The 137230-nt window shown below is 45.4% G+C and overlaps 2 protein-coding genes across 4 annotated transcripts; one reads left to right on the forward strand and one right to left on the reverse strand.

Moving 5' to 3' along the window:
• Positions 1–57066: 57066 nt before the first annotated feature.
• On the reverse strand, positions 57067–121641 carry kcna4 (potassium voltage-gated channel, shaker-related subfamily, member 4). 3 transcript variants are annotated; one of them, XM_069181449.1, is made up of 3 exons: positions 120507–121641; positions 115387–120136; positions 57067–57426 (listed from the first exon to the last, which is right to left on the reverse strand). In XM_069181449.1, exon 2 carries the CDS (start codon positions 119250–119252, stop codon positions 117129–117131), a length of 2124 nt encoding a protein of 707 aa, XP_069037550.1. In that variant the 5' UTR covers positions 119253–120136; positions 120507–121641; the 3' UTR covers positions 57067–57426; positions 115387–117128. The 3 variants fall into 3 exon arrangements, with proteins under 3 accessions (XP_069037550.1, XP_069037547.1, XP_069037549.1); XM_069181446.1 differs by lacking the exon at positions 57067–57426 and adding an exon at positions 79111–83439; XM_069181448.1 differs by lacking the exons at positions 57067–57426; positions 120507–121641 and adding an exon at positions 79111–83439 and having other exon boundaries at positions 115387–120484.
• A 4903-nt stretch (positions 121642–126544) lies between these two features.
• fshb (follicle stimulating hormone subunit beta) lies at positions 126545–128627 on the forward strand. Its single transcript, XM_069181587.1, has 2 exons — positions 126545–126779; positions 128315–128627. The coding sequence occupies exons 1-2, from the start codon at positions 126618–126620 to the stop codon at positions 128531–128533; spliced, it is 381 nt and encodes a 126-aa protein (XP_069037688.1). The 5' UTR covers positions 126545–126617; the 3' UTR covers positions 128534–128627.
• The last annotated feature ends 8603 nt before the right edge of the window (positions 128628–137230 follow it).

The following is a 137230-nucleotide window of genomic DNA, read 5'->3' on the forward strand; positions in this document are numbered from 1 at the left end:
GCAAAATGTACAAGACTGTGATTAGACCTGTACTACTATATGGAGCTGAGTGCTTGGCAGTTGGAAAGAGGGAAGAAAACTTGATGAGAAGAACTGAAATGAGGATGTTGAGATGGATTCTGCAGATTTCAATGAAGGATAAGATCAGAAATGAAGAAATCCGTAGACGATGTAGGGTGGTGGATGTGGTTGAGAAGATGCGAGAGGCGAGGTTACGGTGGTATGGACATATCATGAGGAGGGACGTTGAGGAAGTAACAAAGAGGGTAATGGAATTTGAGGTGGAAGGTAACAGAGGAAGAGGCAGGCCTAGAAAGAGATGGATAGATTGTGTGAGAAAAGATATGGAGGTGTGTGAAGTGAGTGAGGCAGATGTGCTCGACAGAGACAAGTGGAGAAGAGCAACCAAAGCAGCTGACCCCAGGACAGTCTGGGACTAAGGCTGTGGAAAAGAAGAAGAAGTTCATTAGATCATGCAGACAGCAATAAGAGTGAGGTCAAAGCCATGGCAGAGGGGGGTGTTGAGGGGGAACAGCAGGGGGCTGTCTCGTTCTGTTTTCTGAAAGAACATAGACACTGGCACCTCCGTGGCAGAACGATCTTACAGTGTGATGTCACTCAGGCCAGACAGGGTCAACCAAGTCCATGGGGAAACACAGCTTGATCGCTCTGACGGGTGGGGGTGAGAAGAAGGAAGAAGTTCACGCATCGAACCCCTTTCTAAACAAGAACACGTTTGTTTCGTGCAAGATCTTGACTGTGTGTTGACTTCAATTCTACAAGGATGGTGGTCAGCGCAACATTTACTCGGGATGATTCATTCAATAAACACGGTATTACAAAGTGAACGGTGTCTAAAGAAACATTGGGACCCGAAATATATTAGGCCAGAGAAGGATATTCCCAACTTACTTAATAAATATCACGGACATAATCATATATTAGCAATTGCCAAATCACAATACTTGGGCTATTGAATCACCATTTGACATCTAATTCCACACTATGCACTTAGCAGAGTTAGCCAGCAGAGACGACTAACTGCTGTAGAGACTACGGGAATGTTCCTTGCAAAGTAATTAATTTGGCTGACACATTAATTCTAAGCAACTTAAGTTTGTACTTGTTTATACAGATGGGTATTTACTGAAACGATTTGGGTGAAGTATGTTCCTCAACAGGAAAACAGCCCTGCCAAACCTGGGATTTGGACCTACAACCTTTCAATTGCAAGTCCGGAACCCTGACCACCATGCAACACTGCTGCCCTTATAAAACACAAGCATGAATTCACTGGTCAAAGTCAGCTATGTCATGCTGTTGAGTCCTAATAAGATAAACCAGGCAGGGAGGCCCTTGCAGAAGATCAGAAAACAAAAAGGAGAAGGTTGCAGGAACGGAAGGGATGAAAAAAGCTGAGGATAAAGATGAAGGGACCCTGGGAAGGCCTTCCTTCAGTGTTGGACTGCAAAAGGCTGCTGCATTTGAAAATGAAAGACAGCTTTGCTATAAACATGCAACCTCACAAGCATTTTTTCTCTTTATTTGTATCCCGATGCATCTGCACAGCTCCCACTCTCATCAGGAGGCGTTTCTGCTTCAGCGCCACTTGCAGTTTTGCTTGAGTGCGGCACAACAGAATGGAGAGATCACATCTGACAAGGATCCGCACAGCGAGTGCCCCGGGTGGTTGCAAATTTAAGCAGGTGAAATAAATGACCAGTGGAGCCCTGGTCACCTCTCCGCTGGGTAGGTGAAAGATAGCGGCTCGAGAACAAAGAGGCCCGGAAACAAATCGAGTGAAATGAACCAGCCTGCTCAGCCCGTTACCATGAATGCAAACTTTGTTTTTATTCGGAACAACACACAGTAACAGTAGCTCTGCAGCCTCACAGCACAAGAACAGGGGGGCTCAATCCCAGCCTTGTAAAGCCCATGCCGATCTTCCTGCTCCTGCAGTGATTCAGTCCTAGATGCTGACAGGATCTGTGCACGCACAGCACCACACCCTACACAGCAGGTGACTCTTCCTATGTTCAGGTGGGGAGCTGCGTCAGCATGCGTAGGCTGCAAAGGAACAAGTAATAGGTTTATTCCCTGCTGAAAAAAAGAAGAAAGAGAACACAACGTTTCAACCGTGGAGCCTTCTTCAGGTGACTTGAACACACCTGAAGAAGGCTCCACGGCCGAAACGTTGTGTTCTCTTCCTATGTTCTTCTGCCCAGTTTTCTGCTGTGATAAAAGTTTCATGTTGTTCACCTTTCAGAGAGGATGACATCACTTCTGTAACTTGCTCAGCGCACTGAGCCCTGTCGGACTCGGGCATTTGTCTGTGTGGAGTTTGCATGTTTTCAAGCCCTTGCAGGGTGTGCCTGTTGACACTATACTGTAAAAAGGATGTTGTCCTTTGGGCGAGACGTAAAACCGAGGTCCTGACTCTCTGTGGACATTAAAAATCCCAGGGCGTTTATTGAAAAGAGTAGGGGTGTAACCCTGGCGTCCTGGCCAAATTTCTCTTTGGTCCTTATCAATCATGGCCTCCTAATAATCCCCATCTCTGAACTGGCTTAATCAATCTGTTCTCCTCCCCACTGAGAGCTGGTGTGTGGGGAGCAGACTGGTGCACTATGGCTGCCATCGCCTCATCTGGGTTGGGCTGCACATTGATGGTGGTGGTAGGTGGGATTCCCCATTACCTAAAAAGCACTGAAAGTGGAGTGTCTAGAAAAGTGCTGTATAAGTTTAAGTTTAGTAAGTTTAGTACAAGTGTGTAAGTCATTTTGTTGGTTAACTTGCTAGTTCCTCTCTCCAACTAACCTGGCACTCGGATTTTCCCAACCATGTGACTACAAGCAGTCTTTTCTCCAAGACACCAGGTTGAGTGAAACGGTAAAGAAAATTAGATACTCCTTCTGTGACAGAAGAAGCCTTGTGCTTCGCGAACCAGTTGTGATTTTTGCCTGATCAAGGAAACTATGACAGCGGGGCTCTTTTCGTCGACATTCTGAATATTTGAACATATTCAGCAAAAAAACAGCAGCTGGGATGAACCAAGTTCCTCCTCTCTGTCTTGCTAGTGGCAGGACTGCACAGACTGACTTAAAGACCAAAGATCAGAGCAACGCTAACTAACTAACTAACCTTAGCTGAGCATAAAACCTATTTACTCACATAATAATTCTTTAGAGTTTAATTTTTATTCCAAACACATTTGATAGTTTAGTTGATGAAATTAAATGCATATTTCCAGTATGCAGTATGATGTACTGTAACTATTAGCTTGATATCACCTACAAGGAAGACCATGACATGTTGTTGTCAGTTACAATTATTTTAACTCCAATGTCATTGTATTCCTGAATGAACGACCAATTACTTTTTTGGGGTTTGTTATGGTGTTCTATCAATAAATTGTTTGTTTGAACAACTTTTGCATACATCTGTGTGTGAAATTGTAAACTATTCTGTTTGGTTCTTAACAGCTGTCAGTGCTCACACAATTTGCTGGTCCAGTTTCTAATTGTTACAGTAAATTTTAAACCATCACATTACTGCAGTATACAGCTCAGCAGCTGAATAATTGACTTTGCTCCATACACACAGACAATGTCCTGCCTACAACACCTACTGTCCTACCAATGAAGTCGAGCTTCTTAGATAAACACAATAGACATAAAACATGCCATCTGCCAGGAAGACATGAATTAAAATGGCAAGGCCTTGGCTTGAGAGGTTATCTGTACTTTTCTCCTTCTGACGAGCACAGATGTATAGTACGAGGAGCTGAACCTTAGAGAAAAGCATGAAAAAGCCTTTAGGTTAACGAATGTTCTAGAATATTTTATAACAAGCAGAAATCCCAACGGAATGCAGATAAATAAAATGTTTTTACCTGCTCTCTTATCCTAGTTCATAAATCTGGAGGAGTCCATCACATTACACCCGTGATAATCTGGCATTAAACTGCATTTCACCCCGGTGAAATATCCTATCTGACCTACTGTCACAGCAAACAGTGCAGTCCATAAGCATAACCACAGATTTTCCAAGCAAATCTAAAAAAATTCCTTGGTGCTCTTTACATGTGGAAAACATCCACGGGTGCTTCACGCAATCTATAAATTCTATAAATTAAAAAAAAAATGTAGGGCACAACATTACTCAGCTCGATTGAAGAAAACTGTTAATTATGTATAATTATGTAGGGTGATATACAGTAACTGCTGGGGGCGGAGAGGTGGCTCTGTGGCTCAGGATCTGCGCCTGTGGCTGGAAGGATGCCAGTTCAAATCCCACGGCCAGCAGAGGAATCCTACTCCATTGGGCCCCTGAGCAAGGTCCTTAACCCCAGCTGCTCCAGGGGCGCCATATAAATGGCTAACCCTGTGCTCTGACCCCAAGCTTCTCTCCCTGTCTGTGTGGGTATGTGAAAAGACAAATTCCTAATACAAGAAATTGTAAATGGCCAATAAAGCAATCTTATCTTATCTCTGATGTCTCTGGAAGAAGAGTTCCAGACAGGTCAGTAAGCATCAACAGACCACACTGGCTTTGGGGCTCAGTGTCCAGACAGTTACAGGGGTATCCTAACCCACACAATGGTCGGAAATTAAGCCGACAGATTTCATACTCTAGATTAATATTGAAGGATTTTGTACTTTCATTGAGAGGAGTGTAAAAATATAATCTGAAGTGGAGAAGGATTTCATACTCTTCAGACTCCAGTTTGAAGTACTTTGTCTATTTAAAAAGAGTCAACAAAGACCCTACAAATGTTGATTCACTTGTTTAAACAACAATATATATATATCAAATTGAAGCTAAAATCATTATTACTGTTTCCGAGCTGTATTCTATTACAAGCGCCCCCGTATGCATAATGGACTAGTGTGCGCAGGAGGGCTAAAAATTAGGTTTCTGTGCTCTGCCGGCATAGCCTGGGAGAGTAATTCATCATGTCAGCTGAGTGGGAGCAGAGAGTGATTGACCAACATAATCTGCCGTCTTGGAGCTGGACGAACATCTCTAGAGACTGTCAGTTTTAGGACTTCCCTCAGCTTGGAATTTTACCAAGCATTGCATATTGAAGTGCTGTCTATGAATGCTGTATTTATTTAATATATATTTAATAGATGCAGAAGCCTTTTACCCAAAACAAAAAAATAATAATTTTGCTTTTAATTACTAAATGTCAGTGAAATCTCACTGTGATTTCCTTGTGTGGTATCTTCATTTGTAACACTGGGCTGTTATTGGTAAGACAGAGGGTGGGTTTCATAAACTCTGCATAAGTTATTGCAAAGTCCAGTTCTTGATCAACTGTTTGAATCTTGGGGTGAAATGAGGTTTCTTTGATGGTGAATTTCAAGAAAGGGAAATGGAAGACTAAGGCAGCATACATTTAGGGAGAATTTTTAGTTTAGTTTTAGAGAAGAACTGTAAATGTAAAGTGGTAACTCTTGAATAGTTCTCAGCCCAAACACTGTGAACCAATGAGTCACAGCCAGGAGCTTGGGGCCCCTGGGAAATCTTCTGGAGGTCCCCAAAGTTGAAGGGTAAATATTTATAAATATTTCAGTGCTAAGACAATTTCTTCACCTACCAGTGATCTAACCCCAGTAAACAGGTTTTTAGTGTCTCAAAAGTATTTGAATATTTCAAGTTTATTTTTTTCCCCTAAAATAGTTATATCATCTCTATCTGCTTTTAGAGGTTTTTGGAACTGACTGCATACAGAGCTCCCCTCCCCACCAAGAAAAATAACCCTCTGGACTGAGATTTTCAGATGGTGTAATCTGTAGCAACTGGAATCGATAACCACGATTTATACACCAGTTCTCAAGGACTTAAAAAAGCCCAGTTTCTGGCACACTGAAGACACCTTTTTCCCAGAATAGATACTTTAAAAAAAAGAAAGCAACATGATCAATTGCATTTGTGGTGTTACCTGCGTGACAAATGCACATGTACAGCAGGAAAACTGAAGGATGAGGAAAGCTGTACCCCCTGAAAAAAAAATTGAGGACTCGATAAATCTAATCCCTATCCTGAAATAGAGTCTATATTTCCCTTGGAGACAGACCAGACTAAAAATAAAAACCAGACCAACTTCTGAAAAAAAAAACTTGTCAGTTGCACAATCAAAAGTCCTTTGTCATCACATTGTCTACACACAATCACCCACTATACCCAATCAGGCTGGGAATGAACTACTGGTGATTGTCACAGCACTCACTCAAAAGTAGCAGAGATAAGTACCTCGGGTTTGCTAGAAACTCGCTTTTTTTGAAAGCTCTGTCTTTTCTTGCCCAGGCTTTGGGCATTTCAGAGAGTGAATGTGCCAGCCTGAAAGGACCCAGCACAGCTTTAAATTGGGCAGCATGGAGGAGTCATAATTTCCTAATCTTAATTACTCTGTGCTGATTAGAGTTCTGCTAAATTTCCCTGTTTTGCTTTCAGTCAGGTCAGTTCCGTCCTATAAAAAAAAGCTTCCTTCTGACAGTAGAGGAAATGCCAAATGAACGTGGTGAATTGTTTGCATAACAATTCCATTTATAGTATTTAGAGGCAATTGCCTGCATCCATGCGACACGGTTAAGCAATGGCTCTGGTTGTGTGGAAGTGAATCACAGAGCTGAGTGCCCTCTGCATTGATTTTTGCAAGAGTTAAATAGATCATTGTCTTCTAGCTGCTGGTTTTTCATACCTAGAAAGGTTTCAGATGAGCATTCGGGAATGGAAATAAGACAGTAAATTGTAGCACAAAAGTATCTTTCCCTCTGTGTGTTTGCATTCCAGGTTTTTCAGACTGTACTTGCCTTTAACCACCCCATTATCAGCCCCGACGTGTGCAAAACGGGGTTGAAAAAAGTCGTGGGATGTGAGCAACTCATATCGCTCATTAAAGTGGGCCAGAAAGCCATCTGAGACAGTAAGGAAAGCCAGTGTGGTAACTACTACAGCACACAGGAGCAGTATTTGAATATACTAACAGATTCTAAATGCATCTGTGCGTACGTTAATAACCTGTGATAAGGCAACATTGGGGCGCTCCTTAATATAAAGAAGAACCCTTTTAAACTATACATGTACAGTTGTTCATTTTTCTAAACATTTCAACAGCCGAGGTTTCTCTAAGCCTGATGTATATTAGATTCTCTACACATAAGCCCTCTCTACTTTTCATGTCTTTAAAAAGAGGGATATTCTCTTTGCATTAAGCCGTGGGGGAGGTTTCTTGACTTGGATTCCAGCTCCAAAAGCAATTTTGTACAATCTGGTCGGAAGAGCTGCACTACAGTATTAAAATATAAGGCACTTTTCAATTCCGCAGAGCATCCAGCATTTTCCATAACAGATGCACAGCTCTAAACTGGACGGTGACCACATTACAAATATGGGTGGGAGGGAATTGCTCGTCTTCTCCACATCATTGGGAATTCAAAGCAAGCTTTTCTGTCTTCTTTAAAATACATAATGTCGCACGTGTGTTGCATTAATTCCTGTTATACAAGACAGTCATGTCCCGCAGAAGTGCAAAAGGAGGGTGTGTGTGACAGGAACCCAGAATATTGGATGTGAATCTATCACTTTCCACTGTAGTGTCCATTGTTACGAAATTTAAGCTTAGTGGTATAGTTGTCATTCTTCCGTGAAGAGGTGAGAAGTGTATCTCACTGCCACAGGCTGTGAAACTAGTGATTTGGGAGGCAAATGGACAGGTAAGTCCAAAGGCAACCCCATGAAACCCCAAAAATACAAATTTCTCATTTGCCCCTGCCTGCATGGACTTGGCACTCATGGCTAGACTGAAAGAAAGACTGAGACTGAACCATGACAGCAGGTGGCTGAAAGCTGCCAAACGACATCTGAATGAGTTGTGGGACCTTGTCTTCTGCTCAGATAAAACCAGAACTGACAGACAGGAAGAAGGCTCAACCGCCGAAATGTCGTGTTCCCTTTCTTTACCTTTCAGCAGGGGAGTGACCTTGACCTGTTTCTTTGCAGAGTTGATGTGTTCGTCAGCATTATGTTTGATACACAAAAAAGTTAAACTACTACTGATAATAATCCCTTATATTTATATAGCGCTTTTCTGGACCCTCCACTCAAAGCGCTTTACAGGTCATGGGGATCCCCTCCACCCCCACCAGTGTGCAGCCCCACCTGGATGATGCTCCAGTCCTCTCACACACACCAGCTCTCAGTGGGGAGGAGAGCAGAGTGATGAAGCCAGTTCAGAGATGGGGGTTATTAGGAGGCCATGATTGGTAAAGGCCAGGGGGGAAATTTGACCAGGACACTGGGGTTACACCCCTTCTCTTGTCGAGAAACACCCTGGGATTTTTCATGACCACAGAGAGTCGGGACCTCGGTTTTACGTCTCATCTGAAGGACGGCTCCTGTTTACAGTATAGTGTCCTCGTCACTATACTGGGGCATTAGGACCCACACGGACTGCAGGGTGAGCGCCCCCTACTGGCCCCACTAACACCTCTTCCAGGTGCTGATGGTGAAGAAGAGGTTCATGCCTGCTGTGAGATACCGTGGGCGGTCTGTTCAGTTATGGGCTTGTTTTGGGATTACCTGTCACACAGAACTTGCAGGGGAAACATGAAGGTAACAGGACATTTTGCACAAACACCTGGATCCCTCTGCTACAAAGCTCACACTTAGCTGCAAAATGGGCATTCTAGCATGGTAATTATCTAAAACACAGATCCAAACTGACAAAGAAGTGGTCAACTGCTCACCAGATAAATTTTCTCTACTGTCTCTCTGTCCAGTCAAACATTTGTGCTTTGCAGTCAAGAAAGCTCTTCACACAAATGGAACCTAAACGGGTTTGAAGCACCATGAGAAATTCATCCTGGAGGAGTGGTCCACAAACTCCCTCTTCAGGAGAACCAGCTACTACAGGGGTGTGAATAAATGTAACTCGTTTGCATTTTCTTTACTCCAATTAATTGTTTTTTGCAAGGTAATAATTAATTTAGTTCAGTTCAACGCTGTTGTTACAGATACCAATTTCATTTTTTTATTTTGAAGGAAGACACATTACCCAGGAAGTAAATCTTTCTTTAATATAATGTGTTTTGTTCTTATTTCATCAGTGGGATGAATAAATGTGGAGGGCACTGTGATAAGTATAAGTATCCATAACATTATCAGGATACTTATACTGTAACAGTAACAGTATACTAGATATACTGTAAAAACAGGTGGGGCTGCACACTGGTGGGGGTGGAGGGGATCCCCATTACCTGTAAAGCTCTTTGAGTGGAGTGTCCAGAAAAGCGCTATATAAGTGCAAGCAATTATTATTATTATTATTATTATTATTATTATTATTATTATTATTATTATTATCAGAGCAAATTCAAAGTATGGAAAATATCAAGTCTCTAAACCTGTATGGCTTGTATGTACCAGCAGAGGGCGTAATATGCAAACTTTTCTCTGTCGTCATTTGACTTTAAAGCAACTGGGAAGGACAAACCATTTTTCATTATCTGCCAATAGATTTCATTACATTGAGCAAATTAGTGCTGCACGATTTAATTCGTTTTTTACCAAAAACATCTCATGATGGGAGTTCTCGTCGCAACATGATATATAGAATGTTGTACTGAAGCAACAGAGCGATTTCATATCTATAAAAGGGGATTAAAAAGGAACGCATATACAGCATACAGTATTCGAAAAGCAAAATCCAGTCTTGGAAGAAGTCGCTCCTGTTTGAAACCTGTTTGAAAGCAAACCTGCCACACACATTTAGTTTACCTGTTGTGTTAGGTCTATCCAACCACTAATTAGTGATTCATTGACAGGGCGGTAAAATGCTAATTTTCTCATATCTTCATCACTCTTGACTGAGGGACAGTGTTATTAAGAACAGATGACTTCCCCCTCTCGTTTCAGTATAAGGGCAAAGACTTGTGAAGCTTTGGGCTTCGTTTGACTGAAAAGCCCCTGAACTGGGGGCTCGCTCGCGGATTGTGATGTCAGAGGCTCACGCTGGCTTTTCATGAGCCTCTCCACGTGCCGCGAGCCTTGTTATTACCGCGCGCATCGTGCACAATTACAAAACGGCCAGCCTCCCCAGCGGAATTGATGACCTTTTCATCTGCGCTATTATCCAGTAAACCAAACCTTTAAGGCCACACTTGGGGTTCTCACAGTTCACAATCCTGATTTAACAAGTTCCAGCTTGAAACAGAGGGAAATTGATCATCATACTGTGTATATATGAGATTCACAATCCCTAACTAGAGGTAGTGATGTGCATTATGATGGGTGGCTCCCTGGCTTTCTAGGTTTACATTTGCTGTCTTTCAGCACTGGAGCCCTGGGTTCAATTCTGGGCCTGGGGAGCTATCTGAGTGGAGTTTGTATGTTCTCCCAGTGTTTGTGAGGGTTTCCCTTTCACAGTCCGAAGACTTACCTACCAGCATATTGGCTTCTGGGAAAACTGGCCCTGGTGTGAACGTGTGTGTCTCTGTTGTCCGTCTGCCCTGTGGTGGACTGGCGTCCTGTCCAGACTGTACCCTGCCTTGCACCCGGTGCTTGCTGGGATAGGCTCTGGCTTCCCAGAGATCCTGAGCTGGAAGAAGCTGTTAAAAAAAAACAGTGGATGGGTATGCGCTATGTTTCTCTTCCAAGAGCACGGTGGTTGTGCACCAGCGGCATGCAGGACATGTCACAATTACTGCATCCTTCGTCCTGGTTCCACAACCTATTCCAGTCGACCTCTCGCATTTCCTTACAGTACTTTATTCATGAAACACCAGCAATATGTATTCTGTAATAAATTACCTACAACAGCAGTGTCATACACTACCCTGCTGTGCTCTGGTGTGCTATACTCTCCAGCCATGTGCTTCATTTCTGTCCCCCTTGGCCTGTACTCTTCCATGAACTGCTGTTCCCTGCTGCAGTAGCTCACACTGACCTGTCTGATTCTGTGTAGATTGCTCTTCCTCTGTGATATGCTGATGGTCCTGTCCACTCTCACAGTCCAACCAAGCCACATCACCCCAGTCCCTTACAAGCCTATCCACCACGGCTGGAGACCCACATTGGACTGGACAGGTCTCTGCCTGTCCTTTCCACCACTGAGGGCCCTCAGGGCGAAGACATGAGCCGCGTATGCAATGAGGCAGTTCTCTGTTCTCCCGAGCAGAGCGAGTCGGGGCAGGTTCTTTTGTCTCTACAGGGATGGGGAAAAAACGGTGAAATGTGTTAGTGGGGATAAGCCATTTTCAGCCATCAGCAAAGAACAATCTCAAGGATAATGGAGGAGCTGCAGACTTAGCTTGGACCATCTGCCTTCCTTAAGAGGATCACTTCAGCCACAGGGAAGCGCTGGGAAAGTGCCTCATGGTAGTGTTTCACTGTTAGTGTATTACAGGCTTTGTGGAATCTGAAGTACTGGAGTATGCTACAGTGTGTGGTTTGTTTAATCAAAAGCACCCCCGTCTTATAAACCAGAAGGAAACTGTGTAGAATTTCAGTTAGCTCAATAACTTGAATTTCCTTAACTCTCTTCAGGCAGAATGGACTGATGCCCCAAATAAACTGCGTGTTTTTTCAACCCCCTCACCGTCACCGAGAACTTCGAAATGTAGTCCATTTGGATCTGACTTCTTTTGCAGGGCTCTTCAATCGCCGTTGCGTAAGGGCCGTTATAAGAGCAGCACTGCGGTTCTGTGCTCCCAGACCTCCCTTCTCTGATCCTTGTTTACATAAATGTTCTCACGCCTACAGGGTCTCTTCTGTGCCACAATAAAAACACTCACGAGCCAGAGCTGTGCCTTTTGAAACACTACATCAAGCAAGCGTGAATGGGAACACGGGCTGTCTAACTGTGATTCACGGCCTTACTCATGCAAGTGATCTCCAGTTCTTGAGGTCCTTCTACAGAAAGAAACTGCATGGTATTTAGAATGTGGACCAGGGGTCTCTGACCCTGCTGGAGAGCCCCAGTTCTTATAGGGCACTCTCTGGAAAGATTGGCTGCAGTTGGAACAGCTTATGGATCAAAACAAAAGGAATCTGTTGAATTAACAGGATTCTGGTCTTTGAGGGCTGAAGTGAACTTAGATTTTAGGCCTAAATGATCTCTAAATTTCTCTTGTGTCCTCCCATAGTCCAAAGACATACTTTTAGGTTAATTGGCTTCTGGGAAAATTGGCCCTGGCGTAAGTATGTGCATGTCTGCCCTGCAATGGACTGGTGTCCCACCCAGGGTGTATCCTGCCTTGCAACTGTTGCTTGCCAGGATAGGTTCTAGCTTCCCTATGACCCTGTATTGGATAAAGTGTTTAGAAAATGGGTGTATGGATGAGCTCTTAATTAATTTCACAAATAACACATTTAATTGATCATAATGGAACAGTTCCATATCTTTCGAAATTGGTGATGTGATGATGACCTACTGAACCTGATGAACTGGGGCTCTCAACTTTATTCTGTTTTGTCATGGAAAGGTGTATTTCGAAAGCTCCTCTGTTGTAGTAGAGGTTTTCTCCTTATAGCAATTTGTCCTTTGCCCCCAAAGATCCTGCCTGGTATTCTATGTCCTTTAAAGGTTCATGCTTCTACTCACAAGTGCTTGGAAGATTCCTTCTGTCCACCAGTACCAGCGTTTAACACAAGAGGGCTGTTAAAAATGAAAAGCGTTTTTTTTTGCTCTGCAATTCTCGGATCCTGACGATCTCAAATTCACATTCAGTCTCACCTTCATCTGCATGAAGTTCAAGCATGGCAAAAACTCCTTTTGATTAATGGCGTTGGTTTCAAAACAGGAGACAACCAGACTGAGCCCACGGTAGATCCTGCATCATATGTTTTGTTAACTGTGACTATAGAGCAAAGTAACCTTTTAAAACGTAAAACCTATGATTCCCCCAACTAGAGTTAATTAGAGTTAAAGGTTGGCTGTTTAAAATAGGGTATACAGAGGACACACAGAAGTGGGATAGAATTGCACAGAACAATTCAATACTTTGAACTGTGATGCATGTATGTTTTTAATGACGCATGTATAAATACTTCAACATGCTGCTGAGTCAGTGACCATCCTCTGGCATTTTAATAATTTGCCACTGGGCTCCTGACTCCAGACCACAGTGAGAGATCAGATAGCTTTCAAATCACAATGTGAATCACTAAATTGAAAAGTCATCTGCAAGTGGAGGAGTGCTGTGTCTCTCTGTGTCCAGAAAGAGCCCTCCTGTAGATTTTTGTGTACGTGGGCTTACTGCAGAATATTACATACATTTTTAATGCTTCCCCTTGCTCCAGAAAGGAAATAAAAAGGCATAGGAAAGGTATTGCTGGCTCCATGATATCTCAGTTTCTGACTGTGCACTACATTTTCATTTTGCAATCTATCAGGCTCAGTGGACTGCATACCCAGAGTCAGGCTCTCTCTCTCTCCCACTTTAAAAAATAACGACAAATATATTATACAAGACACAAAGCAGTAACATGTAAAATTGTCCTAGAAAATGGAAAAAAGTAGGCCTGCTCAAACAAGTGGGGAAAAAATCTGAATAAATGGTTTATGTTGAAAAGCAGAGGATTGCACAAATAGAAAGTTTATTGCATTTCAGTGCTTTTGCAAAGAGGAATGCATCTTTTCAGAGCCGGTGTTTTCCACCTTTCACATTCTGAGTTTTGTTACCACTAAGTTTGATTCATTATTAACATTTAGAAGGTCTTTGTGATGAAAAACAGAAGGCAAAATCTAAATTTTAGCTTCGGAGTTGCATTAAAAGGCTTTGATATATGGCAGACCACTTTAATTGGAACTGGGTAATGTGCTGTCAGGCAGCAATATAATGTTTTCGCACATTGCAATAGACATTTCACTGCATCAGGAAACATGGACTTCATCTACGAAGTTTAAAGATTTCAAACTCATTAGCCTCTGCAGAGAGCAACAAGAAGCCTGGCTTGCATACCGATGTGATGGTTTTATTTGGCGAGCTGTTTGCAAAAAGTATGAAGGAGGCTTAAAAGCTATTATGAGGCACAGAGCTGCTCTTGATGAACAGAATATTTTGCCTGTGATATAACAATCAGTAGACCACAGTTACAGTAGATGAGATGTCACTGTTTGCTGCATATGCATGACACAAACTTTATTAATATCCTCAACACAGCAGACCACAGCCATTAGCCTGTGAAATCCATAACTTTAACACCACAGCTATGATTTTAATACACTTATAAAATGGAGGGGAAACTTATAACTGTATTATAACACAGAGTACATGGGATATTTTCAGACGGATACCATTCTGGTCATGTCAACAAACCCAAAACATGTGCAGCACCTACATGAATAATTCAAGACTGAATGACAATCCATATTCAACAAAGCACTGAATATCTATAGAGTGTGGATAAACGAAAAGCAACTCATGCAGTGGAGACACTTATCCTTCTTCAGCTCTTCTTCTAGGTATAATTTCTTATGCGGTTAATCATGCTCACGAGGTTAGTTTTCCCCAACGCCTTCCACCACAGGCTAGTTCGACGCTTGCTACAGAAGGTCTGCCAAGGCCACATGTTCCAGAACAAGGAGGATTTCAGGCCACCTCCAAGTCCGCTGGCTGGGCTCCTTCAAGAACAATATGGAAATCTAGGCTTGGAGGAGCAACAAAGAAAGACTTGCGCTGCAATATATGCGGCTAACATGGACCTATCATGTCATTGTTACAGAGTGATGCTTTTTCCTAGTGATCCATGGGATGGCTATAATTAACTGTCACCCAGGGCCTAAAAAAAATGAATCTGTACCCATCAATGGTGAGAAATAATTGTAACGTCATGCGTGCAGGAATACAGTATCTGCAATATGTTTTATCACCCTTTGCAGTCCACTGTAGACCCGCAGGGGGAGCTGGTGACTGAACGCACCAATCTCAAGGCCCATTCTGTGATGCTGTGCAAAAACATCGGGCTGGACCCTTTCAGGATCGCTAGAACCGTCTTCATTAACAGCACACGGGTGGAGGAGAATCCCCAAGACGCCCAAGGCATTTGGAGAGGGAGAGGTTAGATTGTCTGTACGAAAGACATAATGGAGTCTGCATACACTGAGCCTCCTTCCCCCCCGACAACCTCACACACAGAAAAAAGGAGACAGTGCCACGCTGGGCACCCAGAGGGTTAATAAAACAAGAGCCCTCGGCACTCCTTGGCATTCAGGGGAATGATCAGGACTGCACCCTTGACAGCCCCCCAAGGGGAGGGGCACGTCATGGAGACCCAAGCAGATGCGATCTTCCACCCGCTGCGTCAGAGCGCGGGAACGCGGGCCTCCGTGTTCACGAATAGATAATAATAATAATAATAATAATAATAATTGCTTACACTTATATAGCGCTTTTCTGGACACTCCACTCAAAGCGCTTTACAGGTAATGGGGATCCCCTCCACCCCCACCAATGTGCAGCCCCACCTGGATGATGCGACAGCAGCCATAGTGCGCCAGAATGCTCCCCACACACCAGCTCTCAGTGGGGAGGAGAGCAGAGTAATGAAGCCAATTCACAGAGGGGGATTGTTAGGAGGCCATGATTGATAAAGGCTGATGGGAAATTTGGCCAGGACGCAGGGGTTACACCCCTACTCTTTTCGAGAAACACCCTGGGATTTTTAATGACCACAGAGAGTCAGGACCTCGGTTTTACGTCTCATCCGAAGGACGGCGCCTGTTTACAGTATAGTGTCCCCGTCACTATACTGGGGCATTAGGACCCACATGAGCCGCAGGGTGAGCGCCCCCTGCTGGCCCCACTAACACCTCTTCCAGCAGCAGCCTTAGTTTTTCCCAGGAGGTCTCCCATCCAGGTACTGACCAGGCTCACACCTGCTGAGCTTCAGTGGGGCTGCCAGTTGTGAGTTGCAGGGTGATATGGCTGTTGGCACGATGGCGGTGCAGACCTGCCTCAGCCCATTTCGGCTACTGCCAGACCTTGCCGTTTCTCAATCATTATGGGCACGCTCCCAGCTTCTCTTTCACTTCTTCAAAAACACAGTGTCCACATCTTTTTCTTAACCGCAAAGTGAAAACAGGTATCACATATGAAGCTCGAACCGCAAGCTGTTCCCTGCATTCCGGACATCTGTTAGCATCACATGCATTCAGCAACCTTATGAACCTAAAGGGGACACGGGACACGGGACACGGGACACGGGACACGGGACACGGGACACGGGACACGGGACACGGGACACGGGACACGCCTTACTCTATCCCAAATTATCCTTCTCCTGTGTCAGGACAGCATGCCGCCTTGCTTTGTACCCTTCTAACAACCCCAAGCCAGGTGTGGCTAATGAAATTAATTATAGGTGTGCTCATCAATGCAGCATGGAAGATTAGCTCATTATCCACACCTGGCATGGGACCACAAGAACAGCACTGAGCAGAGCCATGTGCTCTCCTGTCAGGGATACTGGGGACTGCAGCAGAGGAAATTATGTTTCGTAACAAAAATTGTGCCCCAGCTTTTGCAGATCAATCACCAGTTATGCGAACTCCATGCAACCTGCTGTTACAGCTACACAAATGCACTTTTTTACATACCCATGACATTTACTTATTTTTCATCTGTATTTCACAATTCATGCGAATTGAAGCCGTGCTTTTAATCATGGGGTTTTGCTTGACAAGCCGAAGAAAAACAAATAAAAATGTTAACAAGACGTTTACTCTCAAGACATTCAGTGCTTTTCTTAGGCCAAGATTACATTTGAAAATTTGAGTAGAAGGACAAAATAGATCATGCTCTCTTTTTCTTCAGTTTCCTTGACAAATCAGACATCTCCGTGTATGACATCACAACTGCTGAACTCATTACAATGATTACAATCAAGACCTGTGCATGGATGATATAAACTAAAAACAGCCACTGCCGAGAAATATACAGCTTATTATGAGTCATCAGACTGCAGATTTACACAGTGAAACCACCTCAGTCTGAAGATCCTTGCTTGTTGAGTTTGCCTTCAAATTTGTTTTTCTACTTAGAAGTTATTGCCACGCTTGCACAACCTGGACAGAGGCACACACCGTTTCCCAGGAACTTCCTGTAACCTGCCACATGCATCCTGTGTGTTCCACTGAGTCTTTGCACAACTGCTATGTCCAGATATAGAACCATAAAGGCACATAGGCATTATGATATTAAGTAAAGGTATTAGGTAGAATTTCATTGCAATGTGCAGTATGTCACCTACCAACCATATATTTAGTTGTCCTTGTGAGCTCAGTGCAATGACCTTGCAAAAGCTAGGGTCTCAGCAGATCTCCTCCAAACTATACACCATGACTCGCCAACAGTGCACTTCATCATCTTAATTTACCTCGATCCCCGTCACTTACAGTACAAGGAAAAGAGAGCTCACTCCACCTCCGCAAAAGATGATAAAAGATTGCTGATTGTCCCTGTCAGGAGGATTTTGAAAGGCAAGATGAGGGATTGGGTCTGCCATGAAGCAGCTCTTGGCCCTGTTTTAGATATTAGTTATGAACTTAAGAAAAGTTGCAAACAAGAAGAAGCCATTTGATCAATTCGGCCCATTTGGTAGTCAGTAGCTAATTAACCCCCAAGAATTAAGTGTACCGAAAGGATTCCGGAATGTTTAGTGAAAATGTTGGCTGAACATTTTCACGAAACTGAAAATTTAGTGTGTTGTGGCTGAGGGCTGACCTCCTGACCAGAGGACGAGTGGGTCTGGACCCCCCTGCAGAGTGAGGGGTGACCCAGGGGCAGCTGCAGACGGGGAGATGGGGTAGAGGAGGGAGGCAGAAAGACGTACGTGAGGGAGGAAAGGGGATCACATCCAGTATTTATAGTGTTTAAGGAGAGGAAATGGCAGGAGTGATTGCTCATTACTGACAGCCGAGTCTGATTGATCTCGGTTGCTAACATCCCTCCCGAACTTTCGTTACCAACTCCATTGAATGAAAAGATCACATCCAACTGCTTCTTGAATTAAAGCAGGGTACCAGCTTCAACAACACGACTGGGCAGCTTGTTCCACACTCCCACTGCCCCCTGGGTAAAAAAAGGGTTGATCTTTACCTTCCACCTTGGCAGGGATATTGTGGTTTCTTTTGTACAAAACAGCTACAGTACCTCTGATGGTACTGTGAGGGTTGAGAGGCAGTAATTTTCTCACCTACGTTTGAGGTCACCGACACTGTGCGACACTCAACTGAGCCCAGCTTCTCCCAGCATGCCTCACGCAAAGGGATGGAGATGCTCAAATCTGTGTCAACTGCGTGTTTTCTCCCTCTCCCTGTGGCCAATCTCCTCACATCTTTTAGCTCAGCTTAGGTTTTCCCCTTGACTGTAATACGCTCTTGAAAAAATGTTCAGACAGCGAGGTGTATAAGCACTACATTTCGTCTCCATTGAGATACCTGCATGAATTCACTGGGTAGCGATTTCAAAACGTACATCCTAAAATTTCAAGTGCATCATTTCATTTCAGATCTACATGCCATGTTTGACTCCCACCCAGGAACAGGTTGATCTAAAATAAGCCAGTGATGAGAAATCGGGAGCTCTCCAAGCAGCAAGTACTGTACCTATAAACTGCTTTTTCAAAATATTCGCTCGTCTTCAATCATTCTCCCAGACACAGAAGGCCAAAATGCCAGGTATAAAGATGTGACCTGAATGAAATAGGGTGTAATGTTGAGGATATAATATTTTTTGTTTTCTATGAATTCGCCTCCGGAGCTCAAGGAATTCAAGAAATTGCTTGGAGTCTCTCTGTCAGATCTCTGACGTTTCTGCATTCATTTTCTAACTGCCTCTCCCACTTCAGGGTGGCTGGTGGAGTCTGAGTCTATCCCAGCAAGCCATGGGTGCAATACTGGACACACCCTGGGCGGGACGCCAGTCCATCGCAGAGCAAACACAAACACAGACACTGGCACGCTCACACTAGAGACAATTTTCCCAGGAAACCCAGAGGAAAACCATGTGATCACAGAAAGGAACATGCAAACTCCACACAGATAGCACCCCAGGTTCGGAGCTGAATCCAGGACCCCTGCTCTGTGAGGAAATAACGCTAACCACTGCACCACCCTGCCCACTGCAGCATGATCTCATTTTAGAACAGACATACTTTTTAAAAACAGACATACGTCTTTTTTGAAACTTCAATGCCTTTTTGCACTGCCATTGGAACCTGGCAGCCCACACTTACTGTGGCATGTGACGCTGACCGCAGTTTAAAAATCATCGCAAAGCTCTGTTCTTCATAAATACCACATGCTAGATTGATAGACAAACAGAAACCATATTTTAAATTAGAATAAGCAACAAATGTAAAATAAGTGATGTAATGCAAGTTAAACAAACATGCTAAAAAAAGTATTTCTGTTCCTTTCAGGACAGTAAGCATTTATTATAATCAAGGCTTAGGCTACAAAAGTATTCAAAAATTTCTTAAGCCAGGGATAGCTGAGTCATTTCAATGCCATTTTCAATACTGTGATTGTAAATCACTGTTTTGCTAAAGAGGATAAGTCCAGATAATCTGTTCTCTGGAAAATTCCATCGCCAAAGATCTCTTACAGTTTCTTTTACTATTGTTTCTTGGCATGCTGTGGATTTATCAGTTCTGTTTTTTTTTTTAAGTTCTAATCATCCCTCACCTGTATGGGTGCTGTAATTGTGCTCAGTAGCCAAACTGTAAAGCCATGTGCTGGATATCGTCTGGGAATCACGCGCTAAAACCGAGACACGGATTTGTGCCAAACGAAAGTAAAAAAAAAAAATGATCCCGCAGGTTTAAACAGGGACATGACTTGTGCTGCAAGCTGGTGAAGATGTGAATCTAACCTTGTCAGCGCAGGCACTGAAGAAAATCATGGGTCTGAGTAATGCAGACTGGTAGATCTACTGATACTAATAATACTTCAGAGTTGTGTGAGTTGGTTTTTTTAAAACGGAATACTGTGCTATCTGTTCCAGCAAGAAACTCTGGCTGTGTTTTATATGAATAATGCCCCTAGTACAACACTTGTTATGCACCATTTCAACTGATGCTATCTTTAGGGCTGAAATACAGTGCTACAGTCATAGCACAATCTGATCATTGTGATCAGTGAGGCCTGTGAGGTGATTTGGACTCACTGGTAACTCTGGTCTTCACAGATAATGGACCCTGAACATTTTCCCTTCATAATTATTTGGACAGGGTACTCTTGAGAACTTACTGCCACACTGTTCGGACACTCTAAGGCTTTCCTTATATACCACCAATGGGAAACATTATAATAATAATAACAACAACATCACTTTATTAACCTTTACAATTTCTTGCATTAGGAATTATCTTTTCACATACCCCAGCTTGCTCTCCATGAGACACACAGACAGGGAGAGAAGCTTGGGGTCAGAGCGCAGGGTCAGCCATTGGAGCAGTTGGGGTGAAGGGCCTTGCTCAGGGGCCCAACGGAGTAGGATTTCCCTGCCAGCTGCAGGATTTGAACCAGCAACCTTCCAGCAACAGGCGCAGATCCTGACCCTTAGCCACCTCTCGGTCCATCAATAAAGTTGGAATGTAAGAACGACAGAAAATGAGAGCAGACCATTCAGCCCTTCTGATAGCTAGTAGCTATTGATTCAAGGATCTCACCCAGGTGTTTCGTATAAGAGACCAAGATATCAATTTCAACAACGTGGCCAGAGGAGCTCGTTCCACACTTCCCCAACTCTTTGTGTAAAGCAGTGCCCTGTCGTCTCACTTCTTCTTAGCTTCCCCTTGTGTCCGGTGATTTGTGTTTCCCTCCCCAGAAGCCCATTGATTCCAAAGCTGTCCGCTGGCTTGACTTTGTCAAAGCCCCTGGGGATGATGCATACAGTATTTAATACTCTGACAGTGTACGGAGCAAGACAATCAAGGCACAGTTTCCGCAAGGTCTTTTACAGCAGATAAAAGGCAAGAACAACACAAATGTGTCCAATTTACCACACAGAGGTCTTTGGAGTCCAGGTGAGCCATAAGGTGGAAAAAATAACTACCATATAAATTCAAAGTATTGTAGATCACTCCTCAAAGCTTTGCCAATCCAGTTGCATTAGGTATTTTTTTTAATCTGTGCTCCTTCACCAAATAAATGTCTCTTTACGAGGAGATATTTTCACATTGTACTAGATATAATATAACCTTGTTCTTTGGGATAACAGGCAATTTTATCACTTTTGTTTTACATTTTAAATGCACTTCCAGCATCATTAGTGATCTACAGGGGCCCCGTCTGCCAACACAAGTGGAGAACAATGGTGCAGCACGTAGTATAATCAGGCAGGAAAGCAGGATGCACAGCTACAAAAATACCACTATCCTCTCAGCAGCTGTAAGAGAAATTACAGTACTCCTGTTTTGCAGCATTTCTGATATTCTGACAGCTAACTGAGCGTTTCTCTGGGTGCAGAACTCAGCAGGATTCCGCATGGCTGCTCTAATGTGGCTGTCTGAACTGGCACCCAGGAAACGGAGCTCGATTATATAAGCCGGCAAAAAGTGACAAGTTAGATGTGACCTTGGAGACAGGCAGCAGCTCAACATGCGCAGACCGGGCTGGGAAATGAGCCTCCATTCATGAGGGCTGTCTCTCCAGGCAGAGGTGCTGAATCGACGTCTGTCTGAGACAAAAACCGCACCGAGACACAGCCCACACAGCTGCACGCGGCCCTTTCTTTGAGCTGTTTTTTTATTTGTTGTTTATTGACTTTTTTTGTCACGTTTGAGGTCTAAGGTCCTTTTTTTCCCCTCCGTCGGGAAACAACAGTAACAAAATCAGCACCAGCAGCAGCTCAAAGCCAAGGGATAAACCAAGGCTACAGTTTTTCTTTACGTGTCACTGAGGCAGACTATCGGACCCACTGTAGCGGAAGATGTCGGCTTCCATTTATCACCCAAGGTACACTCCTTCTGCGGGCTGTCACAGTCGTGCCCAGTGCCTGGCTGCCCCAGTGCCCACTGCGCCTAACAAGACAGGCTGCTGGAATTTAAAGCATTGATCAATCTGATCAAGCTTTCCGGGACTGGATACACAGGCTTCTGTCAGGCAGCTCCATTAAATAACTGAACAGTACTTCCTAGCCGGCCCAGTAGAACAACTTGAGTTCAGAGCCCCTCTGTGTTTCTCCTCCAGTGATCGTCAATTCAAGGACAGTGCACGAGGCAGCTGAATTGATTTGAGTCAACACCCTAGTTAAGGGGAAAGAGCCACATTTCACCCTTGCATTATCTAATCCTCAAGGTGTTTTAGTGCAAACAGCCCCAGAGAACTCGAGTGTTTAAATTCCTGTTACCACGTGGAGGAGATGTCGGGCCACTTCTGCATGATTTATGTGTCTGTCTTCCCGACGTTAAAAAAAGGCTGTGCTGCAGCAATGTGAGCAAAAAAGGGCACGGGATCTGTTTTACTCTGTCGCCGAGTTGATATATGCTAGGCGATTAATTGGCAGTAACCTATGCATAGCAAGTCAGCGATAATTGCGATCTGTTAATTATTGCGTGTAATTATGCCATAATACGAAACATCTTCTTGAGTAGGTTCTCAGTATACTTAGAAAAACCCAACACAGCTGTTTGAATGGCAGCTTGGCTGCATCTGGGTGGCGCGCTGATGTATTCCATCTCCTCGCCCAGGAGTCCACCCCCATCCAAAGAGCTGTCCACAGTGCAGCGTTCTTCATTTTGACCAAACGAATCATTCTGGAGATCGCTGGGCCTGACAAGAGCTTTCTGTGTTAGCTACTACTCTCCAGAAAACCATTATATTCTCAATGAGACTCAACACAGGTTTGCACATTTCTACTATCCCTCCTGCCAGTATGGACTGTTGAAGGAAACCAGGGCACCTGGAGGAAACCCAAGTGAACACAGGGAGAACATGCAGACTCCACACACAAGCACCCCAGGTCTGTAATTGAACCCAGGACCCCAGCACTGTGAGGCAGCAATACCAACGACTTCCAGTTCTTCCCACCTGAAGGTTTCAGTTCCCCCAATATTTTGTGCAGCAGAAGATGAGGGAAACAAGCCCAAGGATGGAGGATGAAGACGAGCAATTCTAGGTCTTATCAAACCACCAGCACTTGAAAAGCTGGGAGAAGAAGTTCATTCAATTAAATGAAGCCAATAATGAGCCGATTCGGGTCATTAAGTGTAGAGCTGGAAATGTAACCCTGCAAACCTGCTGACTCTCCAAGATCAAGATTCTACCATCCTTGGTTGAAGTACTTCAGAGTTTGGAGCAATTCTGGGGATTTTAAAACTATATTTGGAAGGTAACCTTTTGAATTCTTCTGTACAGATGGAAGATCATCTGTAGAATTCATACATTCAGTTGCGTCCACAGGTCATTCAAGGCCATCTCTATGAGCCAACCAAACATCAGTTGAGCAACTTGTGGAGCAGAAAGGTTCCTGTCCTTTAAATACAGGGCCATTGCCGATACATTCATCCTCTATTCCTTGCCAGATTTTCACCATTTTCCTGCTCTGTACCTTGATGTTACAGTAAAGGACATCAGTACGCATTTTTCCGTGTTATTTTTAAGTTCGCTAATGTGCCATGCCGTCTTCGTTTTTTAAAATATGAGAAGAGGCTTGCCTATAGCCTGAAGCCAAAATCAGCCTTTCCGCATGAATCACTACACATACAGGTCTTGCACCGAAGATGCAAATGAGTGAATCCAAATGATGCGTAATTACATCATAACCACAAGATCGGACCCTCATGCCTTTTCGAAGCTGTCTGTTGGAATAAAGTTACATAACTGATAAAACCGCTAGTAGGGCGATAGTTGGGAATATGACATGCGGTCTTCGTTTCCACTGCACACTGTACCTACTGATTTGTATTTCCTTGCTTCTTATTGTTGGAGCTTTTGCCTCAGGTCTTGAATCAATTGATTTTATTTTAACCTTCTGGCCCCTAAATTAGAATAATAATGCCTTACACTTATAGAGCTCTTTTCTGGACACTCCACTCAAAGCGCTTTACAGGTAAAGGGGATCCCCTCCACCAACACCAGTGTGCTGCCCCACCTGGATGATGCACCAGTCCTCTCACACACACCAGCTCTCAGTGGGGAGGAGAGCAGAGTTGCTGAGTTGCCGCAGGGTGATATGGCTGCTGGCCAAATTCTGCATGTGCAATTATTATTTGCCTGGACACCCTACTAGCCTTCTTATCTAGTCGTGCCTCACACTGAAGCAATGGGCTTCCTCTTAGTCTTGGCCTCATCAGTCAGAGCCTCCCTCGATTTGAGTCCCACCACTGCTTACAACACAGTTTGCATTAACTGGAGGAGCCGTGCGGCTCGCGATCAATCGACTTATGTCAAGGCGAGCACAGATTAAGCCAGTTGAAGCCCAGGAAACTTGGAAGCGCCCCTTGAGGAATCCTGGGTGTGATGTATGAATTCCACCAGGCCCAAAAGGCCGAGCCTCCTGCTGCTGGAGACATCAGCTCTACCCCAGTGCCCAGGAAGTGATGGCACTCCCTAGAACGGGTCCGGTGCCATTTCTCTAAGGCCCCCCTTCATTTCTCCCGCAAGAGAACACCTTCTTTTGCTGCTCACGCCCTTCTGCGACCGATATGGATCAGCCCCTGCACTCAGCGTCCCTCTGGCAATATGACAAGGACAGCTCAGCTCTGAGGACACCCCTGGCCCCCAGAGCCACATGGTGCCATTTCCCAGACAGCAATGAATTCCAGCAGGTCAAAGGCCTGGCCTCTGACTGTATTGAAATTCAGCGCTATCCAGGTTCCAAGAGGGTGACATCACCTTACGTATCTGGCTCAGAGCCTAATGAGCCCCTTGCTCTGGTGTAATGATCTAATCACGTAGCTCAGACTTGAAATGGCTATTTCAGTACTACAGGGCTGAGTCCACTCTTTAACTGAATTCCTCTTTACTCATGGGGCTACCTGGGAGTCATGTTTTCTTTTCAAATCCTGCGTGAAAATACTAGGGCTTTTACATTTCGGAAGGCCCTTAAAACCGTCTCAGCTTATCGGTGCTTAAACAGATTTTAATAAGAAGGACTAGATATTCAGGTTACAATTTCGCCGTGTGCTTCCATCTTCTCCTTTAAAGTAGTTTTCAAACAGAGATTGTAGAGTTGAAAAGATGTATCAGCTCGTTTAGATTGTCGTCATTCATTAAAGGCCTAAGATGCGAAGGCAAGGTGCTTAACGTTCTAGGATTCAATTGACAAAGCGCGCGCATAATGCTTATGATACGTGATTCAAATCTGGTTAAAGAAATGCTGTGTATCACCAGGACAAGCTGAGTCAAAATAGACAGATGGGTGGAAATATCTGTGCACCCGCCTGGATAATCTAAACTCCCAGCTTCAGTTTCAGTGTGTGTCAATGTATTCATCTGTAATTGGTTGACAAAAACAGGTTATGGAAACCCAACAAAAACTTCAGTAGGGTTAAGCAAGGAAGCAGTTTACAAATTAGCATTTGCAGTATCACCTGTGTCCCATTATTAAGCCACAGTGGGCATTAATTGATGTGTATGCCTACTACTACCAATAATTACCACTGTTCCCCATGTGTGGGAGTAGGCTGTGCATTAGAAAAGTAAAAGGTTAATGCTACCAAAGCAAGTTTTCTTTTAAAACATGCAGCTGAATAGTTAGTAATTGTATTCGACAAAAAAATGAGGTACTAATATTACTATTGACACAACAGCATATGATTAGGAAAGTTGAGATAAATGTGCAGTAGGTATCCTGTGGGATATCGGTTAATTAAACCCACTATTTCCACATAACAGATTGGTTTGTGCCGGAGATGGTCTTGAGCTCTTATTGTATCTGTAGCTCCAGGGTCTACAGCAATGTCAGGAGCTATTTGTTCCATGGGGAGGAAACATTCCATTTCCTCGAGACAAAGCTCTTTATTTCCCTCTCTTACTCTTCACAGAAAAGCCCTCCATAGTAGCTACTGTACGCTGATGTTAATACAATTCTCGTTTTAAACCCCCTGCATTCCTAGATAAGAGTGTCATGCATATTCAATGAACGCACTGATTGGCACACCACTACACAAATCAAAATTCAATAGTTGTGATTTAGCCCTCGGTACATGGATATTACTAGCTAATTGAATCGCAGTCATATCAATCCACCACCTGGCTGGCATTAATTAATTGACAGCACCTTGCCTTTTTTCACACACTGGTGAAAGTCAATTTGCAACATAATATACAGTATGAAGCAGAGCCGGAGCTTGGTGTTCGTAGGCCCTGGGCACTTTCACTCCCAAATGTGCAGAAAGAGGGGGAAACGCCCATTGAATTACGTCTACTGACATTTAAACTATTCTAACGCTAAACCTCGTGATTGATGGAGCGAGTCGAGCAACCATCACTTCAATACTTCTAGTTTCTAGAACAGCCGCTAGATAGCATATAATTATTGATTCGGAGCACCGAGAGTCGATCGCAAGCATGTTGCTTCAGCTCGTTTTTCATCAGTCACTACTGTTTCCCTCCTTCGTAGGCCCTAAACATGCAGTGCCTGCAGTGCCTGATGGGAAATGCGGCACTGACATTAAGTTAATGATGCTTATTAAACTGTGCCGATTGTCAGCCCTTGCCTTTTCCCCCCTCTTCCAGCTGGAGTTTCAGTCCAGCTCTCACCTGTGCTCAGCTCCTTCCTTGGCCAGATTTCTCATGGCCACAGACCACGTCGTGCAAACAGCACCGGACTGGACAACACAGAGGTGGTGTTGAGGGACTGACGTGGCCTGTTTGGGGAGGGTGCACAGGGGACGGGCTGTCGCAGGCAAACCGCCAACACCAGCTGCTCGAAATCAAAACTGGGACAGGCCTGGGGCAGGCCCTGGACAACAGACCAAAGGTTCACGCAGTCCAGCAGCTTTGAATTGAGACCAGAGCACATTGACCTTGGTATGCTTCACTCTTACCTATTTACGGTGTTCTTTGGACCCAACATGTTTTCACTGTGCTTTACTGCGCTGTACCATAGAAATGAGATGAAGGGTGAGAACTGTTTGTCAAGACTGTATTCCCATATAGTTGAAACTATAGTAAAATCACAGTAAAGTCACGGCTAGGCTTCAAAACTACTGTGGCTTTCACCACGGTTATCATTTAGATAGGTATTGCAGTAGCAGGATGGCAGTATTACACCCTCGGACACAGCTTGTCACAAGGGATTGGTACTGATAGCGAAAACATACTAAGTGCCTCCAGCCAGACGTCTCTTGGATTTGTTAAAGAAGTCAGCCTGGACTGGGACATTTTCGGGCAGAGCGAACCCACCTGTCTCTAACTATGAGCTTAGTTAAAAAACAACACTAAGCTGGCGTTTTTAAATGCACGTCGTGCTTGTGTCCTTTCAGCACAGCTCCAGACATCTCTCTCGATGCAAATGTGCATTCTCTCACCCTAGGGACCCGATCCTGTGTCCTCCTATTAGATACCAAAAACAACGCAGTTAGCCGAGCTAACTCAGCTGCTCCCATTGCATTTAGCTCACAATTGCTAAAAATGAAAAAGAGCTGCCTCCTATATGTTTGAATACAACTGCCCACGGTGCTATCCTGAGAGTGCATTGACATACTCTGTATAATAGGCTTTTTCTTCTGGTTTATCTTTGCCTCACTTAGGTCATCCGTGTGGAAATGCACTTCTGTGGCTTGTTAGATGATGGATTCATTGTTTCCCACACTTTCCAGGACAAAAATATAGCAACTAAATCACACACAGACTTCTCCTTCTTTCCGAAATTAAAGTCACAGGGTCCCATCATCCAAAGAAGCTTCCATTCTCACTGCCCTCGTCGTTAGAGAGTGATTTTTCTTCCTCGTGGCCTAATAACTGATGCGGCATAAGTAGTGTTAGTAGTTTTTTTTCTATAACCAGTCTCTTAATCTGGTTCTTTTTTTATGATGTTCCAGTTATGTAGGGTCATCAGAAATATGCAAGAGCGCACATCAAACAGGGTCCAGGGCATTACATCAAAAACGAAAATAGTTTGCCGGTGTCTTTAAGCAGCTAGTTCACACGTTTTGTCAAAGCAGACTGATGAGCAGGCAGAGAGATCGCGGTTTTGTGCCTCTGAAGTGCTACTGCAGAGAGCAAGAGTGTTTTCAAGCCTCTTTGCTAGTTCCCAAGAGGTGAGGAGCGCATGGATTCTGCTTTGCATTGAAATCAGGTACACCACACCACTTAAGTGTTTTAAAAGCCACCAACATAAAAACGCATGACAAAAGGTGTTTGCTTAAAGTACCACTATACATTTGAACACCTACACAACTGCACGGATGTAAGGACTCTTTAACAAATATAAAAAAAAGCCTCGGTTATGTAGCTGGATTTCAAAATGCACGCCTCTCCTCTCTCTTGTTGGGGACTAACCTCTTCGTAGGGTGGCGGTGTGCCCTAAAGGACTCAGCTGCATTGTTAAACCCCGGCTCCCAGCTCCCATGATACCATACCACAAGGATCATCGCCGTTACATCTGTAATCATGCCAGGTTTGAATGTTTGGGCCTCCAGGGCATTTACAGTCAGCCCCTGCCTGTGTTATATGACGGACTGGTTGAGTAAGTCATTTAGCGGTCATACACAACCGAATGGTGATCTTGGTCACTGGCCACGAAGGATGGACTTTTAAAAAAATTCTTTAACACACACTCATTCTTAAACAGAAGGGCAACCTTAACGGCCCATTCAAGTTTAACTTACGGATCAATACATTCCAAAGGCCCGTCATATGATCCACAGAAACCTTCTTTTAAACAATGGTATTCAAGAGACGCGCCTGATGTAAGGAACTACGTGTGTTATTGAGCTTGTTTACTGGTTGCTCCTGGATATGTATGGCAGAGGCATGTGTCAGGAATTCTGGCTCGGCTATCCCCTCTTTAACATCTCTGTTTGGACAGGAGCATATTAACGTGGGGCATTAGCTCTGTCATTAACATCAATAACATTATTAGAACACCGGCTTGCTAAATTACAAGGGCTGAAAGGACAGCTCTCTTTGCAATATCCACAGCCACAGTTTATCACAAAACAGGGCTGTTGTTTGCAGATGATTTTGCAGAAATAAACATAATAAGCAGTCAGCATGTGCAAGCATCACGTTAAAACTTGGACAGCATATGTTTTATATTATAACACGACCATTTTAAATTGTTATTGCTCCAGTTTATTTATTAATTAATAAATAAAGCCCTGGATTTTAAGAAAAGTGAATCTCTAATCTACAAAATATCCATGAATATCTTTAGATGAGAACAGATGCATTAAAGTGGCTGTTTTTAGTTAAGTATTTTAACGTCTACTACAGTATATTATTGTTTTTTCTCTTTCAGTGAACAGAAAGAGCTTTTTCATTACCAGTTTTAATAAGGACAAGACTCTTGTGTTTCGCCTTGCATCCTAAATATACTGTACAACAACAATACAATTATTTTCCTAAATTTAAATGAAAGTAATACTTCAAAGGAAAGAACTTAAGGTTTATTTTTGTGGGCAGCATATACGTCTAGCATATATAGTAGATTTCGAGAAGTGTAGTTTTATAACTGTCTTAAAAGAAGTATTCAACAAATGCGATTTTTGTGTTTCAGTTTAATTTTTTTTTTCAAATACAAAAATCATTAGCTCGCTTGGATTTAAACCCAAAGGTTTATCTTCTGGAGGTAATACATATCAAGAAGACCTCTCTTATTAATTAAAAACATTTCAAAAGTTGGCAAAGAGCAGCAGGCCCTATTTCTGCCCACTGAAAATTTAAATGTGTTCTGCAAACTTGTCACATGTGCTGCACTGTTTTCAAACACAATTCCATATAGGTTCCCCATATAACATTGTGATAAATTGGCATCCTGTTTTTGCCCAGACTGAAACTGCACTTTTCGGGACAATAATAATTAAAACCAGTCGCCCCATAAACACGTACAACTAGAGGGCATGGGAGGAGAGGAGGTAACCGGCTGATTAAAACCTGCTGAATGGTGGGTTTCAAGTAGGAAAGACAGGACAGGGACGCCTAACCAGTGCGTCATCTTTGACAGCCAGCTGTCCCTGCCCTTTCTTCCACAGCCCCTGTGCACTATTAAACCCTGTTACTCGTGGCCCTTCTGAGAATGTAGCGGGCTGTTTCCTAGTATGATGTAAATAGAATTAACTCCCCAAAGCTTCACGAGGTCAGTGAAACTTAACACCACCGCATGGTCCAGTGGCTTAGGGGGCAGGTGGAGCTCTCAGGCTTGACTAAAGACCAGACTGGTGGCTATCGATGGGTTGCATAGTGGAAACTGTGGGGGGCATCTGTAAATTAGGAGCTGGTGTAATTCCCAAACGCTGCGTTTTTATGTCTATAATTTGGGGGCACAAGGGCAAACCAAGATGATAGTGGACATCACAAAAAGATGTTTCGGTTGACCCATTTGTTGCGGCAGGCAGATATGGTGAGCTTGTGGGCTTCAGACCCTAGTCTTTGAAATTCACCTGCACCCAAGCGAAATCCGATCAGCTCTATTTTGGAGACCGAGAGAGCTTGATCAGTCCAAGTTCCTATTTGGAATTTGCCCTACAATGTTAGCCGGCGGTGGCCTGTCCCACAATGTCAGAAAAAAAATGGTATTGTGTTGATTTATGGTGGCCTTTTCTGCCAGTGCATGAAGAACTGGATTCATCTGCACTTGTTATCTCTGTTTCACCAAGCATATGGCCTTTTTGTTAGGAACCATTCCACACAGGACTCAAGATTTAGAAGAAAACTACCTTTACTTTTTATGGATTTACCAACAGCTGCAAAGATTTCATGGAAAAAAATCAATCCTTGTACAGCAGGATCACTGACCTGCTCATGGATGGATTGGGATTCAGCTTTGATCTCCGCAATGAGCAATGATCTCCGCTATTGGAACTAAAGATAAGAGTTTCTTCAATCACATTAGCACAGATAAATACATGAAAGAGGAGATTCGAATCAAGCACAGCTTCTTTGTGCATATTAATCTCACGAGCCCCGCCATGCAGGAGCCTGTTGCGTGACAAGGACGAGGGCGGGCCAGCGTTCGTACTGTGCTCGACTGAACTGCACTGCACTGAAGCCCCAATGGTGATCATACACAGCTGCCCCAGCGCCTTTTTCTGCACAGCCGGAGCCTGTCAGGGATGGCGTTAGGAGCACCTGGCTGGCCCCAATGCGGCGCTCAGACTGGAGGCTGCTGCCAGTGATTGGCGTCCGAAGCCCAGAGGCAGAAGGCAGAAAGTCGTAGCCGAGGTAGAAGAGCCAGGTCAGGTATCCCAAGAGTCAGGTGGAGAGCATCCAAATCCAAAACGAGAGGCCAGGCGGAGTCGAAGCCGGAGGAAAACAAGGGCGGGCGGCTGGAAATCAGGTCGAGAGCAGTTTACGCGCCCAAGAGAAAGCCAAGGGTCATTCTCACTAGTGAGAGGGTGTGAACAGGGAAGAGTGCGAGGGATGACACTTGATTAATTAGTGCGCGGGTGTGGGCGGTGAGAGGCACTCGTGGGAATGCGGTTCGTGACAGAGACACCATGTCGAATGCGTGAGGTCGGACAGCCTGACCCTTATTTTTCCCCAAAGGCAAAACTAAATAGGAGCAGTTTACCACAATGTCTTTAACGGGAGACTTCCTCCCTGCCAGCACTACTGCTGGTGTACTAGCAATTTTTATTTGCTTTACTGTACTTCACGACTGCAGGGCGTTTCTGCAAAGAAAATTTAATTAAAAATACACTTCTTGTAATTAATCCCTTAATTAATTACACTGTATAATATTGTAATTAATCACAAGAAATTAAATTATGTGATAAGAGGCAATAGTTACTTAAATTATACGTATTTTAAAATGAATGTGCGTGCTTTAGTAAATAACTGCTTGTGCATGCCTTTGGAATCCTCCAGCCACAGGAGAAAAGGAAAACTGTGCAGACCATATGGTTCATCTTTAATAAAAACAATATTTTGTTATATAATAGAAACGATTCTTGCACGATTACATCCTACCTCCACTGTATGTCACAGGAATGAAACCATTCCATTCCCATAGGGAATAAGTTCAAATTAAATGACAAGCTCACTTCTTGTACGTGCACAGAACATTCAAGACCATGCCTTTACTGAATGCTGTCTGAAACGTCACCATAGCGTCCCAACTTCTCCCTCTGCAAATTTGTACTCATCAGTTCATTTCGGTTTTAATACCCTGCCGTTTTGGAATTTCCATTTCTTAAATCCACTTAGCTGAACATTACAACCCTGATTATTATTGATTTAATTAACCGATGCTTTTAGCCAAAACATCTTGTATTTGCAGCCATCAATACCCCAGCAGAGAATTTGATTGAGGGAATCTAAGCGGAGGATCATGCTCAGGAGTACAGTGCCCCAGATGGCTTTTGAACCTACGATCATCCAGTTACAGGTCAAGGGTTCAGGCCCTCTGCTGATTATGACCTGTTACACCACCCAGGAGAAGAGCAGTCTGCACACACACACACACACACACACACACACACACACACACACACACACACACACACACACAGAGACATCTGACACTGCAAATGCCACAGGGCTCAGGACCGCAAACACCAACTGGAGCAGAACTACAAGCTCATAAGTGCCTGTTGGATTTCAGGGGTTGCTGTTGTAGTCAAAGGCAAGGAGGCTTGACTGGCTCATGCCCACACCAGTGCTGAAGCAGTGAGGCTATCAGATGAGACCTCTTCAGAATCCAGGCTGTAATCCGGGCTTGAGCTGTGGATAGCTGGGTCCCGGTAACATCACGCATAAGGGAAACGGCAGTAATGCAATAGGGATACATTTTAATTACGCAAATGTCGGCAACCCATAGCCGATTTAACACAAGCGCGTTCGACCACGTTTCTCTTGGCGTATGTAAATCAGCAGGTCTGTCCTCTTTGACGAGCAAACAGAAAGAAGAGGATTTCAGTTCATCTCCAGAGCCACAGCAGTTCAGTAATTGGTTTACCCCAAGGGCAGCAGAGAAAAAGCAAGATAAAGACACTCTGTTAAATGGCATGCGATGGTTTAATGAACATCAAAACCCTGAGCATTATATTTGACTGATGATTCGAAAAAGTGTACGGCGTGCTTCTCTGCAAGATAATTAGAAATCCTCCCCCACAGCATGGGAATGAAGCGATGGGAAAGGTTTGCGGATGAAGTCCCAGGGCTTCGCAGCTCGACGTCCTGTAGAGATGAACAAGATGCCGAACTGCCTTATAGCTCCTGGGTCCCGGGTTCGATTATGGGACTGGAAGCACAGTCTCTGGGGAGTTTGCACGTTCTCCCTGGGTTAACATGAACTTTACTCTGGGTGCTTTTAATTGGCTATTCTGATAATTGGACTCTTTCACCTTGGCCCTCCACCCATGGAAAAGGCTGTCTTGTTCTCTCAGTAACTCTCTGCAACCTAGTGTCTCAGATAAGCAAGCAAGCTTACCTTCATGTTCATTCACTAAGAGTAGTCACGGTATACTATGCAAAGCATTTGCTCATCTAAAACAGATGGTGACAACTTCAGAGTATTCCCCTGGCTCTCTAATAAGTCTTTTATTTGCTATAGCAGTCTTCGCAACAGCTTACCGCAGAGTGACTTCTAAAAGAGGTTACAAACGAGAGGAGGCATCTGTCTCATTTGGAAGTGAATCATTAATTGATGTGAGGATCTCATCCAGGTATTGGCTTCAACGACATGGCACATAGATTGTTCCAGGCTCCCACAACCCTTGGTGTAAAGCAATGCCTTCCGTTCTCGATTTTTTAAAATTCACATTCCACCTGTGCTTCTGGTTCATGTTTCAGTGTACATTATGAACAAGCACAGCATGTGAGGTACTGTAGTTGAAAGCACTGCACAGCAAGTACCTTCAATACTGATGAAACATTTGAGCTAAAATGGACCCAGTGTTTAAATTCAGTATTTCTTGAATTGCTGTTTGCAAGCTCAGCTGCAGAGAAGAGAATAATTATACACTATTCCTGTCCAGATTTCTGGGATCTGCTCAACCTGGCCCCTTTACAAAGCAAGGTCTCAGTTCTCATAGAAGAAGAATGGGCTTGGTTTGTGATAATTAAAAATGACAAGAACAAACCAGAAATGTGGATTCACTGAAACGCACACCAAGTACCAATCATCTCCTACCAGGAGATCCTACAAGACATCCATCAGGAGGCTCTCAGTTGAATCCTGTTCCGCTTGGCTCATGCAAACATATGCACGACGCATGTAATTAATGTGGAGAAAGGAATGGTGCTACAATTTTAGGAATCTGAACTGGTTACAGCCTTCTGGAAAATTGAGGCTGGGGTAAACGCAAGTTACAGCACGAGATAAGGTTTCACTCGGCAAAAAAATTTAATCAGAAACAGGCTGGGATAATCCTATTGCTGCGACTAGGAGCTCTGGGAGGATGTGAGCAGTGTGCATCCCATTTCTGCAGATATGCTTAAATCACACAAGCATTTATTCCGCTGAGGTGCTTACCCAAAGCAACGCGCCTTTGCACCCATTTTTATGCAGCTGGGAATTTACCTGGAGCATGAGTGGGTGAAGTACCTTGCTCAAGAGCAGAATACCAAGGGGCTCATGTGGGTTTTGAAACCACAGCTTTCAAGCTGCGGGTCTGACTCCTGACCACTGCTCCCCAGTGTGGCTCTGCCAAAGCCAAGTCCTTTACATTGAACACAACTGCGCACTGGAAGAAAGTCCTGACAAATGGTCCAAATGAAAAAAAGCTTTTCCTACGAGCTAGACAGAAAAATGCGCTGAGGGAGCAGTTGTACAACTAGGACAGAAATGACCGAGGAAGAGCTTGTGGCAGAGAGAAACAGCAGAAAGTATTAAGGAAAGTATTGAAGCCTCCCTGAATTGAACAGTCAAGAAGACTCAATCAAAGCTTTCCTGCACATTGTTGGGAAGGTGGGGGAAACCAAAGCACATTGTAAAAACCCTTGCAAAATCAGCACCTAGAGATACCTACAGGTCACACACACAGTGGAGAGTCCAATTGAATAGCCAGACAATAGGAGGAACATGCAACTCCACCCAGATGGTGCCCCACTCCTAAATGGAACCCAGGTTACAAGAGCTGTGAGGTAAATCTGTGAGTTCTACATGGAATCTAGCCCAACCACAAAAATCAACAGTAGTTTATTTTTTATACAGACAAAATCCATCTTGACATACCAGCCTGTGAATTCCAAAAATGCTGCCAGTTTCACTGTATAATGTAATGTGCATGCTGAAACACAGGATAAGATCCTGAAGAAGCCTAATTTGCGTAGATGTGAAATAATTTATTTTTGCTTTTATTTATTTATTTTTATTATTTTCCTGCCTGGAGACTACAAAGGCCCGAGGATGAAGCTTTTTCTCCCAGAGACTGATTTTGAAACTTCCTGTATTTCAATGCAATTTGTTGGGCTTGTCAGACGCACTGAAGTGCATGACAGAATAACAATCACAATTTCTCCAGCCATAATTTTATTTACTGCCTCCCTAACCCGTCCCCTTCTCGAGTCTCAGACGCCCTTATTTTGACTAACAGTCCTCCTCGAAACAAATTGAAAATGGAGACATCTCGACAGAAATAATTGACAGATAAAAATGCCCCTTCTGACTACCCAGCAGATGCGGCTTAATTTATTTTTTTGTCATCTGTGTGGGGCTTTCAGAATTAAATGATTGTTACAATTTACATATCTCTGCATTGCCTCCCAGCAAAACATATCCAGTGTAGGCCAGATTTAAACAGCATTTTTCCTCAAAAAAACAGACATGCTAGTTATCGTTAAAAAAACAAACACAGGATGGAAATGTTTACTTGTTCCTACTTTGGTTGTTGGGTCACATTTTACAGCAGAGAGGGTCTCGTTATTGTATAAATACAATAAGGAACCACACACTTTCCATATAGCACTTTCCATGCTATATGGAAAGTGCCTTTCCATTTAGCATGACCTTACAACAGTCTTTGGGGGTTTGGGTTCAGGTTGCACAGTCCCACACAAAAACCCTGCTATCAGACTCTTGAGCATGGTGCAGTATTACATTATTGCCAACCGAAGAAGGCTCCACAGTGTTTCTTTTCTTCTCTTTTCAGCATAGAATAAACCTATTACTTGTTCCTTTGTAGCTTTCTATTGAAATTTGAGTAACAGTAAAATAGCACATTTCAGACAACTGGCACAATTAGCACTGCTTCATTATAGCTAATGAGTCCTGGGCTCGATTTCATCTGATTCTATGGAGTTTGCCTGTTGAGTCCCTGTGTTGACATACAGTAGGATTTCCCTAGGTTATCCAATTTTGTCCCAATTTGGAAGAGGTGTTAGTGGGGCCAGCAGGGGGTGCTCACCCTGTGGTCCACGTGGGTCCTAATGCCCCAGTATAGTGATGGGGACACTATACTGTAAACAGGTGCCGTCCTTCGGATGAGACATAAAACCGAGGTCCTGACTCTCTGTGGTCATTAAAAATCCCAGGGCGTTTCTCGAAAAGAGTAGGGGTGTAACCCCGGCGTCCTGGCCAAATTTCCCATTGGCCCTAACCAATCATGGCCTCAATCCCCATCTATGAATTGGCTTCATTACTCTCTGCTCTCCTCCCCACTGAGAGCTGGTGTGTGGTGAGCGTTCTGGCGCACTATGGCTGCCGTCACATCATCCAGGTGGGGCTGCACATTGGTGGTGGTGGAGGGGAGACCCCATAACCTGTAAAGCGCTTTGAGTGGAGTGTCCAGAAAAGCGCTATATAAGTGTGAGCAATTATTATAATTATTATTATTCATTTCCAAAGACATGCTTCGTTTCAATGTGTGTCTGTAAATTATGTGCACGTGTGTGAATAGTCACTTCAAGGTGTAGGATCAACTTGAGCACTATTGCTTCCAGGCCAGGTAAAGGGCGTCTACATCACCTCCCAGAAATGCTTTCCGAAAATGGGAGGATAGATATATTTCAGGTACAGGGCATGACAAACCCTTGCTCCCCTAAGGAAGGTGCAAACACAAGAAAACAGAACAGAAACAAGTTCTTAAGAACTCTTGTGAAATCACTACCACTATGCGCAAAGAATATTTTTTTTTTACATAACATTTAATATAATATTTTCTTACACTCATATAGCGCTTTTCTGGACACTCCACTCAAAGCACTTTACAGGTAATGGGGATCCCCTCCACCCCCACCAGTGTGCAGCCCCATCTGGATGATGCACCAGTCCTCTCACACACACCAGCTCTCAGAGGGGAGGAGAGCAGAGTGATGAAGCCAGTTCAGAGATGGGGTTATTAGGAGGCCATGAGTGGTAAAAGCCAGGGGGAAATTTGTCAGGTACCTCTACTCTTTTAGAGAACTGCCCTGGGATTTTTAATGACCACAGAGTCAAGACTTCAGTTTTACGTCTCATCCCAAGGAAGGGGCATTAGGACCCACACAGACCGCAGAGTGAGCGCCCCCATACTGGCCCCACTAACACCTCTTCCAGCAGCAACCTTAGCTTTCCCAGCAGGTCTCCCATCCAGGTACTGGCCAGGCTCACACCTGCTGAGCCTCAGTGGGCTGCCAGCTGGGAGCTGCAGGGTGATATGGCTGAAATATCTGCAAAGATATTTCACATCTATTCGGCCAAAGTCAGGTGCACGAGTCTGGATTTGATGTTCCTGAACCAGATCTTCAGCCCTACTGATAGTCCTACAGAAAAAGCAGAGTGTTGCAGAAGCACAGAAACAGGGTCCAGCAGATGGCGCTGTGTGGTTGACATAAGACAGTGTGGCCCTGCCAAGAGAGAGAAGTCATTCAAACTGAAGCACAGCCCAGGTGTGAAGCGAGTGCCAGCAGCACACGTCAGGGCAGCCCGCTCCAGACCTCCACCACCCTTAGCGTAAAACAGTGCCTCCTGTCATCAGTTTGACGTGCCCTTCCACGGGTTTGCACTTGTCGCCTTATCCAACGCGATCACGTAGCTAACCACCCAATGTTTTGAGAAATTCTAAAAACAAATATATTTATATTATACAACATAAATAATAATGGCAAGCAAGGTAGGAGAGGCTGTGTACAGTTCCGTGGACTGAGGCTGTTGGATCTAGCACCCTGGAATGTAGGAAGCAACCGAAGGTACAGTCAAGTCATCAATTAGCACTGGAGATGAAGAGCCCAGCTGGGAATAATGCCAGGATCAGGTCTGGGAGCCACTGTCCTGAACAGAAGAAGCAGAAAAAGATTTTTTAAAGTATTTTAATGGACCGAAATAATGCACCAAGGACAAAGAAAAACACCCTTCCTTGGGCAGGCCAAGACACTAAGGACTCGATTACGCCTGGCTGCCACTAGAGGTCACTGACGAGAGCCTCAGAGACATGTAGTCGGACATGGCTCCTTCATCATGTGGAAGAACAAATGTAAAACTGTGCTCCATGTAGAGGAGGAGACCCTTCTCACTGAAGTGATGATGCATGAGAGCCGTTATGTGCCAACAGCGTTGGTCTACAGCAGATCGGGTGGAAGAGCGAGAAATTACTTCACCCCTTGAATAAAGGGGGGAATTTAAAGCAGGTCACTGTTAAATGTAGCCTTGGCCTGCAGCCATGTCACCCTGCACCTTACAATTGGCAGCCCCACTGAAGCTAAGCGGGTGTGAGCCTGGTCAGTACCTGGATGGGAGACCTCCTGGGAAACACTAAGGCTGCTGCTGGAAGAGGTGTTAGTGAGGCCAGCAGGGGGCGCTCACCCTGCTGTCTGTGTGGGTCCTAATGCCCCAGTACAGTGACGGGGACACTATACTGTAAACAAGCACTGTCTCTCGGATGAGACGTAAAACCGAGGTCCTGACGCTCTGTGGTCATTAAAAATCCCAGGGTGTTTCTGGCCCCCCGGCGTCCTGGCCAAATTTCCCATGCCTCCTAATCTATGAATTGGCCACATTACTTTGTTCTCCTCCCCACCCCCCACCCCCGACGGCAGGCGGAGCGATGCCCCCGTTGGAATATTTCTCGGTCGCATTTAATGGCAACGTCAGCTCAAAGATTTGGTTCAAACCACCAAATAGGGACGACAAGCGGACCCCGCTGATGCAGGATTAACGCTAGGATGAGAGAGACTGTAAAATGAAGCCTTGATCACCGTGGCAGGGTATTCAATGACCGAGTAACTGGGGACCTTGGATTGCGCTTCCTACAGCACAGTCACCATGCTGGGGGCATTGGATGGGAAATTCTGGTCCGGAAGGGAAGGGGCGCCACCTACTGGTCCACCACAAGGAGGCCGGAGTTCCTTAGAGGTCGTTCCACTCCAGTACTGACGAGGTCCAGCACTGCCTCGTTTCTGAGATCTGAGACGCAAGCCTGTTAAATAGTTAAGCAGTGAAAAGTAAGCGTTCAGCAATGATATCTGTTGAAGTATGCAGTTAGGGCATTTGAATGTAGGTCATGCTGATTCATGCACGAGTCATAATTGCAAGGCAAATATCAGGAAACCTTCCTGTTGCAGAGGAGGGAAAAAGGTTTCTTTGTGCATGGCGAGCCACAAGGACAAGAGTACTGACCTGCCAGCTCCTGTTGCACGCCCTGCTTTCACCCTAAGATGGAAAACTAGAGTGCAGCACCCTCCACAGCCAAAAAAAAAACCTTTAAAAAGAGGTTTAGAATTTATGCAGATTCGGATTAGGCGTCAGATATTTTTATAATTAAATCTCAACAGCGCTGATATTCTGAGTGACCTCCTCCGATTTGTAGCCTCGCATACGTTATATAACCAAGTACTACAAATGGGTATTTATACACTTAACGAGGCAGATGAGTGCTTTGTATTATTACCAAAGCTAGGTCTGGCCAATAGAAAAGTGGAGCTTGGAGCGAATTGTCGGAGCCGACGTGTTGAAAATATTTTTTTTAGCCTCCCTGCTTCTCTGGGAGAAAGCTGCATTTCCAGTTCTTAAAAGTACAAGTGAAGTCGATCTGCTAATTATAGTATTGAGAAAAAATCTGCATTGTGTTTTCTTTTTTATCCAGCCTGACATTGTCAGTCCTGTCAGTTGGGCATGTACTGTAGGTTTACCGTAGGTCAGCCAGAGTTGTGTTATTTTGTTATTGTAGCTTATTTTGAACAGACTGTGTTTTACTCTGGGTGCTCTAGAGATAGAGAGGGCCTTCTGCTACCCCTCAAAGCTCTGGCATTCTAGCCCTAAGCAAATCAGAGAGTAACCTACCCTGAGCATGTTCAAATGCCCTTCAGAAGGGCCTGGATTTAGCTGGTTCTGTTGCCTCTTTGCTTTCCAACACCATTCCAGGCCCTTAATGTGATTGTGCAACGCTGCTGTCTCCTCTCATTGTGTTTTTTCCTTACTGTAAAGCTATAGGAGAAACCACCATTAAAGGAGATAGATAAATTATTATTATTATTATTATTATTATTATTATTATTATTATTATTATTATTATGTAGTTCAGGTGGGTAGCTGCGTCAGCATGCGTAGGCTGCAAAGGAACAAGTAATAGGTTTATTCCATGCTGAAAAAAAGAAGAAAGAGAACACAACGTTTCGGCCGTGGAGCCTTCTTCAGGTGTGTGTCTTCACACAGTGAGTGTCTTCACACACCTGAAGAAGGCTCCACAGCCGAAACGTTGTGTTCTCTTTCTTCTTTTTTTCAGCGTGGAATAAACCTATTACTTGTTCCTTATTATTATTATTATTAAGACAGAAAGATTTGCCAGACTGTTCGCTAATGCTAGTCATCCTTTTTAACCCAAAGACACATAAAATTCTCCAAAGTGAGTCCACAAGCCCCATCATCTCTTTCCCAAACATCCATCCTATTTCCTTACTCACACGCTTTCCAGACCTGTTTTGAAGAGAAACAATTAGTCATCCGAATTCCTATTTCTGGCGCCGAACTTGCGGGCGAAGGGAAGAATGGACATATGTGTACTGTATGTCCGCGTTCTCGGACTGACGTGGCTTTCCTCGAGACGCCCCCTGAGGCCCCCGACTTCGGTTTTCTGTCCCAATCAAACAGAATGACTCCAATGACGATCGTTTTCACCTCTCACCGCCCCAAACAGCAGCAGCAGATGTTTCCTCGGGTCCATATACGGGGGGGGGGGGGGTGTGACACATTAAGCTGTTTATTTTGATTTTCGGGTTTGCATGTAGAATCTTGATTTAGGCATGCCGCAATGACAGAACATGGAAAAAAGGTAGCCAGTGCCATAAAAACATGTTTAATTCTGGCCTGGTTTAACCCAGAGACGTGCAGCTCCTCTTTCAGCCCCTTCCAGAATTAGATTAGCACATCCCTGACTCACTCAGCTGTACTAATAACCCAAGGGCTGGGTAACACCCCACGAAAATGAAGGAATTCATTCCATCTCTCAAGCTGTGCTTTTATTTGTAATATGGATATTCTTATTTTAGGAATCTATGTTTCATAGCACCGCCTTTTAAAAGTACTGTTGTGCTCCCATTGCCTTCAACTGAGACCTTGAACTGGAAAAACCAGGTGCTTAGTGCTCTTAGCTCATAGTTAGTAACTTAACATTTACTAATTTTCTATGAGCTACTAACTACCCAACAGGTACAAGGAGTCTCTGCTTGACTGTAACCTCTCTCATGTTCTTAGGGAAGGAGACTTGTGGTTTTAAAAGCCAAAGGCATGTGTGTTTTGAGCATTGTCTATGCCCATCCTCAGCTGAAGAGAACTGGAGCCCCTGAAAACCTCTGACATCTCCTGCTGAAATGGCTTTTCAAACCCTTTGATATTTTTCAACTTCTCATTGACCCACCATCTAGAGTCCCAGTTGAAGCCGTCCCACGGAAGGATGGAATGACAGACAGCAGAGGACGTCAAAACATCCCTCTGGTCATTCCGAAACCAAAACTCCTGCCCTGCAACTAATACATCTCGACCTGCTGACCTCAAGCACGCAAAACCCTCAGGCGTCTGTCACCTCCTTCCCAGCTTTCGCACACACCCTGTCGCTGTCCTCCCAGGCAGAATTCCTTTTGCGACAGTTTCAGAAGCATCGGTGCCTTGCTAGTCTTTTCAGGACGGCGAACTGTTAGGCCCCTGCAACTCAAGTTTCAGTGCAAACAGGTCTGCGTTGGCGCTGAGAAGGGACACCCAGCACTGTGTTTTATTATTCTGAGGCAGCATTAGTAGCTCTCCAGGCGTTCTGTGCCAGAAGTGGTTTCCAATTGGATCTGCAGCCCCTGTGAGGGTGAGAGTCATATGAAAGCCTCAGCAGAATGCCCTTCAGTTCTTGTAAATGCCTGGCCACGTTTCTCCTCTGTGGAAAAAGCACAAGACATCATCTCATTTATCGAACCCCCTACTATAAAAAGTAATTGTACTGACTCCTTGGATTACAAGTACAACTAAAGTCATCCATAAGTTAAAAGGGGATTTTTGTCCCTTTTTACAACACACACTCACCTGTTTTGTATTGGTTTACCTTTTGGTAGTGTGCCACTAGGAAAGCATTACCACTGGTCAGCAATGAGAGAGAGGCGCACTCTTAAGACAAGTCAAAAATACTTAGCTTTCATTGAACCACAGGCTATGATTCCTAAAATTAATTTTACATGTTAATTACCCTTGACTGGTGCACCGATGTTTTGACCAAAGCCAGTCTAAACACTAAAACCAAGAGCTTACTGCCTCTTTTTTTTTCTCATGCAAGGTTTTTATTATGGTCTCCATCTGGGGGGAACAGAAAAAAAAAGATCAGGCACAATCGATTTTTCTCATCTTATGAATTTTAATGCATTCCTACAGCCCAAAGTTATTTTATTTCAAATAATTCTATTTAACGTAATGAGCCCATTCATTTCCTCTGCTTTTCTTCCTCGCCTTTTTTTTTTTTTTGGGCCCCAGCAAATTAATTTAACCGGAGGACCGGCTGACAAAAATGAAATGTCACATGAAGGTTCGGAATCATCTGAGGCTGGAAATCAGGTATAAATCAGATGGAGGCAAAGGACTAACAAACACCTGTTGTTAGGTGATTGATGACTGAAATTACAGAAGTTGAGGCGATTAATAGTTGTGAGCTCTTGTACATATCCCAGACTGGACACCTTTTTCAGAATTTATTCCTGTATCTGCCTGGTTGGACTCTGGATCACTCGTCCCAGTAAGATCAAGGGGTTGGATGAATTAATTAATCTTTTGATGGAATCAAGCATGATGCAGTCCTTCTCTTGGCACATCACTACACTGTCTCCCTGAAGCTGTAAACCGCACCAACACAAAACCTAGACTCATGCAGCTGCTGTCTCTACAAAAGCTGCATGATCGCAGTACTCCATATCCCAATGGATCATTTCAAGCACAGCTCTCAAGATATCCAGGTTTCCTAAGCAAAATCAACCCAGCTGTGCTGTTGATTCCAGCTTGCTGGGACCTTCCAAGGAAAAGCTGGACGAGATCTTTGTATGAAACACTAAATGAGGAAGACAGGGCCAAATGGCATCTTCTTCTTCATTCTGGCTTTTTTAGGTTCTGGGTGATTTATAATGGAAAAACTTGATTAGGTACATTAGAGGGGACAAAAAGCAAGACATGCCAGCTAGAAATAACTGAGAAATTAATAATACAGTGAACTTTTGTTATTCAGGCTAAAGAAACCCTTTCTTTTACTACAGATAAACACAGGTGTTTTCCTTCTTATTTTGGGTTGAACTACAGTAGTCCTTATTTAAGGCTGCACAATAAATGTACCTGGGATTTAGTGGTCCTACTACAGTATATCTATGCAATGTCTTGACCTTATTTTGCCACCTTTTCACTTACAGTAGTTGGTGTCGTGCTTTACTGTTCTCCATGTTTTGCTATGGTTACACCAAGGAAGCTAAGCGAACTCAATACTCAATGCACATTGCAGTCCTAAAACCTATTCGCTCTTCATCTTCATGTCCTGACGTCTTACCAAAGCGCATCTTACATGATGCATCAAAAATGCATCTTAGGGCCCAGATGTTGATGTAGTTGTAATGGCAGAACCTACAGTACGCTGGGAACAGGCTACAGCAAAGTCTCGCCAAAGGAGATAAAAAGACTTAGCAAAAATATTCAGAAAATGAAGCCATCCGATCTAATGGGTTTCAGATGGGCTGAGCAACTTTTATCATGAGGATCCTCAACCCCGCCCCCGAATTTAATAAAAACCACAAAGTCGCTCGACTGTTATAATCTTTTATTTTGAGGCAGAACCAAATCTCAGCTCAAATGCGTGTGATTTAGCACAAGAAGTAATAAGAGTTACACACATGGGAATAGCTATTGCAAGTAACCTTTGGGTCCTGCTGTTGTCTTCTACTTCTGAACATCTCAATGCGAGCGTGCAGGGAGAAACAGACTGGTTCTGTGAGGCCAAAATGAAAAGTGATTCTCCTTCAGCAAGAAAAAGCTTTTAAAATATTTATGTGTCCAAGGGCCTTCTTCAAAAACCCTTTTTATTGGCTTTAGCAAAGAGATAAATAATTCATTGTACAATAATTAAATCTTATATCATTCCAACGATCCTGCTTAAATGTATGTTTTACTCCACACTGCTAATATATCATACAAAAAGTTCTATTACCGAGGTGTCACTTTGTCCAACAGCATTTTTTTTTCCTTATTCCTATTCTTCTTCTCTAATGCTGTAGTAATAATGAAACCATGTGCTCTGGGGTTCAGGCAGCTACACCTCCCCTGTGGAGCTGGAGTTTTGTAGCCCACAAGGTGACAAGTCTTCAAACGCATTTGGCAGAAAAATGTGTTTTTCTTGCGTGCTTGCGTTCTTGAAAAGAGCTTTAAAACATGTGGGGGGAATAAAAAACGTTGTCTTGTTTCATAGTCACGCATTTTACAGATAAAACCTGTTGACGGTGGTAATGGGTTGGTTTTGCTTTAAATGCCCAGTAGTTCAGGATGCATCAATTGCTGTATGGCAAAATGTCCTGATTGCTCAGGACAGGAGTACAAAACGTGACCCGGGAGCTTGTGCATCTAACCCAGGGGTTCCCCACCTTTTTTGTCAGCCGACCCCTTCAACCTAAATTATTTGCCTCAAGTCCCCCCCTCGAGATTTTAACTAAATAAAACTTTTCAATGAATGTAGATAAATGCTACAGCAACCCCCTTAACAAGCTTCTTTTCACTTTGTAAAATACGAATACTACTGTAGTTTTCCTTATTCTTATTTTACATTGTTATTTATTGAAAGGACTATTCAATTTGACATTGACGTTTCCATCACAAGCTCACGAACCGCCGGTTTGGGAACCCCTCCTCTAACCCATCAAAGACAGATGTTTGTATTCACCCTGGCTCTGATTATTTCGAATTTGCTATATACATTTTATACAAGCTTTTCCAGGTTGTATAACTAGGCCTTTTCCAAATCAATAAAAATTTGGAGTTATCTCCAAAAAGAAGGAAATCTCGGGCTCTTTCTTTGGTCATATGTGTGTGTGTGTACACAATATATTTTTAAGAGGATACAGATGCATGAAAAGTGTCTGAGCTGTTATTAGGTTTGAGTAGATGTCTCCACTAGACTTAATTTTAAAGGGATTCTAGCCAGCTGCTGGAAACCTGCCAGGTCATATTCAGAGATGCTTCATTTAACATTTCGAGTCTATCGATCTTTACAAGAATGCCAAACACTGCTTTATAGTGGTTACTTAATGGGCTGGCCATGCAGTTCAGCTATATACTAACAAATCAGGCCACTTCATGTTTCCTGGAGGCACAGCTCGTTAAGAATCTTCCTCACCTCCAAAAGATTCTGCAATTTCAATTATCGGGGCTAAATTCAGACGTGGCTTAAATAGGAGCCTATTTAAGCCATGATTAAATAGGAGCCATGAGTTTCCAGAGAAATGCTGCTGTGCTGAAATCAGGACGGGAGAGAACCAAAATCCAATCTTGTCCGATGAGGAGAAACCCCTGACTGGTTGACTGAATTAGGACCAAGCAGACCGCTCTCAGTAGAAGTGTTAATGGCAAAACGTATCACCTATTTGTTCAGAGTCAAGATCCCCCTATAGACCAATAAAAGGCTAGAAAATACAGTAATAACATTCAAGTAGGGAGCTGCTTCAGCATGTGTAATCTGCAAAGCAACAAGTAAAAGTTTATTCCACGCTGAAAGGTAAAGGAAAGAAGCACGTTTCTTTTTCTTTACCTTTCAGCCTGGAATGAACCCGTTACTAAAAAAATAACAAGTCTACCAATGTCTGAAAATCCCTTTTGGGGATGTTGTTATTCCCATATAAAAATGGACTGGTGATCCCTGACAAAGTGCAGTAGAGCTCAGTGAAGTCAGGATAAAATTAAGAGCAAGCAGGTGTGGGAGAGGATGACAGAGATGGTGAGAGACCACAGTGATCCAAGTGTGAGATGCAGGGGCTGTAATATTATGACCGCACAAAAAACAATTTGGCTGATCACTGACTCGCTTTTGTATGTTACTGGAGCAATCCAAGGGATGTACATTTCTCCATCTCCAGATACCCTATCTGGGATTCAAACCCACACAATTCCAGGTATGAGCCCAGAACCCTGCCCACTCCTCCCTCAGAACAGGATACCACCAACCCACATGGGATCTGAGTCCTCGATTCCTGCACCGCAGGCCCAGTGCCTGTGGGGCTTAATGGATAGAGCTAATACATGTGGCAGGACATTTGGACATTTGGACAGCTACAGCGCGCTTAGATTCCTGAAATACACACCTGCACTCATGTACTGTATAGCAAATAGGTCGTCATACCACACGTTGCAGTCATGCTGCAGGAGAATTATATACCAGCTGGGGTTTCGAAGGATGAGCCAAATAACAGAAGCTTGAATCAGTGAAGCTTTCCTCTCCCTGCACACACTGCATGCCCAAGTTTTTACTCACATGTGGCGAGACCAGACAATCAAGTACTTAACTGCGCCTTTCTTTTTTTAGCAGTCCCAAAACACAGAAAACTTTGCAAGCCAGGCTTCGGCTTTCTTTTTCCCCATTCCGCAGCAGAAAGTTATCTTAATGACCAACAACGGTCTTCTCTCTAAATAATACGTTCTCTAATATCTACTAAAAGTGGGAGACGGACTCGAGCCTCAGAAGAGAATCATTCGTCTTATTAGGAACATGTGCGTTCAAGATGACGAACTGGCTGGTCTGTACTTACGCTGGGCTGGAGGAGAGCCTGCAGCTGAGAAGACAGGACCTCAGTCATATTCTACAGCTGACAGATGACAACTGTCATCAAAGCATTTATATAGTACTGGTCTCGTTCCACTACACACATGCCAGGGAAATTCCATGTACCAATGGATTATACATGTACAAATTAAAACACTGAGTTTCACTCAGTGAATTCACAGAGTTTATTATTGTTGTTGCTGTATCAGTACTGATAACAGCCATATTTTGTCCAAGTTTTTACAGACTTTGGTACATTTAGTACGCAGTCTGCCCGTTTTCTGCTCGTTCCAGTTCCCTGGGTACCAAACATACGTGCTCAGCTCGTGCTGAAGATCCCAGACAAGATGATTAGATTTCTGCAACATTTCAGAACGCACTGAACCAAATATGATTAGACCTGAAATTGTAAAGAAATGGGTTCAGATAAAAGATTTACAATACCTTTGAACTCTATAAGTACTGTTTACGAATATATGTTTTTGGCAGGAGACTTAGACAGCTTTTTCTCTGCCCGTGGCCTAAACAGCTCCAGTATTGAGTACTGAGTCTCTGCTCGAACACACACTTACCCTAAAAGGTGTGTGATAATCATTTCATTCTAATAAGGCACACTTGTATGCTGAAACTTTGCATGTGATCAGATCTGCTGACTGCCATACAAACTGCAGGGGTTTCCATAACCCTGAGAATTGCTAGTAGGAGCTGCGTCTCTCTGAACACCACTGTCACTATGCTAAATAACCTTGTCGCCCCCCCCCCAAACCATTCAGTTAAAAAGCATTTTTCACCCACTAGGAAAGCCATTTTGGGGCAGGAAAGATGCCTCTTTGATCATAACCCAGCTGTTGGCGTCATTGCTTAAGATCACACCAGGAATGGCACGCAATCTCAAAAACATATTGTGTACTAAACAATAAGGATGGAAAAGCGTTCATTCATTTTGAGACCTAGCTATCTGGACCTCCCTGTAAGAGGTGTTTTCAGAGCACTGGAAACTTCGGGTAAAACCAACCGAGCAAAAAGCCATGTGCCTCCTAACCGAATCGCAACGGACTGAGCCTGCAGACTGGGCAAATGGCCGAGGCACAAGGCAGAGGGCTACTCGGAGCCCAGTTGTCCAAAAGCTCGAGGAATCAAAGCACCCCTGGGCGAGCTCGGAGAGGCCTGCAGTCACCTGCGGGAGCCAGCAGAGGTCTCTCCGCCGTCTCCCCTCATGCACAGCGGGAATGACGCTGGGGTGGTGCTGGGACCAGAACGGTCAAGGAAACCCCGGCAAGGTCCAGTTTGCAGCACAGGACAAGTGACCCGGTCACCAGGGAGCTCTGCAGGCAGGTCCAGCTGGGTCTGGGGAAAGGTTTCAATAAGAGGAAGGCTTTGGAAGGCTTGGTACAGCAGCTGTCCCCCAAAGGCCTGAAATAGAGCTGTTCTGCAAGGGCTTTTCCATCAGGTTGCAGAAGCAGTGTGCTATGTTGTTTCACCAATGTGTGTTTCTTTGACAGAGCTGGTGGCACTGAAGCCATCACTCAAGGCCAGAAGAATTCAAGGTGAACGAAGGGGACGCTCCTCGGTATCGCCGAGGTGAGGATTCTGTTTCTCTGAATCATTCGGGAATCGGAAAAAAGCGACCTCGCGCCACCTTTAATTCTGCATGTCATGCAGCTCAGTGCTTAAAAAGAAGGCGGTCAACATTGTTGCGTAAATTAACATGTCAGGTTTAAAAATAAGCAGTGCAGTGTGCAAAATTATTTTTGTTTCCTTTCTGTTGTCACTCTGTGAATTCCAGATTCCAGCTCTGTCTCAGCCAGGCTTTGAAGCAGCGTTTTCCAGCTCAGCGCTTATCAAATCCCTTAGGCGCTTCAGAAGATGTCTCCCTCTATAGTGTGCTGTCAATTCCACAATTACTGTGGTTAGCACAACACAGTGTCATTACCTGGCTAATCAAAAAGACAACAGAACAATCAGGTCAGTGAAACTGCGCAGACTTGGAGGAGAAACAAGTCCTTGTCGACGTTTAAAGAATATTTTCTTTGTAATGCTCTTGAAATAAAGGAATACTAAATGACACGTTCCAGCACAAAAATGTCCGAGGGCATTTTTCTCTTTAAAATCTAATCTTCACAAGACATAAAACCCCTGAAACACTGGCTGGATTCCTCAAATACATTCCTCTTTCTTTTTTCTTTTCTGTTAATATTCACCTTTCATTTACTGTAGCTATATTTTATTGTTTAACAAGCAGAATGCTTACCTACAATTTTAAACATGAATGTCCTCGAGTCAAAAGAGTGTATACGATTTGTTAGTAGGAGCCATAAATAAACATTTAGATTTCTTCTCCTGAACATATTTCTGCTCTTCCTTTTAATATTCCCTTTCCGGACTTATTTGTTAAGTGCATTTTTCAACACCTATTCTGAAGCACAGTTGTGCAACTACATCTTAGTGTCACGCCTCAGGACACAAAATATCAGAACTTTAAGATGGGCACATTCTATACTCTATATTCTATATTCTATTCTATGTATTTATTTTTATTATTTATTTTATATTTTGTATACATTTTTTGTCTATTCTGATGTCTGTTTTTGTTTGTCTTGGGCTGGACTGCATCAATTTCCCTTCGGGATCAATAGGGTCTTATCTATCTATCTATACATTTTGATCTCTTGTCAATCAAATCTGTATACCAACAAAAACGCACGTTTCTTGTCCTTTACTGTTCACTTAACACGCACGAATCAAAACACATGTAGGTGATTCAAAATGTTATTTTAGCCATTATAGTTCTACCGAAGATGGATAGCGTGACTATTTTGTTTCTCTTCTTGGAAAGATGAAAGTTCCCCACAGGTCTGTTTTCCTCCTGGATGGAGGCCATGCGATCGGAAGAGAATTTGTTTAGACTCGTCTAGGCCTCTTCATTGTTCTAGGCCACCCGATGTTCCATCCTGCAGATGGATGCAGCCCGATTTTTTATTAATATGAAAGAGAAAGACAGTTGATAACTATGAAAAAAAAAACCACAGGTATGTGATTTCATTTTGAGAAGGTTAGAATGATGTACTGTACCAATCAACCCCTTTCTCACAATAAACACAGCGAAAGGTTTTTAGGATTAGGCCACAGTACTGCAGTAACTGGATGTCAGGGTGATGGGTTTATCACCCCTGCTGCCTCGCAGCTCTTGAGTCCCAGCATTGATCAGGGCTGGGGTACATTCAGGGTGGAGTCTGCATGTTCCCCTCCATTTGTGCGTCTTTCACCTCAGCTGACCAAAGACATCCAGCTAGGTTGTCTGGCTGCTAACCAACTCGCCCTATGAGGAGCAGAACCCTTCCTCAGATATCTGCCCTGTTTGCAGTACAGTGGTATGACCTGAAAATTCAGAAAGCAATATTTATTGTACAACTTGGTGAGACTAGAGCCTGTTGTTTCTTAACTTTCTGGAATTGATCATCTACAATGACTGCAGACTAGTATGACGAATCTTGATTTTGCTTTGAGGTGGGGTTGCAGTAGATGCAACAATTGGTTCTGTAGATCAATTACGTTCCTTGTTCTAATTCCAAGATCCATGAGCTGCTTCCTCGTGTCAAAACTGCTTGCAGTTAAAGCATTAAGCAAAGAAGTTAGGAAATCCTTTAATGGATTTGAAAAAAGAAAGAAACTATTCAGATAAAACTAAAAACATTTACTAACAAAAGGTTCCTTGGTTATCCTGTCTTTGAAGTATTAGGAAAGGATGAATAAACTGTTTATCCAGCAACAGTGGCGAAATTAATCAGACTGACGAGCAGGAAGGCATCAAAGTTCAGACTCCTTTCAAACAGAAGAATGCAGGAAGATACGAAAAACATAGGATGAACAAGAGGACTATTTCTAAGCCATTCTCACCTGAGGTCACGCAGACCGTCAGCGCCTGTTCATCTTTAACATCCCATGATATGTTAGCCTAAATATTTGTGGAGTCTGGTTCTGATTAACAAGCATTTCTTTGATATGTACGACAGAAGCTGGGAAGACCTCTTTTCTGGCATTTGCAGGCCTAAGCAAGAGGAGGAGATGGTGACCAGTTTCCTTCCTCGCATTGCTTTTCCCGGCTTGCTTCTCCAGAATTTCTCAAATAGCCTGCGAAAGCCATTGGATTCCTTACTGAATACATTCCCCATTCCCACGAAGTTCACCCATCGGTCCCTGAAAATCCACACCAGGCTATCACGGCGCGATTCCGAACAAATTCATCCTCAGAGTAGTTCACAGGAGCCGCAGGGGGCCGGGAAGAATTTGCCCGGCCAACATGTTGAAACAGGCAGTCAAACAGCAAAAACTGCTGCCAAGTTCTGGGATCCATTAGCTACCAATCAAACAAGAAAGGCAAGCCGAAGGGCGTTTTGTTCTTGGCAAAGCCCATTAATTACTGTATGCAATTGTGTTTTTACAGGACGCAATACACACAAAAATGTGTTTGTACATACAGTACATTTGCTCCACCTGAATGTATGTACAGTTCGTAAGAGAAAGCTAAGTCACATGAATCCTACACTTCAACCAGTTGGATGTTTTTCTCTCATAGATGCGGGATTTTTGTCTGTGTTGATGGCTGCTTATATATTCATCGTGAGCTCTGTATTTTCCAGCAGGAAGAGGGGTAGGAGATCAGCTTGTGATGAGCTGCCGAAGGAGCTCAGCCCTGTGAGTAGGTGTGTGGCGCCTGTGTGCAGTGAACCCATGTAGGAGGAATCCTGGAACGTACAGGTATCGATTCCCTGAAAGGCGAAGTAAGCTTGCACACTGCTTCGCTCTGTTTCTGCTCTTTTGTAACAAAGCCCCAAGTTCCTCTCCCCCCCCACTATTATTAAGGATCATCCTGACTGTAATACTGGTTCACTTGCTCATCTGCAGCAAAAAGTTTCTAAACAGGTGTCATCTTCAGATCTTCCAAAACCAAATCCCATCAACATGCCTTTTGGACAAACTTTCAGTCTTAGGTCTCAGCCTATAAAAAAAATATTCTACCTCCAGTCACAATAAACATCCCTAACAATACAAAACATGATGCATTATTTGCATAATAGAATGCGCATCACGTCATGATCTGGTAAAATACGTGCATAAAAACCTTGCATACATTTTTTTTCAAATAGCTTACCCAAAACACGTACAGCCTTAAAATGCACATTAAAACCCTGGAAAATATAGAATTGCAGTGCAGCAACAAAATGTACCGTATTCCCTGCCTGAGAGTTTCCTAGGCTCTTGCTGTCAGCTTCCTGACTCACAAACTCTCATGCAGCAAACCCATTGTATCCCATCAAGACTAATTCATTGCATTCACAGCGTGAGCCTACGTGCACTCAGTGAGAGTAGATCCATTACAGTAATCATGTGCTCTCGAATGTACAGTAGCATCAGTAAACCATGAAGGGCGACGCACGTACAAGCAGTGAAATTACTGGTGTTTTTTTTTTTTTTGTGCCTTTGTGGTTTTCTACAGAGATTCATTTTAAAATGCCCCTGCCACCACCCAAAATCATACGTTGTTCAATTTCACCACTCTTACCCTTTTCTTCATGTGACAAATATCTCTCGTGTAGGCCCGACTGATTTGAAAAGATGCTCCGTGAGATTTTGAGTTCAATGCAGGCAGTGAATAGTAGAAAAACAGCAAAAGAATACTGTTTTCTCTAACACCACTTTGCATGTACTGTCTAAAGACCTTTTTGCAGTTTTCTGTTTTCTTATCTTTTCTGATATTTCTATATTGCGTTGAGCAGTACACAATGCTGTAAATGGTTTTATTTTCCATGCCAAAAAAACTTACAATGAGAAATGAGCAACCTCCACATATCTGAAAACAGGTTTAAGGTGAAGTAGAATATCACGTTCACCCAGGGGTGTTGACTCATAACATTGCAAGAATGCTTTCACTTTCAACAAAAATGTGGAAGATTAGAGCAATCATAGCTTATCTTTTTATTCTTGACAAGAAATGCCACCCTACAAATGTACTTTAAGTTTCCTAGAAACAGGTGTGCCTTTCTCGTTAAGAAACAATACAAACATGTGAATCTTTTTCAATTATTCCTTTCCATAATGCAGTGGCTTCAATGGCTCTGGAATCTTATCACCTCCCTGTCCCTATACTGACTGAGGAAGTCAGTGTCAGGAGAGGTGTGAGACACAAGCTTTCTCTTCTCTGATGTGTTAGCCCTTGATATGGGTGTGATATCATAGCAGGCAGATCCAGCTTCTGTGTGCCATCCTGTGAATGGCTGACATGCACACCTGTGCATGTCACCTGTTCCTTTACCAGCAGCCATATCACCCTGCAACTCACAACTAGCAGCCCACTGGAGCTCAGCAGGTGTGAGCCTGGTCAGTACCTGGATGGGAGACCTCCTGGGAAAAACTAAGGTTGCTGCTGGAAGAGGTGTTAGTGGGGCCAGCAGGGGGTGCTCACCCTGCGGTCCATGTGGGTCCTAATGCCCCAGTATAGTGACGGGGACACAGGCGCCATCCTTCGGATGAGATGTAAAACCGAGGTCCTGACTCTGAGGTCATTAAAAATCCCAGGGTGCTTCTCACCAATTTCCCAGTGGCCTTTACCAATCATGGCCTCCTTATGAACCCCATCTCTGAACTGGCTTCATCACTCTCCTCCCCACTGAGAGCTGGTGTGTGGGGAGCGTTCTGGCGCACTATGGCTGCCGTCCCATCATCCAGGTGGGGCTGCACATTGGTGGTGGTGGAGGGGATCCCCATTACCTGTAAAGCGCTTTGAGTGGAGTGTCCAGAAAAGCACTACAGTATATAAGTGTAAGCAATTATTATTATTATTATTATTATTATTATTGTTGTTGTTATTACCTGTCCAAGACTGCATCAGTAGTGCCACTGAGCCCCCTTTTAAAAAGCCAAAAACCCAGCGCTGATGCTCAGTCTCTTTCAAAGACTGTCAGAAACTCAGATTTTGTTTCACACAGAAGGATTTTTTTTTTAAATTAATCTTTGCCCTCATCTATTCTTCCCTGTAGCTATTGGATGTCAGCGTTTCCCAACAGCCTCATAGACGTTCAGGTTGTTTATGACAAATTTGCACAGCACAATAATGAAATACTTTGCTGACAATGAATCTTTAAATATGATTTAGAAAAGTTCCTTTGCAGTCTCAGTGCTGGAGGCAGAAAGCAGAGTCTTTTGAATAATAGCATTTTTTGGGGGGAACGGGCACTTTTTCCACAATTTATAAATATCTGTCTGGCTATTTAAATATGTTTCATTACAAATTCATGAGCATCAATTTAAAGATCATTTTATTTTAATGCTGAAATAACAGCTTGGGAATGAAACCGTTAGCAAGCAATTAAACATATTTCGGTTTTCTTAATCAACACTTCAGAATCCATACCGCACGACCAAGTTACAAAAATACAATTATGTATCCAATGATAATGTCATAGCTCCATCTCCCCAGTTCAAAGATGAATGATTAAATTCAGCTTTACAAACCCACTCTGATGGGTGTATCCAAGTTTGTCATTTTTATTCTGTTGGTGTCCGGCTGGAATGAATCAGTGATTAGCAGCATGAATCATTTCAAAGAGCTCTTTGTTTTTTCACCTTAAATTCCAACAGCAGTGTCGTACAAAGGAGTTGTGGTTTATAAAAATAATGAATATATTTAATAAAAAAGCAGGATAATGCAAACTGTGCAGGACATTGTAGAGCACACCCTCAATACAGCCTGGCCAGAAGCTATTGCTGGGCTCGGGGTCCTTGTGATTGCTAAATTAATAAATCTTGGGTCCTGGGTTCAGTTCCAGACTCGGGATGTCTCTCATGTGAATTTTGCAGAAGAACAGAGGAAGGGTTGCAAATTCGATTCCTCCCATCTAGCCCACTTGGTTATTATTAGTGAATTGATCCAGGCATCTCATCCTGCCATTTGTTGAAAGAAGCCCGGTATCGGTATAGTTTTCAATAACATGGCTGGGTAGCTTGTTCCATCCTCCCACCACCCCTTGTATAAAGAAGTGCCTCCTGTTCTGAGATTTAAATGCACTTCCACATAGTGTCCACTTGTACCCTCTGGATCGTGTCTCGCTGTGCATGTTCCTCCTGTGTCCTCCTGTTTCTCCAGGTGCGCCCGTTTTCCCCAACACACACAGAAAACATAGCTGGGCTTATTTGTGTCTCTAAGAAGTCGCTGAGGGGTGTGTCAAGGATTCTATTTTTTTGTTTGTGTAAAAGTAAACAGACGCTGCGTCTGATACACCAGTTACTACTATGTGACTCACAAACAACTTCAGCTAAAGAGAAACTACTCTTCTAAAAAAAAAGGGCAGACAATCAGCTGTAAAATTAAAATCCCATTAGAGGGATTAGATTACATAAGCACCATTCAATACTGAGTTTCCCTTTCTTGTCATTGAGCACTTGTTTGGACACAAAATACTGGCTTCAGCACTTGGGCATGTTTTGTCAGTGGGGCTGTAAGTTACCTCCTACATTCTACATCAAAGAGAGCTGCTCTTTGCCTGACTCATCAGAGAAACCTTTCTTTCTCCTTTAATTCAGTCATAGCAGGTGGCGCGGCTTCTTTTTTTACATAGCTTTCGTAGGCTGTAATCGACATTTTACGCAAAACCTTTTTCTTTGAACAGCCAAGTGCTTGTTGATGTGGTCACAAGGATACCTACAATCGACGACTGCGAACGAACAGCAAAATTAGAGCACTGATTGCTGGGGATTCAGAATGTCTGGCTGAAGCTGGGGCATTATTTTTCAACGAATGAGAAACAGGTTTTGAATGAGGAATTACCAGAAGAAACAATTACACACATCTGAAATTCCCAGGCTATATTAAAGGTTCTGTTCCCATCCATTTCAGTTCACATGGAGTTAGGTAATTGGGTGAATTGCATCTTTAAGTGATTGGGCAGGTTGCTCTTTTTATATCTTTTGTGTCTGATGGTGAGAGGGCGATCACTCAGTGTGGGCAGACTCCCTGTACTGCTTCCAGAATCCCTTTATGTCCCTTCTCGCTCTCCACTTCTGGAATCCACAGCAGGGACGTTCCCATTTCCAAGAGAGCACATGTGGCACTTGGGGATTTTGGTAGAGTGGCGCTGATGGAATATTCTACCTTCTAGGACAGTAAATGCTCCATTACAGACTGGCTTGTCTGCCGAGTCATGGAAAAACCCAGAGACGTCATGTGCTCGCCACGTCTCCTACTGGCATAATTAATCTGTCTCTACCTGGGCTCCTGTGCTCAGGACGCATCACCAGCAGACTAGCAGTCACGTCTAGCGTGTCGTCTCTCTTAACCATGCAGTATCTGGAAAGACTTTCATATCTATTACTGTACGAGGAGAGGATCTTCTCCGTCTATTTTCAGTGCCTTCGTGCGCCTTTTTCCATCGTCTCCTAGTGAAGACTGAAATCAATAATGGCTCTAAAAGTGATCATTTGTGGACTTTGATTATAGGAGATGCTAGGATCTACTGTACATGCTTTTACGATCAGTGTCATCAGTTGACCGACACAGCCAACTAAACTGGTTTTGTTCCTTATTAACACTTTGTACCACAACACTCAATGTTTTTCGGACCCATCAGCGGGCAAACCTGCAGCTCTGTACCACCATTCGGTTTTGGGCCAGGAGCAACACTGATACAGAGGAAATGTAAGATGCAAACTGTGTCCTGTATTATCATTAACTGGACTGCAGGATAATGCTTTATACAGTTCAGTATATATTACATTTTCAATGCAAATGCAACCATCCAAAACACGTCTGATCAATGAGCAATTCAGCTGCAGTTACACATGAAGCAAGTATTCATGGGCCCCTAGGGTACCCTTAGGTAGATTTCATTACAGAAGAAAGATAGTGGGATGTTTTATTGACAGACAAGAGTAAAAAAGAAGTGCATGCAGACAGACATCTTTGCTTCAAGATCAGCGGAAGTGAAGCTCCAAGAACCAAAAAAGAGAATTTGCGGGGCAGCTCCTGATTCTTCATTGCAGACTGTCGAGGACGACAACTGGATCATGAAGGAGGGACCCATCCAAGCCTCCAGGGGTGGGAGGCCACTCAAATCTGCCCGAGCCACAGCAACGCTCCCCAGCCTGCACAATGACAGGGCAGAAGAGCCGCTGTGACACACTCACACACAAGGACTTCAGCCACAACTGCTGAGGCATGGCTTTTAGACACCCACCTTCTCTGTCACGTCCTCATTGACTAGAAGAAAGCAATGGATAATGTTAATGCAATGATTTCCTGCAGCACGTATGTAACTGCAGAATAATGACCAAACAGTTGGTCCTGTTGGCGTTGGCCAATGAGCTGGACCAGAGTGGACCACAATACAAGCAATTGAGTTTCAGCAATCACCCTACCCAGACCTGGTTCAAAGCCTTTGAACCCACACATTCTGTTCAAACCATCTCATGACTATTATTATTGATGTTAATTTACCTGGTGGATATTTTAATCCAAAGCACCTTACAATACATTTGTGCACTTGTATACAACAAAACATTTTAACAGTGAGCATTTTCCCAGAGAAATCTGAGTGAAGCATACCTTTCTCAGGGGTAACCACACCAGGGTCCTAATAAGGGATTCGAACCTTAACCTTCGGAGTATATCCTTTTACAAACGCAGCACAATTATAACGAAGCATGTTATTAGCCATGGAAAACAATATTATTAGCACAGAACTTTATCCTAGAAAACTTTCTGGGAAAAGTTATTAATTCACCGGGTGATTAATCTCTTTAATTTTGCCTGGAGGTGTTTATCTCAGGGGGCCAGCAAAGAACTCGGTTGATTCTTCGGTGTGGAATTGATCTGTTCTGCAGGCTCTGAGAGAGAGGCTTCTTAACGATTTCTACAGGAGCCTAAGGTGACAAGCTCGACGACAATGAACTGTCCTCCAGTGGACGAGCAAGCCACACAGTTTCATTGACCCACGGCTGGACCAGAGATGGACAGAAGGACCCTGACACGAGTGACCCATCTACCATGCGAAAGAACCGCAAAGCCAGTCCAAACAGAACATCTGGAGGACGGCCCAACAGCTGGAACATGCCAGCAACAAGTGAACTGAAGCAGTTTCTGCTGGCCCGACCAAACAATATTTTTCTGATGCCAAAATACAGTAGAAATACAAATGTGCTCATAAACGCTGTTACATAATGTCATGTTATATAAGACAAAAACACACCCCCTCTCCTCTCTTATTTACATGTATTAAACTCAAGGAATCCAAGTGACTTACTGCCAGTTATCAACGTGAAGCTCAAGGTGTGCCAGGTACAGTTGTGCCAGGCCAGGATATCAGCTGTAGTCATAGACATTCATCTCAACTGCCACCGTGGCTTCGGGAGAGATGGTTTTTAATTATTTGAATCGTTAGTATTTAAGACGTGAACTGGAGCCTCAAGTGAAATGTTGCTGCCTTCTTGAATCTGACTGTATCTGACATTTTGCAGCTCTCTCATTTGCTTCCTCTTCCATCCAAAACCTAGTCATCATGAATTTGCGCATCTGCAACAGGGGTCTTCAGATCTCAAAACCCCTTCTCTGCTTCTTTCAGAATTGCTGATGTTTCGGGAGCAAAGTCTTACCCTGCAAAACTTTATGCTGCTTTCGCCTCTTCCATTCTGTGCTCAGCCTTTACAAACTGACAAATGGAAAGTGAGAGCCGTCTTTCTAAACCTCCAATAAGGCTGATTACAGTTTTTAGGACTGGTTTCTATTTCTCCAGCTAAATAAATACACTGAGGACTGTTAGCAAATGCAATTTGCTTCACTGTGCCTATAGAACGTTTGTATTTTCAATCAGATGAAAGGAATACAGGACTTCTAATGAAATGCAATCAATCATGAAAGCTTGCCTTTGACCATATGTAATGTTCTAATAACCCTTAATAATATATACCAACCCTCAGGCAATCACCTCTTATGCATACAGATTAAGCAACAGGGAGGCAACACACCAGCTTTGGAGTCTTGTGGCACAGATCCAGTGTTCAGTGTTCGATTCCAGGTTGGGATGTGTGTTTGGGTGGAGTTTGCATGTTATCCTCAAGCTTGTGTGGGTTTTAACCACACAAGTTACCTCCTACCTCCACCAAAGCCTTGATTAAATAGGCTACTCTAAACTCTCTGGTGGTGGTGGTGGTGGTGGTGGGGAGGGATGATTATAATTTTATTTTTGAGGGTCTGCGTTGGGGGGTTGCTCCTAGAATTACCAGGGGCGGCCTGTGTAACTACAGAGAAATAAAGCCAAACGCTTTCAATGGGCTCTGATCTCCAGGTGGCTCGCCTTGGTTCACACGATGCAGGAGTATCCAGAAAGCTTTTTCCATGAGGCCGTCCACCAGGAACCTGCGCCCAGGTAAACCCATGCCAAGCCTACACCTCAGGACGACAGCTCCGGTCACCTAATCAAGAGAAGAGTGCGAAGGACAGGTTTCCAGGGGATACAGTAAGCTGTTGTGTATGCGGGTATCGATTGCCACATGACAGTGATCCATTACATCGCATGAGGCACGGACTGCCATGCCAACAGCAGTCACGTTTACTTCAGACTGACAATTTTATCTGCCACACGTTGTGCGCAGCGATCTTCATGTTACTGTCCCTTGTTAATTAGTAATGCTGTGCACAGCAGGCGATTTATAATAATAAAAGTTTAAATAGGCTTCTAGCTTACTCCTTTTGATGTAGTTTATATTTAGGATCATTGACTTTGTTAACTTAACCTTTGGGCATTCATTATTGAAGGCAAGTCTCCACTGCGAGGGCACTTATATACTGGCGTACTTGGCAGCAGGACAAAAAAAAGTCAAAATCTTTCAATTTTTTTTTGGAAATCAGTACGCAAACGTGGTATTACTGTGTTTTACTGGTTTCAGAGCTGTAGAAATGTGTAATAAATTTGTAACATATATACTGCGCATCAAAACAAACATAGCACTCTGTCGGGAATGATATGCTAACTGCTGTGCACCACAAACTAGACGATAAGACGATTCAGAGTGGAAAGGCCTGGACAGGAGCGTCAGGGCTGAGCTCGTCACGATTGACAGCAGGCTCACTGCCTAGGGCCCCAGGGGCCACCTCAATGTGCAACACAACGGTTTTCTTTTTTTAAATCAGCGCATTCAAACGTGAGCCCAAAGTTAACTCCAGTCGCCCTTTATGTCGCTGCTGTGCTAATCTAGGCTGCTGTCCGTTAGAAATTGTAATAGTTAGTTGTGAATGTAAGTGTAGTGGTTTATTTCCCTGTCGATGGAGTAAATGACTCCGCGGTTAGATGACAATATCAGTGTGGTTTCAGCTGTCGCTGTACCGTCTGCTGCTCGTTTCATTGTAGAAGGTAGTAAATATTGGGATGATCAAGTTTATTATCCTTGCACTGCGGCTAACGTGTGATTTAACATTACTAGTGACCTTTTACTTGCATTGCAAACTATGTTTAACGGTCTCAAATTAAAATCATGTCGCTGCAACTGGCAAACGCACATCTGCCTGCAAAAGGACGTACCTGTCGGGCGCGGAGAAAAGGAAGCAGGATAAGCGATCTCAAAACAGAGCTACGTCACCTCACATCGCTGTAATAATGCATTTGTATTTCTTTTCATTTGGACTCTGTCAGATCCATGTAACTAGCAAACAGCAGACAAGCCCCATCCTAGACACTAGCAGGACGCTTGTAGGCTGCTTGAAGTGTTTCACTAGTTAACAGATTCCCGTTATTACTTCCAGTGTTAAATTACATGCCGACTTTGTAAAACGTGTGCTCCGGGTTCTTGTTTATGCGTTATGTGCTCTTCAAAACGGGTCAATAAAAGTTTTCCATTTCTATAATTAATGTATTTAGTCGTTCCAAATCGCAAAAGATGCCTGGAGCGGGAGCTGATGACAGCAGCGTATGCACAAATCGTGACGTGGAGGGGACCCCCAAAACGTTAGGGCCGGGCCTGCGCTCCAGCCACACCCGCTGCGGGACCCCGGCTGTCTCCCAGGAGCTGAGGATGGGACAGTTCTACCGCCGATGTGCTTGCTGTCAGATGCGAGTCCCACTTTACGTGTGGGAGGTGAACCGAGAGGTCCTGAGGACTAGCAAACAGGCACGTGCGTGTCCAGAGGACATTAGGCAGCATCTGCAGCCCAGGGCAAAGCCCGCATCACAGCTATACTGCCTGCATTGCTTCAGCTGTGACCACACACTAAAAGCCTGGCCTTCAGAGGCGGGCTGTCTGCCTGCTGCTGTAGAAGTCAGCTATGGAATTAATGGCTTACTGCTGCTCAGAACTGCAAACCGTTCTAGCACATCGAATGTTGAATTAATGCCTGTATCAGCCAGAAGATTATTAAAAATTAAGATAATTTTTTTAGATAGGAGAGACCCATTAGGAACATAAAACCTGGGGGAAAAAAAAGGTAAGAAGCTTGCAAATGATGTTCTGGACTTCCTTATAAACACTTTTCAGGGCAAGTTAAAAGATTTAGAATTATGCCGGTTTCACTTCATGAAAACGAACACTGGTTGAAACAGTACAAGTTCCTTCCGAGCGACATCAACAAAGAAAATCTATGGAAAGTTGATTAATTGTTACGCATTAACACATGGAATATTCCAATCCCTTCAGTGCGCTGTTTTGAATAATAAAAAGGCACAGTAGATTTTATAGATCCCAGGCCCCTTCCCAGAAAGCAAATGAAGAAAAAAGTGGAGCATTTCCAAGAAAATGAAAAGGCAAAGTTACAAACGGTTCCGTGCTCTCTTACTGGTGATTGAAGGACACAGCTGAGAAAGAAACAAGTTGCCCACCATTTGTACCTAATGAGGGAATGTGAAAACTGCTTACAAAAAGATCCTCTGTAATAGCTTCAGATCTACAGTTTGTTAGACTAGAAGCAGGGGCCAGTAAGTCTGATTACAGTAACCCAGTGGAATTCAAAGTGCAAAAATTTCTACAAGAAGGTATTGACATCTGCTTAAAATAATTCGTTGTTAAAAGTAGTTTAATACCGTTCTTTCTAAATGGATTCCCGGGAAAGAGCTTAAATTTGCCATGCATGCAATTGCCAGGTATTTCTCGTGGTGTTTTGGTCATATTTTAGTTCAGTTCAGTTTGTCATCTGTACAAGTGCAATGAAATGCTCATTTGCATGTCTTTGTATCGGAGCGAACATTAAAGGAGTCAGCCAGAACATAAACACAGAACAAAAGCAGCAACAACAAGTTCAATAACATACAACTTAAAAAAAAACATCAGTGTGAGTCAGTGGTAGGGGCAGAGGTCAGTAATCTGCCAGCTTGTGGGAAGAAGCTGTCTCCGAATCTGGAAGTCTCGTGTCTTTATGCTCCTACAACGCCTACCAGAGGGAAGGGGGGAGAAAAGGGAGAAACCAGGATGAATGGTATCCTCAGCGATAGTCCAAGCGAGCCGTAAAAATGTCCTCAACAGAGGGGATCTGCACTCCTATAAGAAATGCGCGATGTACAGTATATCTATATCTAAGTGGTCAGAAACTACAGGACAGGGGGCTAGGGAAACTACGTGGGTCGTGGCTGGGACAAGATGGCGCAGGGGAGATGTCTGTGATTAAATAAAGACAAGGTTGGGAGTGGGGGCTATTGCCCGCAGAGACCTCTCATATCATCTTTGTCATCAGCCCCCGTACCATATTTGACCTTTAAATCAACAGATATTTCACTAGGAAAAACAAACGCCTCAGAATCAAGCATACTGAAAGGATTATGGAGCCAGGAGATGGAGAGGAGGTTGGATACAAAAAGATGTACAGTATAGAAGAGAAAGAAAGGGATAACATATAGTACTGTAGTGTTTTAGGTGAGGAAATTACATCAGCAGTGATTGTGAATTACTGACAGCCGAGTCTGGTTGAACTCCCTCATCCCTCCCAATCTTTCATTATAAACACCCTTTATAAATAGGGGGCTGGGTTGCTGGAGTACTACAGGGATATCAGAGTACTGTGAGTTTGCTGTTCAATTTCATGTCTGGAAATAAAGCAGGCTTTGAACCTAAATGTCTTTAGACTGGGTAGAAGTGTTTTTAATACTCTCTAGCCTGCTCCTGTTGTTAAAGAAGGTTCCCCAGCAAAGGAACGGGCGCTTCTACGAGACTTCTTCTGTATTCAGTTTTGCAGAACTGCTCCTGCTCAAACGTTAGGTTTGGTGGGTGAGGAGAATGGTTGGCAGGTCTCGATGCACACAATGTGCTGGAGCCCACATTTATGCTGGGGGCTCTGGCACGGGGAGGCCAGGCTTTCAAAAACCAGAGAGCTGAATAAATTCACACCTCGCAACGGCGCCGACGGATTTCACACCATTCGCTGCCTCTTCGGACATTCCTCGTCGATTTGATTATGTAATGCGCGCTCACCTTGGCATGTCCCCTCATGAGAATGGGAATTGAACTCCTTCAGTAAAGAGGTGCCAGGCGTGATCACCAAGCAGAGCCTTTTAAAAACAGAGCGGAAGAACTGTGCACTTGCAAAAACAGACTGCATCACGTAGCGGAATAAACTCCATGCATGCATAGTGTTGCATTCATAAGCAGTGGAGTTGTAGTGCAGATTGAAGTTATAATTAGATGCAATTTGGATCAGAACATCTGTATGAGCCAGCTGCAGGGGCTTAGGAGTGAAGCTTTACTTGCATTGTTATTGTTTTTTTAGAAGACTTGCAGAGTGCGAGGTCAGGTGGCATAGAAGATTGATTGGAGTAATTATCAATGTCCTGATTCGACCCCAGGAATGGAGAGTGTGTAATTGTTGCAGCTGCCTTTCTCACTCCCCACCCTCCCCAACACACACACACTAAGTCTCCGCAGTGCCCTTCATGCACACTTTCTTAAAATGTTAAAGTGAGTTAAACTCACTTTGCTACTGCAAAGTAGCAGTCAATGATAACTGAAGAACAAAAAACTGCTTCAAGGCGTTAAGTGACACCTACCACAGGGATCAGCACCTGAATACCTTCATAGCTAGATGTAGACAATTTCTGACCACACGGACACACAGAAGCCACGTGGCGGTAGTGTCATTCTGAAAATCCGCCGGAATGTTTTGGCTCCATCCAAGAGCGAGATCAAGCATCCCTCAAACCTACAGTACAAGATCTATCTAAATTCAGTGGCCGATGTTCGCAAAAGGCATCTGAGCCAAAGACGGATTGCATGTTCTGAGGGACACTGAAGAGATTCACAAACCACTGCTGTACTGCTACTGATCACATACCTTGTGCAATAATAAAGATAACCAGTTAAATTCTCAAGCTTTGGGAGTCAATACATCAGGACATATTGAGTTCAGGGGTGTCCACTCCTGATCCTGGAAGGTCGGTCCGTGTGTCCAGATTTTCTAGGTCTCTTTAAAGCAGTAGCACCTAAGACACTGGACGAAGCAGTTAAATAAACAGCTGGTTGAGCTTAAAAGTTGAGTTGGAATGAAACCGTCCAGACTCACACACAGACTGGTCCTCCACAGGACCAGTGCTTTGATTTGTCTTTCCCCTAGTTGACTCAACTTCCCATTTCACGCGATAACAACCTCTGTTGGCAAATACCGGGCAGTATTTCACCACGCTCATTTTCATCAGACAAACAGGGTCCTCACTGACGAGGATGAGGCTGACGGATTTCTCCCCTGTCTTCACCTCGTAGCCTTGTCCAGCACGCTCTCCAGAGCCTTGCTATGCATTAGAGCAGATTTAACCAGGAAAAAAAAAAAAGGAAATTCACAGTTTTGCTGAACAGTCCTCTGGCGATTTAAGATTGGAAACACTGTGTAACATAAGTTCACAACAGCTCCAGAATAACTGCACTCATCCTCCCCTCCTCCTCACAGGTAACATGCACTGAGCAACAGGATCACTAGACGTCATGGAAAAAAAAAGATACTGGTCCCCTTTCAATCCGTCATAGTCTAGTCAGTCAAGGTAGTGAGAATGTACACAATCAGGTCAAGGAAAACTAATATGTTGATGTTTTATCTCCTATTGTCTGGATTACAGAGCCCTGATGAAACTCTAAAACTGATATATGTGAAGAATAAAACAGCATTTCACCACTCTAACCTGCTTCTAACCCTGTAAAATACAAGTCTTTCCAGCTACCAGGCCTCTGGAGATTTCAGTTTACCATCACTTCTGTGCTCCAGAGACCACATGGGGCTCTGTAATCTATAAACATCCAAAGATGTTACATTGCCTTTTGTTAACTGCCTCAGACAATGAAACTCCTGGACTGCACATTCAGCAGGTGAGAGCATGTTCTCCCTTGATAATGCCATTATCAAGACATAGACATAGGACATAGGGCACAGAACCTTAGCATATGGTATCAAGGACACCGTATAGTAAAGATGAGGCAGCTATTCACTAACTTATAAAAAGGTTAGAGATGCATCGAGACCCCAGACACTCACAGCAAGCGTCAGCCCTGTATGCATGTGTCCCTGTCATGCAGTAAGTCAAGGACCCAAACCACAGCACCAACCCAGACTTGACAACACCCAGCCCATCACTCCCCTTCCTCTGTGAAACCCAGCTCACACACGCAGGCTGTGACAGAGCCCAGATCTGCACCCGGCTACAGACTGCAGATGCCAAGCTGTGCTGGGAGCTGCCAAGTGATTTATAATGTGGCAAAGCCACCCCTGTTTGTACATGTGGAGGCTGGCTCAGTGTAACACAGAGACCTCAGGCATGAGCTCATTGACATTATTAGATCCTTCTGAAAACACCCCCATCATTTGTCCCCTCTGAGCTTTTTTTCTCCCCCACAACAATTTTCACTGGCAGATAAGTGAATCCGTACCTCGAAGATATTACTTTGAACAATCCCTTCCAAAAACAAAATAAGGTGATGTTTTTTTTTTGTAACTGTGTTACGGAGCATGAAAGCATACAGTTAATTAAAAGTTTAGATGCACGATTGTCTATCCCTTCACCTGTAAAACACAAAGGTTTTTGAAAAAGACACAAATAAACCTGCAAATACACTGGTGTACTATACATATTTGTATTTAATTGATGCCGTAGGAGTTTTTAACATTATGCCATCTTCTTAAAAGTTTCAAAGCATACAACAAACATCCAAATCAGCATGTTAGAATACATTTAAAAAATCATAGATTTTAAATGCTCCAATTCATTAGGATTATTGGAAGTTAGAATTTGTCAAGAATGCTTAGGCAGAAATCCTAATTTCACTAACTGCACATCATTAAAGAGCTTGTTCGTGACAAAGAAACGGTCCCTCCACACTGTCAAACTCATGGCAGAAGACAAAGAGCTTGCTTTTCATTGCACATAAACCTCACAAAAGCTTCCCAAGGTGATTCAGTGTCAAGGCTTTTAAGATTCTTCAAGGGCCAGGCAAAATGTTTTAAATCCAATATTTTTCTACTTCACCCATGTTGTGTCAATAGAGGAATCAGATTTTCCCCTCAAACAACTAACAGATTCAGTACCTCCTTCCATATGGCACTGCAGTCCGAGGGATTAGGTGATCTGATTATTGTCAAAACTGGTAGACACAGAAGATTGAGTGTATATAATTCAGTTGAGAAAGAATGCTATTATAGACGGTATGCAGAGAATTCAGCTAAATTCAGCTTGATCAAAAATTGATACACAGTGAAAACTCCTGAGCAGTGACCAGATATATAATTGTCTGGCCAATTGCATAATTGTCAGTCAAAGCTAATCTTCATATCTATACATAACCAAGCATGGCTGTTAGCACTACCTGTCACGAGTCTTGGGATCAATTCCAAATGGGGGTTCCTTCTGTGTGGAGTTTGCATGTTCTCCCTGCATCAGCATTGTTTTTCTCAGATTAGTCTCAATTCCTCCCATGACCCCAAAACATACAAGCCAACCATTGCCCCTATGTTCCTCTCCCATGTGTCTGTGTCCAAAGATGGTTTCGTGCCTCATCCAGAGTGAAGTCTGAACCAGTATCCCATGTCTCCCAGGTTAGGCCCCTGATCACCATGAGCCTTGAAAGATAAAGCGTCTATTCACACAGGATGGATCTCTGCAATGAGGATGGCCTGTTTTCATATGTTAAAGACTAAGGAGTCAAGCTCACTCCAGTCTCTAGCTGGTGACTGGTGCTTCTGATCTGAAGTCCTGCTTTTTTTCGTCCTGTGTCAGCAGCAGTCGGAACAGCTGGACCGGAGGCAGGGGACCAGGAGCCAGAACTGGACTGGAGGATGGATCTTTACTGTGGTCCGGACTGTAAGCCACTGCGCAGAAGCTCCGAGGAGAGAAACATCATTGCCACTCTCCTCTACTTGCAAAAAATTGATTCTCTGCAAGTGAACAGAGGTAGGAAAGGATAGAACCATAAACCTACCTATGACTTTCATGGTTCTTCATAAGAGTCAAAGCTTTGCGCCAATGTTTTGCCCAGCTCCCAAGCAAAATCACCGAGATGCTCTGACCCGTTTTTCAAATCTGCTTCGGTACTCGGCTCACCTGCAGCTTCAAAATGCATGTTGCTCAGGTCAGTAAAAACCTGTTGGAGACGGTCACTTATTCTCAATAAGGAAAATGATTTCTATTTTAAGTAATAGATAGCTATACCTGATTCCTGAGGGGAAATCTGACTAAGAAGGACGTTTAAGCCCTTTGACACAGGCAGTGCAAACTGATCTCATAAGAAACATAATGTGATAAACAGACGACACGGAAGATGGTAAGCTTTGTTTTAAGACACGTCTTTTAAAAGACCAGCTTTGATTCCATGACTGGAGAACCTAACTGGGTTGTATTGTTACCTCAAGATCCTTTCAGTCCCTGTTGTCACTGGCCAAAGAGATGAGATCACTGGAAAACTTTCTGAGCTTGTTGACAAGTTCCTCTGTGCGCAAATTACAATCCCAAGAAAATCATTTATCAGGCAATAAAATCAGAATATTTGAACAAAGAGAAAAATGGAATGCCACAGAAGAAGCCTTCAAAGAAGTGAATAATGGGCTTGTAAAATATTAAAGCAAATGTAATATTGTGTGACTGCACAAATGAAAGGTTGGTCTCTTTTTTCATTTTACAGCTCTCTTTTTCTCATTACAACGATCATCAAAACCTTTATTTAAATATATATGACTGCCAGCCTCTGCTGTGCCCAGGGTGAATGCATGTTTTTTTTATTTAAACTTTTGTAATTAAGATTCAGAATCATCTGCAAAGCGTGAGACAAGCTTTACAGCGAGAAAACCACTGTTTGGCTATCCATGCTCGCTCTGCTCTGTAAGGCTTTAGGATGGAATCATAAGCGAACCAAAAACAGTGACGTCTTTAACTTATGAAACAAGAGGAGGTTGATTCCACACATAAAAAACAGTGAAGCTCAGCAGCTGTTTTTCTCACACTCCTGACTGCGAGGAGCCTTCTTCTTAGCTAGTACTGCTTTCACACTTTCTCCCCTTGACCCTTAACTCAGGTGACCAAGGTCACTCTTCAGCACTGGGCCTTCTGGATGGAAAACTGATTTTGCCCTCTAATGATGGCCAGTCCAGTTTTAATTTCATGCACGATTGCCAAAGCACGTTTTGACCGCAGCCACAACTCATTTGCATCTTGACTTGATATTATCGCCCTGCCCAGAACCCCGAGGGCTCGATATATTTTGATACTGCTGGGTGCAGACCTGTTTTCTATCTGTTACCAGGGCCAAGCATCCTGCCTTGCAGGACGACTTAAACCGGAAACATGGCTGCAGGTGATGTACCATTTAAAAAAAACAACTTTTTGGGTCCCTTTCCCATTCCTAAGGCATTCATCCATAACATTATTACAATATCAGTGCCAGTACGCAAACCTGAAAAAAAAAATGTTCCAGCAGATATGTTAACATCTGATAATGAGAGAAAGGGAGAATGTTGCACACAGGACACTTTTGTTTCCCCATACAAAAGGGTATCCTCATTTACACCAAAATGTGTTTTCTGCTCATGTGGAGTTTAATTTCAGGGGAGCATGGAAGAGTTAACAGCAGTTATGAGAGATAAGAGAAAGTCCACATAGATACAGCAACACAGACTTGTGGGTTTGTGTTAATCTGAAGGGCAGTCAGGAAGTCATATTAAATGTGGGGTGGACGATCAGCACGTTTTTTGCTGAGTTACCAGTCTGTGTTAGACACACAGTCAACAGTGTAAAAGTCTGTTGCTGGTGTCCTCACTGTACTGAATATTGTCACGAAATGATCCTGCAAAACTTTTCTACCGTCAGAACAAAATCTGTTTTAAGTTTCATTGACTTTGTGATTATCAGCAAAACTGGTATCCTGCATTGGCGTTGCGCAACATGTAACAAAGTTAGATAAAATACAGTTCCAAGCAGCTCCCAGAAGACTAACTCAACAGACTCCTCACTCAAATTTTTACGTTTCCTCCTTTCGTTCTTCTGCGTGCTGGGAATGATCCTAACACCAGAAGAATTTGCAGATTCACAGCTTGCTCGCATCAGTCCTTTTCAATAAAGAAGACCATAAGGAATGCCTGAGATACCATACTGTATAAAAAAAATGCATGACAGAAGCATTAACGTCTTTCAGCTGAAAATTCTTCTACAGGGCCCGGAGTCCACTGAGAGCCTGGGGTTTTATTAAGCTGCAGAGCCCAGTTTCAATATCTAATACCTGGCTGACGTGAAACATGCAATGCAGTTCAAGAGCCTTAGACATCTTACACACAGTCAGACGTTACACTGTAGGATTTGAACATCAATAATTTACTCAAAGTCTCCACAGCTCTCTCCTACTGTTATAAGAGCTGTGTCTGTTTTTAATGCATGGTTTGAAGGCCTGTTGAACACTCATACCACATAAGCACTGAGGAGGGCCTCCTTAAACCCATTATTTATTTTGCATTCTGGGGAAAATGAATGTCCTTGTTGGTGTATATACTGTGTGCTGGATATACAGTATCTCTGTTTCTTGGCTATTTTAAATAAACTCTGTCATTTACAAAACAGAAACTTACATTTATAATTTATTAATTTATATTTACATAACAGAATCAATTCATATAACTCTAATAGGTTACTGTAAAGAGGTTCTTTTATTCAATGGATTGGCTGTTGTATTTGTCTTACCTGTTGTGGATCCACAGTGTTGGCCTTGTCTATTTCTTCCACCATATTGTGTCAAGTTACAAAGCCTCTCTCACCCCTGGTTTAAATGGAGGCTCAGCTGTCCATCAAGAGGAGCTGGGGGCAGAGTCTAGGGTGTTAAACCTAGTCCTCATGGGATAGCAAGTTAGACTTGTCCTTGTAGTATATCTGTGTCTGTGTGTTGTTACACAACCTGAAGAACTGCAGTCCTGTTGTTGAAACTTCTAATTGGACAATTCCTGGGTGAAACTGCAGATTGTTATTTTTCTGAAATATTTTTTTCTTTTCTTCCCTAAATAGTTTTCTTGTGTTGTTGTTTATATACCTTAGTAAACAAACCTTGCTGGGTCTGTTTTTTATGATGTCTGTGACTGACCACTGGACCTAGGTCACGATGGTTTAATCACGACACCTTAGCTTAGGCTGGGTGAGAAGAAACCAAGTTTGTCATTTAGCATCCTTAATTGATCGGGATCTTCCGAAACCGGATTGAGAGAGCTCCAGGTAAGCCATACCTGAGCAGCTATTACAGAGTGTTGTGGTAATGCTTCATATCCACTCTCCCTCTGTTTCAAGCCACATCCAGGCCCAACCCTGTGGTCCAATAACCACTCAGTCCAATCGAGGGTCACAGTGAGCCACCCAGAAGCTAACTTTGTGCCAGCAGGCCCACTCTAGCGCAGTGGGAGGTGGAGAAGTGGGAGATTCCCTGGGGAACGTCAGCGAGGCCAGATTGTACCAAGAAGACTGTCTTAAACTCCACACAGAAGGCAGGAATCCAAGATCCACAAGGCAGCAGTGCTAAAAAAATGCTACAGCACTGTATCGCCCAAAAGGATGATGATTTCCTCTTATCATTATGATTTCAGACCAATGCTGATATCTCAGTAGATAGTACATTATTCTGCATATGGTAAATGAATAACTTTATTTGTACTGTTGTAATAACACGGCAGTAAATATATCCTGGGAAAACACCAAGAGAAACCATGAGGAGCAGCTCGAGAGTCATCTCCGTACCGGCACACGGATTGGCAGATCCTAAAGCTCTCCTCTGGGTGTCACAACTTGATCACCCCCCCCCCCAGAGGAGAAACAGAGCCGATGGAAATGAGCAGAGAAGGGGGAAAAAACTCCCCTCGAGTGACAGCTGAAAGAGACCCCCGACACCGGCGCCTCCTCCTGCAGAGCTGGGAAGTACGCCTCCCCTCGCCTCTCTCAGTTTTATTTCTGGCAGCCACGGAAAGCAATGTCATTCTAAACACGCCGTCATGCCCAGAAAGGCTCTCCTTGACTGTGCGCGCACACAAAATCATTTGTCAGCTGCCTGCTGCACCTCTTCCCCACCCCATGTTGTTTGGGATCTGCGGCTAACTTGGCAGTCAGGATTAACCTTCTAACTCTGCCTGCAAGGAGCCATCCACAGGGGAATAAAGTAGCTAGGGAAATGTTCATTTCAGAATGTTTTTTTTTTTTTTTAATATCTCGCCAGTACTCAGTTGTGTAATCGTTGATGGACTGTGCTGTGGGGAAAAAAAAATAACGTTGAGAGGAGACGTTTTTCTTGTTTCGTTTCAGCGCTCATCAAAATGCTCTGTTTTCCTATTTTCTCCTGTTGAAATGCTGCAAACACCCTGCTGGATCAACATGATAAGGGGCTGTGCGGGTGGCCTGGTGTAGCGGTTGTGCGCATTGCTGTCTTGTGGCGCTGGGGGCCCTGCGCTCAATTCCTGGGGTGCTGTCTGTGTGGAGGTTGCTTGTTCTCCCTGCACTCATCTGGGATTCCCCGTGGGTGGAAACCCTCATGCACACCTTCTCTATGCCTTAAGGGAGGAAAACAAAACAGGGAGAAGCCACAAGATGATTAAAAACAGAAGATCAAATATTCAGCTCCCCCTCTTCCTGAACTAGGGGAATCACACTGGCCCAAAGCTGGTGTGTTCCTAAACCTGTTTTCTTCCTCAGTCCTCAGATTTGCTGTTTGGAATAATCAGTGTCATCTATAATTTGAGAGCCGAATTAGAAATCCTTTTAAATGCTCTATTTTATTCCTTTTTGCCTTCACTTGGTCTTTAAAAGGGCATGCTTATACTCGCAACAGAGGGTGAGACAGACAGACAGGTTACATAAGCCTGTCAGCTTCATCAGTGGTCATCCCTTGTGGAGTATTCAGCTCATGAATGGAAGTGGCATTTCTGCTTTGAAATTTGCTTTTATTTTGCTGTAAGCAAGATCGTCTTTTCTATTTTAGTAGGAGCCTAACAAGATTTAAAAAGGTCAGGATTTTTGTGGCAGCCTCTCTCAGTGTAAAACGAACAAAAGAAAGCATGCCTTCAATTTACACTTGCTTAGACAATCTGAATGCTTTTCAATCACCTCCCAGCAACACAAAGCCTCAGAAAATAAACAGTAGCCTTTCGGTGGTTCACTGTCTAAAGCAGAAAACGTGCAAAATATATCGATTTTATATTACATAGTTTTTACAGTGGCAGCATTCTTAAACAGCTCATTTAATCCTTTTAGAAGCAGACAGGTTTTTTTTATAAAGACTGATGAAAGGAACGGTAATATATGTATTTAGGCTCAGCCTGTCGGGAAGCTGAGAGGTTGGCACAATCCTGGCACACTGCTGGAATCAACACTGTGCGCAAGTGGCACCCCCTCTGCCAGTTCACCCCCACGTCCTCTGGAGGAAACCCGTTCTCTGCCCGATGTGTTGTGCGCAAACACTCTGTCTCTCTCACGCACATGCAAGGGCTCACGTGCACAGAAAAGCTCTGAAGCCGCGATGGACTGAAACGCCACAGCACCCTCCCCCATGTTGGGGACACCCAATAAATATTCCAGTTAGATATGGCAAATGGGACACAGCCCCCACAGAAACCTCCCCTGCTGCTGCAGTTGAGAAATATTTCAAATCTTAAAATTAACCACTTTTTTCAATACTCTCAGCACATTGGAGGTAGTGTAAATCGTATTTAGACAAATAGCAACACTCTGCCTCTCTCTGTAAAGATTATGTACATTTCATATTTTGTACTGATCTTTCAATACCCATCTCACACATTTTTACACAAGTTTAGAGTTTTTAAATATGACCAACTTTCTCTTTCATAATTACGTTTCATGCACAATGCACCTTTTCCACTGCCCAGAGCTAAGCAAGTTAGTGGCTGGAATGAATTTACTTGGCTGCTGTTATTTTAAGAATGAAAGGTTTTGTCGACTGAGAGGTTAAAAAGGTGAATGGATAAGAGTGGAGAAGCGGTTTAGAACTCATTGACGTGCGTGGGTTAAAAGTTACTTGCATGTTTGCCCATGAGAAGGCTCACCGAATAGCCCATAGTGAGCAGGAAAGGAATAACAGGTCTACACACCGATCTCCACAACTTTAGAGAAAGATCTGGGAAGCAATAGCACAATTCTGTGGGTCTATCGTGTTTCCCTTGTCTTTGTCAAGGATCTAGGTATGAAAAGGCCTGGATTCAGATGTGAAGCAACAATACTTTAAAACATCCTGAACATTCTGGTTGAAGATTGAAAGCAGAGACACATTTGTGAAACACAACACAGAGAACACATGGGATGTAACACATCAAGGTTAAACTGGAACTTTGTTTTGTTATACTCAGTGTAATAAACCTGTTGGTGGGTGAATAATATCCCCACTGGAGGTGCCCCCCAGCCTGTGGAAGCGGGCGAGGTCGTTTCATCACTACTAATGCCACAGCTGGGCGCCCTCCAAGCACACAGATTGTTTGGATGCAGCCATGCTGCTGATGCACCAGTCAGCTCCTTCTGGACTGGCTCGTGCTAAAGACAGCCCAGGATGGATGATGGGACAGATGGACGCCTCAGTCCTGGTTTCTCTGAACGAGACTGCTGTCTGTTAAAGCACAGCGCTCATTCTCTGGGCACCGTCTCTCACAGAAAGGCTCCTTCGACTAGTCGATCTTCTCCGCTCAACCTGGGCGTCTTTGGCTACCGTTGCATGTAGGAAAATCATGTCTTTTTATATCGCTGTCTTCACAGATTCTCCATCAAGTCATTTCGGCGGTTTTAATTAAATGGCAATTGAAATTGAATGGCATGAACAATTCGTTTGGGATGAAAAGGACTGTGTAAATGCAATGACGATGATGATGGTTGTTGTTGTTGTTGTTAAACAGATCCGGTCTGCTGTTGACCACAGATTTAGTCTGCTGTTGACTAAATCACATGCACATGCTCAGTGCAGGCCGAAGGGTGACGAAGCCAGACATCTCTTACCAGAGCAAACTGCTGACCCGCTGGCAGCGCTGCAGAGCCAGGGGACCAGAAGGGGCGATGATCAAGCCCTTAGCCTTGTGCCCTGGGCTGCTGACTAGGATTCTGACCTACAGCATACGGGCACTGAAGGCCAAGCACGCCTACCTGATACTACAGCCCATGAGGGCACACACAGGCCACGAGACAATCTGGCGTTTGTAAGGTGGTGTACTCCTGGCTTTTTCCAGGACCTGCTGTGCCAGCTTTACAACTCCTTTCTCTGGCCAAAGCTTGTCTTGACCTTTTCCTCATAACGTAATGCTTTGCCATTCTTTTGCCGTGATTTCACTGTGATTCTCTTTACTTTACTCTGCTATACCACAGTGAGTCTTTACAAGGATACAGGCCGCAAGATAACAAATGTCATTATTAAATACTGACCCGAAAATGCATTCATATTTTCCATTGGGGTTTTGCATTCAAGGCATTTAATACAGCTGGTACAGAGAGGTGTTTGTTTTACACTGACAGGAGTGTGGTATGTGTATACATTCTTATTTGTCAATGTCATAGTTGTACCAACTGTACGTGCCCCATAAAGATATCCCATCCTTAACCCAGCTGGACTCAGATTACTCTGGATAAGACCTCTTTGCACAGTACAGCTAATCCAGTCACCATGACAACAAAAAAGACATTTCCCTGCACCCATCCCACTAAAGTGCTTCCCTTGCGGATCAAGACTGTTCCTGCTTTCCCAAATTCTTTGTCATCGATTCCGCCACTCGCTGCTCCACTGAAATCCCAAAAGCTCCGCGTTCTACAAACACAGGGATAGAAAATCGGTTTCCGTCAAGAAAGTAGAACCCTGAGGAGGTGTTTTGGGGGCTGTCATGCTTATAATCATAAGAAGCCAACTCTAATTCCCCCTTGAAACCGATTCGCTCTTATTTTTGAAGGTTTTGATAAAACGCCACAGCGGCAGATTGATGTAGGAGGAGGCTCCAAAGTATGGGGATGCAAAGTGTAGAAGCAGACTCGAGTCCCACGTTAAGCCGTCAAAAAACAAAGTATACCAGCATGCCCACCCGCGACAGAGCACGACACCCTTGGGATGTCCTTGCCCAAAAAGTCAATCGCATAACTTTCCGTCAGCAGCTCTCCTCCATTCTCCCTGTTGATCCTAAACAGCAACAGGCTTCTCCCAGTAAACAGCAGGCCGGCAATCGTCACTGAGCTGACGGAAAGGAGAGCACAAGGTTGCGACTGTCACGGGCGTGCTCAATCACCCGCGCGCCGCAGAGCTCAGACATTTCCTGCAGCTGTTTTGGGGAGACATAAACACGAAGAGAAGTGGCTCCTGTGGTCACATTTAATCGCCTCCAGCGACTGGGTAAATAAGGTGGGAAGCTCCGCTCCGTAGGCCGTGTTGACAACCGCTAAAAGGGTCTGTATAACCACAACCACTGCCTGCCCAGGGATCCGATTACATTCTGCCTCTTTTTTTATAGACATGCGAGGGGCAAGGCCGGAGTCGTTCACTCCGCAGGCGGAGAATGCAGATGGAAACCAGCGGGCGGATGATGTTTTTTACGGGTGCCCTGCTTCTTGGAGCTGAGGAGGATTCTGGGAAAAGGCCGGGGGCATGGACTCGCACCCCGTTGCTTCAGGATAAACCCTCCTGTGAGGAACTGCAGTGGGAAGAGTGGAACCTTTGGAAAACGGCAGCTCACCTGCCTGCCTTTCAGCCCTTTGGTATTGTTTTAAATTGCCAGCAAGGGATGCCTATACGCTACAAGAAAGAGGGATAGAGAGCCGCATCTATTTGCATTGATGTGGTGCTCACTGTATTCATTCGATTGATTGCCCATGGAATATCTGTCTGGCTGCAGACCACACTCCTTGATGTTTGCCATTGCAGATGAAATCCTCTTCTAAATAGCGCTGAGCCGTACTCACTGGAGCATTTCTCCCCCGTCACAAAAGGTCCATTAAAAGCAGAATGCGCCTTTGAAAGTCATACACGAATGGAGAGCACAGAAAAAAAGACAGGTGTCTCAGGCAGGTGAATACGGGGAAACCGCAGCAAAGGCCTGACGTGATCCTGCCCAGGAAGACAGCAGCCAACTCCCCTCTCAGACCTCGTTCAGAAAGCACACCCGTCCAGCTAGCCGCGTTTCAGCTTTCACACACCAAGGCAGCGACCTCCTCCTCCCTCCATAGCGCACTGTCTTGTCGGTCCCGTGCCCCCGCCACTGCCCCGGTGTCTGATATCTTCATCGCCGGGCTGGGCCGTGTTCGAGCCGGTCGCCGAAAGGAGGGTTCGGCCCGCGAAAGCCTGTTTCCACCTCCTCCGGCCCAACGCCAGCGAACCGTTTTCTCATCAGCCCGCAGGGACTCCCAGCGGCATGCTTTTCATCACAGGAAACACTGGGCCAGACTGGGCTGAGGAGCAGATCAGATAAGGTTTTAGTGCAGACGGCAACAGAGTGGCTTTGAATGGAAAAGCAAACATGACAGACATTGATTTCAGATCTCCTACTCCAGATTTTCTGTTTATATACTACAGATGAGGAGTAAATATATCTATGTATTACTTTATCGGGTAGGCTGACAATGTAGTTTATTTACCACAAACGAAGGGATTTCACAGTTCCAAACCAATATGCTAAACAAAGTCTGATACCATTTTAACATTGCCTTAACCTGTTCATCAGCAGCTATGAGGGAACTTGGTCCACAGTGGGCGTAACACACAGTCACACACACCTGTGCACAAGAGACTCTGACCATGACAAAATGATAGTCCCTTTAAATAAAACCCTAACATTCAATACAGTGTAAATAAGGGGAAGCTAGGTGTAGTGTTACTCATCTTCCATATGGACAGGGCCGAGCCGCCAATCTAAAGTGCTGTGGTAGTGTCATCCAGGCATCAGATTTCTCTGGGCTGATGGGCACAGTGTTGCAGGACAGGCAGGGCTGCCGTTGATAAAAACAGCTTCCCACAGCTATGCAAGAAGAGTTGGCATATTGTTCGGTGATCAGTCTTATGTTACCACCACGAGGAACGGAGCCTATTCTTGGGGGACATTGACAGGTGTAAACCCCAGCTATAATAGAACCAGATGTACTCCACTGTCTCCCTCAGATCCCGGCTAATCTTTATAAATTTTCCCAAAAGCCCTTTTTCCTAATTCAATAATAGAACGTCTTTAGAGTCGCGTTCCACAGCGGACCGAAGCATTTCAGAAACTAAGCCCGTGAAAGAAAGTGACAGGAGGGCTCTATAAATACAGTCCCTGTGCTGCAGCAAGAAATAAGTCATCAGGCTTTTTTTATACGTGACTTGTTCTGCTGTGGCGTTTGTTTCCTAAGGAATAGCTTTTGTCTGCCCTGCCTTAATGTGCTGACCTCTGCGGTAGACCACAGTCAGAATGACATTACAGTCATCTGTGTGTCTCAAAAGCCTTTCTCCTTTCTCATATCCGTCTGTCGTATCTCACAACTGCATCAAAGGACATGTGGTGGTCCTGGTTTTGGGTTAAAAAAGGCTACACCATCCTGTCCAAGCAAATTAACCTTAACTAAACCATGCTTAGCGAAGATTTATCACAGGTTTTTGCTAGTGGCTGTAATGTCTTCTGAAGTTTTTGCATAGAAATGTAAAATGGTCTTAGTTTGGAAACTTTCTAAACCATAGGTTTAGCGGTAAGAGGAAGTAATGGGAAGAAACTAGTTTTCTCATTTTTTGAATCTGCTCAAGCTTTTTCAGCCTTTACTTCAAATCAAGACCTGATCCATGTTATTTTCACCTTTCAGACTTGTGACATGTCACGTTTTCCAAATAAACATTAAGTAGAGTTTACTGAGGCTGATTGCATGTCTTGCAAAATAAAAACCTCTATTCATTTCCAGGATTCTTGCTATATCTGTAAAGTCATAAGATCCCAGCAACTGGCCTATTGTTGCAGTTTGACTGATGTGCTGGGCTGGCATCAGTCCCAAAGTTTAGTAATTACTCGACACAGCACTCATTTTAAATATTTAAACATGAATGGCTTTGGGTGTCGTGTATCAGAAAAAAGAAACAACAGAAAATAAGTGGCACTGGGACATTTGAAAATGACCTCTGACCTTTCCCCCTTGTTGAATAGGCAATGCCCGCCCAAGGTCTAGTGCATTGTGGGAGGGGAAGCGTTTCAGAAACTCATTCCAAATTCACTGAACGGCTGCATTTTCATCTCGCCCTGATTAGTTTGGCACAATCTTTATCAGTATGCATCGTTACTTGATGGATGTCCGGGCCACCTTAAAATAAACAAGAGCCGGTCACACAGTACAGACACAAGACACAGTAATAAGACACAAGAAACAAGTGCTAGGGTCATTTTGTTTTTTCTTTTTTATTGAATATATTTATGATCTTTGAATCATCATTGCACATAATTCTATCTTTCGTCCTTGCCGATATTGCTGCCTTTCAAAGGATACAAATATAGAAAGTCCATGAGTTCAATGGTTGCCTTACTGAAAACAGAAAAAAGGGGGGTCCCCAAAAAAACCAACTGCTTGTAGCACCCAAATAAATGAAAAAAAATTGACATAGATTTGTTTTAATAAGGAGGCAGTTCTAAAAAAACAAAAGCTTCATGCAATGCACAGGTGGTCAGAAACCCTTCAGAAAAATCATCAAGCAACAGGAACAGCAATAGTACAGTATATTCAGTCTTGCAATACAAAACTATGTACTTTAGGACAGGGGTGGCCTGGTCCTGGAGGTGTGTCTGCAGATTTCCAGAGCTCTTTAAAGCAGCAGCTCCTCACAAGCTGGGAGAAATTGTGGAATTGGTCCATTTCAGCCAATACCGAGCTGAATTACAGTGGGTCATTTAGATTAATAATCCTCGGACTCACAGAACCAGAACAGTCCTGTTTCAGAATTTCTAGCGTTGTACTGTTTAAATCATTTTTGTGACGGAGGGGGTAAGATACCAAAGATTTACATCATCTTCCTGTTTATAATTCACCAGAATACTTTTTAAGAAAGTACTAAACCCGTACAAAAACAGCATGAGATCAAAGGTTGAAGGAAACACTAAATCATTACTAACATTTTCCCATAAGGAAGGGTCTCTCCATCTGGCCTTTTGCCCAAGTCCCAGGATGAGAACTCTCTAAACAGACGGGTGTAGCACAGAAATGCGCTTCATGATCACCATCTACAGTATGGTTTTTTGCTCTGGAACAGTGTGAGAGTTCCAGCACTCTGTTGTCTAAGAGAACTTCATTACTGCAAGTTTCAGATGACCCTGAACCAAGTGACCAAGCCTGTCTGTTGCAGGAGATATTACAGCACTGCGCAGCAATACGGAGGTTTCATTATAAACCCAATGGAAATGAAAGGAGCCTTTCCCAGTGAATGGTGGCCAAGGCAAATTTGTACAGGGCTTCTGGAGGTTTTCAGATGCTTTTCTTGCCTTTTACTATGCATTTACTTCCTTGACCACACTTTTGCATGCATTTACTCTGATTTTACTGTGCTGTAATGTGATTTACGATGTTTTAACTGCAGTATACCACAGTAAATCTTTATCAAAGTCTTGCATCAAGGCATAGCCACCTGGCAAGAGGTGGCTATTGTCCAGAAATAATTGAACTCATGGATCACTAAACCAGGCCACACTGCTCCCCTGTACAGTGTGTCTGAGCATTCCCACGTACCAGTGAAATCTGCGGGTCTGTGGCTATACACTGCTGAAGTGGGCTATCACATTCATGCATTTGACAAAAGTGGACCACGTTAGGGTGCTCCGCTCAGTTTTCCCCCTGAGGTTTCTCTGAGGAGTTAGAAACAAGCTGACGGGCGTCTGTATCTGTATCCGCTCCGTGCTGAACAAATCCATCCCACACATTCAGATACAGTCAGCACTGAGTCAGGTGGTCACCTTCGTAGTGCAGTAAAGTTAGAATAGAGTTTGGGGTAGCAGACCATTTAAAAATAAAACATTCCTCATTCTTCATATTTAAGGTTGTTTTCTGGTATATTATTTAAAAAATGGCATCACTAAGGTATGGACTCGCCAGAAGTTGAATGACCGGACACTGGCAATACACATGAAATCATCTTCTCAGGTCATACTCTTAGGGGAACTTGAACAATAAATTGCAGATACAAAAATACCTTTTGAACCGAAAGCACTACTGATAAACCATAGTTACATTTCTTAAAAAATAACGAATCGGTAAAAAAATATGATTTCCAGTATGCAATGGCTTTGATCGCAATATCAACATGTCCACTCCACTCAGGACGCTCAAACAAAGTTCTCCAAACTCAAAGGCCAGTCTCTTTCCTCCTGCCACTCCTGCCTTCGGACTGGATCACTTCTGGGGTGATTGGACACTCTCAGTCCAATGAGGGCGCCAGGCTGTCTTCGGCGCACCGGTCTGAGGGCAGCGGACTGAAGAAGGAAGTCAGATGCCTGTGGTGGATCTCACACCAGCTGCCTCTTGTCCTAGTCTCAGTACCGAAGTCATCTGAATAACATGTGACTCTAAGGCAAGACCCGAACGATCATGTCAGCTTCATTTACCCCACACCCAGAGCTTAGGAAGGGCGACAGTTTTTCAAAAGACAAAGGTGGATTACAGATGTTCTTCCATTAATTGGAATCCGTGCCCAATGATGTTTTTAACAGCAGTATAGGAGAATTGCTATTGATATCAAATTAACCGGTACCTTACTGGTGAAGTTGCGCATTGTTCAAGCTATTAATATTATATATGTTCCATCTCTCCAAGCACAGTGTGTGCTTCCCCCTGTCTGAACAGCACTCCCTGCGGCCCAGATCCAATGAGCATTGGGATTCGGACGTGACAGGCTTTGTTTCCTGTGAGTGGTGGGCTTCGACCTTCTCCCCAGTGGAAACCAGCTCTTTACAATTTGCACTTATGATTTAATCTGGGTCAATATTTCAATATTACTTTTTCCCATCCATCATAGCTTCCAGAATACCACTTTGGTGTACGTGCATAAAAGACAAAGTAAATAATACTGTCTTTTAAAGATTAGGATTTTGACTGGTTATAAACCTATCGTAAGTTAGATTTTCAGAGATATTTGACTTTAAGTTCTTTCGCAAACATGAATCAGACAGAAAGGATTCCTGTGTGGTGATACACATAGCAAACGAGTCCGTTTCTGTTTCAGCTCCTCTCCACGTCGTGGGCCTATCCATTTTAGACATTAAAGGTTGAAACGCAAACCTCCTCTGCCTCTCTTCAGTCCTGTGCATGGCAATACTCTGTCATTCCACATTTGTCCAAGTACACGGCACTCATCCACATCTCCAAAACGTAAAAAAAGAATTTAAAAAGTATAGAAAATAGAGCTCTGACATATGTACACTTGAAATGAGCCCTGTCCTTCACCCGTATTCTCCAGATTTCAGTTCCTTCTCCTGTTTCTCAGAATTCCTATTCCATGTGTCGCTGGAGATTCCCTATCTGCTGTCCTTCCTGCTCACAATAGCATGGGTGGTGCTTCTTGTTAGCATGAAGTCTGGATATTCAGAAAGGGCTTCATGCAGTTTACCAGGGGGAAGCTAATTAATGTTGCACAGAGCAGAACCATTTATCAGGGACAACAAATCATTCCTGCCGGGACAGCTTGTGAAGTCCTCTGGTGGCTTCTGGTCTCTTTCCCTTATTTACCAACCTGTGCAGGGCCGCCAATTCAGCATGTAACAAGCACAGGACAGAGTTTACTTCATGGACAATGTCCGTTTTCACAGCAGTGCTATATGAGCTAGAAAGAGCCCATGTCCCGGCAGAAAACGTGGCATTCCCTTTACTGCGTTGCTGAACTACCCACTGGAGGGAAGCAGGATCTTTGGCTGGTGTAACACTAATTTATTTCCCCACTTCACTTCCTTTCTTTCAGATTTGAGTTATTGCCCTGCTCTGTGCAATACAGACTTGCTTCCCACACACGCATCGGCATTCAAGAGCTTTCTCAGAAGCTTTCTTTTTTGTACGGAATAATCAGTTATTGTGGAAGATAATTGGATAAGAGGAGAAACACAAACCGGACTCCACGGAACACAAAACAAGATGATGAAAGGACATCCACTTCCCCCTGGAGCATCAGAAATGGAACAGGAGGCAAACAAAAGTTTTGATATAAGTGCAGTAGGCAATTGTGATTAAAGAGCTGTAGGAATGCAGCTGTAAATGCATTTTTTAAGGAAAATAATATATATATATGTTACATGTTCAGCAGCTCCACTTTTGCCAGTGGTGTTTGATTTAAAAATAAAACAATATCAACAACAAGGAAAATAAAACTGCTAGCCACATAGAGAAGACTGACTGCAACCACTGAATGATTCGCTTGGTTACTCTATTACACCATCAGGGCAGACTTGTAAAAGAACTGCAACCAGAATGTCTGTCCGTGATATTTAAATAATATTAACAACCATTTCAAACAAAGAAAAAAATTGTTTCACACTTAAGAAAAACAAACAAACGAACAAACAGAAAATACCCTTGATAAACCTAGCATTGTTACCCTCGAAAGGAAAACTGCTGTATATTTTCATTAAGGCATTCGACTGGGTCAGATCTTCACATGCTTCCTTCTTTGTAGCATCTAACTTCGTTGTCCGGGCTCTCGTTTGCAAGGAAGCTGGTTTTGGACCGAAGTTTAACAGTACTGTAGGGAAGAAGAAGACAGCGGGGAGACCACGTTAATATTTTCTTCTTAACAAAGTTCAGTGAGCTTGAGAACCAAAAGGAAAAAAAAGACGTCGATGCCTTTACCCTGATATATCGCTTTTCCAGACAGCACTTGCTTTTTCTAGTGTCGTAATTGTACTCTTAAAGGAACAGAAAATATTGAGAATGGAAGAAAATGTAGAAAACAAGAAAAACAATGAGAATAAAGCCTTTCAAGACCTTAGTTCTGATATTACAGGTTCGTGTATCTATCTGTATAAATATAATAAAGCACAGCACCTCATTGATGGTCTCTGACATTGCCGTTACACATAATTCACTGTATACAGATGAACTCGCACTCCATCGTGCCAAACAAACATGGCAGACCTCCATTTGTAACATTTCAGGAAAAGACTTTAAATTTAGTGGCATGCAGTTTTTAAAACACATCTTTCTTTCAAAAAAAAGGGCCGTGCTTCTTGACAGTTCACTGAAGAACAGGGATTACCACTGGACTACCATTAGCAGTCATGGAGAGCCAGAATGCTCGGCTCAGGACTGAGCAAGTTTCCCTGGTGTGTTTGGTCCATGTAAGAACATTCAGGGACGGCTATGACTGCACACAGGAGAGCTGTAATCACTGCAATACCAGTACCAGCCCTTTTCTGTCCCATTGTGTATGAGGGAGAGATTGTAGGCACCTTTAAGAGGCTAGGAACATTCATCCGTTTTCAAACCACTTTGTCCAGTACGGGGTCACAGGTGCCAGAGCCTGTCCCAGCACGCAACACGTACACTGCACGATACCCCAGACAGACAGCACGCCAGGTTCAGAAGGAACCCAGGGCCCCAAAACTGCAAGGCACCAATGCTAACCAGTGCGCCACTGTGCCATCTGCCAGCTAGGCGTGTTGCGTTGTGTCCTTTCTCACAGAACTGTTTGTATTGTTTATCTTCCTTTCCATTTTGGGGATGTAGCAGGAGCTGGGGTAGTCGTACTTGGCACGACTGTTCATCAGTAAGTGAACCTTACAGGAGAGCACGGACGCCCTATGTAAGAAGAGCCAAGAGTGATTGTTCTTCCTGAGTAAACTGCGCTCTTTTAATGTGTGCGCTACAACAATGACTTTATTCTATGGAACTTTCATTGAAAGTGTCCAAACGTTCTCTGCAGCAGCCTGGTTTGGTAACCTTAATACACTCAATAAAAACAGACGGAGCAGGGCAGCGAAGGTAGCCAGCAAAGTTATTGGTGCACAACAGCTACAGCTTTCAGACATCTATGTCATGCAAATAGTGCAGACAGCCAGTATGAGCACTGACTGTCATGACCACCCCTTGCACAGTCAATCTGAGTTCCTCCCATCTGGGTGTCGATTTAGACATCTTTTATTCCTACAGCTATTCACTTGCTTAATGGGGAGAAATGAATGTAGATTTTATTTACATATTCATTTTGTTTTCTTTCTCATCCTTCATGTACAGTATGTCTATTATCTGCTAATGGGTTGGTGTTGTGTTAAATGTATTATGTATTGTGTTATTCTATGTCTCTTACCTGCCTGCATAGCAAATTTCCCTTCTGAGGCAATTAAAGGAAGGAAATAAGTACGAGGTGAGGACTGGCAAGCTTCAGGAATCTTTCCCCTGAAGCAGTGAAATACAACAAAAACATTGAAAGAAGCATCTCTTTACCTTCGACCATAGATTTGCTTAACAACCGGAAAATTGACGATGTAAATCATCCGTATACATCGATAGGTTATATCACTATGGACTCCTGTGTACGATCACGTCTGTCCACATTTGGTTTAGCTCGAAGGTGACTAAAGTCCAACAGAAATACCATCCAAAGCCCAACGCCACGAAAAACAAGAGGAGCGGGAAACACTGATAAGTCTTTCTTATCTTAAAACTAAACTAAGGCAACAGGCCCAGCTGCTGTGGCACAGACGCATGCCCGCTGGGATTCCTACACTGAAGCGAAGTGGCAAGTTAAATCATTCCCCTGCCCTGTCTGTCTGCTGTGGGCGGAGAGGCTGTGCACCAGCCCTGTGCTCTCACAGCCTGCTGCATGCAACAGGCCGAACTCCTTCCTTTTAAGCAGTGCCGAATTTTTGATAATAATAATTAATAATTGCTTACACTTACATAGCGCTTTACAGGTAATGGGGACTCCCCTCCACCACCACCAGTGTGCAGCCCCACCTGGATGATGCGACGGCAGCCATAGTGCACCAGAACGCTCCCCACACACCAGCTCTCAGTGGGGAGGAGAGCAGAGTGATGAAGCCAGTTCAGAGAGGGGGGTTATTAGGAGGCCATGATTGGTAAGGGTCAATGGGAAATTTGGCCAGGACACCGGGGGTACACCCCTACTCTTTTCGAGAAATGCCCTGGGATTTTTACTGACCACAGAGAGTCAGGACCTCGGTTTTACGTCTCATCCGAAGGACGGCGCCTGTTTACAGTACAGTGTCCCCGTCACTATACTGGGGCATTAGGACCCACATGGACCGCAGGGTGAGCGCCCCCTACTGGCTCCTAAGCAACCTTAGTTTTTCCCAGGTCTCCCATCCAGATACTGACCAGGCTCACACCTGCTGAGCTTCAGTAGGGCTGCCAGTTGCGTGTTGCAGAGTGATATGGCTGCTGGCTTGATGCCAGCCTTTTTTTCTTAAATTGCAAGTGTCCCAAAGGCTGGGCAAACGTTAGCATGTCAGGCAAGAGCAACAGGGAATTTCCCTGTAGGAAAAAAAACTTTGATGTCGGGCCATTTCTTACGCTGGCGGCTTTCTAGGGAAGTTGCAATGCAAGAGAGAGCAGAAAGGCAGGGAGGATGCGGAGCTGTGACTCCTTACCCACTGTCACTACTGTTTTGATTACCATCGCATTTACTCCTTTTTGCATTTGAATGGAGCCGGCCAACCATGTGCGAAAGTGCCAGTTATTGCCAAAAGGTCCCGTTGGTTCAGGAAATCAATCTGGATCTTACCAAAGCTCCCCAGTGAATGTCAAGGACACATATCTGCTTCGTTTTCAAAATGTTCCTGTTAGTTTCCATACACATTCATATTAGTTTCCTCATTTAATAATTTATAAAGATAATAAAATCTAAAACATTTAATCGTATAAAATATTATGATTATTATAAAATTACAGTGCAGCCAAGATTTCTGAGAACTGCAGATTGTCTTGTTTCTCTTTCCCATTTTGTATTTCTGGATGGACTATTTTTAACTTCCCACGCACAGCCGTTGTCTTTTCTGTAAACGGGTGTTTTGATGTCTTTTTTTACTTCTTATACTTTTGTTTCGCTTTTGTGATAAACATAGCTGTCACACCACAGACATAAACCAAAGTCTCTTTTCAATTTTCTCACCATCTCACTTAAAGATATAGACAAGACTTGACTATAAACTTCACAAAGCTGTAATTGAATAACTATATTCCACGGTAGCTATGGCGCATTAGTGACATGGGTCTATCTTGTACTTTATTGAAGCTATACTTCTATACTGAAATTGGGTTTTCATTGTAACCACTGAATAATACAGTCACCTCCAAATGTATTCACCCCTGCCCTCAAAGAAATAGCACCCAAAAAGATCATATACTGTAGAAGAATGAAGCACAAATTGGATAATGTCTCACTTAAAAGATTCCAATACTCTTATACTGCAATCACATTACAGCAATGCACAGAGCTGACAAACAGTCATATCTGTCATACACATTTAAGTGGATTCCAGAAAACAAGAGGGTCACATTTATTCCCACACCCAAGTAGTTCTTTAAAGAAAATCTATATTGCTCTCTCTTCTGAGCTTCCTGAAGCAGGGTCTCTGGTGATAAAGACAGCAGAGCAAGTGAGGTCACTGAGGGCCACCTCAGTCCATCTCATGATGCCCACGTCAATATCTGTTTCTAGCACTTGTTTGGGGAATGGATTGGGCACCCACACATAACTTGTTTTGCGTGGGTAAGCAAGAATCAGGAATCCACACATAATGTCTCATCTGGGGCATTGAGAATCAGGCATCCACACACCATGTCTGGTTTGGGGAGTCAAGGATCAGGCATCCACACACCATGTCTGGTTTGGGGAGTCAAGGATCAGGCATCCGCACACCATGTCTTTTTCCGGGGAATCATGAGTCAGTCATCAACACACGATGTCTAGACAAGAAGAGGACTGCTGCCTCAATGTCAGTGACATCAGCAATAACACCAGCCGACAGGCAGTGGTCTTCACAGTGAATGCAGAAGAGCTTCTGGAGGCATCACAGCTGGTGTTTCTCCTGATTCTTGAGGTATTAATTGAAATGACATGGAGGCAGGTCACCCAAGGCCACAGTCAGAAAATACACGCAGTACAAAGCTCCACATTACCAAACATGGGGAAAGCATATAATAGCAACCACTTACTCTAAACCAACAGAAGTCACTCACAGGAGTTGGGGTGAGATACAGACTGTAACCTGTGTTTCTCCTGTGCATTTCCAGTTTGTGGAGTTTCCCAAAATGTTTTAATAAGCTGCATTTGCAGTTCTGGTTCTCTAGCACCAGATGAATACCTTGGCCATAGAGGGAACAAGAGAGCGCTGCTCAGTGCCGTTTTACAACACGTGCAATGTGTTAAAACGAAATAGCAGATGAAAAACTATAAGAAATGTTCAAAGAGCAAATGTTAGCGTGACCATCTATAGCAAACAAGTCGTTAACTATTTTTATGAGATTCCACTGCTATGGACTCATAGCTCACATTTTAATTGGAACTTATTAGCAGACAAAGGGTAATATTTAAACTGAGCGCATTCCTGAAATATGAAACGTGACACATCTGTAACCCTAAACCTATTCAATTCCCCATCACTGCCTTTGATACACAACTAACAGAGCCCTTAGTAGCAGTCCAGTACTTTCTCAGCACAAATGAATTGTTCACATTGCCAAGCAGCATAAATGTCCTTTTTCTGGGCTTTGACAGCAGTGAGATCTTTATTCCTTTCTTTCCCTGGATCCACTAGGGCACGAGCTCGCCCCAGCACCAGCTCCTCCTCAGTCCTGCCCTGTGTCTCCTCGCCCTGCGCAGCCCGGATACAGACGAGGGATGTGAAACCCGCCTTCAGTCTTCAGCCAGAAAGCTTTCCTTATCAGAAAGCCGGCATTCGGGCTCCTTCAGATGGAAAACCATGATGGAATCACGCTGGCAGCTGCGCAGGAAAGCACCAGACTCCGACAAGGAATTTCAAACCTGACTAGCGGGAAGAGGGAAGAGCAGCTGGAATAGATAAAGGGTTTATTTTGCCAATCACTCCCAGTGCAGCGCCAGCCCCCAGAGCACCACAGAGCTCTTACAAGGCTTGGGAGAGGGGAGGGGAGCGTTCCCATCAGCCTGCAGAACTTGCTCCCGTCACTAATCTGTCTTTAATGACAGAACTGCTCCCATCGCCTGCTTTGCTCTTGCACTTTTTCACGGCCTCACTGAAGTGGGACTCACGTCTCGGCACATATTCACGGCCGTAGTGTCAGTACTTCATCACGCTGTGGGATGGATCAAATAAATACAAGGATATATTCACCTAGCTGCGCAGCTCTGTGTCAGTCACTAAACCTCTGCAAGGTCTGTTAAAGCACGATAAGAACTCGGTAAAAAAAACAACAGTAAAATGACTCATTCCTAATGGGTTTGCCAAGAGAAAGAGTGATCCACTTCAAAGAACGGGACCAAAACCAGAGGCTGGACAAAGCCACCTGTCATGTGCTACATGACGCTAAACTGTACCAAGAGGGTCAGAAACTTGAGCAGTGTGTCTGTCCTGCAGGTCAGTCCTGGCGCTGGGCTGCTGTGGGTATTGAGCTCAATAACGGCTGAATCTGCACCTGGCTGTCTCCTGCCCCTCGGATTTTCCACAGCACTCCTCTCACGTTCATACACGTTCCAGAATTTATCGGAGGGGGGGGGGGGCTTTGTTCTTGCACAGAGAATCTCTTATCCAGCTTGTGTGCTTTGTTGTTTTCTTACATTCCAGCCACAGTCCATGAAAATCGGCCTGGAGTTTATAGGCCGGAGCAGTGAAGCCCAGCTGTAGAGAACGACACTGCAGTCCCAGAGCATGCTGGGATCCTCAGACGAGACAAGACCAGGGGCTACAACAAAAAAATCAATTCGTTGGCGGGTGTGATAGCAGAACCAACCTGGGCTACGAGTTCTTCAATGAAACCGGCTCATAACACGACCCCCCCCGGCAGAGAGCTGTCATTCTTGTTTTGTCAAGGCAAGTTTGAGGAAAAAATATTTTCACTCATCGGCTTCATGTTTCGCGACAGTCCTCGCATATAGTTTCTGGGTGATGTGCTGTGGCACAGTACAGTAACTATGGCAAAGTCGTGTGACAGAAACACAGAAACACTGCCTGATTATTGCATGAATTCCACTTTCATCAGGGAAGGCAGACTGCCAGATACACAAAACAATTCCTTAAACCCCAAAAAACAATCTGTTTTATAAGACATCCATCCATCCATCCATCCATCCATCCATTTTCCAACTGTTTTATCCAGTACAGGGTCACAAGGGGTCTAGAGCCTGCCCTGGCAAGCAAGAGGCAGGAGGAGGGGAACACCAGTCTACTGCAGGACAGACAGACAAACAGACGCGCACACACTCACACCAGGGCCAGTTTTTCCCAGAAACCACTCAACCTACCGGCATGTCTTTGGACTGTGGGAGGAAACCTGAGCGCCCGTGGGAAACCCACGCCAACATGAGAACATGCAGACTCCACACAGACAGCACCCCAGGAATCAAACCGTGGGCCCAGCACTGAGCCAGCAATGCTCATCCCTGCGCCTGCATACCGCCCTCTGATTTTTCCGCCTCTGGATATTACTGTAAAGAATAATTAATGGCTTCTGAAGTTAATCTAATCCATAAATCTCACGCAAAAAGCTTAACGGTGATTGAGGAGAAGTAAATGAAATGAAAAAGGGACGTGCTTTTCAAAACATTAGCAAACATTATGCAGATGAAAAACTTGTTCATGCTTCAGTGCATCACCAGGGGCTGGACAAATGAGAATTGTCAAGCCTCACAATACTCGAGGACTATAAATACAGAGGTCTCCCTTCTGGGTCAGGCAGCAGATGACATCACCCTGCTATTTATAGCCTGTGCCATATGTGCTGTCACACAAATATATATATGTTTATATGAGTTCAATACAAGAACAGGGCAATTAAACTGTAGTAAAGTAAATATATGGTTTTTAATTTAGCATTGTTGTTCAGGCCATTTATCTTATCTGCGTTGTTTTTTTCGGTAACGAATTTTATTTATTTATTGATGTTAGAGGGCGTCTTTAGTTCCTATGACAAAGTCATCAGCCACCATAAATCAGCCATGACATTTGAGATAGACCACAGGCTATATTGTAGTTTTGATCTGAAGTGACAAAAGGGTTTACCAATTGCATAATCACCAGCACGGCGCACTTTAAATCAAACTGCACAGCGACGTAAAGTCACATTGAATTAACAGTATCTGAAACTGGAAACTGGAAAACTGGAAAAGGGGAAAAAAACACTTCTACACAAACACTGTTGTCACAGGGATACTCCTGAACCAGTGCATGGAGTATATTTACTGACACAGCACATAGCAACCTTGGGGTTGGACTCTTTTATGCAATGTAGCCCATTTCAAACAAGAAGAACATCAGTCTCAGTGCCAGGACGGACGTACCTAATTCTTGCCTGCTATAAATCAAATTCAATCTGGGCACATTATGGTACACTGGTATAAGAATCTGCAGAGAGTTCAGGGGAGAGAAAAATATTGCTCATTCCTCTTCAGTCTAATCCCTGGTTCTTAGCAGTATCTAGACACCCATGAACACTTAAGCGTTCTGAGCCTAATCCCAGCTCAGTGTGCCCCCTATTTCCCAGGTTGTAAAAAACAAACTGATAAAGGGGAACTGCAAAGCTATTTTTAGATTTGGGGGTTAGAAAGAATCAGCATTGATGAGTGCACTTCAAGCCACAATGGAAGTCAAAGTTACACAGTAGCATGTAAAACCCCGTCTTTCGGGTGAGACGTTGAACCGAGGTCATGACTCTCAGTGGTCATTAAAGATCCCCGGGCAATTCTCGATAAGCGTAGGGCGTTACCCCGGCCAAATTCCCCCCCTCAGCCTTTACCGTGGCATCCAAACTGTCCCCATGTGTGATTGGCTTGCACTTGCCCTGTGATGGACTGGCGTCCTGTCCAGGGTGTACCCTGCCCTGTGATGGACTGGCGTCCCGTCCAGGGTGTACCCTGCTCTGCGATGAACTGACGTCCTGTCCAGGGTGTACCCTGCCTTGTGCTCGTTGCTTGCCGACACTGCATGGTATTAAGCGGTTTGGTAAATGACATGACATGTAAAAACCTCCAGCTTACATCACAAAATAGATGAAACGTTCAGGTATGAACAGTGTCATGTTCTGTGATTCAGAACAGGGCAACACAACTTCCGGCGAAGTGCTGTGGCCCAATCGCACTGTAAGCAAGCAGGCTTGTGAACACCTCTCTTTCAATCCAACAGAAACATTGCTCTCGATTTTGAGACGGTTTTGCCGACAAATACAACTGACTTAGCTCTGCATGCCGATCAGGCTGGAACGTTTCTGCGGTGAAATGTCTGCTGTAAAGCCTGTCCTTATTCACTCGCCCCTCACATCACATGACATCCGTCATGACAGTAACTACTGAGCAGGAAGGGCCGTCTCACGTCATGATTTTCTGAAACTCCCATAGCGAGACCAGCGGATACCGACAACAACGGTGACCATACAGTACTTCCGCAAAAAGTTCACGGTTTTGAGCTTAAAATGTGTCACATTTTTCAGTGCCGTCAATGAATTCATTTTGCTACCAAGATTTAATAACTGGTCTGAGAAAGTGGGACTGCAGTTCCCCTTCAGTATATTGTAGGTTAAGACCGTTCAGACCCTTCTTAAAGTAACAAAAAACATACCAAACAAACATATGGACAAAGCTCTAGCCCAAACCTCCATTCACACAATACTTCTTGAAGCGGGCAAGGTTCAAGAACAGGTACATTTCAAACTTAAAATGTCTTTGTTGTGCCGTATAAAAGGTGGAGAGAACACAAATAAAAAAACACTTGTGAACTCTGGCCCCGGCGTCAGGCGTGCTGTGGGCTGCAGAAACGTCCTTTTGTGCATGCCCACAGCTTGGCAAACTCTTCCCCACTTGAAAACTACTTAAACACCCGCCTCCACAGACGGAGAACTCACTGGCAGGCTGTTCTTCCAGCAGAGATCTTCACAGTACTGGTTTGTTTTCTGTGCCACCGTGCACATGCTTAACAGAATCAGCATATTGCCTTCTGAGTAAATTCCCTCTACTTTATCACTGTCTTTGACACTTCAACGTGCAAGTCTGTCGTGCAAAAGCCTCAGGCATGCTGCACTGCTCTGCTGTTATTCCTCAATTACTTTCTTTCTCGATGAAGGTTCAATGAAACACAATGCGTTTTCCCATCTTCTGCTGAATGTGTCGCCGTTTTGTTTTACTAAGTGAACCGTTCATTCCGACACGTCTAAACACATGACGTTAGCGACAGGGAGCGCCCGGCACCGACTCGATTGGCTTTGACTGGGGGTGTGATTGATTACCTACCCTAACACTTCATTTTGGCTGCTCTTGTGTGTCCGTCTTGCGCTGCCGCGATCGGGTTTTTGACAATTCTGACTGGAGCGAACTAAAGATCTGTACACGGCGAGCCGGGTTTCCTCCAACTCAAACTAAACGGAGTTCCAACGAAGGTTTGGGAGGTATGAGGGCAACCGAACTATTGAAGCTCAGCTGTGATAAGAACACAGACATCAGCTAATCCTGATGCAGTGACTCAGATTTCCACACGTACCCCCACTTCACTACCACTCTTCCTCACTCATTTCGCATCCCTCCTCGACTCCCCCTCCACTCCTGCAGCTGCCCCTGGATCATCCTTCTTCCCGGGACTGGAAGCCCTGCCTCCCCATCCTGTGGCCGGGAGGTTGGCCCTCAGCCAGCCGGATTAAGCCAAGTTTTCACAGACTCCAAACGCCATTCTTCCCCACGATACCCAGCTGCACCTCGTTCCCTGTGAAGCTGAATTCATAACAATTACCAAGCATTTCCCAATCACGTTTTTTCAACTGACAACGGGAGCAACAACAAACTTTAAGATGAGATGTGTAAGAGATGTTTAATCACCTGTCAGCCGACATAAGTGTAAGGACAGAACCTTTACTTATCAACACAGTCGTCTTCCTGAAGATTGAGCTATACACATCCCTGCTATTGTAACATATAAAATCAAAGAAAAATAAACAATTTACTGTATTTCATCATTTCTGTCAAGCGATGCCTATGCACGTCATGTCATGTCATGTCATGTGATAGGTAAGACATATGTATATTCATGTAAAAACCTCTTGAAAGGGATTCTTAGCCAGAGCTCTGCTGTACACTGGGTCCTGGTAGAAAATATTTACCAATGGAGATTCATGGAAAGTCCACAGTAAAAACCCCTTCAGGATCTCATAGGTACATAATAATAATTATAATTGCTTACGCTTATATAGCGCTTTTCTGGACCCTCCACTCAAAGCGCTTTACAGGTGATGGTGATCCCCTCCACCCCCACCAGTGTGCAGCCCCACCTGGATGATGCTCCAGTCCTCTCACACACACCAGCTCTCAGTGGGGAGGAGAGCAGAGTGATGAAGCCAGTTCAGGGATGGGGATTATTAGGAGGCCATGATTGGTAAAGGCCAGGGGGAAATTTGGGCAGGATGTCAGGGTAACACTCCTACTCTTTTTCGAGAAACACCTTGGGCTTCTTAATCACCACAGAGAGTCAGGACCTCAGTTTAAAGGCACCTTTTTACAGTATAGTGTCCCCGTCACTACTGGGACATTAGGACCCACACAGACCGCAGGGTGAGCGCCCCCTACTGGCCCCACTCACACCTCTTCCAGCAGCAACCTCAGTTTTTCCCAGGAGGTCTCTCATTCAGGTACTAAACCAGGCTCACACCTGCTGAGCTCCAGTGGGGCTGCCAGCTGTGAGCCGCAGGGTGATGTGGCTGCTGGTTTGTCAAGTATGAGCCAACCAGAGAAAACCCCTTTCTGATGTATTCATTTATTTTATTATTTGGAATCTTTGGAAACATTGAACTTGAAATAACCCTGACAAGCATTTTCCCAGCTTCTGATGTCTTGCAGAGTGGCCTTATCTCAAATCTACCCAGGGAATAAAAAAAACACACACATTCTCTGTACAATTTTCTAGATCACAGCCTCCGGTTGCTACAGCAACATTAACATTTACCCCAAACACATGAGTTAAGATGTTCCCCTGGACATCAGCTCTATTACATCTTTATAAGGCCCAACAGGGTAATACCGGAAACACACATGACCGATTCAGACGAATGGTCAATGCCATGGCTGTAGCTGGCCCTAAGAGGCAGCTGAGGCACTTATGATGGGATGGGGTTGTAAAAATAAGTTAAAAAGAATGAAGAAAGGCCACATAGAGAAAACTGTTAGCAACCTGCTCAGGGGCTCTTACTCATTATTTCACAAGAACCAATTTGCCGGGTTTCAAAATATTCTGGAAAAATACTGCATGGCTTAAAAAGCAAACAGAACTTAAATGGAAAATATTCATCAGAAAATTGTTTATTATTTCACCTACGACGTTTACAATATTAAATGAGGGGGCGAGATTCTTTTTTTTTCGGTGAAAAGGGAACAAATTGTTTCATACCGTAATTAGAATTGCAAAATGAATCTGGCACCGCACTTACACTAGAATATGGCTATTTACATGAGGAACCTGAGAATATCTGTCCCTGTGAATAAATTCAGCAGGAAGGGACTACAGGTATTTACTACTGAGAAAGTAAATACCTACCGTAGAGTGAATAGTTTACTGAATCCTTCGGATCAAATCTAATATCCAGGGAAATAAAGAGGAATCTTGCCTCTTTATATACTATAGAGCTGCTGTTTAGGTTCTGACCCCAACTCGGTTTAACTTTTCAGAAATGTAGTATCCTTTCCTGTCCATATCCACAGATGAACGTGAATCAAACTCATTTTCTTCCACACTGTGTAAAGGGCAGATAAATAAATAATGAAATCATGTCAATAACGTTATAAGCTATATACATAAGCTATAAATAAATATAATAAATAATAAATAAGCTATTACAGTGATCTCTCTTTTAATCTTAGTGATTGGCAGAGTGGGATTCAGTGTTAATTGCTTTCACAGCTCTTTTGTATGGTTAAGCTGCGTTTTCAACACAGTTTTACTGAATGGATTATCACACTGTAGCCTCCTCTCGGTGGTGGAGATCAGCTGCCCTTTCTTTGTCCCTCACTGCAGTCCTGCTGACTTTAAGAAGCCACATTTGAAAACAAACCCTCTGCTCTGCTTCCCCACAACCCAGTGCTGCACCTTTCTACAGTAGACTGTATTATTGCCCACTTTGGATGTGCAAATATGTGCCAATATATCCTAGAAATAGAAAATGATAAACAGGAAAGCATGCAATTATCAGAAGAAAATATGTGGTGCACATGTTTTCTGCAGTGCATGCTGATGTATGAAAATATATTTTAAAATGTAAGTAGATTACAAATACAGTCAAGTCTATTCAGTCAGAGGACATCATTCTTCAGACTGTGAGATGTGTCCTACTCATTCAGCTCTGTGGTTGCCGGTTGGAGGCTCTAGGATGAGGCTGGTGTCCAGCTGCCAGGCTGGGCAGAACTAGTCCCGACTGACAAAAGTGCAAACCACTCTGATCCCCGAGAGCTTTAAGACAGCTCAGGTTTAGAAACGTACGCCTTCAATGCACAAAAAAACCCTTAAAAACATGTTCGACATGTTGCAGCTGACCTAAGGAGATAGTTCATTGTACCTCTGAGGATTCCTCAATTCAAAATTCAAAGGCCCTGACAAACTCAACCCAGCAGACTTCTTCAGAAAGTGAAAATGCATCACGAACAGATGGTACTTCTTTACCCAAAGGGTGGTAGGAGCATGGAACAAGCTACCCAGGCATGGTGCTGAAATTGAAACCCTTTGCTTCTTCTGCTGAAACGTATTTGGACTTTCTTATGTAGGGAACCCTATTATAATGCACCGTACCTGTTATTGTGATGTCATTATGTCCTGTGTTTTTGTAATGTCATCTCGTTATCACTCTGGGAATGATCAATTCTGGGAAATTATAAAAAAAAAACATAGATGTGAGCCAGTAGGCTCTCTTCAAGGGCAAATACATTTTATCTCTTTGATTTTAATCTTCAAGGAAAGCCTTTTGTCATACTGCTGCCAGAAAAACAGGATTCAAGCTTCGGTTAGCCACGATCCAAGGTCTGCTCGAGAGAAGGACGAATAAAATGTTAAAAAATGAATAAAAATTCCAACAAGGAATGCTGTGCATGACTTACAGTCTGCATTCCGCCCTCCTGAGGTTCCAGGCCAGGCACCCAGCTCTCAGATTGGCTATGAGTTCAGCTCCGCAGAACCGAATAAATAAATAGAAAGAAATTACCATTCTGTAACGCTGCATTTGAAGCGGAGGAATAGGATCTTCTAATAATCAAGAGCAGTGTGTAAACATTGGAAAACAACCAGGTTTTTTTTTTCTGGCTGTGCCTTTTGCATGTAAGATTCCTTATTACAAAACTGAATGCAAATCTTTTCATATCAGATAGTGACGGGGACACTATACTGTAAAAAGGTGCCGTCCTTCGGATGAGATGTAAACCCAAGGTCCTGATTCTCTGTGGTCATTAAAAAGCCCAGGGGGTTCTTCTTATTATTATTCTTATCATCATCATCAGTTAGAATGCTGGCTTTACATACTGCCATTTAGTCACACGGGCGCAGGAATGACCGGATTCGGATCGGGATGTGCCTGAAGGGATCCTCAGCCTGCCTGAGAGGGAAGTGAAGGGAAGTATAAATTCTCCGCACCTTCTGTGTCGCGCGCACCGCAGGTTATAGCGGAGGTTAAACTCATTAGGCCTCATTAGTGCTCTGTGCTGCAACACCGCTGCGGAACAGTGAGAGGGAGAACAGTAGGAGTGTCCCGGCTGGTTGTCTGGATACCTGCCCTCCCCGGGGGAGCTGTACGAGCTCGGGCACGAGGCAGCGTGCACTGCGGCCTTCCCTAGACGGGGCTTATGGGCTCTGCGCTCTGACTCAGGGACGGAATAACACGGATCCTCGGATACAGTATCGTTAGGCATCGGCATCTGCTGTGATCTTTCTTTTGCCAGCATAGCAATCTGACGTTGTGCGAAGGCTATGCTGTGATAGATGGAAACTGCCAAGACAAAGTGCAAAGAGGTACTTTACAGTGGCGATAACGGCCATGTTTGCTCCAAGATATCGGGAAAAAAAACACAGCAATCCTCCCGGCACTCACAGAGACACTCGGAGGATTAAAAACAGATTGAGTGTCTTGATGGCAAGTACCTGACTGTCAAGTGCTGAGTCAGAGCTGTTATTTCTTCCAAGATGCTTCATGTCTGCGTTGCATGAGCCCCATGTGTTGTTTTTTTAGCGTGAATATTTTTAGCATGTGTGAGTATTGATTCAGGCAGATCCAAACCTGGGCTGATCTCACTAACAGGGCAGCAACAGCAGCTGGTTTGGCACGATTTTTGACCCCCAGGCCAGATGAGATAGACGTATGCATTTAATTGTCATCGGTATATGTAGATCAACCCCTGACAATAGAAGAAGTTTGAGATGCTCTCCCGGAGGAAGTAAAACCTTCTAACAGGCATCTAAACAGAACGGAAAGGCGCCTGGAGAGGGTGGGAACTGGAATTCATACCACTGCCTCACAGCTTTTCAATCCTTCCGTGAGGAGTTTGCATGTCCACACCACTTTCAGGGGGATTTTCACCAGGTGCTCCAGCTTCATCCTGCCTCCCTGAGTTTTCCCTCCCAAGAGAAAGGGGTGGGGACCGGTATCGCTTGTTCAACCACAGAGAAAAGGAGCAAAGGTTGAAACAGCTTCCTCTCGTTTTTGGCCGTTCTGATTCTCGGCCCAGTGGAGGACGACCTGGCAGGTGATACTGGCCTTACTTAATGCTGAGGCTGAAGAGCCTGAAGGCCGAAGCACCGATGATGCTTCTGCTCAAGAAAGGAGAGGAAGAGTTCGGGGCCTAAACACTGGTCAGCCCTAATGGCTGCAGTCTGCGAGATTTCACCAGGTAGCTCACAATGTGCTTTTCTTGAGTATTTGTTTTCTCACAACAGCATCCCACTTCAATTACAAACTAAACAAAAGCAGACTGCTCACGTAACCTTCTGTGAATTCTTGGAAAATGCAGACGTTTCGGAGGAGGCCGAATACGGAAAGCCAAGGCCAATATGACAGCGAACCCAGCATTCCTGAAACAACGTCTTCTTCTTCCTACTCGGACGAAATCGCTTCCAGCCTGGTTTTCAGCAGAAGCCAGAGTAGCCAGACCTCGCGTGAATCCTACAGCACACGGGGCTACATATGAGGCGGCCTTTTCGGAGATCTACACGAGAGAGGTCCCCAGGTCCCCCCAGATCTGACCCCACAGCTCCAGAACTGGGGGACCTGACACCATTAAACCGCACCCGAACTGTTTAACAGAGAACGGTATACAACTAAAAGAGCAGCATGATCCCTTAGTTACGGAGCTGCCAATAAATACATATCTGTTCTGTGGGTTCAGGAAAGCAGGGTAACCCAGCTCCAGTCCTGGAGTCATGCATTCCAGCAGGGTTAACAGTCCCCTTTAAATCAGCAGCACCTGGAGAGCTAGGAAGATCTGCTCCAGTTACAGCGATGGATAGCCCAACAAGATTGTGTGTCTTTGTCTGTCCACCCAATCCCACACAAAAGCCTGTTCCAGACTTTGACGCAGAAAGCAAAGGAGATCTGGTGGAAAATTAAACTAAAAGTGACCCCCTATCCTCCAAAACTGGACTCGTCATGATACCCCCATGATATACTGCAATGAATCGTCTAGTCTAGTCCTGATGACAAAGAAATGACTGTGATTTCTGACACGAGATTTGAAACAAGCACCAAGGTGTGTCCAGGTTTTCATGTGGGTAAATATGGTGGAAAGCTGAAATGCTCAAGTCCTCCACTGTGCTTCTATTTACTGTATGACAAAATTCTGGAAAATATCAAGTAGCCCAGCCAGAGCACGTCAACATCAGAGCATCAGAACATGAAGCATGCCAGCAACCTTCTGGAGAGCAGAGGCAGTTACTGATGTTTGTTCAGCTGAAACATGGCTGAGGTAGACTGAATTCGTTCTCTTGGTCAGCACTGACCTCAGTCTTTAGACCAAACAAAAGTGACTATGGGAATGTTTTCTGGAATATGTCACGGATATATTTCGCTAAACCAGAAAGACTGCAAAAGAAATCCAGTAGTTATAGGGCACTGGATGCATAACTGGAAGACTCACGTCCTGAAGGGGCCACTGGTGGTGATCCTCCAGTTAAGTGGTTCACTGTATAACTGGGCACAAAGTAAGTTGCTTTGGATAAAAAAGTGATTCAACTGATAAAATTGGAACTGCTCATTTTAAACAATACACAGAGGTGGACGGACTGCCCTATGTGTAACGTTGCTTGCCGAGATGCGTCTCCACCACAATTTATTCCAGCTCTTCGGTCCTTTCACCTGTTGGCAACATTAGTAACACCCACTCCACTCCCATCCCCACGTCTGAGAAAACCAAAAAGGAGATGAACCTGGCAATAAGGTTAGTCACACCCTTAGCCCAAGCCTCGTCAATAATCGTGAAGGGGTCACCCTGCAGCTCGGAGTGAAATACAGTCACAAACTCAGACGATGATGATTCGTTTCAAGTGCTCCACTTTAGCAAAGAGATGTCCCTCCTCCTCCAATCTCACTACATTAGAGTTTGCTTCTGTAGCGCCTCAGACTACAGAAACCTTTTACCGATTTCTGTGAGCAAAAAACCCGGAGGGCCCTTCCTAAATACCCAGGGAAAGAGAGAGCAGTAACTCCTGTGGGAACATATACACAGTTTTCATCCACACAGCGGACTGGTCTCCCTCCTCACAGATTTTCAAAACCGTCGCTGTTCTCCTGGAAAAAAAAAGCTGGACTTAAAAGAGCTGATTTTTAAAAGAGATTGTCAAACAAAAACAACAAAACACTATTTCAGATATTTTCGTCTTCGTTTCATTCTGGGAAATTGGCACTTTCTTTAACCAAGAAACAAACTGCAACTGAATTGAAACTTGTTTCATTCAGCTTTCATACCAGTCAACTCATGGCTCTCTACCAAATCACATCAATCTTCATCTCTCGTTAAACTTTTTTCAAGGTAATAATTACAGGAGATTTGTATGTTCAGACTCAGGTCCAATTTTAACAAATTGCCGTGCTCTGGAAAAGTCTGCGATTGCTTTTTTTTCTCTTTTCAACATGTTTGTTTTAAAATGTTTTTTTTTTGCATGAGACCTGTCAGACGGCCAATCTTCCGTTCCTTACTCCAACCGACACATCTGTTTCTATCCCTCCAGTCTCATTTCAAATTTCTGTCAGAAAGATAAGGATCAGAGGTTTATTAACCCTCCCCAGAACAAAAAAAAAAAACAGGATTTTCCATCACTCAAATGGAAAGGTTCCAGTGGAGGAATAGTTCTGAAATTCAAGTTCTCTGGCTAAAACGGGAAATGTGACTTTAAAAAAAACCACGGTCTAGGCTTGCACAGAGAAAGAACCTACTGTTGAGTACACACGGCAGAAAAGTTCACTTGGCTATATCCTTTTAAAACACGCTGCTTCCTTTCCAGAATAGCTAATTGGGCCATAATTAAACACAAGACAGTGGCTCACTATTAATGGAAAATGTGAAGACTAGGAAATATGTAAACACCACAAGCAGCACCCTCAAGTCAGTTAAGTGCTGCTGAGACTTAACGCATACACAGCACCAACAATGACATCATCCTCAAGACGCTGACGGAACTGGGCGCCGCTCAAAGGAGACAAGACCGAGACAAAAATCGTTAACTTTCGTGTTAGTTTGTCCATCCCTTCCTCCACTATCAGAGTCAGACGCTTGTTCCTGGCAAGGGTCACAGAGCCCTACAGCCTGTCACAGAAGATTAGGACACAAGGAGTAATGGGACCAGTCCGTTGTGGGGCACATTCACACAAGCACCCAGGAATTAGTCAGAGACACCCACTAACCCAGGCAGCACGTCGCAGGGAGGCAGGAGGAAATCAGGGAACCTAGGGAGAAACCACATGGACATTGGGCAAACAAGCAAACTCCACACAGAAGGATCACAAGCCCACACTCGAACCCAGGACTCAAGAGCTGTAAGCACCCAGCCGTCGTGTCTCCCGGTATCATTTCCTCAAATCCGAAACATAATCAGCTTTAACTGGTGTCATTTAGGGGGAGGTGCAGTAGTGGGCATCGCTGCCTCACGCCGCTGGCATCCTGGGTTCAATTCTGGAGCTGGGGCGCTGCCTGCGTGGAGTTTGTATGTTCTGTCCGTGTTCACGTAGGATTCCTCCCACACTCCAAAGGCATGCTGGTTGGCAAAGTGACTTCTGGGAAAACTGGCCCTAATGTGGGCGGGGGTGTGTCTGTGTCTGTCCAGGGGGTGCCCTGCCTCGTGCCTGTTGCTTACTGTCCAGGGGGTGGCCTGCCTCGTGCCTGTTGCTTACTGTCCGGGGGGTGCCCTGCCTCGTGCCTGTTGCTTACTGTCCGGGGGGTGCCCTGCCTCGTGCCTGTTGCTTACTGTCCAGGGGGTGCCCTGCCTCGTGCCTGTTGCTTACTGTCCGGGGGGTGCCCTGCCTCGTGCCTGTTGCTTACTGTCCGGGGGGTACCCTGCCTCGTGCCTGTTGCTTATTGTCCGGGGGGTGCCCTGCCTCGTGCCTGTTGCTTACTGTCCGGGGGGTGGCCTGCCTCGTGCCTGTTGCTTACTGTCCGGGGGGTGCCCTGCCTCGTGCCTGTTGCTTACTGTCCGGGGGGTGCCGTGCCTCGTGCCTGTTGCTTACTGTCCGGGGGGTGCCCTGCCTCGTGCCTGTTGCTTACTGTCCGGGGGGTGCCCTGCCTCGTGCCTGTTGCTTACTGTCCGGGGGGTGCCCTGCCTCGTGCCTGTTGCTTACTGTCCGGGGGGTGCCCTGCCTCGTGCCTGTTGCTTACTGTCCGGGGGGTGCCCTGCCTCGTGCCTGTGTCTTACTGTCCGGGGGGTGCCCTGCCTCGTGCCTGTTGCTTACTGTCCGGGGGGTGCCCTGCCTCGTGCCTGTTGCTTACTGTCCGGGGGGTGCCCTGCCTCGTGCCTGTTGCTTACTGTCCGGGGGGTGCCCTGCCTCGTGCCTGTTGCTTACTGTCCGGGGGGTGCCCTGCCTCGTGCCTGTTGCTTACTGTCCGGGGGGTGCCCTGCCTCGTGCCTGTTGCTTACTGTCCGGGGGGTGCCCTGCCTCGTGCCTGTTGCTTACTGTCCGGGGGGTGCCCTGCCTCGTGCCTGTTGCTTACTGTCCAGGGGGTGCCCTGCCTTGTGCCTGTTGCTAACTGTCCAGGGGGTGCCCTGCCTCGTGCCTGTTGCTTACTGTCCAGGGGGTGCCCTGCCTCATGCCTGTTGCTTACTGTCCAGGGGGTGCCCTGCCCTGCCTGACTATGATAGGCTCCAGCTCCCCCGTGACCCTGAATTGGCAAAGGTGGTTAGAAAATGGATGGGCGGATGGCGTGACTTAGATGCTTTTCTGTTCTATTTTTCACTCATCAGGAAAGGGCAGAAAACTGGGATGTGCTTATATCTGCGCCAGAGGCTCTCCTTTCCTTCCTGAAAAGGCGGCCCGGGTCTGTTCACCGTGAAGCGGCCCAGCCCTGAGGCCCGTTCTCCTCAAGCACGCCGGTCAATCGATTGAAGCCTGGGGAACCGAGCGATCGGAGGCTTCCCGGACTTCTCAGCTCTTCCGCCTGAGTCTCCTAGGAGGCGGGCAGCCAGCCGGCCAGTGATGCTGGGAGGCTGCAGTTGCCATGGAGACGCACCTGGCGCGCCTGCTTCGGTGGAGGTGAACCCTTCAGTTTGGGAGAAGGAGGCAATTTAGCATGATGGCAGCTCATTTATCACACTGGCTGGGGGTGTGAGAGGATGGGACGGGGGGGGGTGCTGCTATCTACAAATTTTACACATGACATGGCTGCTTAAAAACGGCTTCTCATCACATTAATTTGCGCCGTGCTCAGGAAGGGCATGGGTGTGCTGGAGGCTTAGGTAAGGCTACTATGTGAAAGCCATTAGTCGCACCCCTACAAAAAAAACCCAATTCCTCTCTTCAAGCAAGGCAGGAGAGAGAGAAGGGAGATCCTTGTTTGTTTGCATCCAATTCCAATCCGGCTATCCAGCCATTTTCCAACCGTTTGCTCCCTTCCCCAGCAAGTCCCCAGCTCCTCCTGGGGGGTTCCCAGGCGCCCCCCCAGTTCCAGCGGAGAGATGCAGTCCCTCCCCAGCGTGTCCTGGGCCTCCTCGCCAGTGGGCTGTGGCTGGGAACGCCTCCAGCAGCGGGGAGGTGCCCAGAGGCCCCGGCCCACCTACGCCAGCTCCTCCCGATCCCGAGGAGGGACAAAAAAAAAAAAACCATCTCGGCAAGGCTCCCGCCGCGGACGTGCGCTACTCGACGATGTCCGTACCCGGGCTGCGGCGCGGCGGAGTCAGAGCATCCACACGGCCAGAATCTCGCCAGGCTCCAGGCGCGCGACTCAACAACGAAGACACAAGGCCACAGGCCAGATCCCTTACAGCATTCAAGCAACGTTCATGCCTACAAGACAGCGTTACTGGGGACATTGCAACAGACGGAAACACAGGAATGCACTAGGGTTCGATCAGGTTTGTGGAACGATCTGAAAGAATGTGCATCCAGTTCTTACACATTGTCTTGGTGCTGCCAGACCATCAAGACCTTAATTGCTGTGTTGGCTCGTCAAATAATCAAGGAGCTGGCTGTGGACAGATTCAACACTAGAGATAATGGCGTACAGTCCTACTGCAGTATCCAATTATGCGGCAGGAGTCGTGTGCAGTAGGACACGCGGTAATTTGTCTCATTCTGTAACTCGGACAAAACTGGAAAGAAATCTAAATGTTTTGGTTCGGAGAAGCTGAAAAACAAGAAAACCTGCTTGCTGTATTTGACGATCACCGTTTAAAGAGGTGTACGAATATGGGGCTCAGTTCCAAGTGTCGAGATGCTAGGCTGGGAATTACCTGCCTGCTAGATAGTGGAAACACTTGAGGAAAGAAAACGGTTTTGAAGAAAAATAACAGGATTGTCCCGGTCAGCTGATCTTAAATCTGCCTGCTATGGTGTGGGAAGAATCAAGGTTTCCCCGTCAGAATTATGTCTATTAAAAGAGCAAAATCTATAACTCAACATACCCAGAAGTTATTCTGCGTTGTTATTTGCTTGTCAGGACGAGCACTGTCCTCCTAACCCTCCTTCTGCAGCGAGGCCATCCATTAACTAGGAATATGACCCACGTCACCGGCTTCTTTCTGACACCTTGTCAATGCGGCCAGCTGTTGTTACTGCACGTGCAGCGCCGCATTGTTTTCAATGGCAAGCTCAACCCTCCCAAATCAAATCAAAGTTTATTGATCAAGTGCTCGACAATACGGCGTGCAGCAGTAGTTGCTGGCAATGAAATGTCTTTTTCTGCGAGCTCACAAGAATCACAAGAATCAAGGAAATCACGAAAATCACAAAATTGTGGTTATGAAAATGAGGTTACATAATAATAGATGTAATAGAAATGGAATAAAACTCAATATGAGTCGAGCTGCTGTGTGTCCAGGGTGTGTGCAATATATACAAGTAGTGCAGTTATGCTGAATACAGTGAAAACTGTGTCCATGTAGCCATTACAGGTGATTGGTAAAGGAGCTGCAGGTTGTCTATTTAGCAGTCTTATTGCCTGGAGGTAGAAGCTGTTCTGCAGTCTGTTGGACTTGGACCAAATGCTTAGGTACCGTTTACTGGACGGTAGGAGGGAAAACAGTTTGTGACTGGGATGATGACAGTTTGTGACTCTTCAATCTTAAAGCCCGTTTTGATTATTATTTTCCTTGGAGAATTCAGAAATCGGCAAGGATTGACCAGCCCGGCTCACCGCTGCAAATACGACATCAGACGGTGGTGCGGCTTTTTTTTTTTGTTTTCAAAACCACGAAAAACTATCGAACATCTCTCCCCGAATAAAACCCGTGTTCATCTGCCTATGCGGTACCAGGAAAGCTGCCAATTCCTGAATCCACCCCAGGAGCGTAGCCTCTGGAAGGCCAGGGGAAACCAGGGTGCCCCGAGAAAGCTCAGGTGGGTGACCGCGCGGGAACATGCAAACTCCACACAGACAGGCCTCCGTACAGAATCAAACCACGAACCCAGGAGCTGTGCCATCTGCCTGGCCACTGCGATGCCCAATTCATTAACATCGTGTATTCATTTCTACTTCAGATTGCTACCATCGAAGCGAACACTGTGCCTATGCACACCAAAAGCTTTCCTCGGTCAGATCCTCGGTATAATGTTTTTTCCAGACATTCATCCCAAATTCAGCCTTGCAGTTGTTAAAAATGGGCGAAATGCTTGCATCCATTACAGAAAAGTTAGAACGACATTTTGGTTACATTTCTCTGGGGGAATGGCTTTTATTCTGATTGTAAAGGGCATCATTCCGTTCGCTTTATCAAAACCACCTCAAGGGAAAAGGTCATCTCTATTTATGATGACTTACTGTAAATGTGAAATGCACTCATTAGCATAAGTGTCGCAGGAGAAAGGAATGTACCTGCAGGGCACTGTCCTGTCACAACATCCAGGGAAATAATTTGATTCATCTGATTGTTTGCTTTTCTTCGTTTGTTTTCATTTTGTTGCCAGATATCTCCGAAGAAATCTCTTCTTGCATGGCCTGCAGGGTGTGTACCGTGAGAAACCCCAGTGGCTCATCGGGCCAGAGCTCAGCCTGGGTTCGGACTAGAGATCACATGACTCTCCACTGAATGGGAGCCAGTCTATTGTACTTGGAGGCACAATATATGTACAATATGAAACTAATATCAATAAATAATTCTAATAAGTACAATTTAGAAACAATGGGGGCAGCTGGTATTTCTTTTCGCTCTCGGATCAGAATGCATTGACTTGGTTATGAGCTTCAGAAAAGCCACAAGTGACAGGAGGAGAATCAGCTCATGCAACGCCCTAGTCAGTACTGGTTGTACTGGGAGCAAACCACCACCACCAACACCACTCCCTTCCCACAGGAAAAAAGAAAGGGACAATTACACCTGATCTGAGAGGAAAGAGAAGACATGGTCTTGTAATAATAATAATAACAATAATAATAAGTCCTTAAAGTTATACAGCGCATTTCTGGACACTCCACTCAAAGCGCTTAACAGGTAATGGGGAATCCCACTCCCACCACCAATGTGCACCTGTGCCACCAGCTGAACAAGGAGAGGCAGCTGTTGGGTCAAATGTAACGGCCAACAGGGTGAGGAGACGCTGTGTGAAGGCCTGTGTGTTGAGGGTGCTGTAAGGGAAGGGAGGTTGTGTGTTTCGGAGACTCACGGCTAAGTTAAGTAACGGTCTGCTAAGCAAGCTGACCAGTCAAGTCGTCAGTCAGCAGTGGAGATTCGGAGACCCGCAGGAATGAAATCAGCACACAGAGTGTTCTTCCAGGACCAGGGCTGGGCACCACTGACCCAGGTCCTTCTGTGAGCACAGATCATCCCTGAATCAAATTAGGTTCTTATTGAGACCCTATTTTCCCTGTATCCAATTCCACTGCTCCTACGCTCTTTCACACAGAAGGCTGCTCATACAACAGCAGAAGACAGTTCAGCTCTGAAGACAAAAGACAATCCCTCTATCATTTTAAAGCTCTGCCCACAATAACCATGCTTCTTGTAAACCTCTAAATCATTTTGGATAAATCCAAATAAACTGATAAAAACATGAGGGCGACATGATAAACCAGCTGTGAAAATAATTGGTAGCTCCTGAATTAAATGTGTGAGACACATTTCTTTCCACACAGAAACACATTATGAAAAGCATGTCACGTTCTAAGGCCTGCAGAAGAAAACGAGAAAACGGTGTGTATACTAATCTATTCAACTAATCTGACCTGCACAGTGTGTACAGCTTAAAAACAACAGGCACGGGAAAGCAAAGGGATCTCTGAGCTGTGCCTTCTGCACAGAACAGGAAGTACAATAATAACAATTCTGGCTGTTATGATATTATAATAGAGCTCAGTTTGGGTGGGGAGAAAACAAGCTTGAGGTTGCTCAGTGTTTAATTAGTGATTAAAGTTAAAAATATCCAAAAACCTGATCTCCAGTTGAAGGTATAGTGTGCATGAGCTAATTCAGCCCTGATACCGCAGATCCACACCCCAGCAGGTCCTACAGGTCTCCCTTGACACACCAGCACACAGAAGGGCAGATCGAGACTCTCATGTGCTCCATTGGGTTAATTAATCGGCTCAGATGAGGTCAGGAATGTCCAGCTGTGGTCCCGGTGACTTACAGGGGTGCTGGCATTTCCATTTCCAGGTGGGCTCCACAAAAGCACAGCACTGTGGCCCTGGGTTCAATTATGGCCCTGGGGGCATGGATTTGGTATGCCCACCCTGTGTTTGCGTGGGTTTCCCCGCAGTCCAGAGGCATGCTGGTCGGTAAATTGGCTTCTGGGAAAACCAGCCAGAGCGGTGGCACTGTGGCTAAGGATCTGCATCTGTGGTTGGGAGGTTGCCGGTTCAAATCCCACAGCCGGCAGAGGAACCCTACTCCGTCGGACCCCTGAGCAAGGCCCTTAACCCCAGCTGCTCCAGGGATGCTGTATAAATGGCTGACCCTGCGCTCTGACCCCCAGCTTCTCTCCCTGTCAGTGTGTCTCATGGAGAGCAAGCTGGGGTCCACGAAAAGACAAATTCCTAATGCAAGAAATTGTATAGGGCCGATAAAGTGATCTTACCTAAAAATCTGTATCCTGGATGCCATCCAGATAGGCTCTGGCTCTACAGGATGATGACTGGATGGGATGACCAGACAAATCACCTGCTCAGTGGTCAATCTGTTTTCTTAGGTCTGGATAATATAAGGATATGCGCCACCACATCTGCTTGACTGTGGCTCTCTGGGACTTGGGATGGAAACTCTGAGCTAATCGGCTGCATTTTCCAATCGGATCTAATTGAGAGTCATTGTCAGGTTCTCCACATCATCAACCTCCTTCGTTCCTCTACTCCACCCTCAAAGCTAAAAGGCACTGGAACCTGAAGACACAAAGAGGTTTCCTACCACTGTATGTACACGTCGCAGGTGGCATATCGGGAGAAAGACACATGCATGATACTCTGTGACTCAAAAACCATCAAACAAACCAACACTCGCTCCAGAAGAACAGGCAGCCATTTTTTAAACAGGTTCTTTTCAGAGGCTTTTTGGTGTATTGATCGAAGTCCTGGCATGTAATTTTGCCAGAGCTGTGAGACAGCATATATCTTTTTTCTCCTCTTTCATATTTCATGGAGAACAGCCACGAGAATGCCAGAGAAGTAAAATATTTAAGAGCAGAAGAAAAAAGTGCCTGTTTTTAGAACCTCCAGCCAAAGCACCAGGTCTCACACACATTGGAAGAGATTGAGCTGCTTTTCTCGATTTGATTCATGCGGGAGGAAAGAGAGTACACATTCAGAAGCTCTGCACCTGTCCTCCTGCTGTGCAGCAGCTTTTTTTTTTCTCAGTGTGGTTTGAAATGTACCCTGTTCACTTCCAGAATCTGTTTCCATGCGTGCCGGTCCACAGATTAGGGAAAATATACAGGCAAACAGTCCAATACTGTTTGTGAAGGGGAACTGCAGTCCCAATTTCTCAGACTGGTTATTAGATGTCGGTAAGAAAATAATTTCACAGGGGGTTTAGAAACATTTGACTAATTTTGAATCAAGCACAAAGTCGTGAACTTTGTCACAGAACTGCAAGTCGCCATGGTGTCGCAAACCGTTTGTCACCGTAAGGACCGATGTACTGTGACGTACGAGTGAATACAGGCTGTGCAGCAGACATTGGAGACTAGAGTCTGAAACTGATCAGAGAGTCAGCAGCCATATCACCTTGCAACTCAAAAACTGGCAGCCCCACTGGAGCTCAGCAGTGTGAGCCTGGCCAGTACCTGGATGGGAGACTCCTGGGAAAGCTGAGGCTGCTGCTGGAAGAGGTGTGAGTGGGGCCAGCAGGGGGCGCTCACCCTGCAGTCTGTGTGGGTCCTAATGCCCCAGTATAGTGACGGGGACACTATACTGTAAACAGGCGCCATCCTTCAGCTGAGATGTAAAACCGAGGTCCTGACTCCCAGGGTGTCTCTCGAGAAGAGTAGGGGTGTTACCCTGGTGTCCTGGCCAAATTTCCCCCTGGCCTTTACCACTCATGGCCTCCTAATAACCCCCATCAATGAATGGCTGCACTATGGCTGCTGTCACATCATCCAGGTGGGGCTGCACAGTGGTGGTGGAGGAGGGGATCCCCATGACCTGTAAAGCGTTTTGAGTGGAGTGTCCAAAAAAGCTCTATGTAAGTGTAAGCAATTATTATTAGTATGATTTCTGTTTTGAGTCGCTGCACTGATCTGGGCCCAGGCACACGGTCTGCCTTCAAAGCTACACGGCGCTAAAGATGAAAAAAATGATCGATTTATGCTAGGAACATAAATGAAGATGCCAGAGAGATTTTAAAGAGCACAAGAAAAAAAAAGGTGTGTGTGTGGGGGGGGGGTCATTTTCAGCTCAGATCGCTGCGTCTGGAACATAACCACAAACCTTGAAAGAGTACTGCAACACCCAGAAGCCAGGTTCTCCAAACTACCTGCACAGCACCGCAAGTACATAGCCTTCAGCACGCTGTGCCGCACTCTGATCTACAACAGCAAGCAATTTAGACTTCAATGGCATAAATGACCAATTTATATGTTTAAGTGAACAACAAGATTAATATATATATAGCGTCCAAGAAAGATCCTTGGATTTCAGGTGCAATGCTTTCTGTTCTCAGGATTGTTCATCTCCTTGGCTGTTCATTAGTTTGCGGTTCTTTACTTTTCAGAACTAGGCTAGTGCAAAACATGAAAGAAACACAGGTTCAGAGAAAGATTTGCTTCACAGGAGTCCAACTGGGAAAAATGCCACGCCAGATTTCTTTCTCTGATTGAACCCCTCATCCTGCTTCCAAAGGATCGTGATCCAGCAGGTTTTCTTTAAAAGAGAAATGTGTTTTTAAGTAGAAGGGTTTTGCTCAGAGCTTTTCCTGACGATCGTTAAAAACAAATACGGAACCTGCTGCATGATGGCTCTCAAGAGCTAGAGACGGGACTCTGATTTGCAGAACAGGCAGACACAAGAGATCTCTCCTCCAGGGGGCCAATGGGTAAACCAGTCTTGATCCCTTTGTTAACTCACAAAGCTCAGGATCTTTCTAATTCTGTGTCACCTGCTGGTGGTCTCTCGTTAAGGTGTCCCTGGGACAGAACGCAAAACAATAACATAAAAATACACAATGCCATGTAATAAGCACCAACAGAAAGGTTAAGGCTATATCCATAATTATAGAGCAGATTCTACAAAGCATTGTCTCCCTGAAACACAACCACGTGACCTCCTGTAAACGTCTGTTAACAGTGGGCATCTCTAAGCACATTTCACAAGATGCTCTGAGCTTGTAATTGCTGTTTATTTTCTCCTCAAACTGTTATCTTTTCAGCCCGTAACGCTGCTCTGAGATTTTCTTCTGTGTTTTTATTATATGACTGATAAAACAACTGAAATACGCTTTCTTCGATGCTCTGTGGGTGTTCCGCGTCAAGCAGAAAAAAACGGAATGAGCCGTTTCCAAAAAAACTAAATTGCTAGCATAGTAAAGACTTATTCTGACTCCGTCTGAACGTCTGTCTCCTGGTGGCAGCATGACATTTGCCTATTAGACAAGTTAGGTCAATCAATTAAACTGTGCGGCACAAACACTGGACAAAACCACTTTCAGGTCCGACAACAGGAGGCATCTAACCTGACAAGGCACACAGCTAGAGCACACCTGCAGAAGCAATTTGAAGGGTCCAGTCATTCTGTGGGTTTCAGGGTCCAGCAGTAGAGATAGCACAGAATTCCCAGACAGCTCTGAATCTTTTTGAACATTTTTTTCAGTGACAAGATCCAGGTCTCAGCACGATCAGACAGAACGACAGATAGAAGGGGAATGGAAATATGATCTAATCGGCACTGCTTCAACGTGGGGAAAAGCAGGACCATCCACACTGCTTGGACTTTCTACACACCTGAAATCCCCCCTGCGGTTCTTTGCTGTGAAAGGGTGGGAGAGCAAATGAATACTCAAACCCACGAGCAACGACTGGCTTTTAAAACATGCGTAACCTGGACAGGCATCCACTGTAAGTCAGAAAAAAAGACTCCAGAAGAAACAGTCTAACACAGCTTCATGTACTGTGGGGTTTGTAATTGGAGTCCTAGAACTCTCCAGTCCAGGTGTGTGAGCTGAAATGTAACACAGTCAGCTGAAGGAAAATACAAATACGCAGTGCGGGAGTGTGATGCTTTGTTATTCTCACCCAGGTCTGTTTATCATAAACAGGTCACCTGCTACTAGCTGCTAAGTCAGAAATGAGTACATTGAGGAGACACACAAAGTTCAACATTAAGACCTGTGTGCTGAAGTTTAATGAGGGGGTTTTTGAAACCGAGGTCTGAGAGCAGCAAAAAAAAAAAAGCCTGAACAAACAAGCAGATTAATTACAGACATCAATTAGCACCAGTGATTAAGGGCCGGGCTGTAATGCTAACCAGCCGACACCGCATCCCCTTGGGACCAGAGAGAACAACCACTCATCTAGACTATGTCTGCAAGGTTTCCATGAGAGAATAAAGTCAAACCCATCTTCCTTCACGTTCATGACCCACGCCTGTACAGCACCGGCAGCTCCCTGCATCCTTCTTTGGAGCTCACGCTAAAAGGTACACGTTCGACTCGTTCCACCTGCCATCCTCATCTTCATCAACCCCCCCCCGTGCTGCACACGTGCACCTCAGTCACATGATAGCTGCAGGAAGCCTTCTCCACACAGGAGTCACAGGGCACGGGCTTCCCCAGCCGGGCCCTGCATGGCCAGCCGACACCATTCCAAAACGCCTGCAGAGGCGCGGCCCCCCTCACACGCTGGCCTCCGGACCCCGCAGGTCAGTACGTCCACCATAGTGCCGTGCAAGAGTGACGCTGCATTCGGAAATGTGGAAGATAGTCGCCTGGCTTTTTACCTCCCCCCCCACCCTGTCCAGGAGGCAGCGATCAGATTTCAGGCCACTGGTCAACCTGGCAGCCACTGCCGTTAAACAAACCAGCCAAGAGCCCAGTGGGCACCTGCAAGGCCATGAGGACTGGGAGGGTAGCCCTGCTTGGGGCATGCTCCCGTAACAGAGGTGGAACATGCATCATTGCAGTTCTCTATACCTGACTAACCCCATCAGCCCCGTGACTGGCGTATGACACTTAAAAGAGGCGTGCTAAACTACATCCCTTGAGAAAGGCATGATAGAATATGTCCATTAATGCGGGCGTGCAGTAGTACCCCCCTTAACAGAGCCATACTGAAGCCTATCCTTCGCATGTACTGTACCTTTATAGATTAACTTGATTTTGAACACGTGAGAGACCACACTTACATGGAGACCGGGTGTGTGTAGCCATGGGTGAAAACTCAGATGAAATTTCACTCAATCTCAATTGCAGCTCAGAAATAATTCACCGAAATATTTAGTTACAGTAATTTAAGTTGCCAAGGCTGGTTGTTTGATAAATACTTCATTCTACTAAATGGCATCATTGTATTAGAAAGTAGATAGGGGTGGCCATGACTCACAGTTTCTTTTGCCTTGTGTTTGTTGTTGTTGTTTGCTAGTAACACCTGAGATGCCCAGCACTGCACGCAGTTTTTCCAAGACTAGAGTGAAAAGTCAATGACTAGGCACAGAGCAACACAAGACAGCTCTCAAAACGTGTAGATCGGCGTGATTTGTCATACTGTACGACCACCCAAATCTTGAATTCTCAATCTGCTCCCACAATTCAAATTCCCACAAAACATAACTTGGCAAATTTCTGTTGGCATTACCAATGTATTCCCTTACACACACGCATATACAGTATATATATATGTATAGTTTCAAATACAAAACACCACTTTCCTGTTCTAAAGCATACTTTAAAAACACGCAAAGCACGGCGTATATTTGTAATCCATATTTGATGATAAATACTTTTTTAATTCTCAAATTGCAGACGGTAGGTATTGAGGAAAACGTGACTCTTTGTATAGAGAATTGGTTATTAAATAGAAAACAGAGGGCACATATAAGGGGTAAATAACATCTTGGAGTGATGGAATTTGTGCTGTACCACAGAGATCCGTATTAGGATCACTGGTCTTCTTAATATATATCAATGATCTGTAATATTAAATTTGTCAAACTTGCAGATTATACCAAATTAGGAAGATTAGCATTCATTGAGGAAGCAGAACAGGAAATTCTAAAAGATTTAGAAAATCCCGACTGGGCAGAAACCAGGTCTTAAGGGAATGTCCCACACTCACAGGCTGGAGGAACTGAGTGTCTTTAGTACCAAGGGAGTGTCCCACACTCACGGGCTAAAGGAACTGAGTCTCTTCAGTCTGAAGGGAGTGTCCCATACTGTAAGACTGGAGGAACTGAGTCTCTTCAGTCTGAAGAGGGTGCCCTACACTGACAGCCTTTAGGAACTGAGTCTCTTCAGTCTAAAGGGAGTGCCCCACACTGACATGCTGAAGGCACAGAGTCTCTTTAGTCTTGAACAGAGCAGACTACAAGAGGGCCTCATACAAGTATTAAAAACCCTCAAAGGAATCAGAGTACAAACTGCTGAAAGGCCCCTGCTCGTTTGTAACCAGGTCCTGTGCTCACAAGATGCTTCACCTTTTTAAGAGACTTTTTAAAGTCTCTTTCTGAAACTGGCTTTGAAACCGGCTCGGGATCGATAAGAGCTGGGAAAGCCGGAGCATGACTTCGGCTGTCAGCAGAGACAACGTGTGTTCAGGCAAGTTGTGATGAACTGGGATGAAGCGTATTTCCACACAGAGGTGCAGCTCTTAACACTAGTCAGGGGCCGTGCCTTTCGCTGATTAGTTTGACTTCCAGACCAAACAGTCTAGACGTGTTAGGTTTTGATTCCCGTTTTGCCTTTAAACCCAAACAAAATTCGGAGGATTACTCATTTTCCATCCATTTTCCATTTGCAGATAAAAACAATTCGGAGGAAATTAGAAAGCAAATAGAGGCGCCGCGCCTCAGGGCCGCTGTACTTCAGAAGGATGTACAACGCCGAGCGGTAAACAAAACTCGTTTAGAAACAGAACTTCGTCCAAAAACAAAAAAGTGTAATTAAACAAAACCCAGCCTTATTCTGCTTCCTTCGAAGCCACACAGCCCCGTGAACACACCCGGCTTTGCGTCAAGCTGGAAGCGGGAGAGGGAGACGTCTCACCGAGAGCGCAAACCTTCATTTGCGCCTTTTAAAACGATCGCTGTCGCTCTGCTTCCTGACACTTCACTTCACTTGTGACTGTGCGTCTCCCCGCCTGCCTTCGCTCCTCCCGCCACAGCGAGATCCGGGGGCCCGGGTGACCCCCCCAAGCGCCCCGGGACCTGGCCTCCGCCGGGGAGCTGGTGGAGGAATCGAAATGACACGCAGACACGTACCTTTGTGCAGACCCCCTGTGTCGCCGTCACACGGGCGCTCTCCTGGGAAGACGAGTAGTTCTCTGGATTTCCTTTTCGACTAGAGACGCGCGGAAAGTCCTTAACGTTGATCGAAGAAAATAAACAAAAACCATAAAGAAGACGTCCGTGTACCCAAAACTTAAAGCGTTTGTTGGTGGTGTTGTTTCTTGAAGCAGTCTTAAAGGGATCTTGGTCGTTCTCCGGTGTTAAAGGGTATGGCCTGGAGTAGGATGAGCCCGTGGAGGTGAACGGCTCCTGCTGGCTCGCTCGGCCTGTGCGTCGCTCAAGGTCGCTTTGTATTTTTCTCAATGCGGCGAGATCAGAAACGAGAGGAAGAGGTTTGTGGTGGGGGGGGGTGTCATTGTGTTGTTTGTTTTAAACGGTGTTGTCGCTTCGTCTCTACCGGGTGATGCATCAGTGCGCTCAGTTAGAAAGCTCTCAGGACGGCTCCACAGGAGTCGCACTCCGAGCCGCGGTGCGCTTCCCACCCCGTCCACTGACCCGCCTTTCTATCGCCCAATTTCAAAAAAAAAAAAAAGCCTGTCAGAAAAAAATGCGTGTAAGCTTGTTTTTATTTGTGGGGTGGGTTAATAATGATATATTTGTCTGTTTGGACACAGCAGACTGACGTGGAGCCTCGCTGTACCTCTGTGGCACAGGGCTCAGCCAAGTTAGCTGCCGCGCTCGGTCTGTTCCCCACGGCACCGGCAGACCGGCCGGAGACAACTTCTAAAGTCAACCTACAGCTTCCACGTCACGGCCCGTGTCCTGCCGAGGGCAAGGGGCGGAGGTGGGGGATCATCTATGAAACGATACGCTGGAGCAGATGTTGAGCAAAACCAAAAGCGCGCACACACACACACACACCTGTAGCGTCCACCCACCCCCCGTGCCGAGCACAGAATATTCCGCGATTGTCCTGCAAGACGCTCCCGACTTCCTCAGCCCCGTCACAGTAAAAGGCTGTGCGTGCACATACCTGGTACACACACACACACGAGCACGTATTGTGTATTGTCTTATCCAGCTTGGTTAATAGTGCAAACAAAGCAGAGTTCATTGTGTAACAGCAAAAACGTCTTTATATCGTTCAAGTGTTTCTAAAGCGACATCGAAAACTTTTAAAGTGCCTTATAACATTTCAGAACATGTGTACGTAACCGTCATTCTGTGTGAGAATTTACTTCAGATTTATTATTATTATTATTATTATTATTATTATTATTATTATTATTATTAGAAGCATGCCTTCCTCCGTAGGGAAAGCAGACTAACTTTCTCACCGTACTTGTACTGACGATTCAGAAATGTGGAAGTTCACTGGTGGCGATTTTAAGCCCAGCGATGACGTCCCGGAGCGGAACACCTAGAGCTGACACGAACGTCTCGACGCACGGAGCGGTCAAGCGCGAAGGACTGAACTGCTGGAAGGAAACGTGGACAGACCGCATGTCCTTACAGAATTAGGACCACGGGGATCCGAGACGGCGGGAAAAATAAAGTGTTTGAAACTCTTCATTTCCCTGTATCCATCAATCCCTGCACCAGGCTCACCAGTTTCATAATAAGTGATGGAACTATACAGTATATAATGCATGGATGCAGCTTATTTACCCTTTTCTGACTCGCACCTGGGCGCATGTCCAATGCTCAGTTGTGTGTGTGTGTGTTTTTTTTCCCCCATGATAGTGATTATTCTAAGCGTGGCGAGAAAGCCGCCCTCACACGTCCGTCTGAACCGATCTGGGGTTCGCGTAACTCCTCCTCGCCAGCTCCGTCCCGTTCCCTTTGCTCCGGCCCTGCTTCTCCGCGACGCACAGCGACTCGGTGACCCCTTCCTCCATCTCCACGTACTCGGACTTGTCCCCCAGGGAGGAGACCGAGGCGGAGCCCCTGAACCTCTTCAGGAAGTTGGTGGGCAGGTAGGGGCAGGCGGCGCTCTGCGCGGCCGGCGCCTGGTCCTCGTTGTCGGTCTCCCGGTGGTAGAAATAGTTGAAGTTGGACACGATCACGGGGACGGGCAGCGCGATGGTCAACACGCCCGCGATGGCGCACAGCGAGCCCACGATCTTGCCGCCCACCGTGATGGGCTTCATGTCCCCGTAGCCCACCGTGGTCATCGTGACCACGGCCCACCAGAACGCGTCCGGGATGCTCTGGAACTGCGACGTGGGCTCGTCGGCCTCGGCGAAGTAGACGGCGCTGGAGAAGAGGATGACGCCGATGAAGAGGAAGAAGATGAGCAGCCCCAGCTCCCTCATGCTGGCCCGCAGGGTGTGCCCCAGAATCTGCAGACCCTTCGAGTGCCGGGAGAGCTTGAAGATGCGGAAAACGCGGACGAGGCGGATGATCCGCAGGATGGCGAAGGACATGGCCTGCTGCCCGTTGCCCTGCTGCTGGGCGAGGTCCGTGCCCAGGGTGATGAAATAAGGCAGGATGGACACGATGTCGATGGAGTTCATGATGTTTTTGAAGAAGCCGGCCTTGCTGGGGCAGGCGAAGAAGCGGACGATCAGCTCGAAGGAGAACCAGATGATGCACACCGTCTCCACGATGAAAAACGGGTCGTTGAAAGTTGTATATCCGCTGTCCGGCTGCGTGTGGTTGCCGTCGAGGCTGCTGCTCCTGCCGCTCGCCGCGTGTAATTCCTTGTCATCCCGGAACTCCGGCAGAGTTTCCAGGCAGAATATCACGATGGAGATGAGGATGACCAGCACCGAGACGATGGCGATGCCCCTGGCGGGGCTTGAACTCTCGGGGTACTCGAAGAGCAGCCAGACCTGGCGCTTGAACTCGTCCTCGGGCAGCGGCTTGTCCTCCTCCTTCACGAAGCCCTCGTCCTCCCTGAACTTGAGCATGGCGTCGTCGCCGAGCTCGTAGAACTTGATCTCCTCGGAGAAGATGTCGAAGGGCACGTTGACGGGGCGCTTGAGGCGGCCCCCGGACTGGTAGTAGTAGAGAATGGCGTCGAAGCTGGGCCGGTTCCTGTCGAAGAAGTACTCGTTCCTCAGGGGGTCGAAGTACCTGACCCGCTTCTCGGGGTCCCCCAGGAGGGTCTCGGGGAACTGGGTCAGGGTCTTGAGCTGCGTCTCGAACTTCAGCCCCGACACGTTGATGACAACCCGCTCGCAGCAGCCGTACTCGCTGTAGACGTGGTCGTAGCCCTGCTGGGGACGCCGGTCCGGGAGGGACACCGTCTCCTCGTCGCCCAGGCTCCACAGGAAACTTTTCCGCCGCTCTCTCGGCTCTCCCCCTCCGCCGCCGCCGCCGCCGCCGTCCCCTTCTCCCCCCTCGCCTTCCTCCTCCTCGTCCTCGTCCCCCTCCTCCTCCTCCTCCTCCTCCTCCTCCCTCATCATGTCGTCCTCGGACCCGAGCAGCGCCAGCTCCGAGTGGCGAAAGCCGGCCGCACGCTCGCGTCTCCACTGCGCCGCGCGCCGCCGCCGCTGCTTGCCTTTGACAGCTGGCGGCGGCGGCTCGTGGGGCTGCTGCTGCTGGGAGGAGGAGGAGGAGGGGCGCGAGGCGGCGCCGCCGCCACTGCTGCCGGCCTGGGAGGAGGAGGCGGTGCGAGACGGATGCGGCTGCTGGTTGTGGTGGTTGTTGTTGTGGTGAAGGTGGTGGTGGTGGTGGCTCACGGATCCCCCTCCTCCCCCTCCTCCTCCTCCTCCTCCTCCCGAGGCGGCTTCAGCAGCGGCGGCGGCGGCGGCGGCGGCCGCGGCGGCGCGCGTGTGCGCCTGCCTCTCCCTCTCGCGCTCCCGCTCGCGCTCCCGGGCGCGCGCCTGGGCGTATCCGTACGGCAGGTGGCTGTTGCACCCGCCGCTTTCCGCGCTCACCATGGCAACCTCCATGTTGGCGGGGCGAGCGGCGTGCCGGTGTTTTTATTTTTTGAGGGGGTTGAGTCCGGGGGGGAGGTGTGTGTGTGTGTGTCCCGGTTTCAGTTTTCTCCGAGGTCAGAACACAAGAACAACAACAAAAACAAGGGCCCGCAGCTTTGACCTGAAGTGAAAGTGGCGGTAGAGGGAGGGGGCGGCTCAGTACATTGTCAGACCCTCGCACCTGTTCGTCCGCGCCTCCAGCACGACTCGGGCCCTAGTTCCTCTTGCCTGACATGTCCGTTGTTGGAGACCACGGGTGCCGGCCAAGCAACATCCTAGTCCCGAACTCCTTCCGCGAAACTGGGGGGAAGGGTGCGGGTCGGGTCGGGCCCCAGGGGTCCGCTCGGGAGACGGTGCGTTAGGAAAGGAGGGGTGAATGACTATTATTGTTTTTCTTATCTCTTCAGTCGCGCCATCCTCACCTCGCACGGTGGAAACACTTTTGCAGTGCCCACGACGGAGGGGTCACAAAACGATCTGCCCGCCCCCCGCCCTAAGCTGTGGCTGTTTGCACCTGTCCGGCGGTGTGTCCGGCGCCGAGGATGGCGAAGATGCTCCCAGACGACAGATTCCGCCGGCTTCCCATCTCGGGAGGACTGTCGCTTTTCCACTTGTCACGCTCGTCACAAACTCTCCTGATATCCAGATGTGCGCAATTAAAGCCGCCTTTTGACCCCCGCCCCCCCCACCCTTGATCTTTGTGTTGTTGTTGGTGGTGGTGGTGGTGGTCTTGATTTTTTTTTCTCTGGGGGGGGGGTGGGTGGGAGGTTATGTTATTTCTGCAGACGTGAAGCGCAATGCAATCAGCCGTCCGTCCTCCTCGCACGTCTTCGACTTGATGATGATGATTACAACGGCTGAGGAAACACCAACAAAAAAAAGCGAAACGAGAAAATCTTGATTCATCCGATCGTCGTGTTCCTCCACGACCTTAGAGAGCCAACGCACACAGTTCCTAAATCCTAAACCTGCCTGCACCTTAAAGGCAGGTGAATCTATACCCGTTTTTCCCCTCCCTCGGGCACTATATTATCATTTCGCTTGCACTACCTTAAACAAAACAGCCCCTGCAACAGGAGTCTCACTGCGTGATGGATGCTTGCAATACAGTCTAGCCCAGTTCAGTCTTTCTCTAAATACAGGTAGACGAAAACCCTACGTGCACATAATACAACACAATCCCCCTCTGTCCCCAAACACCCCAGTACGATTCAGACCTGTACTTACGTTTTGAAAATTAAATCAGGCGCAGATCCTATTCCTCTCTCTCCGCCCGATGTGATCTTCAATAGTTGGGATAGTTGTTTTTTTTTTTTATGATGCCCTGATATTCAGGTCCTCACATCCCTCTTTCCTCCAGCCAGGAAACGGAATATGGAAGAGAAATGAGCTGGAGACGAATTCACCTTCCCAGCTGCAGGTTTGGCGCGCCCGGGAGATCACGGTGCTTTTTTTTCCCCGGCAGTTTGACGCGTCTCCCCACAGTAGGCAGCGCACGGCAAGTGATGTTAAAGTCAGCAGTCAAAATGAAAACAGTGTCTGAGCCCCCCCTCTCCTCTCCTCCCGTATGCTCACGGTGTTGCAAAAAAAAGGGGAAAAGATAACACAATAGATCCCTGCGTAACGCGTGTCGGGAGACGGCTGTGACTGTAGCGAGGTGTGAGCAGCCGTAGTTCGCTCAGCGCGCTGTGGAAATCGCAGCTGTTCCCGTGGCCGTGCAACAGTATCAATCACTACTTTGTCAACACCTCTCAATGACAAAAAATACACATTTCCTCCCGGCTTCGCCTTACCCGGCAACACACACACACACACGGTGTATATATATATACACACACACATATACAGGTGTTAAGAATTTAAAAGCTAGACGTTCAGCCTGTGCGGATCCGCACATCTCTATATCTAAAAAAAACCACAAAACAAAACGGGCGACGACGATAATTAAAGTTCATCGGTCGCGTCGATTAAAATAACATTAGCCGCCTGTGACACGCGCCTACCCCCCCCCCTCCCCAAGTCATTCGGCGGCCCCTGTCGCCCCCGTCGCGTGCGCGCGTGCCGCGCAGAGGAGCAGCGGGTCCCGCCGCGCGGGGTGCCTCTCCCTCGCGCAGCCCGGGCTGCGATCCTCCCTCAGCGGCCGGAGCGAGGCACTGCAGCCGCCGCGCGCTCGGGAACTTTTTCTCTTACCGGCCGCGCGACGGTCGTGCGGACTGGACACACGGCAGCTCGGGGAGCAGATTGAATACATTCGTGTCGGAACCTGTTACTGCTGGTTTATTTATGCACCGAACTCTGGTGTGTGCTTAAACGTGTTTATGATGATAATATCCCCCATGAAGTAATCTAGTCATGTGACGTTTTGCGCCTATAGTCTACTGTATATTCCCGGTTAGTACCGACAGAAACTGTTTTGTTTAGATTCCAGTGCTAACTTATAGCTAATGACCAATTCAACGTTTCGTTTGCATATGAGTGTAGCATGAAGCGTGTATAGGAACCGAGTGATATCGAAGTTGGAAAAACAACACGGTGGCAAAGAAATACTATTCCTGGCGGAGAAGCCGAACTCCTGTATCCCAGGCGTCTCGAAGGAGCATCTTCGGCGCCCTTGGGTGACGCGTTGGAGTATGTCCGTGTGGTACTGTACATATAAGCGTGCCTCATCAGGGGGCTATAGTTGGATCCTTGTGATATTTATATGAACACGAACAGCAGGAACGCCGACTGTGTCCGTGGCGAGTATTTGGGCTGCGTGTACCGCTTTAAAGCAGAGCCCCAGCGTGCAGCGGTGTTTGTGCAAACAGCGCCCGCATGAACGCGGAGTTAAACTTGTGGCTGAGTCACTGAACTGAGCGGCACCAGCGCGCTGTACTCGCTGTAGTACATGCGCAGTGGTGACCTCTGGGCTCTGTAGAACAAGCAGTGTCTCTTGACGTGCAATAACGCCGCCGAGCCGCAGGTGAATTCTAATACAGCAGACGCTTTAAAACTAACGGCTTTGCTGAAGCGGTACTGTAACTTACAGTGTAAGCAATTACATTCGTGTTATGCATATAGTTTGAGCCCGCTCCAGCCCGCCCTGGACTATAAGGAGATAGCTCTGCGGTCGTATTGTCCCATTTAAAGCCACGCCTTTCTGTCGTGTAATCATCATTTTTGAGATGTCTCGGTGTTCACCAGCTGTCACTGGTGATATCGCTTATGCAGGCGACTGCACCTGCAAAATATGTTGATTGCTCATTTAGTCTATAGCTATGTTGATTAGCTATGGACTGATTCTACTCAGGCAAGCGAAGACCCCGCCATCACGTGTCAACAAGAAATGTACTCTTGCAGTAACTCCATCGTGCCACAAGAGGTCGCCCTACTCACACCAACCGTCCTCTTTTTTTTTAACTCATCCACAGGCGACAATCCAGTATCAATTAAACCTCCCTAATGCCATCAGGCAAACAAGCAAAAGAGCTCCTCTCATTTTATTAAAGGTCATTTGTTGAATATGTGCCCTCCTTTTTAATTACATGTAGTTACGCATTCTGTTAAGTAGCTGGGTGGTATGCCTTATTAAATTTTAATGAGAGTTGTTATTTACTTTTGTCTCTCCGGATGAATTTGCATTGAGAAAAAGCCATCAATGGTTTGTGCAAAGAGCTCTGAAACACTAATGCGCATGATCACTGCACTGTGAATGCATCGCTCTGGGCGAGAAAAATAGTAACAGAATAGGAACGGGATGTGAAAGCTGCCAGTTCCTGTTAACTTCTTGTTTAGCGATTTCGATCTTGCCTTACTTTTTCAACATTGCAAAGACGTTCTTTATAATAATATTCGGTTAGGGGAGAAAAATACCGTTAACCCTTGTTCAGAGGATGTAAACCTGAACATTCTCGATATTATCAGTTTTTGGGGGGAATTCTAAACTGCAGTTTAAAAATAAATGCTTGCAGGCCCAACATCATCTGGACGCCGGAGGATTGCATGAATGTATCGCTGAACAATACCTTCTTCCGGCTTTTTTGTCCAGCTGCCGGTACCGAAGCGGTGTCGAGGTCTAAGTCACAAAGTCATTCTGATCGCACTCCGCCCATCTGCTGACTGTCAGGGACAGTTCTTTCTGGACCCTATGCAGACGACACTATCTGGGGTGGAGTGAGAAAACATGAGGAAAAAGGCATGCAGGAGACAGGGATGAGAACAGGGGGGGGTGTCCTTGGAGTGCTGGTGGTCGGGGGAGGTGTGGCCCAGGCAAACGATCCAGGGACGAGTCCGAGGCCAGGTGATCCATCCGAGACAAAAGATTCAAACCCAGAACCGGGTCAGGACCGGCAGGGGGAACGGGAACGGGAATAGAAACGTAAAGCCAGGCGCATGCAGGAAACCGGGCTCGCATGATGCGGAAACCAGTGCAGAGCCCTGATTAGCGTCAGCGTCTGGCTTTTAAGGGGGAACTGAAAAGGGGGCTGGAACAAGGCATAGGTGCGGGGAATGAGGCAAACGAGGAAGGGCTGGAGCGCCCTTAAGAGGAGGGGTTTGCGATCATGACACTAACTGCAGCTTCCAGTTCAGGGTTGCAGGGGAAGCCAGAGTCTATCCCAGCAAGCCCCCGGCACAAGGCGGGGTGCACCCCGGCCAATCACAAACCTACATGCTCATACCAGGGCCATTTTCCCAGAAGCCAATTCACTGTGTCTTTGGCCTATGGGAGGAAAAACACAGGGACAACATGCAGACGCCAAGCAAACATCATCCCAGGTCTGGAATTGAACCCAGGACTCTAGCACTGGCAGGTAGCAAGGCCAACCACTGCACTACCATGTCTCCCACAAGCAACAGTTTGATTTAAATGAGGGATTCTCTCGTTGCCTGATCGGATGTTTGCCAGTTCAAGTTTCAAAATTAAGAGCCTTCCAGCATTAAATCTTCAAAGGCACAGCCAGCCCCAGTCAACCCAGTGGACTTCTCCAACCTCAACAATGAAACTGTCAGGGATCCGGCAGGTAGTTGTCCGAGCATCCTGTGCGTAGCCGGGAATTCTGCGGGATGCAGCGGCAAACAATCCAAAATCGTAATCCAGAGGGCAAGGTCGACAGGAGAAGCTGGAGATCCATTAACCAGAAAGTGCTGGGGCAAACGGAGAAGACAACCCAAAAGGCGAAATACAAGAGACGAGATCGAAAGGGAAAAGTTAAGTAAAACAAAACTAGAAATCCAACAAGAAAATAACACGCACTAGAAATCTCTAGAAGAGGCTTTTCAATAGTGAGCAAGGTTTGGCGCGTGAGCCAAATTAAAATAGTGACAGGGGAGGGACGTGGTGTGATAACTGGTCCAGGAGTGAGAATCTGTGGAATCTGGTGCCTGTGAGAATGGGATGGGTTCAGTCAGGAATAAGAGCATGAAGCAGTGGGTTTGGGAATGTAATGGCATTTGCGAGGGCGATTGTGGGACGTGACAGAAACATGGACCAGAGGACACACATGGAAACCACATGGGAGCGCCTTAAAACCAGAGAGAGCACCGGGCACTTTCCACAAAGGGTTGGGGGAGTCTGGAACAAGCTGCAGGGTCCCGTTAAAGTCGAGAACCTGACAGCTCTCAAGAGAGAGCCAGACTGAGTCTTCAAATCAATCACCTGCTGTGAAAACAAATGAGCAAGAAAAAGGTCAAAAAGCTTCCCGTTGTTTGCAACCTTTCTGAAATCTGTCTCTGACACAATGCAGAATACAGCACACCGCACTGGGGTTGTGCATTGACATCAACTCAGTAGTGGTCAAGGTAAATATTTTCAACGTTAAGGTACACAGTTAAGTAAAAAGTACTTGCTTCATCTTTGGAGCTACGTTCTAGTTCTAAAAGCCTCCTTCTTGGATCTCCTGCAGCAGAGCAGCCCTGCAGGCAGTTTCTGTGATGCCTTTGAACTCACAGCCTTGTTCAATCTTTTACCTATGGGCCTGGGATCTTTCACAAATGTAACACCCCTAGTGATCCTAATTGTTTTTACTGTACGCTTTGCCTGGTTTCATGCTCTCCAAACTGACCGTCACCATTTCTGCAGTCTGCTACTTGCCCTGCGTTTTAGATTATTTTTAGTATCTTGTTCATTGTAAATAAAACGTAGAATTAAAATGCTGAAACTGTTAATATTCTAATGCTCTGCCCCTTAAACTCAGCTGCAAAGACAAATGATCTTATCTGTCATCTGCCAAGTTACAAACGCAAGACTGCTTTGAGCTTGTGTGGGAGTGGAATCACCCAGCTCTGGGAAACACGGTAAATACAACCTTGGGCATCTGTTTTTTGTCCTAGCCCTGATTCCTGCTGCTGTGGATTTTATGACCTGGTGGGTTTTTACCGAAACTGTTTTGACTGGCGGATTAACAGACCCCACTCTCTGAAAACTGGACTCTGTCCATCAGTTAACACAAATCATATTTCACCCTTTTAAATCTCCCCGGGTTACACACTCATCAGCCATAGGGTATATAAGAAAGAGTTGAAGGAAGAGGTGTCCACTGTTTCTAAGGAGAGACTGGGAATCCTGCAGGTAAGAGAATTTCCATTTCCACCTTCGTGCAGTTCTTAATCTGATTTGAATTATGTCATCTTCATTTCTCTCCTCCTTCATTCCTCTCTTCCTCTTCCTTTTGTTCTTTTCATGATTCTAATTTCCATTTGCCAACAAAAACGATCATTCTTAACTATGGGGACAAACACAACCACTTGAGACAAATCTGACTTTCCTTTTTAAAGTCTTGAACTGTCATTAAAGGTTCCCATCAACTACTGTAGTGTGCGTCACTCTGATCAATACTGTACTCTGCTCAATGACTTCCCTTCTTCACTGTAATCAATGATCAATAGTCTACTCTGCTCAATGGCTTTCCTTATTCACTGTAATCAATGATCAATACTGTTCTCTGCTCAATGGCTTTCCTTCTTCACTGTAATCAATGATCAATACTGTACTCTGCTCAATGGCTTTCCTTCTTCACTGTAATCAGGGATCAATACTCCACTGTGCTCAAGGAATTGAGTAAATCTGGAGCAAAGGCATATCCTGATCTACACCTGTGTCAGGTCCTTGTATAATCAATGCATTTGATTCTAATGTACTCTAACAGCACTTGGTCTGCCTGAGCAGGTTATTGTAGGTTGAATCAGGGTGTCCAGCCTCCGTCAGGTGGTTTATACCGAAATGTTCCAATGTCACCTGCCTGCCCTGTTCCTGAAGATCTGTATGCTCCTCCATGCATTTCCCACACTTCTTCCTCATGGCCCCATGGACGTTTTGCAGAGCCGTGTCCTGTCTTGTGCTCCCTCCCAGCTGGCTCAAGCATGTCTCCCATGGCCCTGTGTCTGGCAATGCTGTGCTGGGCGGCCCTGCGCTGTCGAGCCGACTGCGGCCTGGCCAACATCTCCATTCCTGTGGAGAACGAGGAGTGCAGCCGCTGCATCACCGTCAACACCACCTCCTGCGCCGGCTCCTGTCCCACTCAGGTAGGTGACAGCTGAGTCTCCCACTCGGGAACCCGTCAGCTGAGTCTCCCACTCGGGAACCCGTCAGCTGAGTCTCCCACTCGGGAACCCGTCAGCTGAGTCTCCCACTCGGGAACATGACAGCTGAGTCTCCCACTCGGGAACCCGTCAGCTGAGTCTCCCACTCGGGAACCCGTCAGCTGAGTCTCCCACTCGGGAACCCGTCAGCTGAGTCTCCCACTCGGGAACATGTCAGCTGAGTCTCCCACTCGGGAACCCGTCAGCTGAGTCTCCCACTCGGGAACATGACAGCTGAGTCTCCCACTCGGGAACATGAGAGCTGAATCTCCCACTCGGGAACCCGTCAGCTGAGTCTCCCACTCGGGAACCTGTCAGCTGAGTCTCCCACTCGGGAACCCGTCAGCTGAGTCTCCCACTCGGGAATCTGTCAGCTGAGTCTCCCACTCGGGAACCCGTCAGCTGAGTCTCCCACTCGGGAATCTGTCAGCTGAGTCTCCCACTCGGGAACCCGTCAGCTGAGTCTCCCACTCGGGAACATGACAGCTGAGTCTCCCACTCGGGAACTTGTCAGCTGAGTGTCCCACTCAGGAACATGACAGTTGAGTCTCCCACTCAGGAACTTGTCAGCTGAGTGCCCCACTCAGAAACGTGACAGCTGAGTCTCCCACTCAGGAACCTGACAGCTGAGTGTCCCACTCAGAAACGTGACAGCTGAGTCTCCCACTCAGGAACCTGACAGCTGAGTGTCCCACTCAGGAACATGACAGCTGAGTCTCCCACTCAGGAACGTGACAGCTGAGTCTCCCACTCAGGTAGGTGACTCCAAATTTGCAGAGCCAACTGTAAGACTGTTTGACACCTAAAAGAAGTAAAAACTGCAGCCAAACCAGCTAAAGCCAGATTACTGCCTTCACTCCCTAGATGTGAAGAGGTTGCCGTTTTATCTGTTGCGTTTCTCAAGTAACTTAATATCTTCAGCCTTTGAGTTAGAAAAAAAAAACTTGCAAGCAAAAAAACGAGGTCCTGACTCTCTGTGGTCATTAAACATCCCAGGGTGTTTCTCGAAAAGAGTAGGGGTGTTACCCCGGTGTCCTGGCCAAATTTCCCCCTGGCCTTTACCAGTCATGGCCTCCTAATAACCCCCCTCTCTGAACTGGCTTCATCACTCTGCTCTCCTCCCCACTGAGAGCTGGTGTGTGTGAGAGGACTGGAGCATCATCCAGGAGGGGCTGCACACTGGTGGGGGTGGAGGGGATCCCCATTACCTGTAAAGAGCTTTGAGTGGAGTGTCCAGAAAAGCTCTATATAAGTGTAAGGTATTATTATTAATTATTATTATTATTATTCAGAGACCTCAGAAACAAACCTATAAAACTATATAAACGTAAGGAATTAGTAGTATTATTTACCTACAGTGCACCGGGCCCACCCACATGTCCACTGAGAGAGGGTGGGGTTGTGACTGTGTGAGGAAAGGGGGACCGTCTTGACTCCTGGTTTCAGACGGGGTGACGGATTCTGTGCTTTGTCGACAGGACCCGGTGTACAAGAGTTTCCTAGCCCTCCACATCCAGCACAGCTGCAACTACAAGGAGTTCACCTACGAGACCATCGCCCTGCCCAGCTGCCCGGGGGGAACAGAGTCCCTGTTCACCTACCCCGTGGCCGTGAGCTGCGAGTGTGCTCCGTGCAAGTCCGATCTCGCAGACTGCGGCGTGCCCGGCTCAGACTACCTCAGCTGCCAGGTCAATTAGGCTGCGCGAACCCAGACCGAAGGGGAGCTCATCGGCATTGTTCCACTAACATTGAGGCCATTCAAGCCAAGCACAGCTTGTTGTAAAATATCCACTGTTCTGGATTGTAATGCAAGAATAAAATAAAACTTTGAAGATGGCTTATTTATTTTAAGGTGTCTTTTTGTCCCTGGTTTTATCTGATTGTATGGGGGGAAGGCAGAGGGATGTTGTGTTTGGTCATTTGGGTTTTGTCTCGACCAGGAAAAGGTACTCAGAGAATTATTCCTTAAAATCATTCCAGCTCCTCCGGATATATCTGTGAAAAAAGACACAAGGCTCACTTTCACTTGGAGCTCTGATAAATCCCCTTTGATAACAGTGCCGTCCGTTTTATACCAAGCCCTCAAGATGTTTCTGTAAGAACAACTGAACGGCAAATGTTTTTTTTTTTCCATGCAATGGAAGAGAAAATGGGTTTCGCATTCTGTATTCCCCTGCGTGGGCTGAGCAAGACGGGGCTTGTCGGCTTTTTCTCCAACACTTTTCAGTCTGGCCAGGCACTGGGAGAGACCCGGGCAGCCGACTGCCTTTCAAGCTCACCTGCTTTCTCAAGTTCTCACTTGAGAATTGCGAGTCGGTCCAGCTGGGCAAACAGCGACATGTCACATCTCCTGGCTCGTGCCCTTCGACACGTGGAACAAGAAGAGGGGTTCTTTGGTAGTTTTCCCGCTGTGCTCTTCTGGGAACTGTACCTCTGTCTGCTTTACCATGTTTTCACCCTGCTTTCGTAGAGTTTCCATGTTAAGTGTCCCTTCTGAAACATGAAGCAGTCAGTTGTGACATCGGAGAGGAACTCTGATGACTGGATCGGCTGGTCGGAGTTCAGCCTCGGTACAAAGGCTGGAGCTGTGTGTTGGGAGCCTCTGACTCCCCTGGTGTTTCTAGATGCTGGGGTTCAATTCGCCTGCCCAGATCCATGGCGCTGGTGTGGGGGCAGAGGTGGGGGGGGGGCAGTAGAGGTCAGATTCTTGCTGCAGGGGGTTCTGGTATAGACATCTGATTTTATTCTCTGCGTCCTTGATCGAGGTGGGGCGGAGGGGGGATGTTTTTGTTTTTCTATGGTCGGGGGCAACATTTAAAAATGCAAAACATGTGCACAAAGAGGAACATGACTTTGGCGATTTCGCATTGAGGTTTAAGACACTAATCTGCCTTTAATGTTACATCAAGTTCAAGGTTTTTTTTTAATTATTTAAATGTGTGTTCACCCTCTCAACCGTTTTCCTCCTGTCTTTGTGTCCCTCCTAACCTGCTGGGTGGTTCTTTGTGTGTTTTGGATTTTCCTTCCACTGCAAGGAAACCTCCTTTCTTTCTGTTCTGCAAATAAATACTCCCAGCAGGACTCCCAGCTCTCCTGAAACATCCTGTCTTCCACATACACCTCTCCTTTCTCTGACATTTTTTTAGGTTGAGGGTTTCCTTGCCTTGTGAGTAAACTGTAGTCTGTTAGACTGCAACATACTGGACACAGGAAGTCAGATGCTTTGTTAGTCTCAGAACTTCCTCAAACTTGGCTGAAGGCTGATGGGATTTAGAGTTTTACACCAATCATGCCAGCTTACAGGACGCTGCAATGAAGTGGGGGGACAGAAAAAAAAAACACACAGAAAAAATCTGATTTAACAGATCGGTTGAGAAAGATAAGGGGAGAAATGAACATGAAAGAAAAGAGCACCCTTACAGAACCCATACATGGCCAGCGCAGGCTCGAAAAGAGAATAAAGGAGCCGACAGAAGAGTCAACTGGAAGGTGAGCTAAAAGAAATACTGAATGCACACAGAGTGGCAAAGTGTGTCTGCTGCTGCAAACCAGAGAGCAAATGACGAGGCACTGATATGAACGAGCATCCAAACTCGGCATCAGCAGAAGAAATTCAAGCCTGAACCTCAGGTGGGAAAGTCCCAGGGAACCACCTTTTGGTTTCCGTGGTAATAAAGCTGGGAAGCTGCCTGCTACTGGCTTGGAAATGACATCACCTTTAGCACCTCTCTGCTGCAGGGACACAGTGAGATGCGTTTCTCCTCTGGGGGAGTTAAGAATTAGGCATGGCCAGACCAAGAAATGCAAGTACTAATATCACAGGATTTCTGTTTCTGCACCTGAGCACCCGGCACGTCTGAAGGTCTGGCTTGCAGAATACCCAGGCACATCTGTCAAACACGAGATTGCTGGTGTCTCTGTGAACTGCGGTAAGGCCATCTTCAGCCTCCCATGTGTGCTGTGAACCAGACTGCTCACAGATTAACTCACCAGTGACAAGAAACTGTTAGGCAGCGTTCACACACAGGACTGTGAGGTGCTGAGCTGACCTCCTCCTTGCACTCTTTAGCGTGCATTATAGACCCCATTAGTCAGGGGTCTCCACTTGAAAACTCAAGTGAAAACTGTCAAGTACAGTGATAGCAGTTTTCTAAACTGAAAAGTGTAAATAGCAGTATTTCGTGTAAGAATAAAATGTATAATAGTAAATAGCTATTAAATTTACTATTAAATGGGGAAAGGCAATCCACAAATACACAGACATGAGATTTAAATGGAAAAATAAATAACAGAGCTGAGGTTCTCCATACTGATGTAAACTAATTAGATGCCTTTATATAAACAAGTGAAGGGTAGTTATGAAAAGCAGAGCAAAAACAATAAAAATCCATTTAAAAACCCTCTAAATATTTTAAATCCACTCTCACAATACTGCATCTGTACAAAAAGAAAATGAACCATCAGTAACCCTTTACAATGAGTTGAGGGGTCTCCAAGCTTGGTCCTGGAGAACTCCAATCTTGGGGTAACCAACCCTGGTCCTACAGAGGCCCATTCTGGTGAGTCCAAGTCTGGCCTAGGAACTAAAGTGAGGTGCTTCTCAGATGTGGAAACAGCACATCATCTCAAGCTCCTACAGGACCAGAACTCAGTGAGGACAGCAAACGCAAATGTGAAAGCACTGCAAGCTTGTCTTCGATAAAAATGTAAAAGACTTTTTAAAATATCGAATGAGCTGAGAACATAAACTACTTGCATGATTCAATATAATAATGAACTTCATTTTTTTATAGCTCCCTAAAGGGAGCGCCTCGAAGGAATGGAAACAGTTACAAGACAAGGAAATTAAAGAATAAGCATATAAGAAACACAAGCAGTTAGCGATGCAGCAGAATATACTGCATAAGGTCATTAGAAAATGGAGCAGGCACAGATATATCCCAGGCGTTTTTTGTAAAGTGTAGGGGTGTTACCCCGGCATCCTGGCCAAATTTCCCCCTGGCCTTTACCAGTCATGGCCTCCTAATAATCCCCATCTATGAACTGGCTTCATCACTCTGCTCTCCTCCCCACTGAGAGCTGGTGTGTGGGGAAAGTACTGGTGCATCACCCAGGTGGGGCTGCACACTGGTGGGGGTGGAGGGGATCCCCATTGCCTGTAAAGTGCTTTGAGTGGAGTGTCCAGAAAAGCACTACATAAGTGTAAGGTATTATTATTATTATTATTATAATAAAAGACTTTCTGAAAAGAAAGGTTTTGAGTCTACATTTTAATTGCAAACTCTGATTTCCAGACCTTTGGGGCAAAGCAGGAGGAGACCCTGTCACCCATGAAGTGTAACTGAGCTCGGGGGATATATAGAAGACCAGATCCAGAAAAGCAGACAGAGGAGAGCCAGTACAAACAGGCACGCAGGGAGAAGGTGAAGTAGCAGCAAGTGAGGTGGAGAAAATGTGATGCCAGATATTGGCGATCTCAGTTGCAAAACCTCTAAAAAAGTGGTGCAAAGGTGGGATGAAGCAGATAATGTAGTGGGGCGGTTAAGTTTTAGCAATCGATTGATGGTGAAGAACAGGTATCTAGGATTGTTCAGGTTATCCTCAATGCTGTGGGAGAAGAAGCTGGATCTAGTAAGGCTCCATTGCACCTTTGTATTTAATCAAGTGTGCCTTCCAGGACTGTGGACGTACATTCTAGCCAGAAAGATGCCACCTATATACTAGTTTGCAGGAGTATGCCTTCATTGAACACAACAGGTCCGTAAACCATGGGGCAGAGTGAATACAGGAGATTTATGAGGAGCTAAGCTATCAATAGGAGTTGAAAGAGAGGTACTAAACACGCAAGATGGTGAAGAGAGAGCAGAATCGGCGAACCGGTTGTGATCAACCACTCGCCAGTGGCGAACACTTACAGAGTGTGAAGTTAAAGAGAGTGAGACAGGGGATTCTAGACCAAAGACAAAAGCAGAGAGATCAGAAAGACCTAGTTCAAGATTAGATAAGTGTGAAAGGACGGAGTCATTCACAATAACTAAACCCAAGGCGTGACCTTCTTTTGTGAGCTGGATTGAGAACAGAGATTGTAAATCAGCAGATTCACTTTAAAAGGCAAACTGTGAAGTGTACAATGATTGTAGACCGGGGAACAAGACACTCAAAAGAAGAGAGCAGAGGTACAACAGTTGGACGCGCGCAGAAAAGTGATAAATAACCATCAGGACCCCACCATGGCCAGAGGGAAGAGACTGTTCACAGACGCTGTACTCTGGAGGAATAATCTAGTTAAACAAGACACTGTCCCTTCTTCTGGGCCAGACTTCAGTCAAGCCTAGGCAGTTGAGATTTCTGTCAGCATTAAATATCGTTAATGGAACCTGCTCTAAATGCTTGGGAGGCGTATAATGCCTGTGTTTAATGTTTCAGACGAAGGGCAGCTTATAAATGGCAATGAGCAGTAATCCCCGAACATCCCCCGCTGTCGGAAATTAATCCAAACAAGGATTTTCCGACTGGTTTTCCACCTCTGCTGCTTCCCACGTACCCGAGGGGAAAAACCCAACAAAAAACAAACTTTTACTCGGGGTTGAAACGGCAAAAAAGTACCATCTGATGAAACGGTATTGACTGCTGTATTTCCCCCCTGCGGCTGTGCCTGTAAACAGCTCTCACCAGTTCCCTTTGTTGGTGCTGCAGGGAAAGGGACACCACTACCCCTCATCTGCACTTTGAAAATCTTCCAGATTCTGGGTGGAGTGGTGGCACTGTGGTGAAGGCTCTGTGCCTGTGGCTGGAAGGTTGCTGGTTCAAATCCCATGGCTGGCAGAGGAATCCTACTCTGTTGGGCCCCTGAGCAAGGCCCTTAATCCCAGGGGCTCTGACCCCCAGCTTCTCTCCCTGTCTGTGTGTCTCATGGAGAACAAGTTGGGGTATGTGAAAAGACAAATTCCTAATGCAAGAAATTGTATATGGCCAATAAGGTGACCTTATCTTATCTTATATTATGGTTCAGAAAGTTACATCACCCAGGAAAAGGGGGTGGGAGAGGTTTGTGACCCGTGTTTATATCACTTTGGAACATAAGTGGGCCGAAGGTGAGATACGAGAACACCACGTCCAGCAGCCTGGCTTTGAAAATGTGACTTGGATTGTACAAATTGTAATGGGAGTGGTGGAACCATCCTTAGCCTGCCTTTTTTCACTCGGAAAAAACAAATCATGGCACTTCTGGGATTGCCGAGTGTACAGCTAATTAAAAGAATATTGATAAAGAACCGTGCTTCGATCAACATAAGATCCCGATCCTGACTGTTGCAATGTGATGAAGCATGCTATTTTTTTTTGCGAGCAAAATCAGAACAGGAAAACAAAGGAAAGGGAGGGTTTGGGGCACGGGCAAGTAAACTGCTCCCAGGATATTTCAGCTAAAATAATTAATGTCTTGGGATTTCTTATTGTCTGCTCGGTGTGCTGATCCAGCAGCAGGACCACACAAAATACAGACATGCCATGAGAAACAGGCTTTGACGCTGTTTGTACTGTGCAGCAGTAAGGTATAGATGGCCTCCCAGCAAACAAGATTGTTTGCGCAGCAGGTTCCCCTCCTGGGGAGGAGATATTGATGAGAGTGGGGGAGCGGATTACAGTCCACTCTGGGTGTGGACAATAACGAAGGGTCGCTTTGTTGACTGCTGGGTGGAGCAGACAGGCTGATGAGTGTCACCCAGGTCAGTGCACACTTCGGTGACGGGTGAGGTGGGTCAGCCTCCCTTGAGGACAATTCTTGCTCCTTCTGGATGATGAGCGCTGTCCCAGTGCCGTTGTTTTTATAACACAGCAAAGGCTGATTTGAAAAGCAAACACAGAAATTGTTCCTCAGGCACATCAGTGTGCCAGGAAACAAATGATTCTAGTGCAACTCGAGCTGATGGGATTGAAAGGAAGCGAAAACAGGCCTCATTAACAGCCTGCTGAGAGCCCAAGCACTGCAGAGGCTCATGGGCAACAATTCAATTACCCAGTGTGGCAGCTACGCAGAGCACATGTCTCTGCTGTGGAGGCACCCCTCCTCCTCCTGCGTTGTGTAGTGTTACAGAAAGATGAATAATTTAAGGGGTTATTTCATGGCATTATGAGTTTGCAGACCCTGCATTCATCTCTACGGTGCTCAGGGAGAAAACTAATGAGGACCAATGACGTTACTGTGTGCCGCAGCTCGGCCTGCACATGCTCTCACGGGGTGTGTGCGATTATGCCGATCAGATCCTTTTTAAACATGCGAGGATGTCCCACTTGGTAGAGGACAGCCGTGCTGAGCGATCTGCATTTGAATGCAGTACAAACCCATAAACCAGGTGGGCACAGCGAGGCTCTGGGTTCATTTCCCACGCGGCTGGACCATTGGCAACTACACAGTACAACCAGTGTTTGCCTCCTCCTCGCCTCTGAGCCTACTTCCGTAATATCTTCCGGATTCTGGGCGGAGTGGTGGCACTGTGGCGAAGGATCTGTGCCTGTGGCTGGAAGGTTGCTGGTTCAAATCCCACGGCTGGCAGAGGAATCCTACTCTGTTGGGCCCCTGAGCAAGGCCCTTAATCCCAGGGGTGCTGACCTTGTGCTCTGACCCCCAGCTTCTCTCCCTCTCTGTGTGTCTCATGGAGAACAAGTTGGGGTATGTGAAAAGACAAATTCCTAATGCAAGAAATTGTATATGGCCAATAAGGTGACCTTATCTTATATTATGGTTCAGAAAGTTACATCACCCAGGAAAAGGGGGCGGGAGAGGTTTGTGACCCGTGTTTATATCACTTAGGAAAACATAAGTGGGCCGAAGGTGAGATACGAGAACACCACGTCCAGCAGCCTGGCGGAGCTGCCAGGAACATTTCTGGAACGGTATCCGTCTTTGTGAAGAGCGAAGGATAAAGTTACAGCCCAGGCTCGGGGGGGGGGGCGCTGCACAGTGCCCAGCAGGCGGCTGTCACACTGCTGCCCGGACTAATAACTTCATTACAATGTCATTAGTGGAAACAGTCCTCTCGGGAGAGTGCTCAAAGAGCAAAATGGGTTAAAATTTGTGTAATTAAAACATTTTCACTAGGGACAGCGACATCCAAGAATTGAGCGCTTTGTGGACGTTTGGAGTAATTGGCGGGAGAGGTTGGGCTTGGTCGGTGGGCTTGCAGGTCGAGGAGACCCGAACCCCCTTCAGAAGGAGTGAATCAGGGGGCAGCTGGAAGGTGGAGAGGAGGGACACGCTTCGGACAAACGCGAAGGGAGGTGTTTGTGTCCGACACACACTAGAGCCGATTTCCGTACTGTCGTCGATCAGGAGCAGCTGTGCGAGACTGAAGGCGTCTTCCTTATTCCCCCCAAACTTCTGTTCAATCTCGTCATAACGTGTCAAAATGTTTTTGTTGCATACCTTTCATTCAAAATTGAAGTACTACCTCACAGCACTTTTCATGGACAAACGAGGGTGACATCATTCACAAAACAAGAAGTCTCCCAGCACAACGAGCTGCCAGTATGTGACACTCGCCACCGATGTCCCTCATATAATTCTCCATTCATTCAGTATTCAACTCTAAAAACTCTGACAGCTTGAAGCGCTTATTAATCGCTACAACTTGTTTCTGGGGGAAAAGATGTTTGGCGCATGTGGTGCAACTTTTAAGGACAAAGTAGGTCGATCAAATCAATTTTAAAAAATGTAAAGAGAAAGGGAAATGGATCTAGTCAGCACGAGCACTCACTGTGACCATTTTTCCCATGATACCTCTGAAGTAGAGTGTGCGACTACTGGACTGTCACACTCAAAATATAACTGTACTTCCCGGTTCTGACCACAAGGTGGCGCTGTTTCAGACCTTTAAAAGTGACTCGGCCCTGGAAAAAAAAGGCATCTTCATCTTAGGAGCTCTACATGTATGTGATCAGAAAAATAATACCAGGATCACCCCTTTAAAAATGTTTTCTAACAAACCTCGTCCTCGTTTAGTGTTCACCACACTTCCGAGTTTTCTGGATAGAGCCTTTCACGTTTGCTTTTCCAAGCTTGTTACAATTTCTGAATAATGAAACAACTCCCAAAACACTAGGATCTCAGACGTCACGTTACAGAACAATTTCTGTGCCTCTTGGCAGCATTTGCAAGCTGTTTGCACCCGGGGGCTAATTTAGTGATATTCAGAACAGAACAAATCATTTGATTTGAAGACCAAAATATTGCATTACACTGTACAAGGATACAGACCAAACTGACTGGACTAGCAGTGTAAAGTGCTTGTTTTCCTTATATCATTAAGGTGGAAATATGGAACATGCTACATGCCACAGCAACTCGTAAGGTGCTAATGATCAACACTGATTTTAATAAAGCTGAGTCCAGGTTC

The sequence above is a fragment of the Lepisosteus oculatus genome, chromosome 21 (assembly GCF_040954835.1).
Source record: "Lepisosteus oculatus isolate fLepOcu1 chromosome 21, fLepOcu1.hap2, whole genome shotgun sequence".
NCBI classification, from domain to species: domain Eukaryota; kingdom Metazoa; phylum Chordata; class Actinopteri; order Semionotiformes; family Lepisosteidae; genus Lepisosteus; species Lepisosteus oculatus.

Excerpts from the sequence above, each read along its gene's own strand:
- kcna4 (XM_069181449.1), bottom strand. The coding sequence starts at position 119,252 with ATGGAGGTTGCCATGGTGAGCGCGGAAAGCGGCGGGTGCAACAGCCAC.
- fshb (XM_069181587.1), top strand. The coding sequence starts at position 126,618 with ATGTCTCCCATGGCCCTGTGTCTGGCAATGCTGTGCTGGGCGGCCCTG. Across the intron at positions 126,780-128,314 it reads CCGGCTCCTGTCCCACTCAG|GACCCGGTGTACAAGAGTTT; the intron begins GTAGGTGACAGC and ends CTTTGTCGACAG.